Below are 144,179 nucleotides of genomic sequence, written 5' to 3' on the forward strand. Positions count from 1 at the left end.
CTGTCTCTAGTCACAGGTGTGTACTCATGGTCCTCCAGCTCCTTGACCTGTCTCTAGTCACAGGTGTGTACCCATGGTGTTCCAGCTCCTTGACCTGTCTCTAGTCACAGGTGTGTACCCATGGTGCTCCAGCTCCTTGACCTGTCTCTAGTCACAGGTGTGTACCCATGGTGCTCCAGCTCCTTGACCTGTCTCTAGTCACAGGTGTGTACTCATGGTCCTCCAGCTCCTTGACCTGTCTCTAGTCACAGGTGTGTACCCATGTTCTTCCATCTCCTTGACCTGTCTCTAGTCACAGGTGTGTACCCATGGTCCTCCCGCTCCTTGACCTGTCTCTAGTCACAGGTGTGTACCCATGGTGTTCCAGCTCCTTGACCTGTCTCTAGTCACAGGTGTGTACCCATGGTGCTCCAGCTCTTTGACCTGTCTCTAGTCACAGGTGTGTACCCATGGTGCTCCAGCTCCTTGACCTGTCTCTAGTCACAGATGTGTACCCAGGTCCTTCAGCTCCTTGGCTTATCTCTAGTTAGAGATGTGCACCCATGATCCTTCTCCCCATTTAACCCACCCCAAGCATCCTTCCTTTCTGGCACCCCTCATCTTTGTTGCTCATCTGTGAGCTTTGCTTTGGTGTCTGAGATTCCGTGCATCAGTGAAATGTTGGGTGGTTCACTTTTATGTTCCTTAAGGTCTGTGTTCCCACAGTCAATAGTTTTCATTTAAGCAGAATAGGGACACTGTTTTGGTTTTACAGCAGGAAGTCATGCTCGCCTATGCTAGAGTGTTACCACAGGGGTATAGAGGCTGCCAGCTCCCTCATCTGGCCCCAGAGAGGGGCATCCAAGTCCCAGGCTGCTGCCAGGCAAAGGCTTTGGCTGAGTGAAAGGAGACCCAGCTGTGATCCTGCTGCCATGTCAGTGTCCTGAGTGAAGACATCAGCCCTGGTGTGGTCTTACACCACTTTCCTGAAGCCTGATCCCTGCATGCAGCAGGATAAGAGGAGACTATTAGCGGGAGTGAATTGTTTTGAAACAATAATTGCAGACAAATGACATGTAAATTGATACGTGAAGAGGCATCAAGCTGCACAAACCATCGATTTCCTGTCACTTTCCTTTTTCGGTTAATTCTCTGAAGAGCGTGATTTATGGTGTGGTCTCAGTGAGCTGCATTAGTTTGGAGATGACCAAGTTCCGTGGCAATCGGACAGGCTTAACTCCTGTGGTCCTGAACAACTTGAGACCCAGGGCAGCAGTTGCCATTGAGACGTGATGAAGAGATGAGGGCCAACGCCCAGGAAGCAGGTGACGACTGTGTTGCTTTGGGAGCTGTGATATTTTCATTTTGTGCAGGGCACTTCGTTTCTGCAGTGGGGACTGTGTCATTCGTATGGGTGACTGACAGACAAGGCAGGACAGGTGCTGGGGTAGACGTGCTAGGTCACGGTCAGGAGCAGAGGAACTGCTGCTTCATTCCTCATCAGTAGCTGGACTGTGGAATTCACTGGATTTCAGCCACAAATTGATTATGGAAGACCTGGTGTAGTGAGTCTTCTTGTCCCATCAGGAGTAAAGGTTGAGATTTGTACTGATTTGACGTGGTGGTAGATAAAGTATAACATCAACTCCAGACAAAATTCAAGCAAGCTTTGCTTTGACACTAGTGGTTATCAGAGATACTGTGAAGTTCCCAAGCACTGAATTTCTATTTTTAAATAATTTCTACCGTAGCCTTAAGGTCATGAAGATCCCAGCTGCCGTCTGGGCTGAACTGAATCAAAACGTGTGACCATTTCACTCTGTTAAGAATTCTGGACAGAGGTCCAGGTGGTGGCACACTTGGTTGAGTGCACATGTCACAACGAGCAGAGACCTGGGTTCAAGGCCCCGGTCTCCACCTGCAGAGGGAAAGCTTCACAAGTGGGGAAGCAGTGCTGCAGATGTCTCTCTGTCTGTCTTCCTTTTTATCTCCTCACTCCTCTCAATTTCTGGCTGTCTCTATCCAATAAATAAAGATAATGAAAAAAATTTAAAACACAATAATAATGATATCTTCTGATAACCCTTCCTTTATTTAAGGTAGACAGCTATGTATATTCTACAGAAAGCTTGCATAGACTGAATGCAGGAGAGAATGATAGAGTCCCATTTCAGTTGCTAACTCTAGTCCTCTGATAACTGATACTTACATGTAAAGAATTGTAAATCAGACCTCTTGCCTCAAGGAACAGAAGAGAGAAGAGCAAAAATCAATTTAATTTCCTTTATTATTCTGCAGAGTGACAGACTGATGTTGTCACAATACCCCTCGGTGACCTTCATGCTATGATCACAACATAAGGACTCCCTGTGAACAGCCTGAGTGCTAGAAGGGGAGTATGACACTGTTTCGTGGTTAACACGAGGGACGCATGAGTGATTAATGACGGCACGCAGGGTAGAGCCATGAACACCGAATGTCCTTTTCAGTCAGGCATAAGACAAAAATGTAAAGTGAGGACATCTTCTAGAATGTGCAATAAGACAAGAAAAAGTAACACATTATGAAGAGACAAAATCATCGTTATGTTAAGGTTACATAACCCACATACTAACTCATATGAAAATTAGCAGATAGAATACTAGTGTTACTTGTAATTTCAACAACGTCAAAAGGCATATGAGTCATATTTATAAAAAAATTAATGTCAGTGTTGCTGTGTCCCAGCTATAAGTTTTAAAAAATTGAGAAGAGAGGGGCCAGGTGGTGGCGCACCTGGTTGGGCACACTTGTTACAGTGCGCAAGGACCCAGGATCAAGCCCGGGTCCCCACCTTCAGGGGAAAGCTTTGCCAGTGGTGAAGCAGGGCTGCAGGTGTCTCTCTGTCTCTCTCCCTCTCTATCTCACCCGTCCCTCTTGATTTCTAGCTGCCTCTGTCCAATAAATAAAGATAATATTCTTTTTAAAATTTGAGAATAGAAAAAGTAAAATATAGGAAGAAATGTCTAACCAAAATATATTAATGCAAGAGCCTATGGAACAAGTTAGAAGTCACCTTGGAAATTGCTCTCTGGTAGACGGATGCTTACATTGGCTTCAGCCAAATTCATGGCCTTTATACAGCACATAAAATAACCGTAAGGTTTATATGAAAGCGCACAAGATAAAACATCAATACCGAATGACTACACTCCTAGGTGAAACTTAAGAAGGAAGGGCAGTAGGGGGAAGTAAGGGACTAGATGAGGTGTATTACAGTGTGGGAGCCTGGAGAGTGATGCGGGAGGGCGTTGGGTAGGGCTGCGTCTCCCAGACACCTAGACACCTGTGGTGGGGAGGTGAGGGCTTGTGTCAGTGTGTCAGCAACTGTACTGCAAACCATTAGCCCCCCAATAAGGATTGTGTGTGTGTGTGTGTGTGTGTGTGTGTGTGTGTGTGTGTGTGTGTGTGCGAGAGAAAGAGAGAGAGAGAGAGAGAAAGAGAGAAAGAGAGAGAGAGGGAGAGTCCTCCCACCAGATGAATGTAAACAATCCTGTAAATGAATTAAAGAGACTCTGAAAGGGAGTGGAGATAGGAACAGTGGGCCTCACAAGCCATGTCATATGGTATATTCCTAGAATTTCCTGTCTTTTGCCTCCTGTGTCTGGAAATGAATGATGGGGAAAAAAAAAAAAACCCAAAAACTTTCCATCTAGAAGTGACAGTGCATATAGACAAATTAAAAGCAATCTACTCTCTCGGGCACAAAGATTGGTAGCAGCAGAGCCTAACCAGGCTCCAGAAACCCAGAGCCACCCCTCTGCAGATAAACACCGGCACCTAGTTGAGCACCCATGTTACAGTGCGTGAAGTCCCAGGTTCGAGCTCCTGGTCCCCACCTGCAGAGGAAAGTTCCATAAGTGGTGAAGCAGGGTTGCAGGTGTCTCTTTGTCTCTCTCTCCCTCTCTATCTCCCCCTTCCCTCTTGATTTCTGGCTGTCTCTATCTAATAAATAAATAAAGATAATAAAAATTTCAAAATAAGTATATCAAAAAATAAAATTTAAAAAAAAGAGGGAAAGGTGACCACGGCTGTGTCCACACAGCAATTTGGGGACACAGTGGAGAAGGGTAGGGACACCCGCATGCCCTGCTCCACGGTGTCTGCCTGCCAGGAGCTCACACTTGACTTGCGCATCAGACGTAGGGGCGGCTTGCTGGGCCCTGTGTTCAGTTGTGGAAGGACCAGCCGTCCTTGTGCTTTTGTGTGTGTAGTGTCTGTGTAGACATGTGGCTGAGGGGAGGATGGGGAGACATACACAGAAAATATGTATTAACAGAAGTTGAGTATTTTTCCTTGTTTGTTTACCTGGAAAACGGGGTGACTTGAATAAGGTTTGAAGAGAGCACATTAAGTATGAGCAAGACTCCTCGATTCCTTTGTCCTGTCTTCTGCTCTGCCTCAGATGAAAGGAGAAGGAAACTCAAATCTAGGAGACTCATGATGGAGAAATGAGGGCTGGCCCCAGGAATATAGAAAAACGCCAGTTCAAAGCAATATACAACTAACTATTACTGGACCAGAGAGACCACACAATGCTTCTGCAAAAGACTTTGGTGCTGAGTCTCTGAGGTCCCAGGTTCAATCTCCTTACCACCAGAAGCCAGAGCTGAGCAGAGCTCTGGTAAAATATATATATATATATCTTTCTAAGAAAACCAGTCAACCAGAAATCTTCTTTACTAAATAAAACATTTAAGAAATTCCCTGAATAGGCCTATCATTAACTGTAAGTAATGAACTGCGTGAAAGTTCTCTAACTCATTTCCATACATGCCCACAGGCACTAACAACTACTCAAAATATTTTTTTTTTGCTTTAGTAAAGTTCCCCCCAGACTCAATCACAAACCGCCAGTACAGTGTCTCCCGGGGTGAGGAGACTCCCATCAGGTTTCTAAGAAGTAGCCCCAGGAAACACACTCACTTGTAGAGGCCAAAGGTCTTCCTACTCCAGGGGCAAGTCTTTTCTTTCTTTCTTTTTCTCTTTGAAGGTTTGTTTTACGGAAACACACACACACATGGACTGTGATCGCATGCTGCAAGCGTTCTCTCCTGTGTGGTGACTGGCATGAGGCCCACCAGGAAGGTGGTCCTAGCAGGACACAGGGAGCCCAATGGGGAGCGGGCGGTGAGGCCGCAGTGTGCCTCTGGAACTGTATTCAGGTTCTTCTTCTTCTAGCGTTTGCCCTTCTTCCGAAGCCAGTCAACAGCGTCAGGTTGAGCCTGATGTCAAGTTTCGAGACCTCCTTTGAATCTGGAGAGGTGGCAGTCGTTGACTATGTGGGTCATAGTCTGTCTGGAGCCGCAGGGGCAGTTCGGGTCGTCTCTGGCTCCCCAGCGATGGAACATAGCGGCGCACCGGCCATGGCCTGTTCCATAGCGATTGAGGAGGGCCCAATCATAACGTGCCAGGTCAAAGCCGGGTGGACGCTCGCAGGGGTCTGTGATGAGGTGTTTGTTCTTGACCTCAGCTGACTGCCAACTCTGTTTCCAAGAGTCTGGAACAGAGAAGTTCAGTGTAGGCGTAGGGGACCAGATTGGGTGACGAGACGTCAAGCGTTGGACAGGGTGGGTGAAGATATCCGCATATATTGGCAGGTCCGGTGGAGCGTAGACGTGGGAAATGAACTTAGATGATGCCGCATCCCGACGAATATCTGGCGGGGCGATGTTGCTAAGGACTGGCAGCCATGGAACCGGGGTGGAACGGATGGTTCCAGAAATTATCCAGAAATGTATTCAGGTGATTCAGAGTCATAGAGAGGCGTCCGTTCCCTGAGACTTCAGTGGGCCTTGGACAAGGCCTGCTTTGGCCACGAGCAGAGACCTGGCCTGTGGTGGCCAAGACCTTTGTGATCTAGTGTATTAGCCCCTGGGAATCTAGATGGCTGAGCAGTTGTGTAGAGTGTGTGGGGCAGGCACTGTAGACAGCATATGCTAGCAGCCGTCTCATTTTGTATGCACTCCATGAAGCACACGTGGACATTAGTGGCCTATATAGACATCCTACTGACGTGTCACACATGTATGGGCCTGTGTGTGCGGGGGCATCTCAACCCCAAGTCTTTGCTCACAAGGCCACACAGGTAGACTGGGGGGGGGGCTTATAAGACAGACGTGCATTTCCTTAGGGCTCTGCAAGTCCCAGGTCAGCACCGGCATAGCTGGGTTCTGGTCATGTCTTTCTACCTGGTGTGCAGAGAAACTAAAATTTGTATTTAAAATCAGTTTCTAGCATTATATCTAAGTGTGGCAGGTTTTTTTTCTGAGTAAAATAGCTTTACAGTTTACAAGATCTACTTTTAAACTATCATAGAAATAGGGTGGCATGAAAGATGACTGAACTTCCTGGTCAGTGACACAGTCTTTGCAATACTTGCTGAGATGTCTATTGAGCTTGCTTGATGTTGGAATTTTGCAGGTCATGGGACCTACTTGTTTTGGAGACAGAAATGGTTTAGCTAAGTTTTTCTTTCAGCCTTAATGCTTTTGAAAATGTTTATTATGAGAGGAGCGGTAAAGAGACTGGAGCATAGCTCAGCTCTGGCACGTGGTGGGGTCAGGGACTGGGCAGCACACATCCTGAGCTCAGGCTGAAATGTTGCCTTGGCCCCCGTCATAACACTTCTGGACACCAGTAGACGTTGGTTGGAACTGAAACTGGTTCTTTGTTTCTGGTTAAAGATATGTCACATTTGAGGAGAAGTGAGGTTCTTTATGACCAGGGAATTCATTGATCCAGCTTTTCCTGAACCAGGACTTCTTGCAGCTAGGTCTTATGCTCATTGTGATCTCTTCTGGAAATTTGGCCATTAAAATACAAAGTCATGTTTACAGGCACAACTGACAGCCTCTGTAGGAAGCTCTGAAAGGGCTGTTTCCTTTTAGCCATGATGATTAAAACTCAGAATCTGACACTCTCTGTGTGTCTTGGGCAGAGGGTACACGCTTAGCCATGCTTTTGAAGACAAGACCTAATGACTTTACAGGAGCTCTCCCAGGGAGGTGGGCTGACTTTGTGTATTTGTGCATTGATTTTTCCACCAGGAGAGATGGGGTGAAATAACAGACAGTTGCATTAATTGGGCAATGGAATGAAAAATACTCTGTTGAATCTATATTGTCTCAGGTACTAGATTATGACGTTTGGGGGAGTGTTAGTCATAGCTACCTGGCATAAAATACACTACACCTGAAATCTTTGATGAATTCTCTGCAATATATGTACACATTTCCTAGATATGTCCCTATTTTCATAATGAACGCACATGTGAAGCCTTTGTGTTATTATTTCAAATACCAATATGTGGATTTTTGGAAAAGGCTGACTCAGCTGAGCCATTCGTCCTTACAAATACTGATACTTTTCCTTACTGAGTATCACTAAAATGGAGCAGCGTCTCCCTCTGAACCTAATAATTATCTCCTGGAAAACAAGAAAGCACTTATTCCCACTGCTATATATCTTTGGCCAAAAATTTAACCTGGATATAGTTTAAAATAAAAAGGTTCTAGGGTGGGTTGCAGTGTGCGCACACACACACATACATACACACACACACACACACACACACACACACAGAGTTGAGAGCACTCATTACCGAGGCCAGCCCACAGGAGCCGGCTCTCCACCGCGTGGCGCAGGGCACTGGACGCGTGATCCCTCCACGCTGCTCGGCCACTGCGAACAGGGCAGCAGACATGGCAGGGCCATGGGGCAGGGCCGCGGCGGCCCATCATGGCCGCCACCCCTGGGCACCTAGGCCCACGCCTTCTGCAAAGCTGGCCTGCCTGCCCTCTTGCTATGAATTCTGGAACCATCCCGGGCCTCCCGGACCCCCGGGCTCCCTGCCGAAACTGGACACACGAGATCTCCAGCCGCCGGTCGGGTCTGAAGACAGACAAGCTGGAGTACGCAGAGACTTGTGCAGAGATCGCAACCTGCAATTCCTAAAAGTGAAGCTGCGCGGGAAGCCACCTCCGAATGGTGACCCCCCCCCCCAACCACTAAGACAGTACAGATTTAAATTTGTGTTTAAAATGACATGTCTTCGTAACAAAGGTTTCTCTCCTTGTGTATTAATGACCATGTTTATATGTATGTTTAAAGTTTGGTAAACAGTAACTTTAATGCTAAATTCTTACTAGTTAAAGTTAAATGAAAAAGGTTTTCAACGTAATTCTCATAAAGATAAAATTAACTTACATTTAAAGTCTGAGGTAAAAATTAGTTAACAAGCAATATATTTTAACTAAGTTGGTCTAAACAAAAGGTTAAATAGACTTGTTGATATGTAAAACACTACCTTCTCTATTAGAAATGGTAGATCGCACAATGGCTATGCTAATTATCCTCATGCCTGAGGTTTCCTCTCCAGCCCACACCTAGGGTGTGTCTCCATCTTGAATGGGTGTAACAAAAGGTTAAAAGACATTGTTGATATGTAAAAGTCTCAAATTCCTTCTCTATTAGAAACGTTGGATCGTGCAGTAGATATGCTAATAACAAGTTTTGTTTCATAGTAAGTAAGTTGCAGCCAGCTGCCTGTGAGACTCTAGGCCGTTCCCCGCCCCCATGCAATTGCCCGTCGAGGCAAGTAGCCCCCCAGAGGCAAGAAATGTTTTTTTTTTCAGATAAGGCCCCCTCAGGCCTTCCCTTGGCAACATGCTGATTTTTGTTATATATGTTTCTGTTCACCCCACACCCTTGATACTATAGTCATTTAGTTAAAAAGAAAAGGGTAAATTGTCGTATGCTTTACATTGGTTTGTTCTAGCCCTCCCCCGCCAAGAGTATTGGATGAGTCCTGTTAATTTCGCGGACCCGCTTGGCCCCGCCCCAAAGGAGCCCCAGGAGAGGGTTCCTGAGTTCAAGAGTTCCTGAGTTCCTGAGTTCCTGAGTTCGTGGTGATTAGTTTGTCTTAGTTTGTGAATCGTTGTTCCTGAATAAAGAAATACAGCTTCCCTGCCCAGCCGTTGTCTCCGCGTCTCTGTTCACCACCGTGAAGCCAGCCTGGCCGGCAAGAGCCTCCGAAATTTTAACAACACAATGTGTGTGCAAGTCCAGTCCGTGAGGGGCAGGCTTCACAGCCAGAAGCAGATCCCTCCCTCCCTGTCTCCCTGTCTCCCCCAGCCACACCTGCACTTGATGGGTCCATTGTCCTAGGAGTTGGGCCTATCCCGCTGTCTCTGTGTGGATTCATTTACATTTTCCTGATAACTCAAGCCCCTCTAATCCTACCCAAATAGTTAACGTCAACTTGTCATAGTTTAGCATTTTATATCATTCTTCAAGCCTATAGAATTCCTTTTCAGAACAATCTAATCTTATAAAATATTTACTCATTTCCTCAAATGTCTTATTTATTTTTTAAATATTTATTTATTCCCTTTTGTTGCCCTTGTTATTTTTGCTGTTGTTATTGCTGTCATAGTTGTTCAATAGGACTGAGAGAAATGGAGAGAGAAGGGGAAGACAGAGAGGGGGAGAGAAAGATAGACACCTGCAGACCTGCTTCACCGCCTGTGAAGCGACTCCCCTGCAGGTGGGGAGCCGGGGCCTCGAACCGGGATCCTTATGCCGGTCCTTGTGCTTTGGGCCACCTGCGCTTAACCCGCTGCGCTTCCGCCCGACTCCTTGTGCTTTGCGCCATGTGCGCTTAACCCACTGCGCTTCCGCCCGACTCCCCTTACTTATTTTTTTATAGATGCAGAGAGAAATTGAGAGGGAAAGCAGAGACAAAGATGGGGAGGAGTGTGAGGCAGATACCCGAGTCACTGCTTCCTTGCACATGAAACTCCTCCTGCAGGTGAGGACCAGGGGCTTGAACCTGGGTTTTTGCACATGGTGTGCCACTGCTCGACCAACTTTGTCTTTAAAACTAATGTTTTTCTCCTATAAAAATGTGACCTTTTCAAGCCCCACTTGTTATTTAAAAGGTGTCTAAGCTTTCAAGAAATTAGTCTTTTTTTCAAAAAAATTTAAAATATTTATTTATTTATTCCTTCTTGTTGTCCTTGTTTTATTGCTGTAGTTATTATTGATGCCGTCATTGTTGGATAGGACAGAGAGAAATGGAGAGAGGAGGGGAAGACAGAGAGGGGGAGAGAAAGACAGACACCTGCAGACCTGCTTCACCACCTGTGAAGCGACTCCCCTGCAGGTGGGGAGCCGGGGGCTCGAACCAGGATCCTTACGGCAGTCCTGTGCTTTGCACCACGTGCACTTAACCCACTGTGCTACCGCCTGACTCCCATAAAGTCTTTTTTTTTTAGTGCCAAGTTATTTTGAGGAAAAACAAAAATGCTTAGTCACTTTCTTGCAATGCAAACCTGTTCAGATGTGGTCTTTTTATCCCTGTTCTCAGCCTGACGTAAGAGCTCCCTTCCTTTTCCCTAGCAGCCCTTTGCCAAGTGGAATGCTGTGTTTGGATACCACTTTCTTCTTTAAAATGTGTTCCAAGTCTGACTTTTGCTGCTTCATGCTACAATTGCATGGGCATTGCTAAGTACTGAACACTTACTGAAAGTACTCTAAACTCTCTCCTCTTTTTCCCCTCCTGCACTTGTCAGCTCTTACCCCAACTGCTAGTGTAAATATTCTGCAGTCTTTCCCGTATAAGTTTGGGAGGCCTACTCAGGTTGACTGTCAGAAAACATTGCCTGCCCTACCTAGGCATAAATCAAACCCTCTAGACGTTTCTCTCTGGCCTGTAAGTCTGTGGAGTATATCTCTTACCAAACCCCTCATTTTCCGTGGAGCCAGCGCTTGGGCTGTCTCTCCCAGCTTCTCTGATTCCATGTGCACGTGTGACATGATGACTTCAGATTTAGAGACCCCTCCCCTCAGGAGAGGGCTGCACTTCAGAAGCGCAGGTGTTCTAGACTACATACGGAACCCCTGGCCAACTAGACAGAGTGTGGCTGGCTCTGTTCCCCAGTGAATTTGCTTGGGGAGGTGGGTCAGAGCTCAGAGCATTTGCCTTTAGGATGGAGATTTCCTGGTTTCTGCTAGAAACACCCTGTTCAGAGTTCCCAGATTGGTGCTGCTCTTTTTTTTTAATTAATTAATTTTTCTTATTTAATAAAGGAGACATTAACAAAATCATAGGATGGGGGGTACAACTCCACACAATCCCCACCACCCAATCTCCATATATCCCACCCCCTCCCCTGATAACTTTCCCATTCTCTATCTCTCTGGGAGTATGGACCCAGGGTCATTGTGGGTTGTAGAAGGTGGAAGGTCTGGCTTCTGTAATTGCTTCCCCGCTGAACATGGGTGTTGACTGGTCGGTCCATACTCCCAGCCTGCCTCTCTCTTTCCCTAGTAGGGTGGTTCTCTGGGGAAGCGGAGCTCCAGGACACATTGGTGGGGTCTTCAGTCCGGGGAAGCCTGGCCGGCATCCTGATGGCATCTGGAACCTGGAGGCTGAAAAGAGAGTTAACATACAAAGCCAAACAAATTGTTGAAGAGTCATGGACCCAAAGGCTGGAATAGTGGAGATGAAGAGTTGGGGGGGGGTACTCACTGCAGACTCTAGTGTACTACTGCTTTTAGGTATATATTTGCCCTAGTTTATGGGTATGTGTGAACATATGCTCTATCTCCTGGAACCTGGTCTATATCTAGGTTTTGGGACTTTGTTAGGAAGTGAACCACCTGGAATGGAATTAGAGAATACTATGAAAGGAAAGGTCTCACCCGAGTGATGAAGCTGAAGGGTTGTCATTCCACACCTGAAGTCTCTGGACACAGTGTGAAGTGAAGCTTTCTGGGGTGGCACTCGTTGCGTTGGTTAGGTTACATCAGCGGATGCTGCTCTTTTCATCAGCTTTGCTGCTATTCCTACCCTGCCTTCTGCACTGGGCCACCTGGAGGGGAGGCTTCATCCCTCTCGGAAATGGCAGAAGCTCTTGTCCCAGGAAGGAGTTAAATACAAGTCTGAGCGCCTAGCTCACTGGAGAGGCTGAGTGTGTGGTTCTCTGCTCAGCCTCAGTTAGGATGTATTCAAATGCAATCCCACCTAGGCCCAAACGCTGATAAGTCAGGGAGATGTCATTTGTGTCCACTAATTTGGACCCATACATTTAGGCAAATTCACTTACAGGAACAGTTTGACTTAAGATTGTTTGACTTAAGATTGTCTGTCGCAAAAGGACATCCAGACAGCTAGTAATGAACAGAGGCTCCTGCTCAGAGAGGCAGAATGCACCAGCTCATTGCTTATACAAACAGAATCCAGAGATGGAGAATGATAACTACACATCAGGATATTTTATTTCGTTATTTGAAGGTGGTAATAAATACCGTTTCATAGGTAGTAGTTTGCCAGGCGTTTTTACTGTAATAGTTGATCCAGTCTGACTTAGTACATTGATTTTTAGGTCATTTTAACTCTGAGCACTGTTGGGTAGTTGCCATCTCCCCCTGGCTTCTGCTTAACCATATGCCTATATAGGGATTTTACTGATCCAAAGCTTTGGTCTATTTACATAAATTACTTTTACATAAAGCACTCCAGGGCATTGGTGGTTCTATGATAGGATTCTCTCCTGCTCCACCCCCTCCTTGTCACACACTGATCCCTTCTTTGTCACACTCTGATTTTCACCAGTCACTTTTCTCTCCACCCTCTCTATATCACATCCTGTTTCCACCCTACTTGGAGAGTATAAAAACAGCTGCTCTTCTGATTAAAGACACTTGGAAATTGCTTTCCGGCTCCGAGAGTTTCAGAGTGTATCTCCTGCGGAAGTTGGTGCAGCACGAGTTCCTGATCCCTCTCCCACACAGCAGCCTAGATCAGCTCCAGTTGAGTTCTCTCCAACCCAGAGGGCACTAGCTCAGGAAGAAGTACCCTCAGGCTATCCCGGCATCTGGCGCCTGGAACAGGGACCTTTAAGCAGCAGATTTACAAGAAGACATCTTAGATAAGTACACACCTTTTGGGTATCTGCAATATTGTGTTAAGGCACTGTGATTTTTTTTTTTCTTTCTTATTGTTTTCCGGAGATCTTTCCACCATGGAAAATCTTTTCCAAATCCTGCATTCTTTTTCCAGTATACAATTTTTATATATCTGGGACATTTTTCTCGGGGCTTCACCTTATATCCTGTTGATCATCATAGCAGCTTTTAAGGGATATATAGGTCAACCTCTCAAAAGGCTTAAGGACCTAGAGGCTGAGGTCAAAGAGATAAAGTAAGTAATCATAGAACTTAACCAGCACCTTAAAAACAAGAAGAAGCAAAGGCCTGTCGTGATCTTGACCCACCCTAATTCCTCTGCATCTTGCCCTGAGGCCCCTATTTTGGCATCTTGCCCTGAGGCCCCTATTTTGGCAGACACGTGTCCGAATTCTCCTTTGGACTCCACAGCCACTTCTTTGGCCACCCCCATTTTGGCAGAAACGTGTCCGGAACCTCCTGCTGCCTCCACGGCTGCTTCTTCACCCCACCCTGTTTTGATAGACACATGTCCGAATTCTCCTGTAGCCTCCAAAACCACTTCTTCGGCCACTTGTCCAGAAGCTTCCACTTCGATGACTCCTCCTACCGCTACACACTTATCAGAGCAAGTCCACACATTTCCGGTCAATGTTGCCCCCAATAGACAAAAACCTCAGGCCTGGTATCCATATTCCGCCACAGACCTGAAGGAACTACGCCAGGCTATCAAAGATGACGGTGTTCATGCCCCATGGACCAGGTCCATTTTACAAGGCCTGCTTCAGAACCTTAATACCCCTCAAGATTGGAGAGATGTGACTCGTGCTACGCTGCCAGGCCCCCTCTTCCTGCAATGGGAGGCATTCTTTAGCGACGAATGTTTACAACAATCGCGGAAAAATATTCAAAATCAGCCAGAGGGTAATTTTGATGCATTGTTTGGAACAGGCCAATTAGAAACAGGGATTCAACAGGCGGAAGCCAAGTTTCCAGCGGGGTATTTTGATCAAGTACGCCTGTGTGCATTAAAAGCATGGGAGCAATTAACACCACCCATGGGAGCAGCCTCAGCCCCCATTCTCTCCCTGCAACAAGAACCTGATGAATCCCTCGCTAAATTCATTGCCAGGGTCCAGTCGAGTTTGGAAAGGAAGATTTATAATCCTGACGCTCGTTTTCTCCTTCTGCGATCCATAGTCTGGGATGGAATGCTTCCGCATTTTCGACAGGCCTGTATCACTCTTAAAAACGAACACCCAGATACTTGGATTCTAGCTACACAGGATCTCAGATCAAGCTCTTTTCAAGGACCTATGTTACAGGCCTATGCAGCTACCTTACATAAGCAAAAAGGAGCTTGCTTTCAGTGCGGTCGCCAAGGGCATTGGCGTAACCAATGTCCAGAAAATAGACTGCGACCCCGCCTCCAGTCAGGGCGACCCCACCTCCAGTCAGGGCGACCCCACCTCCAGTCAGGGCGACCCCACCTCCAATCAGGGCAACCCCGCCTCCAGACAGGGAATCAGAGACCACGAATGCCTTGTCCCAGATGCCAGAAAGGATTTCACTGGAGGAGAGATTGTTGGTCAAGGTTCCATAGGAACGGCACGCCTCTTCCAAATGTAAACAGGGATTTAAACTAGCTATGGGGCTTCCCTTAGCCCCGCCCCCAAGAGGGAAGGAAGCAGGTCGCCCGCTTGGTGTTGTGACCTTCTTCCACAAACAGAAGCCCAGCTTGGGACCCAATCCATCGCTACACCCACCACGCCAAGTAACAATAACAGAGGGTGAGCAGAAGGAGGAACCCGCGGTATGTGGGAACTTCCAGCATAGAAATAACCGGCTGGAGCAAGAGAACAGCTCGAATTCAGAGCCTGAAATTTTATGGACCACCCCTGTTTTAGAAAGGGGTCACCCAACTATGACAGTAAAGATTGGTAATATTCCTTTTAAATGTTTGATTGACACGGGAGCAGATAAGACAATATTAAGACAAGCAGAGGTTCCCCAGAGTTGGGAACTCCTCCCAGGACCACGCTTACATGGTGTTGGAGGATTGACTCAGGCATTCCGCACACGAGATTCCCTTGTGTGGGAAGATCCAGAAGGGACTACCGGACGCTTTCAGCCTTTAATAGCTGATATAAGCACCAATTTATTGGGAAGAGACTTGCTGGAATCTTTAGATGTAGTGATATCCTCAGACACCTCTGCAGGACACCACACTCACTCCTGTGAGACTGCTAGACCCAACCAGCACCCCCAATACTAACTGCCACTGTTCGTAACAGAACTCCCCGCTTAGATTGGCTTTCTAATGAGCCTGTCTGGGTGGAACAGTGGCCTTTGCCTAGGGAGAAGCTAGAAATTTTAAAAAAACTCGTCCAAGAGCAGTTATCTTTGGGACACATTCATCATTCTCGGAGCCCATGGAATACTCCAGTCTTTGTAATTAAAAAGCGCTCAGGAAAATGGCGCCTCCTCCAAGATCTTCGTGCAGTTAATAAAACCATGCAGGTTTGGGGCTCCCCCCAAAGGGGTTTGCCTCTTGCTTCCGCAATTCCCACAGGAATTCCAATCATAGCTATTGATATACAGGATTGTTTTTTCTCTATTCCCTTACACCTACAAGATTGTAAACGTTTTGCTTTCTCTGTTCCTTCTATTAATAATGCCAGCCCTGCTGATAGATTTGAATGGGTGGTACTGCCCCAGGGCATGGCTAATAGTCCTACTATTTGTCAAGAGGTTGTTAAATCTGCCCTTTTCCCATATATTCATAAGGGCCTTAAGGTTTTTCATTATATGGATGACGTGTTAATATGGGGAGAATTAGATACAGATCTCTCCGCCCTACGTGATTTTCTAATCCCTGCCTTAAAGAGAAGTGGACTTAATGTAGCTCCTGAGAAGATACAGCTAATCCCTCCAATATCTTTCTTAGGCTCAGAGATTTCCCTAACGCAGATTCGTCCTTTAAAACCTTGTGTTACTTTTCCTTCTAATCTCACTCTTGCTTCTTTACAAAGTTTTCTTGGAAATTTGAATTGGCTTAGGCAGTATCTTTATCTGCCTACGAGCTGCCTGCAACCACTGTTCGATCTGTTAAAAAGAAACAAACAGCCCTCCTCAAAGCGTATGTTAACCCCCGAAGCATCCTTGGCTCTGGAAAAAGTTAACCAGGCTCTCCAGGACATGCACCTCGTTCGATTCTCCCCCTCCTCTCCAGTAAATCTTCTAATCTTTAACTCCACCCCCACGGTAGTGGGGGCATTGTGGCAGAAACATGGCGTTCTTGAATGGCTTCATACGCCAGTAGGCGGAGCTCCAAGACTCCTTACCGAGATTGATGCCTTAGCATTTATGGTTCCCCAAGGAAGAAACAGATCGGTTCAGATCTTAGGAAGGGAACCAGATTCAATCATTCTTCCCTTTTCTCTCACTGATACAGAATGGCTCATACACCACCATTCTCGTTTTGCCATAAGTTTAATGGGTTTTCCAGGACAATTAGATAATCATTTTCCCTCTAATAATTTGGTAGCTTCTTTACCTCTGTTGCCTCTACTAGTACCTAAACTTTTCTCTTGAGATCCCATCCCCTCTGCTCCTACAGTGTTCACTGATGGTGGAAAAAAGGGAGCTGCTGCCCTTATATATTATCCAGACCAGCAATACCCCAAACCTCTCTTTACTGAACTTCCTGATAATTCCCCTCAGTACAAAGAACTTTATGCTGTTTTCCTTGCATTAAAAGCTGTACCAGAATCCTTCAACCTTTTTTCTGACAGTGTGTATACTGTTAACTTACTTCCATGGCTTGCTCGATCTTATGTAAGAATTGATGACAACCCACTTTCTCCTCTTTTAATTCAAATTGCCTCTATGCTCTGTTCTCGAACCCATCCACTGTATGTTCAGCACCTACGTTCCCACAGCCCTCTTCCTGGTCCCCTGTCCGAAGGGAATGCTGCAGCTGACCGCCTTGCCTCCACAGGAATTCTCCTAGCCTCTGTCTCTAATCCTGCTGACTTTCATTCCCTAACCCATGTTAATCTTAAAGGTCTTCGAGCTCGATTTCCTGATATTCCTCTGCCACAGTTAAAACGTATTCTTGCTACATGTTCTTCCTGTGCAGGTCTAATCAAAACACCTGCTATTCAGACTCTGGGGGTTAATCCTCGAGGTTTAAAAGCCAACGCTCTTTGGCAAATTGATGTTACCCACATACCTAACTTTGGCAAACAAAAATATGTGTTCGTCTCAATTGATACCTTCTCTAAGTTTATGTGGGCTACAGCTCAAACTGGAGAAAACTCAAAAAAGCTTATAAGCCATATGCTCTCCTGTTTTGTTGTAATGGGCTTACCTCTTCAACTTAAAACGGATAATTGACATGCTTTTACCAGCAAACAATTTAAAGATTTTTGTTCCCTCTGGAACATTACTCATACTACAGGCATTCCGTATAATCCACAGGGACAAGGCATTGTTGAGAGGGCCCATCAAACTCTTAAGGCTCAATTAAATAAAGAAAAAGGGGAAATGTACCCCCCTAATATCCAGCTGGCAAAAGCCTTAACTACATTAAATCTCTTTAATATTTACAAAAACTCAGACCAACCTCCTATAATTCTTCATTGGCAAACACCACCCACCCTCCCAGCTATTAAAGTCAAATGGAAAGACCCACTTGATAAAATTTGGAAAGGACCTGACCCCCTGTTGACTATGGGGAGGGGTTTCGCATGTATTTTTCCACAAAATTACTCCAAGCCTGTTTGGGTTCCTGCCTGCCATGTCCGGCAATACCCACATGATGGCGCTGATATCCCTGAAGAACAAGAAACACTGCAAGAAGACTGGCTGCAAGAGGACTGGCTACAGGATGCACCCCAGGATCCATAATACAGCATGGCAGAATAAAAAAAAAATCTGATTCACAGAACTTCCCCCCACCCCGAATGAATGTCTTATGCTATGACTGGCCAGTTGTGTTTTGTGAGTGAGTGAGTGAGTGAGTGAGTGAAAAAAAAAAAATTGAGTGACCAAAATTTTTGTATGACCCATTGTGCTCAGAGTACTCTGAAAGTTAACTGACTTTATATCAAACGGCTGGATGCAGCCATAGTTTCTGGAGACGTCCAGAAACAGTCCAAAAATTGTTCATTCCCCCTTTTGATTTCTTTTTTTAAGTCTTGATATCAATATGAAATGTTTAGTCTTAAACTGTGTGAGTAAAGATGGTTCAACTATGACAGTAGTTCTAAATTCACATTTGAAATGATATATCTTATTTACAAGTTTTTCTCCTCCTGTGTGTTATAAACTATATGTTTAATATGCGTGTTTCAAGTTTGGTAAACATTAACTTGACAGTTAAATTGTAACTTCGAAGTTACATTTTTACGAGAAGAGGTAAAATCAATTCATTTAAGTAACTGAGTGTTTAAGGTAAAACTCTAAATATTCAATGTGACAATTCATCATCTCCTAAGTTAAAATACAAATTCTCTATACAGGACATTTTTGGAGGGCCCCCAAAAATGTCCTGTAAGCTATCTTGTGGAAATTAATCCACAACAAATTTGGCATCAATCTGATATTGTAAATGTACCAAAAAAAAAAAATTGTCACTAAAATGTGTTAACTCTAGTAACCTGAGTTTGCTTAAAAACCCAATGTAAAAATAGTCAAGAATCAATATATGTAACTTAAACTTGGTATGAAAACTTTACTATATAAAGACTGCTACATGAGGTCACGTAAGATGACCTTTACACAAAATTATAAAGATACCTAAACCAGTTATAATCATTGAGTTATCAATTGTAGTAAACTTCTAATTTGTTACAAAGTTTTTTCATAAGTAATTGACTACAGCTATGACAAGCCTTCGCATAAAGAAGCATCTGCTCATATAGAATCCCCAGAAATCCATCTTGGACCCCTGACCTCTGACATCACCCACAATTACAGCCATCCCCAGAAACCCATGATGTGACCTGACACGATCTGGAGAACCTGATTCACAGACTCCAAAGGACAAGACTTTCCTACTGCCTTTCTCTCAACCATCGGTGTCTGCTCTTCCTGCTTCTGTTTCGCCCATCATGTTTTGGCGGTTCCAGGTCACTCTCTACAGAGAAGAAAAGTTCCGGTGGCCGTCCTCCTCCATCAAGATAGACGTGTGGCATTTATTTCCTGGCCGTTGACATTGGACTGATGCTTCTATAGAACTTGCTGGACACTCCTTTTATACTCCTGGACTTCTTGAAGAATGACTGTAGCAGTTCATAGAACTTACCGCCAGCTGACTCGGGATTTTGCAATGCCAGATCACCCCTCTAGCCCCTCGGCTTATCAGACCCCCACTCCTCCACCCATCAGGCTCACTCTGTCTCTTGCTACTCTTACTTATCCCTCCGTCTTGTGCTAGTTCTTTTTAAAGACACTTACACACTATCATTCTGCTTTCTTCCCAACAGGTTTCAGTTCACCCCTACACTGCTATTCCCCTGACAGAGATGAAGCCTTTTACAGACATTGACCCAGTTATATATGGCCATTAAGTAAGAGGAAGATGTTGGGGAATTGTGAGGATATGGTTGAGCTTGGAAGGGCTTGAGCCTGAGGGGTGTGTCAATCCTGTTAGTCTCTCTCTCCACGGAGAGGTTGAGCAAGGAGGGACAGTAGAACCCCAAAAAAGGTGTGCCTCTTATCAGTCTCCCTGCCTCACAAAGTGCCCCGCACTCCTGATACTATGGCAAAAAGTTAAAAAGAAAGGGGGAGATGTTGGGTAGTTGCCATCTCCCCCTGGCTTCTGCTTAACCATATGCCTATATAGGGATTTTACTGATCCAAAGCTTTGGTCTATTTACATAAATCACTTTTACATAAAGCACTCCAGGGCATTGGTGGTTCTATGATAGGATTCTCTCCTGCTCCACCCCCTCCTTGTCACACACTGATCCCTTCTTTGTCACACTCTGATTTTCACCAGTCACTTTTCTCTCCACCCTCTCTATATCACATCCTGTTTCCACCCTACTTGGAGAGTATAAAAACAGCTGCTCTTCTGATTAAAGACACTTGGAAATTGCTTTCCGGCTCCGAGAGTTCCAGAGTGTATCTCCTGCGGAAGTTGGTGCAGCACGAGTTCCTGATCCCTCTCCCACACAGCAGCCTAGATCAACTCCAGTTGAGTTCTCTCCAACCCAAAGGGCACTAGCTCGGGAAGAAGTACCCTCAGGCTATCCCGGCAGAGCACAACTTTGAGATAGGGCATATTGAAGGAATTTTAGGACATTTTCTTAATTGTTATTTTAATTATTTTCATCTGTCTTGCACAACTATTAAAATTAAGTTAAAGTCAAATCTAACTCAAAGTCATGATATATATTGAAAATTATTTATTTATTTATTTTTTGCCTCCAGGGTTATCACTGGGGCTCGGTGCCTACAGTACAAAGCCACTGCTCCTGGAGGCCATTTTTTCCATTTTGTTGCCTTGTTGATGCTGTCCTTGTTGTTAGATAGGACAGAGAGAAATGGAGAGAGGAGGGGAAGACAGAGAAGGGGAGAGAAAGACAGACACCTGCAGACCTGTTTCACTGCCTGTGAAGCGACCCCCCTGCAGGTAGGGAGCTCAGCCCTGACCGGGATCCTTAGGCTGGTCCTTGCACTTCCTGTCATGTGTACTTAACCCGCTGCACCACGCGGGGCCCCCTATTTGTTAATTTTAAAAAATACCCCGTGCTTCCTTCCCCCAAAGTGACATTTGCTGTGTAAAATCATTTTTAAGTTAGCATATTGATATTGCTTCAGATTTTAGGAACTGTTAAGTATTTCAAACATATCTAGATGATATAAAAGTCCAGAGCTCTGGCATATCTGGGGAGGGCATTTAGTCCTGGAAGTCGGGTGAATGTCAGGTGGTTCGGAATCAGCCAGCAGTGTGTGTGTTTCCCACCCTCCCGCAGTTACAAGTATTTGATTGTAAAGTGTGTTTAACACTATCCCCTACTGGGAATAGAGCAGCAGGCGGAGGAGGCTCGTGATGCTAGTGGCTGTAGCTGGCCGAGGGGACTGTCTGTCACGGCACAGAGCGCGGTCCTTCCTGCTCTCGGGACAGACGTGTAAGAGCCGAGGGCTGCTGCTAGCCTCACTCCAGTCCTGGCATCCGTTTACTCTCCAATCCAATTTCTAACCAGACGAGGAGTGGCAAAGGCGTGGATGTGAGGTGTGGGAAGATGAGGAAATCTGAATTCAGCTGGGAGATCCAGGAGATGGCTGACGGTGGAGGGTCAGCGCTTTGCTCCCGTGAAACCCGGCTTCAAGCCCAGGGCCCCTGCGGCAGGGGCTGTGGACCCAGAGGAAGTCCCAGTACTGTGCCCTCCCCCCTCTGACTCCCTCAATGAACCATAAGTCTAGAGTGGTGAAATGACACGTGTGTTTAGTTATTGGTTCTGGCAAAAAGGAAGTGCCCTGTGGAGGTCCTAGGAGCTAGAAAGAGAGCAGGGATACTGAACAGAGGTGGGGCAGGGGCTGTGGCCCGTGGTCATGAGACCGCCTGCTTCTCCTCCCCAGTTTGTTCCAGCGTGAAGAATGCCTTAAGCTATCCTGCTTTAGGAGGAAGGGGGTGCCTGGTGGGTGGTGGGCTCAGAGGCCTCAGAAAACCCTAGAACTCCTGGGCTCAGCAGGGAGATGCAGAAGGAAATCTAGAGTGCAGTCTTAGCAATAGCTGCGGTTTGCTGTAATACAGATGAAAGCCTGGGGAGGGAAGGGCACAGATGGGAGCCTAGGAAAAGCCAGATTCCATCCCTCATCCTCTCAGGAGAGGCCTCTAGCCAGAGCAGATTCTCAGCCCCCAGTGCTGGACAGGTGAAAGGGTGTGAAAGGCTCTGCCTGCAGGCCCGCCTGGAGCTCAGCGTCCACTGCAGAGTTGAGAGGGGCAGCAGAACCCAGAGCCACAGGGCACATGAGCCCTTGGTCCACACCGGCCACTGGTGTGCAGAGTGGGCAAACCTACTCCCTCCAGCGGGAGGACCTTGGATAACTCTCTCCGGAGCTGGGCAGCTCTTTTTTTGGAAAAGCCAGGTATGCATGGGCCAGATATGCTGGGTGCAGCCTCAGAAGCCCTCGAGGAAGAATCACACACCCCCGCCCCCCGACGCACACACACAAACAACAGCCTGCAACTGTTTAGGACATGGGGGTGGCGTGGTGGAGGGGGAACAGAATAAAGGAATAAAGGAAGGGTGTTTTTGCTTCCTGGTCATTGGGAGGGAAACAACAGGTGTTCCTAAGGGCCTTTCCATTACCTGGTGTTCAGGACAAGGGAGTGTTAACTGAGAAGGGGGCAGTTACTTAGGTTTTGAAGTTGACTTTATTAAAGGATCCAAGTGAGGTCTTGAGCCAGAGGCACAAGAAGCCAGAGTCCTCCGTCAGCCTGCTCACGGAGCTAAGTACAGAGCCAGAGTCAGGGGCGGGAGGCCGCACGGGTCCCGGGAGTCCACGCTGCAGGCGTGCTCAGACGGGGTCACTTGGCAGCCATCAAACACCCTACTGTGTGTGCCGTCTGCCATGTTGGTCTGGGGACCAGGGGTGCTAACCCCCCCACTTGGTCCTCCTCCGCTGTCATGTTCCATGACCTGAACCCTCCCCCACCCCAGAGTCCTTTACTTTGGTTCAATTCACCAGACCCAGTCCAAGTCCTGCTTTGTGTTTCTCCTTCTTTTCTTATTTCTCCAATTCTTCCCATGACTGAGATCATGCCTTATTCATCTTTCTCTTCTTGGCTTCACTCACTTAATAGGATTCCTCCAAGCTCCATCCAAGAGGAGGTGAAGAAGGTGAGTTCATCATTTTTAATAGCTGAGTAGTATTCCATTGTGTCTATAGACCACAACTTGCTCAGCCACTCATCTGTTGTTGGACACCTGGGTTGCTTCCAGGTTCTGGCTATTACAAATTGTGCTGCTAAGAACATGGGTGTACACAGATCTTTTTGGATGGGTGTGTTGTGTTCCTTAGGATATATGCCCAGGGGGAAGCATTGCAGGGTCATAGGGAGGACCAACTTCTAGTACATGGCTCCATTTGACATCTGACTGCAGTGAATGTGGACTTCCCCTGTTTCCCCAGTTCCCACTTGCTCACTCCTCTGAATACTGTCTCCACATGACTCAGCATCGGCCTGACAGCCCACATAGGAGACATCCGTTGTGTTCATTCCTTATGCCCAGCTCATATCCACTGAAGATGCTTTGTTTATCACACTTTCTTGTTCCTTGATTTTTATTAGTGATTTAATAAGGATTAACAAGATTGTAAGATAACAGGGTACAATTCCACACAATTCCCATCACCAGAGTTTCATGTCCCATCCCCTCCACTGGAAGCTCCCCTATTCTTTATCCCTCTGGGAGCATGAACCAAAATTATTTATGGGGAGCAGAAGGAAGAGTTCTGGCTTCTGTAATTGCTTCTCCACTGGACATGGGTGTTGGAAGGTGGATACACACCCCGGTTTGTCTCTATCTTTCCCTAGTGAGGCAGGGCTCTGGGGAGGGGAGGCTCCAGGACATATTGGTGGGGTCATCTGCCCAGGGAAGTCAGGTTGGTGTCATGGTAGCGTCTGCAACATGATGGCTGGAAGGTGGTAAAATATAAAGCAGGACAAAATTTTTAGTAAACAGGAACCAAAAGGTAGGAATAGAGCAGATGAAACTAAGGGTCTTCAAGTGGGAAGAAGCTAGGAAGGTTGTTTTAGGTATTTTCCTAGGGGCTTATGACTTTAGTAATTTTTGCCTGAACCTGACAGCTAACATGGGGGTGGACTAAGAACACTGTTGTCTGGGGAGATGTTGCCAGAGTTGAGAATAGTATCAGAAAGCTGGATTAGGAGAGTAGCTCTGAACCATGAAGAAATAATATAAATACCTTTGATGTTTACCCCATCGATCTGACCCAGGGCCTATATATATTCACATTTAGTGAAGGAGCCTATGTGACCTCTTAGTCCCTGTCTAGACACGCAGTCCATGGGAACATTCTAGGCTGCTCTCATGTCAGGACCCATTTTCCTCAAGTGGCAGAGCAGGCTGACCAGCCTCCCTTCAGCCATTGCTGTTCTATAGTGAGGGCAAGGTCCTGGGGAGGCCCACAAGAGGGTATATGATGACATTCCTTTTAAAAATATTTTTATTTTTATTTGTTAATTTCTTTATTGGTGGATTAATGGTTTGCAGTCAACAAACATACAATAGCTTGTACATGCATAACATTTCCACACAACAATACAACCCCCACTATGTCTTCCTCTGCCACATGATGACGTTCCTGATGGAAGTGACCAGTGATGGTGGACAGAGGGGTCTGTTAGAGGTCTAGGCCCAGCATATCTATATGGGGCTCCTTTCTTCATATGTTGGGTTTAGATTTTCTCCCAGTTCTTAAATCATTTGAGTGTCATTTGTTGTATCCAAACCAGTTTTGTGTTTATGGGATCTGGCCTCAAGTTGGGGAGGAAATCGACCTAGAGTTTAAGTGAAATATAAGTGAACCTTAGTTTTTACTGAATTTTACTTGTTTGGTGATTATAATAGAGGCTGTCATAGGGGACAGTAATTGTCCTTAATTGATATACATACATATACATGAATGCATATATATGCATATATAGAAATATATAGAGATAGATACAGATACAGATTAGAGATAGATATAGATATAGATGATATAGATATAGACATAGACATAGAAATAGGTATAGATATAGATGATATAGCTATAGATATAGAAATAGATATAGATATAGATGATATAGATATATAGATATAGATCATATAGATATAGATATAGATGATATAGATATAGATCATATAGATATAGATGATATAGATATACATATAGATCATATAGATATAGATGATATAGATATAGACATAGATATAGATGATATAGATATTGATGATATAGATATAGATGATATAGATATAGATGATATAGATATAGATGATATAGATATAGATACAGATGATATAGATATAGATGATATAAATATAGATGATATAGATATAGATGATATAGATGATATAGATATAGATGACATAGATATAGTTGATATAGATGTAGATGTAGATGATGTAGATATAGATATAGAGAGCCAGTATATCCTTGGTCAAGTGTACAGAGTTTTTTTTCTCCTAAAGTGTATCAAGGGGGTACAATTAATGCTATTTTAGTCACAGATATTAGGGGATATCACTTACTTGAGTAGTTAATTCAGTAGATAAGGTGACTGAGGACAGTTAAGTTGGGTAGGAGAGGAGGGTGTCTAGACCAAAATAGTAAATATTTGATTAGATACTTTGTGGTGTCTTCTTTGGACCTTCCTTCTTGCTTGCTGAGCCTATTAAATCGAAGTCTAATCACAGCCGATTACTGAGCACCTTTACTGTGAGGTCTATATTTTCCGCTAATTTATGGATGCACGTGCACATACACCCTGCCCCTTAGGCTCTGGTCTATATCTAGGACACTTTTACTGTGAGGTCTATATTTTCCGCTAACTTATAGATACATGTGCACATACACCCTGCCCCTTAGGCTCTGGTCTATATCTAGGACACTTTTACTGTGAGGTCTATATTTTCCGCTAACTTATAGATACATGTGCACATACACCCTGCCCCTTAGGCCCTGCTCTATATCTAGGGTCTGCAACTTTGTTAGGGAATGTTCCATTTGAAATGGGACTAGGGAGCCCCATGTGTTAGGAAAGGCCTCACCAGATTATTGGAGCTGAAAGGTTGACATCCCAGGCTTGGTGTCTCTGGATACAGTCCAGAGTGAAGCATGCCGTAGTGGCATTGGTGGTACTGGTTTAGTTGAGTTCAGCAGAGGCAGTGTCACAGGGTAGGGATAAGAGGAGAGGCATGAAGAAATACAAAGTCCCAGGGGTTCCAGGACTGGGAGGAATACAGATTTTAAAGAGGATGAGGAAGATTCCTTGTGACTTAGAGTTTAAGAAGGCAATAGATAATTATTACAGTCACGTTATTTGGAAGCTTGCTTGATCAAAATAGTCCACTTCAAAAATGCTTGAAAATAGTAAGAAGTACTTGTTGGTGAGCAGAGAGGGTCAGAGTAGCACTGAGGAACTTGTGGACAGGCGATCTCCCAGTCCCCACTTCCTCCATCCCATTCAGCCACAAACCCAGCCTCCCACTGCCTTTCACACAGGGGAGACGCCGAGTTAGGGCTACAGCAAGGTTTTTCTAATTAATCTGCCATAAGCATATCATTCAGGAATCAGGTCTGATTCTTAATAATTAAATGCTGAGTAAAATGCCTAAGTGAAATGGTGTTCTTATTTAACTCTCTGTAACTGCAGATAATGCCAGACATGACGTTTTCCCTCATGTTAATGCAAGGCTATGGTATTCCTGCATCAGGTTTTCATATCTATAAGAAACTTATCGAGGACATAATATATTAGACAAGTGCAACTCTTCAATGTCTTAACTTCTAGGATACATGATTGCTCCACTATGAAGACCTAAATGGGGATTGTCACTTTTGTAATTAATTCATTTGTTTCATCCTTCTTACTAATTGAAAGTAGACCTTCAATATAGAATGCTTTGAAATTGGAAGAAGAGACAGAATTGGAAATTAATTTAATTAACTACAAACTTTCCACATCAGTCAGAGTCTGACAGTGCCCCAGCAATACTCCAGGATCATAACTGACTTGAGCTCTTCTGCAAGACACCTGCCACTCAGAGCACAGAGGCTGTTCACTGCAGGCTTTACTGCCAGGTTGTGAGCTCAACCTGGGGGAGGCGTGTTCCATCAACACGCCATTTGGGGAAGGTGTACTTTACATTTTTCCTTCAGGCCACTCATATCTTTTAAAACAATAGTTTGCTTATACACCCTGATAGAATTTGACAAGGAGTACCAAATGTTGAGATACCTGGGTAGGCATTGCAGGTCTATATGGGGCATGGCGAGGTCTGCACGCTTTGCACACAGGTAGAGAGAGTCAGCATTGAGGCGTGCCAAAGGTATAGGGTGTCAGGAAACATTTCCCACATGCTGACCTCTTGTGCTCTTTGTGTTATAAAAGTAACGTCCTCGATGGGTTGAAGAAGAAGGGAATATTCACTGAGCATAAATAAGTAACTCAGACTGGTGTCTTAGGAGCTCTCTGGTATTTGTGGTTTCAGGAAATCAACATGTATAATAACGTTTCCTTGAGAAGAGAATTTCCTGGGACTCTGAGGCACATTCAGTGGGACCGTATTATAAGAATCTTCTGGCCAGTGGGATCTGCAGGTCAGTCACGTCTCAATCTCCATGTTCAGCTTCCATTTTCTATGGTTTCCAACTATGTACAAGTTTAAAATAGCCATCATATTCTTATCAGCTTGTTTCTTGTGGGATTATGTGAAAGCATGGTAGAGCATAGGGGAACTCCCCCAACCATATTTTTTCTTTTTCTCTCAGCACTTTGGCAATTTGTGCCCTTTTTGTGGTTTCACACTATTTTTTGGACAGGTTGTCCAATTTGCTTAAAAGTGCTATTGGGATTTTGATAGGGATTACATTGAAATTGGACACTGCTTTTGGTAGAATGTCTTTTTTTTTTCTTTGCCTCCAGAGTTATTGCCGGGTCTCGGTGCCTGCACCACGAACCCACTACTCCTGGAGACAATTTTTTTCCCTTTTCTTGCCCTTGTTGTTTATCATTGTTGTGGTTATTATTGTTATTGTTGTTGCTGCTATTGTTGGATAGGACAGAGAGAAACGGAGAGAGGAGAGGAAGACAGAGAGGGAGAGAGAAAGACAGACACCTGCAGACCTGCTTCACCGCCTGTGAAGTGACTCCCCTGCAGGTGGGGAGCTGGGGGCTCAAACTGGGATCCTTACTCTGTTCCTTGCCCTTTGCGCCATGTGCGCTTAACCTGCTGCGCTACCGCCCGACTCCCAGAATGCCCATTTTAACAATGTTTATTCTTCCCATCGAGGAACAAGGAATGTTCCTTCACTTCAGTGTGGCCCTTTCTGTTTCTTTTAGCAGTGTCCTGCGGTTTTCCTTGTAAAGGGCCTTCACCTCCTTTCTGAGATTCACCCAGAGGTATTTTAGCTTTTTAGGCTTGAATGTAAATGGGACTGAGTTTTTTATTTTGAATATAGGGTTTTGTTAAAGAAAGAAAGAAGAGATAGTTTTTGCATGCCACTCACAATATCCTACAAGATTACTGCTGATTCCTTTGGGTGCTTTGGTGAGACATGTTGCACATATTGGAAAGTTAGGAGAAGCAGTCACGAGGAAGCAAACCCACCAGGTTCCGTGAGTGCTTAGTGTACGTCAGTTCATAGACGATTTCTGGTTTCTGGGAGAAATGGTATTTGGCTAAAGGAACCCCAGCTGTTCAAAAGGTGGTCAGAGGAGTCCTGTGTGGCTGTTCTCTCTCACAACAGAAGCTTTCTCAGTTCAGTGTCTCAGATAAAGGATGTCGGCACTGATTACTGTAACCCCATGGGGCTCTGGGAGATCTGGGTGGAAGTGAGTGCTGTGTGTGAGAGAGTAGAGGCCAACTTGGAGAAGTCACTGAAATGGAACATGGAGAACAATGCAGAGTTCAATGCCTCAAATATATTCGGAGCTGGTTTTATTTTATCTTATTTTATCTGTTTAATTGCATCCAGGCTATTGCTTTGATTATTATGACTTTGTAATGGAGTTTGAAACAAGAATCATGATGACAGTAGGCTTTCCCCTTTTTCTTTAATATTTTTTAGGCTCTTGGGGTCTTTGGTGGCTTCATGGGAATTTCAGGATTGCTTCTTTTCTTTTTTTAAAATTTCTTTATTGGGGAATTAATGTTTTACATTCGACTATAAATACAATAGTTTGTACATACATAACATTTCTCAGTTTTCCACATAAAAATACAACCCCCACTAGTTCCTCTGTCATCCTTTCTGGACCTGTGTTCATACACACACACACACACACACACACACACACACACACACACACACACACACACACACACACACACACACTCACACACACACACACTCACACACACACACACTCACACACACACACACTCACACACACACTCACACACACACACACTCACACACACACACACATACACACACACACACACACACACTGACAAACACACACACACGAGTCTTTTACTTTGGTGCAATACGCTGATTCCAGTTCAGGTTCTACTTGTGTTTTCTCTTCTGATTTTGTTTTTCAACTTCTGCCTGAGAGTGACATCATGTTCATCCTTCGGTTTCTGACTTATTTGACTTCACATAATTTCTTCAAGCTTCATCCAAGATGGGCTGAAAATGGTGAAGTTTTTAATAGCTGAGTAGTATTCCATTGTGTATATATAGACCACAACTTGCTCAGCCACTCATCTGTTGTTGGACACCTGGGTAGCTTCCAGGTTTTGGCTATTACAAATTGTCCTGCTAAGAACATATATGCACCCAGATCTTTTTGGATGGGTGTGTTGAGTTCCCTAGGAAATATACCCAGGAGAGAAATTGCAGGATCATAGGTTAGGTCCATTTCTAGCCTTTTGAGAGTTCTCCAGACTGTTCTGCACAGAGGTTGGACCAATTTAAATTCCCACCAGCAGTGCAGGAGGGTTCCTTTGACCCCACAATCTCTCCAGCATTTGCTGCTACTGTCACCTTTTCTGATGTATGACATTCTCACAGGAAGACTGATTCTTTTCTATAAACAGTGTACTTAGAATTTTGATATAGATTGCAATGAATCTATATACCCTGCAGGTGGGGGACTGGAGCCTTGAACCCTGGGCCTTGCACATTGCAAATATGTACTCTTCCAAGGATGCCACTCTTCCTAGTTGTTAATTAATTCAAAGGAAACTGCTTCTTTCTTTCTTTTAGTATTGATTTAATAATGATTGACAAAACTGTAGGATAACTGATAACTGGGGTGCAATTCCACACAGTTCCCACCACCAGAGTTCCACATCCCATCCCCTCCATTGGAAGCTTCCCTTTTCTTTATTTCTCTGGGAGTACAGGCTCAAATTTGTTACAAGGAGCAGAAGGTGGGAGTTCTGGCTTCTGTCATTGCTTCTCTGCCGGACATGGGTGTTTCAGGTGGACCCACACCCCCAGCCTGTCTCTGTCTGTCCCCAGTGGGCAGGGCTCTGGGGAGGGGAGGCTCCAGGACACAGGGGTGAGGGTGTCTGCCCAGGAAAGTCAGGGTGGCATCATGATAGTATCTGCAACTTGGTGGCTGAAAAGCATTAAGATAGAAAACAGAATTTTTTTTTTTAATGATCAGGAATCTGAAGGTGAGACAATAGCAGGTGAGACTGCTTCTTCAGTCCTTATGCTGGTTGTCTGCCACCAATCGCAGTAGGTGGAATAGAATTGATTTTTTGTGTATTTTGTAACCTGAAACTTGAGGAAGCCATTTAATCACTGTAGCAGGTCTTGGTGACCTGAGCCCTCTGTTTCCTGCTGGTGGCTCATTGCTTTCCCTTTGCCTCTGAAGTATTCCTGGCTTCATACCTGTGCAGGTGAGCAGAGCTGCATGGTGTCACAGGAGGATATGTGTGTGCATGCTGACCACTTTATGCTGAGTCACTGCAGACACAGCGACTCTGTCCTCTTGTACTCACCTCCGGTATCAACACGTGAGGTATAAACATCTCACAGGACATCTGATAATTTGTGAAGTGCACAGAAGTACCACTTAGATAACACCACCCAGAAGTACATCCCTAAGTTTTGTGGCTGCAATTCTGAACTCATTTGGACGTTTGCTCTTACAGATGGTCTGTGTCTAGGCAGTGGGGGGAGAAGGCAGGGCCATCTCTAAGGCCGGTGCCTGTTGGTATTTCTTTCTCTTCTGATGCTGGTTTAAGGGGGAGATTTTGTAGGTTGTCTGCATACACATCAAAACTGTTTCACAAGTTGTTGGTACAGCCACCCAAACATATTCTTTTAGATAAAATAAAAAGTTTATTCTGCCCGGAAATACTTCCCAAATGAAAAGCTTGACTAATGTTATTTCCTTCATGAAAATTTTGTTTGAGTCTGACAGTGGAAACGTTTTCTTTTCTTTTGGGATTGAATTGCCACCGGGGGTTATATCTGGGGCTTGGTCTCTACGTGATTAATCAATTGCTCCTCATGGCCACTTCTTTTCTTTTTTAATAGGGACAGAAAGAGAGAAGGAAGGGGGAAAACCAAGGGGAGAGACCCCTGCAGTCCTGTTTCACGTCTATTAATTTCCCTTCTCCGGGGGGACCAAGGGCCTTGAGCGTGATGACTTGTGCTGTACCAGGTGAACCTGCTGCCTAGCCTCCCCAAAGGTCTCACTAGGCTTCTAGATTGGAAAGAAATGAGGAGGCCTTTCTCCTTTGGAAGAGATGAGAAGATATTCATGTAATACTTAAACTGCGAAGAAGTGGCTAGACATTACTTTTTGAAATTTTGCTTTACATATGGGACCTTAAACACTTACGAAAAAACTCTACTTCCCCAAAAAGGATTTATTGACTAGGATAAAGAAAGAAATTCAAGGAGATGAGTATTTGCTGTTGAAGGAAAAGTCTGTCATTTTCCTCAGAATGTTCAGTTGTAGGTAAGATTACTTCGGTCCTGCCCTAACACACTTGATTATCTGAGAAGTCAAACCCTGTCACTTCATGCCAAATCTTGTCATTTCTTAGTTTGTTGTTATCCGCTGACTTTCCCAAGGAACAATCTATACAAAAAGTTAAAGAGATAACAACGCTTTCAATTTTTTATTGAGGACATTCTAGGAGATAGCATTAGAGTAAACATGACTTGAGGATCTTGGCCACAGTAGGAAGCCCATATTGCTAGACTACAGAACTTGGGCTCAGAGTGTTAAGATCTAAGAGGAACATTTTCAGACACAATCCTATTCACATCACAGAGCCAAAGAAGACATTTCCCCTTCTATGGCAAGAATCAAATTTTCAGAGAGATGGAATTGTAGGCAGTTACCACCTATTGTCAGCAAAAAAAAATATTAAAAAAAAGTCATTTTGGGACCGGTTGGTGGTGCACCTGGTTGAGCATACATATTACAATGCTTGAGGACCCAGGTTTGAGTCCCTGGCCCCCATCTGCAGGGGGAAAGCTTCGGAAGTGGTGAAGCAGGGCTACAGGTGTCTCTCTGTCTCTTCTCCCCCTTCTTCTTGACTTCTGGCTGTCTCTATCCAATAAATAAATAAAGATAGGGAGTTGGGTGGTAGCACAGTCGGTTAAGCGCACATGGCGCAAAGTGCAAGGACTGGCGGAAGGATCCTGGTTTGAGCCCCCAACTCCCCACCTGCAGGGGAGTCTCTTCGCAGACGGTGAAGCAGGTCTGCAGGCATCTATCTTTCTCTCCTGCTCTCTGTCTTCCCCTCCTCTCTCCATTTCTCTCTGTCATATCCAACAATAATGACATCAATAACAATGATAATAATAACCACAACAATGGTAAAAACAACCAGGGTAACAAAAAAAAAGTCTCCAGGAGCAGTGGATTCGTGGTGCAGGCATCGAGCCCCGGCAATAACCCTGGAGGCAAATAAATAATTAAATAAATATAATTAAAATTTTTAAAATCTCATTTTGTGGCTAAATACTTAATAGTCATGAGAACTACAGCCTACTGAACTAAGTGTTCATAACTGACCATTGTCAAATGGAGAGACCTGAGCCAACAAACTCCCCTAAAAGTATCCAAAAATCCATCAACTCTGAACTGGATTTGGAATGCCTATGGTCAAGGGCAATGAACACCCTTTCTCTAGAGCCCTGTGGTCACTGGGGTTCAGGTTTCTGTGTCCTCCTTTAGCCTGTGTCCACTGGTTTCAAGTGAGCTAGATAAAGCCCTGTCCTTGGTTCATTTTTTTTTAATGCTGATTTTTAGACAGGGGGGGTTCTCCTGGGATTTTCTCTTGACACTATAAACTTACTGTATATTTCAAATTTAAAATGAGAAATCATCAGAATTACAGCAGGGTAAATTTAGGCATAGATCCTACCAATATGAGTAGCTTCTATGTCACACTTCTGGGAAAGACTTAAATACATTAAGATTTAAACCTTGACCCTGAAAGGAAAATTTAGGTTTTAGCACTACTGTTACAGAAATATTAAGACATAAAAAATGCTGAAAGGCCCTCTGTGAAATTAGAGACTTTTCACGTGTCTTCATCTCAATAAATTTGATAAATTTGATATGCTAAGCGAGGCATGGGAGATGAGCCACTTCTGCTGAGTGTAGTTGAGTCATTCCACTGGAAAACACATGAATTTCATGCAGCTGGAAGCTGACTTACTCCCCATCACCCAGGGCAGACAGCCAGCTGTGAATGACCTCGTCACTCAGGCTGGACAGCCAGCTGTGAATAACCCCGTCACTCAGGCTGGACAGCCAGCTGTGGATGACCCCCTTCACCCAGGGCGGACAACCAGCTGTGAATGACCCTGTCACCCAGGGCAGCCAGCCAGCCGGAAGCACGGCCCTCTCTGGCTCCTCCTTTCTGTTCTCAACAGTGCACCCATGCTCTCTCTCCTCAGAAAATGATTCTGCCTCTTGAAATCATGAAAACTCTCTAAAACTTTTTGTCAAAATAGATTTTGCCTTTTGAGGTATTCAAAATTTAAATATTTGTGTAGGTACTTTTGAGATTTCTTAAAATGTAAATATTTGTATATACTTTTTCAAAAGACAGTTTACTTATGTAACTAGGAAGTGAATCCTTCAGTAAGTCATAAGTTAGCACTCAGTCCTCAGTATTCTGCTAGTCCTTGTGATCTGTTTCTGCAAGACTGTCTGGACAGAGAAGTTGTGCAGAAATGGAGAGCAGATAAATGAGGGCGGCAGGCACTGTTTCTTTTTCTGGAATCATTTCTCTTCCTGTCACACAAGGGAGCCTCAGAGTCTGGGAGACAGATAAGGAGCCCAGGTTTAGACAGGCACCTTGCAGAGGTGGGTTTCTGAACGGCAGAGTGGGAGAGGGTCGAGCGTGGATGTGGACCCAGAGGTCCAGGGCAAAGAGCTACACAGAAAGTGGGGACCTAGTGGGAGGAGTCTGCTGCAGGAACAGATCCAAGCGTGAGATCCCGGGATCCACTGGGTGCTGATGGAGGCAGGCCCAGAACAGTGGGCCCTTCCCTCAGAGGAAGAGCGTATCTGTGGTGTGGCTGGGAGCACATGCTCTGGAACTGTTATTATTTAACTTAAAAAGGGTTTTTGGAGCTGCAGCACATAAAAGGATTCACAGCAGGGGCTGGGGATGGGTTTAAACAATACACGGTTTATTAGAGTGAAATGGGTAAAAGGCAAAATAAGCAACTATCATCAGGGGCTAAGAGTACGCTAGGTCTATAAAGTCTGAGTATAGTTATCAAAAGTTTAGTCCCATAAGATAAACAATTATCAGCACTGGTAAAGGAGGCTTATGGCTGTAGAGGGGTCTAAACCTTTACTGGCCAGCAGAGTCACACGTGTTTAGTTCCCAGGAGAAGTAGCCATGGTGGATACCTGGTGCACCTCCTCTGAGATGCATCTGACCAGGAGAAGAAGCAGCAGCCAAAGAGAGTGGCCTGCTCCAAGTCCCATGTTTTTAATGCATTCTCTTGGGTCCCAGCCTCAGGCTGACGGCATTCATATGCTAAGAGTCCCAAACTCCTGTTGGGGTCACAACATGGAATCAGAAGTCCTGTCCAGAGAAAAACAAGGCAGCACATGGTGTGTGTGTCTCTGTGTGTGTGTGTGTGTGTGTAAGTGTGTGTGTGTCTGTGTGTGTGTCTGTGCACTCATGCCTTACTCCTCCTCTGGGAGCTGAGAATGGGCTGGGTCTGGGGGAGCCTGCACTAGTGTAGCAGTTAGAGCCGTCATATAGAGGGCAACATCACCAGTCAGGTACCAAGAGGGCTCTTGGAACAAGACCAGGGGTCAAAATAATCAAGTGGACCTGGCGGGGTGGTGCTGAGCCCCTGGCTGTTGGCTGTTATGTGTAGGATAATTGTGAAAGCATGGTAAGAGCCTAGGGGAACTCCCAGCATAAAGATGGAGGTCTGGAAAAACACTCCACTTGTCAGCCTCTCCCTTTCAGGGGTCGAGCATGGAGGGAAAAGCTTTCCTGACTCAGTTTCCTCTTGTCAGTTTCCCAAGCATCTCAAAGGCCTACACCCCCTAACACTTAACACATTTCCTTGTTACAAACCAAATGGTTGCCTGCTTAAAGTTCACTATAAGTTCACCGTCTTTGATCACATACAAACTACATTCCATCATCCTACCCTGTCAGTAGAATAATAGTAAGGTCCACACTCCATTTCCTCGTTCTTTGATCATGACTCCATGTATCAACATTGTGCTATTCTCTGTTTACCTCTCCCTTGCTGACATAATTAACATGTTTTTCTAAATACCTTCAGTTAATTAACTCTCTTACACAATAGCCACTAATCATCGCCAAACTCTCCTCTACCCCTATCAATTCTTTTCATTTCTTAGATCTTTCACCATAAGGGTTCTGACCTTTAGAAACCCATCATTATTGTCACATGTGAAAAAATGTCCTTTGTTCCCTTCTTCTATTTAAACCCTGCCTTCTGTACAATAAATGGAATTTGTTTGTAGCTGAACGATCCCCTGGTCTCTGTCTGTTTGTGTAGTCCCTAGCACTAGCAGGAGAGACCAGCCCGGCTTACTCTGCTGTGAGGCCACCCATGCAAGTGCCAGCACAATGGAGAGAGTTGGTCTTGGCCTTCAGCTGCAATGTCCAGGCCAAGCCTGGTTCAGGGACAGATGACTCACCCTGAACAGTGTAAGGAGTCACTGTGGGTCTCCCATGATGAGAAAAAGGCTCACCTAAAAGATGCTTGTGATGATCCCGAGTCCTTCTGTCCTGGCTGCAGGACTCAGGAGTCCTGATTGGTGGGGGCCTTTTGGTGCTGCCGGGAGTCCTTCCTTCAGTGAGGGCAGTGGCATTTAGAGAGTTACCGTGAGAATTGAGGCAAAGTCTGGGAGGTGCTTTTGTAAGTTCTGAGTAAGCTGCATGAGGCTGAACGTAATATCAGGTGGCGATTATTCAGTCTCAGAATGTGAGCCTACTTGGGAGAAATATTTGTTTCCAATATTTGGTTTAGGGACAAGTCTGAGGTAATCTCTTAAGTCTTGCTCCCAAACCACTGCAGGTATGGAAATAAGAAAATGTGGAGCCACTTCCTGCAATGCAACCACCACTAAACATGAATAACAATCTTTCTTAATGGGAAGGTGTTTAAATTCACTTAAAAACATTTTTTAATTATGTTTATTTATTTAATGGATATAGACAGCCAGGAATTGAGAGGGAGAGGGAAATAGTGAGGGAAAGAGCCAGAGAAATACTGGCAGCTCTGTTTCACCATGTGAAGAGCTTTCCTCCTGCAGGTGGGGACCAGGGGCTCGAACATGGACCCTTGTGCACTGTACTACATACACTCAGCCAGGTGCCCCACCACCAGGCCCCTACAATCACTTTTGTTATTAAAAGTGTGTTATAAGACTGTGAAATTACAGTGTGTAGTTCCACATCATACCTACCACCAACGTTCCGTATCCCCACCCTCCCACCTCACAAGGATAACCACCAGTTTTCAGTTTGAGAAACAGTTTGCTCATTTCTGTTTTATTTTATTTTATTTCAACTTTATTTATTGTAATTTTAAAATTACAATACTGTTTGGCATGGGTTTAAGACAAAGGTTTATTGCATGGTGGTACAGCAGTATGGAGCAGTATATTTTAGGTACAGAAAGATAGGCAATTATCAGCAGGGATGAGACTAGGCCAGGTCCAAGAGTCTACAAGTTAGTTACCAAAGTTCAGCTCCATGAGTTCAGTCTCTCCTGGGGAGCCGAGCCCACATGCAACACTCAGGAAAAGAAGGAGCCAAGGAACCAGGAAAAGGGACAGACTTCCGCCCCCCTGGAAGTTAAATAACTTGGTTTATGGGGATCGGGCAGTAGCACAGTAGGATAAAAGTGGCATAAAGTGCAAGAAACAGTATAAAGATCCCAGTTGAGCCCCTGGCTCCCCACCTGCAGGAGAGTCTCTTCACAGGACGTGAAGCAGGTCTGCAGGTGTCTGTCCTTCTCTCTCCTTCTCTGTCTTCCTTCCTCTTTCCATTTCTCTCTGTCCTATCCAACAATGACAACATCAACAATAACAACAACAATAACTACAACAAGAATAAAACAACAAGGGCAACAAAAGGGTAAATAAATTTAAAACATAAAATTAAAAATAACTTGGTTTATATACGTCCATCTGCCTGTTGTCAGCCATATGCTAATTGCTTTCCTCAGCCATACACTAATCATGTCCTCAAACCCTCTGCTGCTTCACATCTCGCCCTGTCTTAGCATAAACACCAACAACAGAGTCTGTAAGGCTGTAGCAGAATAAGCCACTCTTTCTGTTACTTTATGGGTTCCCTCTGCAAGCCCTGAATTCTCCCCCCAAAGCATGGTCACAATAACTGGATATCAGACTAACGCCCTACTAGCCAAGAGACCTGTGGTCTGGTGTCTGTTTCTAACCCAGAGATGGCCCAACACTGATCGGAAGCTAACAGAGATCAGAGTGTAACAGAGGTGTCCCAGAGCTCAGATGTTTTCTGGCTGTGGAGATCAAGGTGCCTCCAGGCTGCTGGAGTGCTGTGGTCCAGGCTTCAGCTCATGAGTCCTTGTGAGAAGTTTGCTGGCAAATGGTTTAATTGCTTGGCATGGATCTCAACAGGACCTGTGAATGGCAAACTAAAAACACACATCCCCTAGTTGTTGACTTAGTTATCCTATTGAATTCAGTCACAAAGAGGCCAGACAAATCACAAGGCATCTGCTGGAGAAAGGACAGAAGCTCTGTGGAGAAAAGTGACATTCAGCAGGTATTTGGTTAGAATTATAATAAAGTACAAACATTTAAAAGTATATAAAGTGGGAGCTGAGCAGTAGCACAACAGGTTAAGCATAGGTGGCGCAAAGCACAAGGACCAGCCTAAGAATCCCAGTTCGAGCCCCCAGCTGCCCTCCTGCAGGGGAGTCGCTTCACAGGTGGTGAAGCAGGTCTGCAGGTGTCTATCTTTCTCTCCCCCTCTCTGTCTTCCCCTTATCTCTTCATTTCTCTCTGTCCTATCCGACAATGAAGACAACAATAGTAACTACAACATAATAACTACATAAAAAAAGGGCAACACAAGGGAATAAATAAATATTTTTAAAAAAATATATAAAGCTTTCTGTATTTTCCTGTTATAGAATTAGCCCTGTAAGGGTGCATTATAGCATTACGCAGCTGCTCATCTAGTGGGTAGGAAGCCTGCCAGTTACATACTTAGAAGAAATGAGTCACAATCTAGAAACAGTCAGGGTCACTGAGAGTCTTATATGAGGAGTATGTTAAGCATCTGCCAGTCTAATATGAGGAGTACCCTTAGCAGCAAAGGCAGAGAGCGTGTTCACAAACCGATTGCTTTCTGTGTGACAGGTGGCACATATAAAGCCAGTGACAGGGAGGTTTTGAATATCTGTCATCTACAGATACCTTACAATTAAATCCTTTAAGATCCATCTTGCAATTCTTTTGCAAATGGCCTTCATTTTTTCATTCAGAAAAAGCCTTGTTTTGCACAGAGTTTACTGAGCCCACTGCACTCGTGGCCTGATTTAATGCAACCTTAACATGTGCTTTATGTGTTTGTACTGTGGAACATGCTTTTATCATCTGAGCAATATTTAAATCCTGACCTCTAAGTGGCCCAAGAATTCCTCTACAATCGTGGTTTGCATTATCATAGGCTAATTGCTTAATTAGAATTTTGGCTGCCTCTTTATTGTCTGTGTGCTGATAGCTTCTTGTAGTCTGTCTACAATGTCCATGTAGGTTTCTGAAGCTTTCTGAAAAATAGAGCTGAGAAACTCCACAGGGGCTCTGGGATCTAACATCTTATTCTAAGCTCTGACTGCCGCCTACACAGCAAAATGCATTCCCTTTTTTTCCAAGATTCAGTTGTTCACTGAGAGAGGCAAAATTACCTTCAGCCACTAACTAAGTGGGTGGGATCTTGTTGGCTATAGCTACAGCCATAGCAAACTCTTGGTATTCACGGAACCACACTTGATAGGACAAAGCTTCACATTTCATCTCAGTCCCTTCTGCTGTGGGGAGCACAAGAAAAGCATGACGTTCATATCCTTCCTCTTTGCTCACATCCTTCCTCAAAGCATTGCTCAGCAGCATTACTGAAAGGAATTTTTTTCTGTTTTTACCACTGGTAGCAAGCAAATCTGGGTCCACAGTGGGTAAAGGAAGGGAGAACGAGGGGCAGCCAGAGTTAGAAAGAGGAGAGTGAGTCACAGGGAGCAGTAGGAGGAGGTGGTTGTGGAAAGGAGTCTGACATCACAGGAAGAGGTAGAATAGCAGAGGGAGTGGCGGGGGGGGGGGGGAGGAAGGAGAAGAGGGCTAGAGAAAGGATTTCTGTGAATTAGAAGTGGAATAGCAGTGGAAGGAGAAGAGGGATGGAAAAATATGGCACCAGTCCCATTCTCTGCTAGAGCTGTGGTCCAAAGCTGTTTGTCTATGACCATTCCAGTGTTTCCATATAAACCACTGCCAGTTTATTTCCATGTCTCAACGGATAAAGCCCCATGTCAAGGAAGACTTGAGGAGTCAACCTCGGTTACATCTAACAACTTATGTAATTCTCAGAAGGAAGAAGGCATTTTGCATATGTTCCAAGTCTCTCTCAATTGTCTGAGGTGAGAATTGTCTTCCTTAGAATGTAATATACCCATAGTGACAGTTTCAGAAAGGGTGGAAGTCAAAGAAAGCTTAAAATTAAACATAGATCACTTACTGGGAAGTTAGCATAGGTGGTTGGGTCCCTAACCAGTTTCTGGAGTGTAGAATTGTAGGTTTCAAGTCAAGCAGAAAAGGGCAGGCAAAGGGGTGGGGGTGAAAATAACATTCAACACAAGTGGCAGATTAAGTTGAATGGAAATGGCCATGGTGTGTGCGTTTGTTTTACAGTTGAACCTCCTCAAAAAAAAAGGGTGGTAAAAATTGCAACACATTTGGGAACCACAGTGGGCAAAAAGTGGACCACACATAGTAACTCCACATGTGGGAGGTACAATCAAACCGCACAGAGCAAAACCAAAAAAAAGTGGGTGAAAATTACCCCACGTTGGGTGCCACATATAGTAATACAGAAAACAAAGTTTGTGGGGGGCTTTGGCATCCAACATGGGCAGTTAGTTCAGTTGGTTGAGCATGAGACTCTTAAAAAAAATTTTGTGTGTTTATTTATTTCCTCTTTTGTTGCCCTTGTTGTAGTTATTATTATAGTTGTTGTTGATGATGTTGTCATTGTTAGATAGGATAGAGAAATGGACAGAGGAGGGGAAGACAGAGAGGGGGAGAGAAAGACAGACACCTGCAGACCTGCTTCACCGCCTGTGAAGCGACTCCCCTGCAGGTGGGGAGCCGGAGCTCGAAGTGAGATCTTTATGCCGGTCCTTGTGCTTTGTGCCACATGTGCTCAACCCGCTGTGCTAGTGCCCGACTCCTGCAGAGCGAGACTCTTAATCTCAGGGTCCTGGTTCATGGTACAGTGGCACAGCTCCCTGACTGGTAAGTGGCTTAACACAAGGGGTTGTCGTCCCTTGGGGGTCACCAGAAGGAAGCAGTGCCACCATCCATCAGCAGCAGGGAACCCTGTGCAGAACCCTCTAGAGAGAAGACCATCCATGAGAAAGAGCACAGCCTTGCCTGTCTTATCTGTGCTTGTGCAAAGCCAGTCCCATCACCCCTGACCCCCGATATGGAATCCCCTCAAGTTTCCGTTCAAAACTACACTTATTTGAATAGGTGCCATATTATTTAAAACTGAGCCCCCGTGGTTTACTGCCCGACTCCTCAAAACACACAGTAGACGACAATATGTAAGTGATAATTTTATCTCTTTTTTGTGCTCAGAGAGACCAGATGTTAAAACATTTTCCTGTCCAGTATCTGGGGATCAGTCTTTGGAGGACATGGTTTGCAGACAGGGTCTGGTAGGGCTGGGCCTGGGCAGCCAGGCGGCCACTTCACATCCATACCTGAAGACGTGTCAGCCCGCGGTTGTGTGTCTGGGCACTTGCCCACACGACACCTTTCTCTAGCAAGGCCTGTCTGAAAGGCTGGCCAGTAACTCACTGGAAGGGGGCTGGAAGGGCCTAGCAGGGAGGTCTGCTCACAGCTGCCATTTTTCTTCTGGTTCTGGTGTATTGTGTGGAGTCCATTGCAGAAGGAAAATGGAACCACTGGAACTATTTTAAAGGATTTGTTGAATTTAACCTTTATTATCCAATATAGAGAAATTTTCTGATGGCAGCTTTGGAAATAGCTAAGCTTTCCAAAACTAGAGCCTTGAAAAGATCTGAGCAAATTCGGTTAATACACACATATACTTAATGTGACTTCCAATAAATAAATAAAACAGAAAAAGTTCTGCAATGTGATTAACAAAATATCTTTTATTTTATTTTTTAAAACTTATTTTTTAAAAAATGTTTTTATTTATTGGATAGAGACAGCCAGAAATCAAGAGGAAACGGGGTGTTAGAGAGGGAGAGAGTCAGAGAGACACCTGCAGCCCTGCTTCACCGCTTATAAAACTTTCCCCCTGCCCATGGGGACCGAGGACTCAAACCCGGGTCCTGGCGCATTTTAATGCATGCTTTCAACCAAGTGCACCACCACCCGGCCCCCTCATAATACCTTTTATTTAACATGCCTTGGTTGTGGGGATTGTTATCATCAAAAACAGTAGTAGCAGTTTCAGATTTAAAGGCTTAACGTGTGTATGTCACACAGTGCTCTAGGGAACTCCACTCTTTCCATAGTTTCTTAGCTATTGGATTTTGAAGCTGCCAATGAAACTGCATTTGCGATGTTATGATTCTCTAGTCCATGTTGGAGACTTGCCAAGTCACATAAACTTTAATTTAAATGGGCTCTGGTTTTATTTGGGGACATTTGATGGCAGCAGGCTCTCCGCACCACGCTTGAGTGGGTGGCAGTGGGGTGGTGTCTGGGTGCAGACTCACAGACATGAATAATGGAACTGAAGAATCTATAATAAGTTTCTGCAGGTGTTGACTCCAGAGGAAGACAGTTCTGTGTAAAAACAGTACCAATTAGTGACAGATGAAAAAAAAAAATGAAAAATTCCTTTAGCACGTCTAACAACCTAAGTCACCAGGGCTATAAAAAAATCTCGAGTCTTTTAATATGCATTGTGAATTTTAAATTTTCCGAATGCTCTCAGAACACTTGAAACTCACTTTTTCTGAGCAGGGACTGAGCCTGTCATGTGAGGTGACCTTGCAGACTTGCACAGACTCTTTGCTGTGCAGGACTGAGGGGTGACATCCAGCATCGTCCAATGAGGCAAACGTAAGCTAGAACTAACGTAGATGGATTTACAACACAGAAAACATAATTAGAGTGTGTCATAGGGGCGTCCAGAAAGATGAAACTTATCTCCTTCTGAAGACAGAGCTGCAGAGCACGTCTCATGGTCAGTGATGGCTTCTGCAGCAAGTGAGCGAGGTTCCAGAGCCCTAGAGAGGTGCTGGTGACAGGGCAGTGTAGGTCTCCTTGGGCAGAAGGCAGGGAGGCCCCTTGCTTCAGACTTAACACAGTCTGAGCAGAATCCAGAGCTCGGAGGCCCTGGTCCCTGACGGAGGAGGAACCACCCCCACCCCAGGAGAGCAGAAGCCCAGGGCTCCCCTCTGAGCAGTGGCCACTTGGCCTTGGTGAGCCCCATGCCAGGACCAGTGTCAGCCCCCCCACTAGTTTAAAATAAGCCATTTGTAAGGGAGTCGGGCTGTAGCGCAGCGGGTTAAGTGCAGGTGGCGCAAAGCACAAGGACCGGCATAAGGATCCCGGTTCGAACCCCGACTCCCCACCTGCAGGGGAGTCACTTCACAGGCGGTGAAGCAGGTCTGCAGGTGTCTCTCTTTCTCTTCCCCTCTCTGTCTTCCCCTCCTCTCTCCATTTCTCTCTGTCCTATCCAACAACTAATGACATCAACAATAATAACCACAACAATAAAACAACAAGGGCAACAAAAGGGAATAAATAAAGTAAATATTTTTTTAAAAGAATAAGCCATTTGTAGATCTGCTCTTCAATCCTGCAGATAGCCAGCAGTTCAAAAGCCCAACTCCTCTCCCCTTCTCTTGGAGAAAAACTCACTGTATTTAGAAAGTTCTTTCTCAAAATAAAAACAAACAGAATGGGGCCAGGTATTGACCCTCCTGGATAAGCACACATATTACAATGCACAAGGACCCAGGTTCGAGCCCCCCATCCCCACCTGCAGAGGGAAAGCTTTGTGAGTGGTGAAGCAGGGCTACAGGTGTCTCTTTCCCTTTCTATCCCACTTCCTTTTTGATTTCTGATGGTCTCCATCCAATAACTAAAGAAAGATAATTTCAAGAAAATTTAAAAAGGAAAGATGGAATAAAGGCAACCACTTCCAATATCTCCCCAGCTTTCCTGTTCCATCTGTCTAGCTGTGGCTCCTACTTCTCCTCCCAGCTCCAGCACAAACTGGCCCAGGCCAGGGCCTCTCAGAACAGGGCGGGAAGGAGGCCAGGGAGGCTGGATGTCTTATGCTTTACATTGGTTTGTTCTGGCCCTCCCCCGCCAAGAGAATTGGATGAGTCCTGCTGATTTCGGGGGGGCCCGCTTGGCCCCGCCCCAAGGGACCCCGCGAGAGTTCAGGAGTGCGAGAGTTGGAGAGTTCCTGAGTGCCAGAGTTCCAGAGAGACAGAGTTCCTGGGTTCCTGAGTTCCAGAGTAAAAGAAAGAGTGCTTGCACCGCCGCAGAGAGACAGCAGAGTTCTGTCTGGTGATTAGTTTGTATTAGTTTGTGAATCGTTGTTCCTGAATAAAGAAATACAGCTTCCCTGCCCAGCCATTGTCTCCGCATCTCTGTTACCCGCCCGTGAAGCCAACCCGCCTGGCAAGAGCCTTCCGGAATTTTAACAACAGCTGGATCCAGGGGAGAAGGGCAGGGAGGCTGGATCCAGGGGAGAAGGGCAGGGAGGCTGGATCCAGGGGAGAAGGGCAGGGAGGCTGGATCCAGGGGAGAAGGGCAGGGAGGCTGGATCCAGGGGAGAAGGGCAGGGAGGCTGGATCCAGGGGAGAAAGGCAGGGAGGCTGGATCCAGGGGAGGAGGGCAGGGAGGCTGGACCCAGGGGAGGCTGGATCCAGGGGAGAAGGGCAGGGAGGCTGGATCCAGGGGAGGAGGGCAGGGAGGCTGGATCCAGGGGAGAAGGGCAGGGAGGCTGGACCCAGGGGAGGCTGGATCCAGGGGAGAAGGGCAGGGAGCTGGATCCAGGGGAGAAGGGCAGGGAGGCTGGATCCAGGGGAGAAGGGCAGGGAGGCTGGACCCAGGGGAGGCTGGATCCAGGGGAGAAGGGCAGGGAGGCTGGATCCAGGGGAGGAGGGCAGAGAGGCTGGATCCAGGGGAGAAGGGCAGGGAGGCTGGACCCAGGGGAGAAGGGCAGGGAGGCTGGATAAAGGGGAGAAGGGCAGGGAGGCTGGATCCAGGGGAGGAGGGCAGGGAGGCTGGATCCAGGGGAGAAGGGCAGGGAGGCTGGATCCAGGGGAGGAGGGCAGGGAGGCTGGACCCAGGGGAGGAGGGCAGGGAGGCTGAACCCAGGGGAGAAGGGCAGGGAGGCTGGATCCAGGGGAGGAGGGCAGGGAGGCTGGATCCAGGGGAGGAGGGCAGGGAGGCTGAACCCAGGGGAGAAGGGCAGGGAGGCTGGATCCAGGGGAGGAGGGCAGGGAGGCTGGATCCAGGGGAGAAGGGCAGGGAGGCTGGATCCAGGGGAGGAGGGCAGGGAGGCTGGATCCAGGGGAGAAGGGCAGGGAGGCTGGATCCAGGGGAGAAGGGCAGGGAGGCTGGATCCAGGGGAGAAGGGCAGGGAGGCTGGATCCAGGGGAGAAGGGCAGGGAGGCTGGACCCAGGGGAGGCTGGATCCAGGGGAGAAGGGCAGGGAGGCTGGATCCAGGGGAGGAGGGCAGTGAGGCTGGATCCAGGGGAGAAGGGCAGGGAGGCTGGATCCAGGGGAGAAGGGCAGGGAGGCTGGATCCAGGGGAGAAGGGCAGGGAGGCTGGATCCAGGGGAGAAGGGCAGGGAGGCTGGATCCAGGGGAGAAGGGCAGGGAGGCTGGATCCAGGGGAGGCTGGATCCAGGGGAGAAGGGCAGGGAGGCTGGATCCAGGGGAGGAGGGCAGGGAGGCTGGATCCAGGGGAGAAGGGCAGGGAGGCTGGATCCAGGGGAGGCTGGATCCAGGGGAGAAGGGCAGGGAGGCTGGATCCAGGGGAGGAGGGCAGGGAGGCTGGATCCAGGGGAGAAGGGCAGGGAGGCTGGACCCAGGGGAGGCTGGATCCAGGGGAGAAGGGCAGGGAGGCTGGATCCAGGGGAGGAGGGCAGGGAGGCTGGATCCAGGGGAGAAGGGCAGGGAGGCTGGATCCAGGGGAGGAGGGCAGGGAGGCTGGATCCAGGGGAGAAGGGCAGGGAGGCTGGATCCAGGGGAGGAGGGCAGGGAGGCTGGATCCAGGGGAGAAGGGCAGGGAGGCTGGATCCAGGGGAGGAGGGCAGGGAGGCTGGATCCAGGGGAGAAGGGCAGGGAGGCTGGATCCAGGGGAGGAGGGCAGGGAGGCTGGATCCAGGGGAGAAGGGCAGGGAGGCTGGATCCAGGGGAGAAGGGCAGGGAAGCTGGACCCAGGGGAGGCTGGATCCAGGGGAGAAGGGCAGGGAGGCTGGATCCAGGGGAGGAGGGCAGGGAGGCTGGATCCAGGGGAGAAGGGCAGGGAGGCGGGATCCAGGGGAGAAGGGCAGGGAGGCTGGATCTAGGGGAGGAGAGCAGGGAGGCTGGACCCAGGGGAGGAGGCCAGGGAGGCTGAACCCAGGGGAGAAGGGCAGGGAGGCTGGATCCAGGGGAGAAGGGCAGGGAGGCTGGACCCAGGGGAGGAGGGCAGGGAGGCTGGATCCAGGGGAGAAGGTCAGGGAGTCTGGACCCAGGGGAGAAGGGCAGGGAGGCTGGACCCAGGGGAGAAGGGCAGGGAGGCTGGACCCAGGGGAGAAGGGCATGGAGGCTGGATCCAGGGGAGGAGGGCAGGGAGGCTGGATCCAGGGGAGAAGGGCAGGGAGGCTGGATCCAGGGGAGGAGGGCAGGGAGGCTGGATCCAGGGGAGAAGGGCAGGGAGGCTGGATCCAGGGGAGGAGGGCAGGGAGGCTGGATCCAGGGGAGAAGGGCAGGGAGGCTGGATCCAGGGGAGGAGGGCAGGGAGGCTGGACCCAGGGGAGGCTGGATCCAGGGGAGAAGGGCAGGGAGGCTGGATCCAGGGGAGGAGGGCAGGGAGGCTGGATCCAGGGGAGAAGGGCAGGGAGGCTGGATCCAGGGGAGGAGGGCAGGGAGGCTGGATCCAGGGGAGAAGGGCAGGGAGGCTGGATCCAGGGGAGAAGGGCAGGGAGGCTGGATCCAGGGGAGAAGGGCAGGGAGGCTGGATCCAGGGGAGACGGGCAGGGAGGCTGGACCCAGGGGAGGCTGGATCCAGGGGAGAAGGGCAGGGAGGCTGGATCCAGGGGAGGAGGGCAGGGAGGCTGGATCCAGGGGAGAAGGGCAGGGAGGCTGGATCCAGGGGAGAAGGGCAGGGAGGCTGGATCCAGGGGAGAAGGGCAGGGAGGCTGGATCCAGGGGAGAAGGGCAGGGAGGCTGGATCCAGGGGAGAAGGGCAGGGAGGCTGGATCCAGGGGAGGCTGGATCCAGGGGAGAAGGGCAGGGAGGCTGGATCCAGGGGAGGAGGGCAGGGAGGCTGGATCCAGGGGAGAAGGGCAGGGAGGCTGGATCCAGGGGAGAAGGGCAGGGAGGCTGGATCCAGGGGAGAAGGGCAGGGAGGCTGGACCCAGGGGAGGCTGGATCCAGGGGAGAAGGGCAGGGAGGCTGGACCCAGGGGAGAAGGGCAGGGAGGCTGGATCCAGGGGAGGAGGGCAGGGAGGCTGGACCCAGGGGAGAAGGGCAGGGAGGCTGGACACAGGGGAGGAGGGCAGGGAGGCTGGACCCAGGGGAGAAGGGCAGGGAGGCTGGACCCAGGGGAGAAGGGCAGGGAGGCTGGACCCAGGGGAGAAGGGCAGGGAGGCTGGATCCAGGGGAGGAGGGCAGGGAGGCTGGATCCAGGGGAGAAGGGCAGGGAGGCTGGATCCAGGGGAGGAGGGCAGGGAGGCTGGATCCAGGGGAGAAGGGCAGGGAGGCTGGATCCAGGGGAGGCTGGATCCAGGGGAGAAGGGCAGGGAGGCTGGATCCAGGGGAGGAGGGCAGGGAGGCTGGATCCAGGGGAGAAGGGCAGGGAGGCTGGACCCAGGGGAGGCTGGATCCAGGGGAGAAGGGCAGGGAGGCTGGACCCAGGGGAGAAGGGCAGGGAGGCTATTTCCAGGGGAGAAGGGCAGGGAGGCTGGATCCAGGGGAGAAGGGCAGGGAGGCTGGATCCAGGGGAGAAGGGCAGGGAGGCTGGACCCAGGGGAGAAGGGCAGGGAGGCTGGACCCAGGGGAGAAGGGCAGGGAGGCTGGACCCAGGGGAGGAGGGCAGGGAGGCTGGATCCAGGGGAGAAGGGCAGGGAGGCTGGATCCAGGGGAGAAAGGCAGGGAGGTTGGACCCAGGGGAGAAGGGCAGGGAGGCTGGACCCAGGGGAGGAGGGCAGGGAGGCTGGATCCAGGGGAGAAGGGCAGGGAGGCTGGACCCAGGGGAGGCTGGATCCAGGGGAGAAGGGCAGGGAGGCTGGACCCAGGGGAGAAGGGCAGGGAGGCTGGACCCAGGGGAGGAGGGCAGGGAGGCTGGACCCAGGGGAGAAGGGCAGGGAGGCTGGACCCAGGGGAGGCTGGATCCAGGGGAGAAGGGCAGGGAGGCTGGACCCAGGGGAGAAGGGCAGGGAGGCTGGACCCAGGGGAGGAGGGCAGGGAGGCTGGACCCAGGGGAGAAGGGCAGGGAGGCTGGACCCAGGGGAGGAGGGCAGGGAGGCTGGACCCAGGGGAGAAGGGCAGGGAGGCTGGACCCAGGGGAGAAGGGCAGGGAGGCTGGACCCAGGGGAGAAGGGCAGGGAGGCTGGATCCAGGGGAGGAGGGCAGGGAGGCTGGATCCAGGGGAGAAGGGCAGGGAGGCTGGATCCAGGGGAGGAGGGCAGGGAGGCTGGATCCAGGGGAGAAGGGCAGGGAGGCTGGATCCAGGGGAGGCTGGATCCAGGGGAGAAGGGCAGGGAGGCTGGATCCAGGGGAGGAGGGCAGGGAGGCTGGATCCAGGGAAGAAGGGCAGGGAGGCTGGACCCAGGGGAGGCTGGATCCAGGGGAGAAGGGCAGGGAGGCTGGATCCAGGGGAGGAGGGCAGGGAGGCTGGATCCAGGGGAGAAGGGCAGGGAGGCTGGATCCAGGGGAGGAGGGCAGGGAGGCTGGATCCAGGGGAGAAGGGCAGGGAGGCTGGATCCAGGGGAGGAGGGCAGGGAGGCTGGATCCAGGGGAGAAGGGCAGGGAGGCTGGATCCAGGGGAGGAGGGCAGGGAGGCTGGATCCAGGGGAGAAGGGCAGGGAGGCTGGATCCAGGGGAGAAGGGCAGGGAGGCTGGATCCAGGGGAGAAGGGCAGGGAGGCTGGATCCAGGGGAGAAGGGCAGGGAAGCTGGACCCAGGGGAGGCTGGATCCAGGGGAGAAGGGCAGGGAGGCTGGATCCAGGGGAGGAGGGCAGGGAGGCTGGATCCAGGGGAGAAGGGCAGGGAGGCGGGATCCAGGGGAGAAGGGCAGGGAGGCTGGATATAGGGGAGGAGAGCAGGGAGGCTGGACCCAGGGGAGGAGGCCAGGGAGGCTGGATCCAGGGGAGAAGGGCAGGGAGGCTGGATCCAGGGGAGAAGGGCAGGGAGGCTGGATCCAGGGGAGAAGGGCAGGGAGGCTGGACCCAGGGGAGGCTGGATCCAGGGGAGAAGGGCAGGGAGGCTGGACCCAGGGGAGAAGGGCAGGGAGGCTGGACCCAGGGGAGGAGGGCAGGGAGGCTGGACCCAGGGGAGAAGGGCAGGGAGGCTGGACCCAGGGGAGGAGGGCAGGGAGGCTGGATCCAGGGGAGAAGGGCAGGGAGGCTGGACCCAGGGGAGAAGGGCAGGGAGGCTGGACCCAGGGGAGAAGGGCAGGGAGGCTGGATCCAGGGGAGGAGGGCAGGGAGGCTGGATCCAGGGGAGAAGGGCAGGGAGGCTGGACCCAGGGGAGGCTGGATCCAGGGGAGAAGGGCAGGGAGGCTGGATCCAGGGGAGGAGGGCAGGGAGGCTGGATCCAGGGGAGAAGGGCAGGGAGGCTGGATCCAGGGGAGAAGGGCAGGGAGGCTGGATCCAGGGGAGAAGGGCAGGGAGGCTGGATCCAGGGGAGAAGGGCAGGGAGGCTGGATCCAGGGGAGAAGGGCAGGGAGGCTGGATCCAGGGGAGGCTGGATCCAGGGGAGAAGGGCAGGGAGGCTGGATCCAGGGGAGGAGGGCAGGGAGGCTGGATCCAGGGGAGAAGGGCAGGGAGGCTGGATCCAGGGGAGAAGGGCAGGGAGGCTGGATCCAGGGGAGAAGGGCAGGGAGGCTGGACCCAGGGGAGGCTGGATCCAGGGGAGAAGGGCAGGGAGGCTGGATCCAGGGGAGAAGGGCAGGGAGGCTGGACCCAGGGGAGGCTGGATCCAGGGGAGAAGGGCAGGGAGGCTGGACCCAGGGGAGAAGGGCAGGGAGGCTGGACCCAGGGGAGGAGGGCAGGGAGGCTGGACCCAGGGGAGAAGGGCAGGGAGGCTGGACCCAGGGGAGGAGGGCAGGGAGGCTGGACCCAGGGGAGAAGGGCAGGGAGGCTGGACCCAGGGGAGAAGGGCAGGGAGGCTGGACCCAGGGGAGAAGGGCAGGGAGGCTGGATCCAGGGGAGGAGGGCAGGGAGGCTGGATCCAGGGGAGAAGGGCAGGGAGGCTGGATCCAGGGGAGGAGGGCAGGGAGGCTGGATCCAGGGGAGAAGGGCAGGGAGGCTGGATCCAGGGGAGGCTGGATCCAGGGGAGAAGGGCAGGGAGGCTGGATCCAGGGGAGGAGGGCAGGGAGGCTGGATCCAGGGGAGAAGGGCAGGGAGGCTGGACCCAGGGGAGGCTGGATCCAGGGGAGAAGGGCAGGGAGGCTGGATCCAGGGGAGGAGGGCAGGGAGGCTGGATCCAGGGGAGAAGGGCAGGGAGGCTGGATCCAGGGGAGGAGGGCAGGCAGGCTGGATCCAGGGGAGAAGGGCAGGGAGGCTGGATCCAGGGGAGGAGGGCAGGGAGGCTGGATCCAGGGGAGAAGGGCAGGGAGGCTGGATCCAGGGGAGGAGGGCAGGGAGGCTGGATCCAGGGGAGAAGGGCAGGGAGGCTGGATCCAGGGGAGAAGGGCAGGGAGGCTGGATCCAGGGGAGAAGGGCAGGGAAGCTGGACCCAGGGGAGGCTGGATCAAGGGGAGAAGGGCAGGGAGGCTGGATCCAGGGGAGGAGGGCAGGGAGGCTGGATCCAGGGGAGAAGGGCAGGGAGGCGGGATCCAGGGGAGAAGGGCAGGGAGGCTGGATCCAGGGGAGGAGAGCAGGGAGGCTGGACCCAGGGGAGGAGGCCAGGGAGGCTGAACCCAGGGGAGAAGGGCAGGGAGGCTGGATCCAAGGGAGAAGGGCAGGGAGGCTGGACCCAGGGGAGGAGTGCAGGGAGGCTGGATCCAGGGGAGAAGGGCAGGGAAGCTGGACCCAGGGGAGGCTGGATCCAGGGGAGAAGGGCAGGGAGGCTGGATCCAGGGGAGAAGGGCAGGGAGGCTGGATCCAGGGGAGAAGGGCAGGGAGGCTGGATCCAGGGGAGAAGGGCAGGGAGGCTGGATCCAGGGGAGAAGGGCAGGGAGGCTGGACCCAGGGGAGGCTGGATCCAGGGGAGAAGGGCAGGGAGGCTGGACCCAGGGGAGAAGGTCAGGGAGGCTGGATCCAGGGGAGAAGGGCAGGGAGGCTGGATCCAGGGGAGAAGGGCAGGGAGGCTGGATCCAGGGGAGAAGGGCAGGGAGGCTGGACCCAGGGGAGAAGGGCAGGGAGGCTGGACCCAGGGGAGAAGGGCAGGGAGGCTGGACCCAGGGGAGGAGGGCAGGGAGGCTGGATCCAGGGGAGAAGGGCAGGGAGGCTGGATCCAGGGGAGAAAGGCAGGGAGGTTGGACCCAGGGGAGAAGGGCAGGGAGGCTGGACCCAGGGGAGGAGGGCAGGGAGGCTGGACCCAGGGGAGAAGGGCAGGGAGGCTGGATCCAGGGGAGAAGGGCAGGGAGGCTGGATCCAGGGGAGGAGGGCAGGGAGGCTGGATCCAGGGGAGAAGGCCAGGGAGGCTGGACCCAGGGGAGAAGGGCAGGGAGGCTGGACCCAGGGGAGGAGGGCAGGGAGGCTGGATCCAGGGGAGAAGGTCAGGGAGTCTGGACCCAGGGGAGAAGGGCAGGGAGGCTGGACCCAGGGGAGAAGGGCAGGGAGGCTGGATCCAGGGGAGGAGGGCAGGGAGGCTGGATCCAGGGGAGAAGGGCAGGGAGGCTGGATCCAGGGGAGGAGGGCAGGGAGGCTGGATCCAGGGGAGAAGGGCAGGGAGGCTGGATCCAGGGGAGGCTGGATCCAGGGGAGAAGGGCAGGGAGGCTGGATCCAGAGGAGGAGGGCAGGGAGGCTGGATCCAGGGGAGAAGGGCAGGGAGGCTGGACCCAGGGGAGGCTGGATCCAGGGGAGAAGGGCAGGGAGGCTGGATCCAGGGGAGGAGGGCAGGGAGGCTGGATCCAGGGGAGAAGGGCAGGGAGGCTGGATCCAGGGGAGGAGGGCAGGCAGGCTGGATCCAGGGGAGAAGGGCAGGGAGGCTGGATCCAGGGGAGGAGGGCAGGGAGGCTGGATCCAGGGGAGAAGGGCAGGGAGGCTGGATCCAGGGGAGGAGGGCAGGGAGGCTGGATCCAGGGGAGAAGGGCAGGGAGGCTGGATCCAGGGGAGAAGGGCAGGGAGGCTGGATCCAGGGGAGAAGGGCAGGGAGGCTGGATCCAGGGGAGAAGGGCAGGGAAGCTGGACCCAGGGGAGGCTGGATCAAGGGGAGAAGGGCAGGGAGGCTGGATCCAGGGGAGGAGGGCAGGGAGGCTGGATCCAGGGGAGAAGGGCAGGGAGGCGGGATCCAGGGGAGAAGGGCAGGGAGGCTGGATCCAGGGGAGGAGAGCAGGGAGGCTGGACCCAGGGGAGGAGGCCAGGGAGGCTGAACCCAGGGGAGAAGGGCAGGGAGGCTGGATCCAGGGGAGAAGGGCAGGGAGGCTGGACCCAGGGGAGGAGGGCAGGGAGGCTGGATCCAGGGGAGAAGGGCAGGGAGGCTGGATCCAGGGGAGGAGGGCAGGGAGGCTGGACCCAGGGGAGAAGGGCAGGGAGGCTGGATCCAGGGGAGAAGGGCAGGGAGGCTGGATCCAGGGGAGGAGGGCAGGGAGGCTGGATCCAGGGGAGAAGGTCAGGGAGGCTGGATCCAGGGGAGGAGGGCAGGGAGGCTGGACCCAGGGGAGGCTGGATCCAGGGGAGAAGGGCAGGGAGGATGGACCCAGGGGAGAAGGGCAGGGAGGCTGGACCCAGGGGAGGAGGGCAGGGAGGCTGGACCCAGGGGAGAAGGGCAGGGAGGCTGGACCCAGGGGAGGAGGGCAGGGAGGCTGGACCCAGGGGAGAAGGGCAGGGAGGCTGGACCCAGGGGAGAAGGGCAGGGAGGCTGGACCCAGGGGAGAAGGGCAGGGAGGCTGGATCCAGGGGAGGAGGGCAGGGAGGCTGGATCCAGGGGAGAAGGGCAGGGAGGCTGGATCCAGGGGAGGAGGGCAGGGAGGCTGGATCCAGGGGAGAAGGGCAGGGAGGCTGGATCCAGGGGAGGCTGGATCCAGGGGAGAAGGGCAGGGAGGCTGGATCCAGGGGAGGAGGGCAGGGAGGCTGGATCCAGGGGAGAAGGGCAGGGAGGCTGGACCCAGGGGAGGCTGGATCCAGGGGAGAAGGGCAGGGAGGCTGGATCCAGGGGAGGAGGGCAGGGAGGCTGGATCCAGGGGAGAAGGGCAGGGAGGCTGGATCCAGGTTAGGAGGGCAGGGAGGCTGGATCCAGGGGAGGAGGGCAGGGAGGCTGGATCCAGGGGAGGAGGGCAGGGAGGCTGGATCCAGGGGAGAAGGGCAGGGAGGCTGGATCCAGGGGAGAAGGGCAGGGAGGCTGGATCCAGGGGAGAAGGGCAGGGAGGCTGGATCCAGGGGAGAAGGGCAGGGAAGCTGGACCCAGGGGAGGCTGGATCCAGGGGAGAAGGGCAGGGAGGCTGGATCCAGGGGAGGAGGGCAGGGAGGCTGGATCCAGGGGAGAAGGGCAGGGAGGCGGGATCCAGGGGAGAAGGGCAGGGAGGCTGGATCCAGGGGAGGAGGGCAGGGAGGCTGGACCCAGGGGAGGAGGCCAGGGAGGCTGAACCCAGGGGAGAAGGGCAGGGAGGCTGGATCCAGGGGAGAAGGGCAGGGAGGCTGGACCCAGGGGAGGAGGGCAGGGAGGCTGGATCCAGGGGAGAAGGTCAGGGAGTCTGGACCCAGGGGAGAAGGGCAGGGAGGCTGGACCCAGGGGAGAAGGGCAGGGAGGCTGGATCCAGGGGAGGAGGGCAGGGAGGCTGGATCCAGGGGAGAAGGGCAGGGAGGCTGGATCCAGGGGAGGAGGGCAGGGAGGCTGGATCCAGGGGAGAAGGGCAGGGAGGCTGGATCCAGGGGAGGAGGGCAGGGAGGCTGGACCCACGGGAGAAGGGCAGGAGGCTGGATCCAGGGGAGAAGGGCAGGGAGGCTGGATCCAGGGGAGAAGGGCAGGGAGGCTGGATCCAGGGGAGAAGGGCAGGGAGGCTGGACCCAGGGGAGAAGGGCAGGGAGGCTGGACCCAGGGGAGAAGGGCAGGGAGGCTGGACCCAGGGGAGGAGGGCAGGGAGGCTGGATCCAGGGGAGAAGGGCAGGGAGGCTGGATCCAGGGGAGAAAGGCAGGGAGGTTGGACCCAGGGGAGAAGGGCAGGGAGGCTGGACCCAGGGGAGGAGGGCAGGGAGGCTGGACCCAGGGGAGAAGGGCAGGGAGGCTGGATCCAGGGGAGAAGGGCAGGGAGGCTGGATCCAGGGGAGGAGAGCAGGGAGGCTGGACCCAGGGGAGGAGGCCAGGGAGGCTGAACCCAGGGGAGAAGGGCAGGTTGGCTGGATCCAGGGGAGGAGGGCAGGGAGGCTGGATCCAGGGGAGGAGGGCAGGGAGGCTGGATCCAGGGGAGAAGGGCAGGGAGGCTGGATCCAGGGGAGAAGGGCAGGGAGGCTGGATCCAGGGGAGAAGGGCAGGGAGGCTGGATCCAGGGGAGAAGGGCAGGGAGGCTGGATCCAGGGGAGAAGGGCAGGGAGGCTGGACCCAGGGGAGGCTGGATCCAGGGGAGAAGGGCAGGGAGGCTGGACCCAGGGGAGAAGGGCAGGGAGGCTGGATCCAGGGGAGAAGGGCAGGGAGGCTGGATCCAGGGGAGAAGGGCAGGGAGGCTGGATCCAGGGGAGGAGAGCAGGGAGGCTGGACCCAGGGGAGGAGGCCAGGGAGGCTGAACCCAGGGGAGAAGGGCAGGGAGGCTGGACCCAGGGGAGGAGGGCAGGGAGGCTGGATCCACGGGAGAAGGGCAGGGAGGCTGGATCCAGGGGAGAAAGGCAGGGAGGTTGGACCCAGGGGAGAAGGGCAGGGAGGCTGGACCCAGGGGAGGAGGGCAGGGAGGCTGGACCCAGGGGAGAAGGGCAGGGAGGCTGGATCCAGGGGAGAAGGGCAGGGAGGCTGGATCCAGGGGAGGAGGGCAGGGAGGCTGGATCCAGGGGAGAAGGCCAGGGAGGCTGGACCCAGGGGAGAAGGGCAGGGAGGCTGGACCCAGGGGAGGAGGGCAGGGAGGCTGGATCCAGGGGAGAAGGTCAGGGAGTCTGGACCCAGGGGAGAAGGGCAGGGAGGCTGGACCCAGGGGAGAAGGCCAGGGAGGCTGGACCCAGGGGAGAAGGGCAGGGAGGCTGGATCCAGGGGAGGCAGCCCTGGAGGCACTGGCTGCATAGGCTGCTAGACATGCTCTGTCACCTGTCAGACCAAGTCCTCACTGGTGACATGGAATTCTCTCCAGCCAGAAAGGAGTCAGAAACTGAGGGCTTGGGATCAACAAAATAGCTCCCTTGGATAGTGTGCCTACTTCCTGTTTGCTCATACTAACCCTAACCCTAACCCTTCAATGCTTTGAGGTTTTTCCTCCTGTTGCTGCTCCTCCTTCTCCTTCTCCTCTGCCTCTTTGGCCTCCCCCTCCTCTCTCTCTCTTTCTCTTCCCCCCTCCCCCCAGTTTACCCTTCATTTCACTGGTAAATTTTACAGGAATTCAACAGGAACTGTCACCCAGCCCAAACCTCAGGAACGTTCTGCACTTGTAGCTGCAGGCTCTGGTCTCCATCAGGCCCTCAGGCCTCCCAGCAAGGTTGGCTGTCAGGAATGTTATAGCACCTGGCTTGGCACAGACTCGGTCTGCCTCTCTGTCAAAGCACAGCCTTTTAGACTAGACCGGAAAAGACTCATACGTCAAGAGACCGTGATGAGTCTTCTCTTATCTGCAGTGAACTCAACAAGCCCCCATCTTCCTCAAGTAGGGTGCAAGTCTGTGCTGAGAACCGCTAAGGGTTGTTGGAGAAACATCTCCTGCAATAGTGTGGGGTCACCTCTTGCTTCCCCCAGTCTTCCGCGGGCGCTGACTGGGCTGCCTGGTCCTTCTTGAGGCGACTGCTGTTGCTTTGCATGTGCATCTTGGCCTCTTAGCGACCCTGCCGCCCGCCCCCAGCCGCCCCTGTGCCTCTACAGGTGAACCACCTGCACGTTCTCCCTGTGTCATTAAACAACATTTAATTGACTGGTGTTGCAGCTATTTGACAAGCTATTACAGGAAAGAGTATGTTGTATCTTCACGGAAATAAATTGCTTTTGCAAGGAAAACCTCACCGTGTGAGGTGTTAAATGCGTTATCAAGAGCTCGTTTCATCTCTTCTTGTGACGCTGTCTGGCAAACATTGTTGTCTGGCTGGCGTTTCCTTAGGATGAGCCCAGCTTCCCCTGCGGCCTGCGGCCTCCCTCTTCGACTGGGTTCTGTCTGATGCAGCCCGACACTTTAGCAGTGCCTGCCGCCCATTGCGGCCCCAGACTCACGGGCTCAGAGACACAGACGCCGCGGTCACACTCTTGCTCCCTGGAGCCTGTTCCCCAAACACCGTCCTTGGAACCTCCGAGCTTCCACTTGGCAGACTCAAGAGTGGCTGTGTTAATGTGTTATTATTCATCAGAATTCTTTTTTGTTGAGATAGAATCGACTTGAAAAATAGCTTCCAGGAATATGTGACTTTGTGTATTTTCACAGGTCTGTAGAGTGTCTCATCAAAGTCAGGACACTGTCTCCAATGGCAGTTAGTCTGGGCAGACAGTGTCCAAGGAAGAACATGTTACCATGTAGACTCTGAAAAGCAAACGTGAAATAAAGTGGCAAAAGGAGAAAGAGATGTGATAAAAAAGGTCAGATTTGTTTAATGAGCTCCTTTGTTATACATCTAACAAATAAAGGAAACAAGTGTGTATTGAGAGCCCTCTGGGGGTCTGTCCCCCCATGACAGGACCTAGTGTGGGGTCTGGGGGTCTATCCCCTCATGACAGGACCCAGTGTGGGGTCTGGGGGTCTGTCTCGCCCATGACAGGACCCAGTGTGGGGTCTGGGGGCCTGTCTCCCTCATGACAGGACCCAGTGTGGGGTCTGGGGGTCTGTCCCCTCATGACAGGACCCAGTGTGGGGTCTGGGGGTCTGTCTCCTCATGACAGGACCCAGTGTGGGTTCTGGGGGTCTGTCTCCCTCATGACAGGACCCAGTGTGGGGTCTGGGGGTCTGTCTCCCTCATGACAGGACCCAGTGTGGGGTCTGGGGGTCTGTCTCCCTCATGACAGGACCCAGTGTGGGGTCTGGGGGCCTGTCTCCCCATGACAGGACCCAGTGTGGGTTCTGGGGGTCTGTCTCCCTCATGACAGGACCCAGTGTGGGGTCTGGGGGTCTGTCCCCTCATGACAGGACCCAGTGTGGGGTCTGGGGGTCTGTCCCCTCATGACAGGACCCAGTGTGGGGTCTGGGGGTCTTTCTCCCTCATGACAGGACCCAGTGTGGGGTCTGGGGGTCTGTCTCCTCATGACAGGACCCAGTGTGAGGTCTGGGGGTCTGTTCCCGCATGACAGGACCCAGTGTGGGGTCTGGGGGCCTGTCTCCCCATGACAGGACCCAGTGTGGGGTCTGGGGGTCTGTCCCCTCATGACAGGACCCAGTGTGGGGTCTGGGGGTCTGTTTCCCTGTGACAGGACCCAGTGTGGGGTGGGGGTCTGTCTCCACAGTGTGGGGTCTGGCAAATGGCAGAGCTGGGCTGAGATGGGCAGGGTTAGAGACACTCACTGGGGGTGGTCTCTATAATGAACATCTGACTTGTGCAGACTGTGTCTTCATACTTAGCAGCAGATTCCAGGGCTTGCGTGGATGAGACCCTGGGTTGGAGTGCAGGCACCTCCAATGCCTTGTTTCTTTCCCTTAAAATAAGTATGGAAATGGCCAGACAGCAGCACACACCTGGCTGACCACACATTTTACCCCGTGCAAAGACCTGGGTTCGAGCCCCTGCTCCCCACCTACAGGTTGGAAGCTTCATGACTGGTGCAGCATGTTTGCAGGGTCGCCTTTTCTCTCTTGCTCTCTCTCCCCTCAATTTCCTTGTCTTATCAAATGGAAAATAAATTGCCACCAGGAGTGGTGAGTTAGAGTGTGGGCACTGAGCTCCAGTGATAACCCTGGTGGCAATAAGAATTAAAAACGTCTTAAATGTCTGTGTACACAGGACTGTTTCAATGCTGCCACTGTTTTTTTAAAATTTTGTTTGTTTATTTTATTTTTGAGAGAGATGAAGAGAGAGAGTGAGAGAGAGAGATGAAGAGAGAGAGAGATGAAGAGAGAGAGAGATGAAGAGAGAGATGAAGAGAGAGAGAGATGAAGAGAGAGAGAGATGAATAGAGAGAGAGATGGAGAGAGAGAGATGGAGAGAGAGAGAGATGGAGAGAGAGATGAAGAGAGAGAGATGAATAGAGAGAGAGATGGAGAGAGAGAGATGAAGAGAGAGAGAGAGAGAGAGAACACCAGAGCACTGGCTGAAGGGCTTTGTCAAGTCCTGCGGGTGTGAAGCAAAAGCCCCTCTGGAGGGCAGGCTGGATGTCACCCCCTCCCAGGAAGAAACACAGCGTCGCCAGAGCACCGCTCCCCTCCACGCGGGGACTCTTCCTGAGGGGAGACAGCTCTCACCCTGCCTCACACACCCGCCCACACTGAAGTCACCCGCACTCTGAAGTCCCTACTGTAGCTGGGCCTGTCCCCGCACTCTCTCCTTCCTTTCATCCTCCTTATCCCGTTCTTCCCAGAGGGCTGCAGCACCAGGTCCTCAAATGCCACCTCCTCCAGGAAGCCATCCATTCGTCCGAAGCGCCGGCAGGGCTGTGTGGTGTCCGTCTGGCCATTGCTCGCGGCGGCCTGGACAGCCTGGGCTCTGCCACGCTGGGCGCTGAGTGGGCGCTGGCTGGGGAGGAGGGAACGAGTGAGAGGAAGGCCAACTGGAAGGAAGGTGCTTGACAAGAGGCTCGGAGTCGTCCGCGGGCCTTACAGCGTCACAGAGCCATCGCGACTCCTTCTCTGCTGTCTGGGCTCCAGGCTTTTCCTTTCACTCAGGACTGTGGGTCCCAGAGTAGGCGGCACAGGTGCCAATGACCAAAACAATGTTCTGTCAGAAAATGCAGTCGAGGCTTCTTTAATCAGGACATAAATCTTTCAGACACACGGCACAGACTCCACCACAGCAGATCCTAACTGCCGTTTCTTTCTCTCCCCCCCCATCCATTTTGCAATTACAGCCTCTCAGTGTCAGAGGAGCGGCTCTGCAGAGGGAGAGAGAGAAAGAGAGAGAGAGAGAGAGAGAGAGGTGTGGGGGTGGAGGGAGAGGGAGAGGGAGATGCGCTGAAAAAGCAGTTTTAAACATGATGAACTTGGTACTTTTAGTTTTTCTCAGTCTGCAGTTCCAGCTCTCGTGGGACGCTGTGGAATGGAATCAGGCCATGCCGATCAATGACCTGAAATTCTGCTGTGAGAGGTAGAGCCTACGTGGGCCTCAGAGCCAGAGCATGTCCACACTGCTGGCTTCTTCCAGAAGCCCGTTTCTCCTATGCCTGTGGTGTCTCTTCATGGTGCTGGGAGAACTCTGCCCTGTCCAACGCACTGTGCTCCCCATCTTTTCTCTTGCTCAGGGAGAACGACTGATTGGCTGACTGACTGAATGACTGGCTGACTGACTGACTGAATGACTGACTGACTGACTGACTGGCTGGCTGGCTGGCTGACTGACTGACTGACTGGCTGGCTGGCTGGCTAGCTGACTGACTGACTGACTGACTGACTGACTGACTGACTGGCTGGCTGGCTGACTGACTGACTGACTGACTGACTGACTGACTGACCTGAGGAGGTGGGTGTCTCCCAGCCCATCAGAGGCCCCTCCCCAGAGCAGTCCATCTGGCAGGGCCGTGCCAGCAGTGTGCAGTCCAAGTCAGTGAAGACCATATCAGTTCAGTGTGCTTTTCCTTTAGTAGAAGAGAGTAAAGTTCTCTCATACATTCCTGTTCAAGAGCTTTTCATGTGTTTGAATGTGAAATTATATATATTTTGTCTCCAGGGTTATTGCAGGGGCTTGGTGCCAGCACTACGAGTCCACTTCTCCTGGTGGCCATTTTCTTTTCCATTTTTATTGGTCAAGACAGAGAGAAATTGAGAGGGGAGGGGAAGATAGTGAGAGAGAAAGACACCTGCAGACCTGCCTTGCTGCTTGTGAGGCCTCCCCCCGGCAGTTGGGGAGCAGAGGCTGGAACCCGGGTCCTGGTCCTTGTGCTTAGCTGGGTCTGCCAGCGCCTAGCCCCCTCTGATTTTGTTTCTTTATTGAAGTTGCGTTAGTTATAGCGTCCCCTGTCTCAGTGTGCTTCATCATAAATGGCATGTGTGTGTGTGCCTACCCCATGAGGATGCCAGCAGGAGTCCGGTGCCAGCCTTCACTGTCAAGCTGACCCCTTCCCCTGACCCACACGCCCCTCCCCTGCCATAGCCTCCCTGTGTGCCATCACCAGGACTTCACCACGCTGGGGCTTTGTCGGGTAGAGGGAAAATAACACTCAGCGTATCCTCATTTGTTTATTTTCTCTCTGTGCCACATGGTGACGTCCTGTGGTATCGGCCTTCCTGCTGCAGGTTCATTTCACTGAGCATATCACTCTCTAGGCTAGTTATTGCAAATATATATATTTGGTTTGCCAGGAGAGGGAGAGACACCTACAACACTGCTTGTGAAACTTGACCCTGCAGGTGGGGACTGGGGACTTGAACCCTTGCTCTTGTGCCTGGGGACATGTGTGGCCAGCTCCTGGCTTCACCTTTTGACGGCTGTGTAGTGTAGTGTTGCCTTGTGTCTGCACAGCATATTTTTTTATCTGCTCATCTGTCTGTGCCTCTTGAGTAGTCTTGAACTCTTGCCTACTATGTATTGTGTTGCAAGTAATGCAGAAATGCATCTGTCTCTTTAGATCAAGATAACGGGTCCATATGGGGTTCCTATTTTTTTTTTTGAGGAATATTTATACTGTTTTCCCTAGTGGCTGTAACTAATTTACATTCCAACAAGGGTTCTCTTTGCTATTTTCATAGGTTTGAGTTGGTAGCTCACTTTTTGGTACTTTGAGTTTTGTTTTTCTAGTAATGGGAGCCTGTGGACATCTCTTCCCTTGCCTGTTGGCCGTCAGTGTGTCTTCTTTAGGGAACAGTCTGTTGAGAGCCTTGGCATGCCTGTGTCTTCTCAGGATGCTTTGGTTATGTGCATTCTCTGTTTGTTTTGCATATTAGCCCCTTTGTCTGACCTGAGACATGGCGTGAAAATTTCTTCTGTTCAATAGGATATATTCACAGTGGCAATAATTTTGCTGCAAGAAACGTTCTGGTCTGATGTCGTCCTGTATATTCAGCTTCACTTTCTTCCCCTCTCCCTCAGAGTCCACCCATTCCGAGACCAGCGTTCTCCCAAGTGGACTGTGGTGTCAGGTCTCTGCTCCACTAGGAATCCCTCCTGCGTGTGATTTCAGGCCATTGTTGAATTCCCTTCTACATGTGGCTGCCTGCTCCCCAGACATTTCTTGAGATTTTATTGTTCTGCTTAAGACCCATCATAGCCAACATGTCTTGGTGGGTCTTGCCCTTGTAACTGTCTTGTCTCTGCCTGTCCCCTTCCCTAACAGATGGCATTTTGTTCATGTTTCACACTTATCCAGATGGCCGCAGGGCATCCAGAGTAAATTCCTACTGACATTTACATCTCGGAACTTGCTCCTTGTAGCAGGTCACAGAGCTAGTGCACGGACACAGCGGGTCGGAAAGAGCCTCTCCTTTCCCTCTTTGCTGCACCTCCTCTGGATCAGCTCTGCTTTACCCTTTCTTAAAGTTTGTTAGTGGTTTAATATTGATTTACACAATTACAAGATAATGGCTACAACTCCACACTGTTCCCACCAGCAGGGTTCTGAATACTCAATCCCTCCATTGGAAGCTAGAGCAGTTCTCTGAAGGCTGCAGGTATGGGCTTTTATTTCTACAACTCTCTGTCTCTATTTGTATATATTTGTCCATTTTTCTCTATGGTCCCATCTTCTCTTATTTTCTAAGATACATATACACCTATTACTACATCCCTTTTTCCTCTTCTCTCTCAGGTCCTGAGAGAATTGAAGTTCAGAGCCCTCTGATCATCTCCCCCTAAGACCTCTCCCCCTCTGGGAGGATGGAGCAAAATTATTTATGGGGAGCAGAAGGTGGGAGTTCTGGCTTCTGTTGTTGTTAAATTCGGGGGCTCCAGCTGGCTGGGCTAGCGTCGCGGCGGTAGATAGAGACACGGGGACACACGGCTGGGCTGAGAAACTGCAGTTTAATCTTTATTCACGAATGGGCTTTAAATGTAAGTTAATTTTATCTTTATGAGAATTACATTGAAAACCCTTTTCATTTAACTTTGCCTGGTAAGAATTTAGCCTTAAAGTTACATTTTTAACCTTAAAGTTATTGTTTACCAAACTTTAAACACACACATAAACATGGTCTTTAACACACAAGGAGAGAAACTTTTGTTACGAAGACATGTCATTTTAAACACGAATTTAGATCTATACTGTCTTAGCTGTTCGGGGAGTGTGTTGTCCAGTGGTGGCCTCTTGGGCAACTTCACTTCTAGGAATTGCAGGTTGCGATCTCTGCACGAATTGCTGCATATTCTAGCTCGTCTGCCTTCAGACCCAAGCTGGAGATCTCGGCCAGGGGGCCCAGTTTCGGCAGGGAGCCCGCGGTCTCCGGGTGGCCCAGGATCCGTCCAGACTTCATAGCATGAGGGTGGGTGGGCCAGGTGTGCAGAAGGCGCGGGCCGAGGTGCCACAGAGTGGTGGCCAGGATAGGCTGCTGCAGCCCTGCCCCATGGCCATGCCATGTCTGCCGAGCAGCATGGAGGGAGCCGGTGCCCAACACCCTGCACCACGCGGCGGAAAGCTGGCTCATGTGGGCTGGCGTTGGGCAAAAACCACAGTGGTCCAGAGATAAATGTTCCAGAAACAGCAAAACAGTCTCGTGAAGAAAGGGCAGAGGCCTTTGGAGATCTCTTCACAAGAAGAAGAGAAGGCCATAGTGCATAGGTATCCAAGTTGTCTTCACTTATCTGAGAGATGCGCAGGTCAGCCCCACATTGGGCGCCATTTGTTGTTAAAGTTCGGAGGCTCCAGCTGGCCGGGCTAGCGTCGCAGCGGTAGACAGAGACAGAGACTCAAGGACACACGGCTGGGCTGAGAAGCTGCAGTTTAGTCTTTATTCACAAACGGGCAAATCACCACACCATGTGCTTCTCCATCATTTTCCCTCTCCCACTGCTGCTGGGACTCTGGACGTCCTTAGCATACGGGGTGGGGAGAAAGAGGGGCGCGAAACTAGCAAGGGCCAAACCATTTCTCTCAGAGGTAGGAGGAAGAGGACCAAACCAACACGAAGAATGCCAACAAAAGGACCAGACAAGGTAAAAATTAATTTGCTGAGGTAACTAACTATTTAAGGTAAAGTCTAAATGTTTAATGTGACTATACATTCCCAAAACTAAAATATATAAATTTTATATACAGGACACCTTTGGAGGGCCCCCCAAAGTGCCCTGTAAACTATCTTGTGGAAATTAATCCACAACAGATCTGGCATCAATCTGGCACTGTAAACGTTAAAATCATTGTCACGAAAATGCGTCAACTCTCTAAACAATTTGAGTCTGTTTAAAATACATATTTTAACTAAAATTGGTCTCAAGATCCTGCTGTAGAGACTGCTACAGGAGGTCACATTAGATGACCTTTAAATAAAATCATAAAAATTTTTAAACCAATTATAATCATTGAGGTATCAACTATAATAAACCTCTAACTTGTTACAAGTTCAAATTAACCACAGGAATCCCAGAAAAACTATCTGAACCCCTGCACACCCTGACGTCACCCACTAGATGGCACGACTACAGTGACACACCCCCCGATACCCTAGATGTCACTTAATGCGATCTGAAGAACCTGGTACACAGACTCCAAGGACAGAACTTTCTTAATGCCTGCTTGCTGTCCCTGCTTCTGATTTGCCTGTCATGTGTTGGCGGTTCCAGCTGGCTATCTTCAGAAAAGCAGAATTCCAGCGGCTGACCTCCCTCATGCAGCGTCTCATCCCCTGCCAATTCATCCCCTAGCCACCTACTTTGGACTGAGACTTGTATCGGACTTGCTGGCATACCCTATAGACACTTTACACAATTTTGAAGCAGCTTATTTCCCTTCACGCTGCTGGTTTTTTATAGACTGATCCTGAGTAGTTCATAGACTTTACAGACTGTTGACTTGAGGACTATACAATGCCAAATAGCCCCTCTGTTTGGTGGGTCATGCCCTCCCGCCTCCCCCTCATTATGTACCCTTGCCCTTTCCCCCCCAATCAGGGAAAGCTCCTTTACACACCAATCCTTCCCTTCACACCACACTGGCTTTTACTACTCCCCTACTTGTCCCTTCCTGTTTTGTTATATCATTTAGGTTTATGCCCAAAAGGTTTCTGCTCCATGATAGTCTTTTACAGACTTTGAACCATCTTATGCTATTACTAGGTAGAAAGATAGAGAAGATGTAGAGATATTGTGAAGAGATGGTTGAGCAGGCTGCACTTAAACCTATGAGATGAGTCCCTCCAGTTAAGTCTCTCTCTCTCTAAAGAGGGGTTGAGCACAGGAGGACGCATAAATCTCACAAGGTTGGCAGCCATTTAAGCCTTCCCTCCTCCAGAGAAAGTCCTACATCTTCCCACCTGAGCATGGCACTCCTTAATAACATTTAAGCCTGCTCCATTCCATTTTTCTTTACTGTGTCCATTTAGATATAAAGGGATAAGAGGAGATGCTGCTGAGGAATTATTCTGATGCAGTCTCCTCCCCCAGGTTTTACCACACCCCGCGAAATCCTAGCAGTGCCCCCTTCAACCAATCCTGGCCCCACACGTCACCCTGGTTGTTGGCCAATAAAAGGTCACTCACCCCCCACACTCTCTCTCTGGGACCTCGGCTCCCTCTCTCTCCCTCTCTGGGCTCCTTCGGCTCTCTCTCAGCGCTCTCTTCCTTCTTTTGCCCTGTGGTGAGGCAGTGGGGACGGCCATTGTTGGCTGACTCCACGTGGCCTGAGCCCCCCCAGATACTATAATACAGATTTGTGTACCCCACTTGTTCCAGACATCCTCTCTCTCTCTTCTCCGTGGTGCAGCCCGACACCTGACCACAAAAACAACATTCTGTCATTGCTTCTCCACTGGACATGGGTGTTGGCAGGTGGATCCACACCCCCAGCCTGTGTCTGTCTGTCCCTAGTGGGGCAGGGCTCTGAGGAGGGGAGGCTCCAGGACACGTGGGTGAGGGCATCTACCCAGGGAAGTCAGGATGGTGTCATGGAAGCATCTGCAACTTGGTGGCTGAAAGTTGATAAAATATAAAGCGAGACAAAGTAATTAATAAATAGGAATAAAAAAATAGAGTAGCTGAGATCGTCTATATGAGTTCTCATTTGGAAAGCACATATATTCAACAAAGAATATTTGTAATGAGTAAACTTAGAAAAAAAATCTAAGAGGAGTGCTGCATTGTATTTCTCACTTCTGTGTTGGTATTCTTCATAGTGGCTTGGTCCCCTTCCCCCCAATCTCTAGTTGATTGTGGTTTGGTCCTGCTAGTTTGGCGGACCCGCTTGTCCCCGCCCCAAGGAACCCCGAGAGAGTTCCAGAGTTCCAGAGTTGGAGAGTTCTTGGCGCCGCCATGTGAGAAGGATGCAGGAGAGTTCTGTTTGGTGATTAATTTGGTTTAGTTTATGAATCGTTGTTCCTGAATAAAGAAATATAGCTTCCCTGCCCAGCCGTGTGTCAACGAGTCTCTGTCTACTGCCGCGACGCTAGCCCGGCCAGCTGGAGCCTCCGAATTTTAACAACACTTCTGTATTTCTCATTTCCTGTCTCTAGCTTGTAAGAGTGACTGTTTTAGTCATCCTGACCTCCTTTTCCTGGAGAACGCCAATTGTGATTACATTGAGTCTGGCGTTTTATGTGCCTAATATTAGAAAAATTTTGTCTTAAAAGGAAAGTTGGAATTGTTCAAAAATTATTTGGGTAAAAGATACTTCAGTTTCTTCAAAGAGAAAGAGAGATACCCCAAGTCCTTAAAGAAATAATGGTTGGCCGGGTGCAAACTGTGACTCTCTGATGAGTAGAATAATTCTGATCTGTGAATATAAGATTCAAGTCACTGGCAGCTCACATGTCTCTGAGGTGAGCCATCCACCCAGAGCTGTGAGCCCAGCTTTGGCCTCAGATGGTGAGTGAGCCATGGCCGTGTGAGATGTTGCCACAGTTTGGGAGGCCAGGATAAGTGCAGGAGCAGGTGGCCTTGTTCTCTGTGGAGTGAAAGCAAGCTGAGTGAAAGCAAGTAGCCACGGGCTGGCTACTCCCACCCGTTTACCCAACATAGAAGCCTACTTGAATTGTGTTCAAAGTGATCAATATATCTGACAGAGATGCATTCGCCAATTATTCCCCGTCAATGCAAGACAGAAAATGTGTGGAGTCCAGCAAACAAGCCATCAAAATTCCTGTTTCCCCTGGAGACTGCAATTATCTCTAATTTTTTTGAAAAACAATTTTAATTGTTTCTCAGCCTCTTTGCAGAATCTTCCACCTGTCAGTCATTAAGGAAAAGTTGATCTGTGTTAAGAGTCCAGAATTAAAGTGCACATCTAGCTAGACAGCCAACATTGATCTATATTAACAGTCCAGAATTAAGGTTCACATCTAGCTAGACAGTCAACATCTCAATCACACCTTCCAGGAAATCAGTTTCTTGGTTAGCAGTACTTATATCTGCAACTGGCCTCAGCCAGTTTCTCTGTCACCCTCTCCCTCTCTCCAGCCTCCCCACCCCATCCTTAAATGGCTCCCCTCTCCAACTTGCCTTAGCCTAGGTGATGGATGGAACTCAGCAAAGTAATTCATCAAAAACAGCTTTTTGAAAGCTTGGTATATGGAAACATCACAAACCAAGTCCTGTTAGATTTTGCCAGAATGATACTCATGTTAAATTCAATGAAATACTGACCATATCTAAGACAGTATTAGGGTTGAAATAACTACCTATTATATAACGCAAGAAGCTGAGGAGCTATTCAGTACTTTCGATTTAAAATCACCTTTGTTCTATGCCTGTGTGTGTCAATTTGAAGGAGAAGATGAGAATGAGACAGTTGTGGAAAGCTGACCCAGTCCAGTGTGACATGCAACGGGATTGGTGGCGCTGGTTTGCCCGAGGCAGGCTGAAGGTGAACCCTGCATGTATGCTCACCAAGGGACCTGCACGCTGAGGTGTGTGCCTCGGGGTTGGAGGTTGAATGGTCTGTGCTTGCCCGCTGAAAACCATTAAGCCGTGTGCTCCGTGCAGAAATCCTTCTGTTTGGCTCAACAGTGTCTGGACCTTGTGTTGGACTTGGGTCTTCTGCCCCGGCTTGAACCCTCCCCCAGAGCCCACTGTGAGCACCTTTTGATTGTACTTTCTCTGTGGCTAACAGGCCATACTCTGCCATCCAGTTGTAGCCTATCAAGTTTTGACTTGAACTACACAATATCTGTACATAGCGTCAGTCTTCACCTGTGGTTGACTAAGCCAGGCATCTAGCAAGTATTGATTCTTTCTCAGTCTTGCTTACGTTTAGTAGAGACCCAGACACTCGCACATTTGCGTTTTGTTGGCATAATGGGAGTCAGTGGTAGCTGGCTTTTTGGGGGTCGGCACTGTGTGTAAACTTAAGACGTAAAAGCATTTTCAGTTGCTTCTTATTTTCTTTCGCTTCCTTTGCACGGCCGAGTACATTAAACAGCAGACAGTCTTGCTTAAACAACCACAGGGTGAGCTCACCTCTCTGGGCACGTCTGTCTCGGCCGACCGTGCCCTTGTCTCTGGTGCCAAAGCCTTTCTCTGTCCTTGGGCCTGTGATAAAAAGGAGTCCAGCACATCTGAAAAGGGATGTTCTTCACAGCGACAGTTCAGCAGGAAGCGTTTAACACGATTTGCTTTTTAATCTACCTTAGTGCATCTTGATGTTAACCCTGTCCTTGTTCCGAGTGCCACACCCCTCACTGTCTCTGCGGCTGAGCCACTTGTACAGAGAGGGATTCAGGAACTGTCCCCCACAGAGCAGTCTGGCCATGGGGCCATGCCACCAGGGCACACGCAGAAGGCTTCAAATACAAAGCCAGCGTCTCTCCATCTGCAACGTGTGATCACCCTTCTCCAGCAGGCTCCTCAGCTCCCGTTCAGCTCCAGTCAGGACCCTTCTCTCCTCTCACTTATTAGCAGGTGTGTCCCATCGTGGGGGAGGCTGAGCTCAGGGGTGTCTGACTTCACCCACTTTCTAGCCCCCAGTCTCAAGCTGACCTTTCCAGCACCTGACTGCCTCACGCCCCTCTCCAGAGACACATGGCTACCCGCTGACCCTCCTGGATTCCAGCACACGGTCTGTCTCCCTTTGGTGGCTGGACTTCCTGCTGCAGCCTCACACTCGCAGACTTCTCCTGTCCTAGTTCCCACGCCCCTTTCCTCATCCCTGGGGCTCCTGAGAACTCCTCCAGAACTTCCCTTGAGACAGTTGACAGCTCCCACCTCGCCTCTTGATCTGCCTTCATCCTTGAGATTTCTTGTGAGAACTACACATGGTCCCTCTTTCCTAGAATAATCCTAAATACCACATCTATTTCTGGATTTCACAGCCAACCCTGAGCACAGCAGCTGCAGTTCTTGTAATCCACAGACCTCGCACACAGTCCTTTAAATGGCCAGCTTCCCGCATTTCACAAAGTGGCACACAGGATGGCTCTACCATGTGAAATCTTGTTTGATGACAGGAGTAAGCAGACCGTTTGCTTTTGTTAGCAACACAATGTTGATACGCTACAGATGGGGAGCCTTGGTTGCTTCTAGGTTTTTCTTTCTTTTATATATATATATATATATATATATATATATATATATTTTTTTTTTTTTTTTTTTGCTGCAAAAATTATAGAGAATTTATTAGAACAGCCAGTAAGTGAAGTGAAGGGCAGATTGTGGTGATGTGACATACCGGCGACCATGGAAGTCCCAGCACAGTGCTGACATCGGCTCTGGTAATAGAGTGAGCAGTGATCGGCACAGGAGCATGGTGGGCTGTGGGTGGATCCAGTCTGTGCTGGTGCACACAGCATTGTGGGTGGGCTGAATAGATGTCTATCAAGGGGCAGGATGGGATATGGAGTTCTGGTGGTGGGAATTGTGTGGAACTGCACCCCTCTTGCCCTATGGTTTTGTCAATGTTTCCTTTTTTAAAAAAACATTTATTTATTTATTTATTTATTCCCTTTTGTTGTCCATGTTGTTTTATTATGGTAGTTATTATTGATGTCGTTGTTGTTGGACAGGACAGAGAGAAATGGAGAGAGGAGGGGAAGACAGAGGGGGAGAGAAAGACAGACACCTGCAGACCTGCTTCACTGCCTGTGAAGCGACTCCCCTGCAGGTGGGGAGCCGGGGACTCAAACCGGATCCTTATGCCGGTCCTTGCGCTTTGTGCCACGTGCACTTAACCCGCTTCACAGGCGGTGAAGCAGGTCTGCAGGTGTCTGTCTTTCTCTCCCCCTCTCTGTCTTCCCCTCCTCTCTCCATTTCTCTCTGTCCTACCCAACAATGACAACATCAATAATAACTGCAACAATAAAAAGAGAATTATTTTAAAAAGAAGAAGGCCCCTATACAATCCCAAACATGAGTACCAAGTTTGCGAAGAGGCCCCTTCAGAATGGATAAGGAATGAGGAACAGAGGCATGCTGGGACTGCAGAAGTATAAAAAGAGAAAGGAAGAGCAAGAGAAATGTGAGAAGTCTGTGAGGTCTGGTAAGACACCATTGTCAATGTATTTGCAGTTCCCTTAGCTAAGAACTAGACACCTTACTAAATCCCCACACCACAGCTTTACAAAAACAATATAATCCTCCTTCTTTAGTGTTTAAAGATATTTCAGTGTATTTATGATTGGACAAAGACAGAGCCATAGATTGAGAGGGGAGGGAGAGGGAGAGAGGGAGAGAGACACAGAGACACCCGCAGCTCTTGTGAAGCTTCCCCCCTGCAGGTGGGAGCAGGGCCTTGAACCCGGGTCCTTGAGCACTGTAATGTGAGTGCTTAACCAGGTGCGCCACAATTCCGTATTATTTGCCAGATGGAGAAAAGCCAGAGGAAGCCGGTAGGTCACCCTCCCCTCTCCTGCGTGAGAGAGAGCTGTGATCTCAGCCTGCGGCAGTGTCTGTGTGGCAGCTCCGGTCCCCAGTCAAATCACAACCACTTCCTTCTACAGTTGGTGAGTGGCTCCTGGTGCTGACTGCAGGCACTGGGCCATGAACAGGCCCTACACCTGCTGACTCCACGTGCCCACAGACCAGCTACTGTTGGGAAATTGTGCACATGTGGTCGTGCTTGGCAGGGCCCACAAACCCCCCTATTTCCATGCTGGTTTATTATCTACATACCAGTCTTCTGCTTTGTCTTATAAATGACTAAAGGTCTCCCTCCTAATTCCTGCTGGGTATTGCTTCTTCCTCTAGCGTTTGCCCTTCTTCCGTAGCCAGTCAACAGCGTCAGGTTGAGCCTGATGTAAAGTTTCGAGACCTCCTTTGAATCTGGAGAGGTGGCAGTCGTTGACTATGTGGGTCATTGCTAATTCCCGCCAACTGAATCCCTGGCAATGGTTGCTAGGGAAGTCCCTACCATTTCCAGCCTCTCCCACTTAGGGGATCATAAAAGCCACTTCCGTTTCTGGTTTCTCTCTCTCTTCTGCATCCTGACCTAGAGGAAGTCAGGCGTGCAGACCGGGAGGTGGACTCCCTCCGGCCATTGTGGTTTTGGCTCCACGCGGTTTAACCCACTACACTCACACCGGACGCTGGGGCTCCCACATGAATAAAGATTTGTATTGCTTCCTCCACGAGCTTGGTTCCTGAGTCGTCTCTCTCCCATGTCGCTGAGTGAGTAGCAGCCCAGGCTGAGTCCGGTCGAGTTCTCTCCAACCCAGAGAGCACGTGCCCGGGAAGAGGCACCCCACGCTAGCCCAACAAGCTACCACAGTCCCCCTGCCTGGCCTGAGAAAAGCCCTCAGCCTCAAGTCACAGCACTCAGTCTGCCGGCAGGCCTCTCGCTGACCCTCGGGGTGACGGTGAAGGCCATGTCCTGTTCTGGATCTCACTCTGAGATGAACAGGTCTCTTAACCATCTCTTGTGGGTTTGTGCCCATAAATTCAGATGCTGTTTTCCTATTTCCAAGGTCCTTGGAACAAGATGGTGTTTGGAAAGGGGGTCACTGCAGACGTGACACACCGCACTGAGGTCAAGTAGACCCCTGACTTACAGGCAGAGCAAGCAGGCAGATGGGGCCACACAGCCACAAGCCTGGGGCCCTCCAGCAGAGAGGTCTAGACCAGCTCCGTTATGGCACCTTTCAGGAGCAGGCCCTGCCACATCTGGACCTCAGCTTTCTGGCCTTCAGATCCATGAACTGAGGAGCTAGGCCAGCCACTTTGTGGGCCCTGAAGCAGGGGACAAGCGACATCCCAGGACACTAGTGCAGCATCTGCAAGGCTTTCTGCTCCATCTCCCTGCTCGGAGTGTCATTTGGTGCCCATACAGTGAGCAAAGCACTGGCATACTTCAATGAGGACTCTTTAGTCACTATCAGACCACCCTATCATCTGGGGTCCTAGTAGGGAGTCCTGAGATTCCCACACAGACATGATGGGCCTAGAGTAGATCTCTCTCTCTCTCTCTCCCTCTCTCCCGATGTAATTAGAAATACATTTAATCTTTCTTTCTAATACACAGAAATACCCCAAAATTTGAAAATCATCCATTTAGCAATAGGCACATTAGTTTACGGTTACTCTAAGAACTAAATATTATGTTTTGTTTTTTTTTACAATTCATGAACAAGATGATTTGAGAACAGTTTATAGACTAAAGGATGTCTGTCTCATACAATGAAAAGTTTATTAATTTATCTACTGGGCCTAGTAAATAATGCTTACTTTAGATGTCTCTGAATATATTTTTGCCGATTCCAGTTTACTAACATGAAGAAAATTAGTGTCTTGTTGCTCTGGAGGTGACATACATTGGACCTGGAAGGCCCCAAGTTGGATCCTTAGACATCCATGTGCCAGAGTGATGCTCTGGTTTCCACTTTCTCTGTCTCTCTCTCTTCCTCTCTCTATCTCTCTCTCAAGTAAATAAATCTCTTGAGAAAAATAGATATTTGTTGTGTACAATAGTTGTATCAGGGAGAACAAAGATCTGATTGCATCTACTCCATAAACAGGTCCCTCTCTCCACTGTCACTGGTCATCTCCATCAGGAACAACACCATGGACCCCTCTGTGGGCACCCACAGGACCTTGCCCTCAATGTGGATCAACAACGGTAGAGAATGTTCCATCTTCAAAAGGGAGGCTGGACAACACACTCTATGCTACACGTAAGGAAGATGGGTCCTGCTATTGGGGCAGCTTGGAATGTTCCTACTCATGACCACAGAATGTGAGCTCAGATCTACAGGGATGCAGAGGTCACACAGGCTCCTAAGCTGAATATGGGACCCAGATCACATCAAATTGATGGGTTTACAATCAACAATATTTATACCCCTTTCCTATATTAGGGAGCTACTCTCTTCCCTGATCCAGCTTTCTGGTCCTTTTCCCAGCCATGACATCATCTCCCCAGACAATAACTAGGATCTACCTGCATATCAGAGTTCAGGCTCATGCAAAAACAAGTGTAGTCATGGGCCATTTGGAATATAACTAAAATAGGCATACTAGCTATCTTCAAAACAGAGATCCCAAATCTTCATCTGCACTATTCTAACTTTCACGTTCATGATGAGTCAACAACTTGTTTGGCTTTATATGTTAACTCTTTTTTCAGTCACCAGGTTCCAGATGCTACCATGATGCCAACCGGACTTCCTTGGACAGACGACCCCACCAATGTGTCCTGGAGCCCTGCTTCCCCAGAGCCCTGCCCCACTAGGGAAACAGAGAGGCAGGCTGGGAGTATGGATCCACCTGTCAACACCCATGTTCAGTGAGGAAGCAATTACAGAAGCCAGACCTTCCACCTTCTGCATCCCACAATGGCCTTGAGTCCATACTCTCGGGAGGCGATGGGATCTGGTGTTCTGGTGATGGGAATTGTGTGGAGTTTCCCCTCTTATCCTATGGTTTTTGTCAGTGTTTCCTTTTTATAAATAAAAATTAAAAAAATAATAATAGTAATCAAATGAGCATAGGAAAGACCATAGGAATTCCATGGGCCCCACTGGCTGCCAGCTATCATAACCAGAGTCTGACACACATCCCCGCAGTGTATCCTAACCTCTACTCCAGTCAGATGCGATATCCAGAGGAGAATCACCACAGCACTCAGGCTTCCCTGTGCCGTATCTCACCAGTGTGCTCTGCCCAGGGCCACCTGCAGGGCAAGACACACAGCCTTCCCAGGAGCTAGCCAAAGGTTCAGAGATTTACTGAGAGAGAGAGAGAGAGAGAGAGGACCGTTCTGCACGTGCTGAGGGGCCGGGGCTCTGGAGGTCGTGCACGGAGCCAGAGACCTGTCTTTCTGCAGTCCCTGAAGGCCGGCATTCCCACCAATCTGTGAGGAAGCGTTTCCTCAGACACCACCAGGAGAAGGAGAACATGCCAGTTATTGGAAGGGAGGCAGCCACTGCAAACCTCTCTATTTGCACACAAAGGGAGCCGCTGATGCTGCACCTCCCAGTGTACCGGACGTCTGGCTAACCCTGAGAACACACTGGCCCCCTGAGGAGCCTGTGCTGGGAAAACTACAAAGAAACTCAAAAGTGCCTTTCTTTCATCCAACTTTTCCCCAAGAAAACTTTTTTTTTGTTTTTAATTACTTGAGATGTGACTCCTGTGTACTCCCTAATTTCATTTTTAAGCCAATGGGAAATTTGCTTCTTACTGTGATTATGAAACATCCTAAGTTAATTACTGAAGATAGCTGGATTATTTTTTGCTTATCTTTCCTCCACGGGGACCCTGCACCATTTGCAAAGAGCCATGGAGGGCGAGCTCACTTCCAACACAGCCGATTCTACGAGTCTGTCAACAGCTATTTCATTATGGGAACAATGGAGATAGACGGTGTGGACTCTGCGATGAATGTAGATTAGAGAGAGGTCACCCTGACTTACATAATTAGTTTTGGAATGTTCAATTAATAGGTGGAGTGCCCCAAGGCGGCCATGCATTCAGGCTGAGGCTGCAGGCTGGGGCTGGGGCCGTCTGCCGCTGCTGTCAGTGCTGCATGGCTCAGTGCTCTGCTTGTGTGAGGCAGAAGGTGTCATGGCAGAACTAAGTGGCGGCAGGAACAACATTTGCAGGATGCTATCAGAACACCACAGCACTGTTCTTCAGAGACAGTTTCGTGGCCCCATTAATGATGTAGACTCCTCCTAAATGGGGCTGGCTCTTACACACAGGTCTTTGGGTCTCAGGGGGAGGAAATGTTTAAATAAGGGGAGAGAGAGAGAGAGGTCTTTGGATCTCAGGGGAAGGAAATGTTTAAACAAGGGCTCAGGAAGAAGTCAGTAATGCTATTCATAGACATAGTACATTGTGGTATGCACTTCTGTAGATATTGGCTGACAATGTGGATGGAAAGAAAAAATTTTCTCCCCAGACAGTAACTTGGGTCCACCTGCATATCAGATGTCAGGTTCAGAAAAAGAAAAAAACAAAACAAAACAACTAGTATAATCAAGGGCCCTTTGGAATACAACTAAAATAGGCCTACTAGCTATCTACAGGAACCCTCGAACTCTCGAACTCTGGCGGGGTTCCTGAGATCCAGAGTAAGAGAGAGTGCTTGCGCCGCCGCAAAGAGACAGCAGAGTTCTGTTTGGTGATTAGTTTGGTTTAGTTTATGAATCGTTGTTCCTGAATAAAGAAATACAGCTTCCCTGCCCAGCCGTATGTCTCTGGTCGTCTCTGTTACCCGCCCGTGAAGCCAGCCCGGCCAGCAGGAGCCATCCGAATTTTAACAACAAATGGCTCCCAACGTGGGGCTGCGGGGCTGCGGGCATGGTGCGGGGGGTTGTCTGGGTGCAGCCGGCTGGCTGGCTGTTTAACCAGGTGGAAACAGCAGCTCCACGCCTCGCCTCCCGCCCGCTGGCTATTCCCGCTGGCTGTTCTGAGTTCGCCCGAGCGAGTGGAAACCACAGAGTGGTCCAGAGATAAATGTTCCAGAAACAGCAAAACAGTCTTGTGAAGAAAGAGCAGAGGCCTTTGGAGATCTCTTCACAAGCAGAAGAGAAAGCCATAGTACATATGTAGCCAAATTGTCTTTACTTATCTGAGAGATGCACAGGTCAGGTCCACATGGGCGCTATTTGTTGTTAAAATTCGGAGGCTCTAGCTGGCCGTGCTAGCTTCACGGGCGGGTAACAGAGACCCGGAGACAACGGCTGGACAGGGAAGCTGTATTTCTTTATTCAGGAACAATGATTCATAAACAAAGACAAACTAATCACCAAACAAAACTCTGCTGCCTCTTTCCCCCCCGCAGCGGCACAAGCACTCTCTCTCACTCTGCAACTCTCCAACTCTGGAACTCTGGAACTCTGAAACTCTGCTGCCTTTTTCCCCACGGCGGCGGCGCCAGCACTCTAACTCTGCAACTCTTGAACTCTGGAACTCTGGAACTTTGGAACCCTCTCTCGGGGTTCCTAGGGGCGGGGCCAAGCGGGCCCGTGAAACTAACTGGACTGATCCAATTCTCTTGGCAGGGGAGAACTAGAACAACCCAATGTAAAGCATACAACAATGAGAATGGGAAGGGGAGGAGTAACCAGAGCACTCCAGGGTAGGACAATAACTCTGTGAGAATGGGAAGGGGAGGAGTGACCAGAGCACTCCAGGGTAGGATAATAACTCTGTGAGAATGGGAAGGGGAGGAGTGACCAGAGCACTCCAGGGTAGGATAATAACTCTGTGAGAATGGGAAGGGGAGGAGTGACCAGAGCACTCCAGGGTAGGGTAATAACTCTGTGAGAATGGGAAGGGGGAGGAGTGACCAGAGCACTCCAGGGTAGGGTAATAACTCTGTGAGAATGGGAAGGGGGAGGAGTGACCAGAGCACTCCAGGGTAGGGTAATAACTCTGTGAGAATGGGAAGGGGAGGAGTGACCAGAGCACTCCAGGGTAGGATAATAACTCTGTGAGAATGGGAAGGGGAGGAATAACCAGAGCACTCCAGGGTAGGATGATAACTCTGTGAGAATGGGAAGGGGAGGAGTGACCAGAGCACTCCAGGGTAGGATAATAACTGTGAGAATGGGAAGGGGAGGAGTGACCAGAGCACTCCAGGGTAGGATAGTAACTGTGAGAATGGGAAGGGGAGGAGTGACCAGAGCACTCCAGGGTAGGGATAATAACTCTGTGAGAATGGGAAGGGGAGGAGTGACCAGAGCACTCCAGGGTAGGATAATAACTGTGAGAATGGGAAGGGGAGGAGTGACCAGAGCACTCCAGGGTAGGATAATAACTGTGAGAATGGGAAGGGGAGGAGTAACCAGAGCATTCCAGGGTAGGATAATAACTCTGTGAGAATTGGAGGGGGGAGGAGTAACCAGAGCACTGCAACTATGACGGGCATATAGACAATGCCCTGAGGGCACAACATGGTGGAATAGGCGCTCTGAGAATGTCCCAACTCTCACGGGAACTATCAGTAGCCTGAGGGGACAACATGTCTGATGTGACTGCATCTGCACAATTTCCCAGCATATATATATGAGGATGAAGGGCATAAGCCAGCAAGCACCCCAAAGGCAATCTGCAGAGCCTTTGTGTACAAGAGTGGACATGGGAACAACCTGCCCTCTTCCCCTTTGGCGAGGGGAATTGTCTCACAATCTAACCACGTTCAGGAAAAGGGGATGTGAGAGGATATTAGGAGGGAGCCAGGGGTCTATATAATGGAAAAGGAAGTGTGAGGAAGGGGATTTTGGCCAGGACAATGTGGCTATAATGGGAAAGAGAGATTGAGGAAGGGGCTTCTGGCCAGCAAGTCTGAGTTTACAATGCCGCTATCATGGGAATGGGAGATTTAGACTGGGAAGTCTTAGTAAATTTTAAAGAAAAACAAGGCATGGTTGTAGTCACGTAGACATGTAACAGTCAGGGGTCGATAGTCAGACTGGGTTGATAGACATCAATGAAAAGGCTTCCACTAACTGGGCTGTTTCTCACAGCAGCTTAACGTCTACTGGGGTCTCTTCTTCTCCACAGACGTACATCTTTGTCTTCATGAACCTCTCCCCCCAGTAGGTGTCATGTTTCACGCGAGCTTGGAGGGAATCCTGTGATCCTGACAGGCCCTCAGGTAATGGACACCTTAGTGCCTCTCCTCCTGAGTCTTCTCCTCATCCACCGAGACCTCACCTATCTGTCCCCAGATTCCTTGGTAATATCAGTGACTTTAACACTGTCTACAGCACACAGCTGTGAGTCACTGCTGAATTTAGTAACAGTTATTATGAGCAGATTCAAACTCAAAAGAAAGCTTCTGATAAAAACTCATATATGACTTATCTAAGATATGATTATATATATATATATATATTTTTTTTTTCTCTACTTAGAGGATGCAGGATATAACTTAAAGGAAGAGGGAACTTTTCTTTCAGGAGTGAGCTCATTTTCTATTTATTATTTACTCCCAAGAAACTAATGGAGAAACTCAGAGCTGTTTTTCTCTGAAATCTAGATGTTGCTAAAATTCTCATCAAACACAGTAGGATGATGACAGGTACAGAAAATGGCAGACATTTAAATGATCCAAATTATAATTGGTAATTAGCTCCCAAATTATTCCTGTCTTTTCCAGTTAGAAATAAGACACTTTTTACAGTTCTGTAATTACTGTGAAGAAATATAAATATCCTGGTTCAAACCAACTATCCATGTAGCATATAGTAGCTTAAATGTCTGTTTGCCCAGACACAAGACACATATACAAAGGACTTTTTAACAACCTTGGACAGAAATTCCCTCTCCAGCCTAAATAAGCCTTTGTGGAATCTGCCCTCATGAGCTATGGCTATGATGGTCATCTTTATCTAGGATGTTTCTACACTGGGAAATATATTTCTCATGATGTTAGCTACAGCACCTATCTTTACTCAGTCATGCTGTCCTGCTAATCAGAACTAGCCATTTAACCTAGAAAGACACAAAGGCATCAACTGGGCACATTTCATTCCTCACCTCAGGTCTCCACACCTGGATTCTGTCTGGACTGTTGGCCGCCCACTACGTGCTCTCTGCACCCTACTGTGTGTTCTCCGCCAGAATACAGGCCACGTTTGATTCGTCTGAAGAAGATGCCTTTTGGGAACGGTAACATAAGCAAGTTGTAACTGTAGAAATGAAAAGCATGGCCACGTTAGGAGAGTCTATTCCAAGACCCCGGACATGAGCAGCTTCTGTCTTGTGAGCGCCCCACACCCAGGTAGCACTGAGAAAGGTAACTCAGCACTGAGATCGGCTCTCACATACCTCCCTTCTTCTTCAAACAGTTATGAGCAAAAGCACTGACTTTAATTTCAACAGGGGACAGATAGGTTTTGTATTTCAGGGTGAAATAAGGGGCATGTTTCCTTGAAGTGTACATTTAAAATGTTTACAGTGGTCAATTCTACGCATCATTTTAGATTTATTTTTCAAGTTAAAGTTTTCAACTTTTTAGTGATAAGCTAAAAACATAATTTAAAATGGTGATCATTTTGTTTGAAAATATGTTTTCTTTGATGGTAAAATATTTCACCGAGAATGTTTAAAATGTGACATGACAATATTTAAGGTTAAAGTGCAGCTTGATCCATCACTAACTCACATGCCTATGAAGTGTGGTTGGGGGCCTGCCAGGCCACTGTCTTTTCTGGGGTTGAATGCAGAACCACCTACACCAGGTGGCCATGGTCACCACTGAGTCTCTCCATGGGTAGCAAGCTGTAGAGTGGCTTTTCACATTCTTTTTTCCTCTTCTCACTTCTACTCCTGCCAGTGGCCATTACATGGCAGCAGTAAATCAAGCAGAGAGATATCACAGCTCTGACAAGTTCATTTCATGTTTTTCTACAGTTGTGGCTTCTTAAATCAAATTTTCCACAGAATATAATGAAAGGGGAGTCTGAAGTCAGAGTCACCGCCACTGGCCCCAAGAAACAGCTCATGGGGGTCCCGGCAGGCAGGGCAGCCATGTCCCCACCTCTGGCCTTATGCTGCTCGAGAGTCCTTGTGCGTTGCCAGGGCAGAAATGGCCGTCAGTGGATTTATGTGTCCATAATGAGCACGGTTCGCCCACAGCTGCCTGCCAAGTCCCTCTTCCTGCCATCTTTATGGCTCACACCATATATCAGGGGGGCTGCAGGCTGAGCGGAGACTAATCAGCCTTTAATGAGTTGAGGACACGCAGGGCAACACGCAGAGCACCAGCCCCAGGCCACATGCAGGCCTGTGACTCCAGGCTTTCTGTCACGGCCACACTGCCTGACCACAGCAGCAGTCAGTGCTGCCGAGGGAGCCTGCCTGCTGGCTGGCTGACAGACAGACAGAGAAGTGAAATTCCTTTTCTTTGCCAACACCTTTTTTTTTTCTATTTTTATTTGATCAGACAGAGAGAAATAGGGAGGAGAGGAGGGGGAGAGAGAGACATTTGCAGCTTCACCTCTCCTGATCTTTCCTACTGCATGTGGGGAACAGGGACTAGAACCCAGGTCCTTGCACATGTTATCGACTGAGTGAGACACCACCTGGCCCCAGAAGCGAACTTCCTCACAGAGCTAATAACCTCTCATCTCCCCACCTCAAGGCAAGTGACACCCACTGCAAACCCCTTACAGAGCGTCCTGCTCTGGGGAACTGGTCAGGGACTCTTCGATTTCAGTCTCTAGCACAAAGCTGAAGGGGACACTCACACTGAGCAGAGGCACCGGGACACAGCCGTGCTCAGCACAGCAGAACAGGACACAGTCCAACACCATGGGGTCCATTTTGCTTCTGAAGACAAGGCTTGGGGGAGCTGACCTGCACCCACTCTCCAGAATTCTGAAGTCACAGGGCCAGGCTGGTGGCAGGGTTCAAGGGCAGGAAAGATAATGCTCACAGCACAAGTACCAGAGTGCTCAGAACACAGAGAAACCTCTCCGGAATGCCTGGTCTTTATTCTCATCACAAGCTTGACACTTACTCTAGAAAGAAATTGCACCAGCCTGGAAGACATCTTTCTCCTCCTGTCACTCTCCCCACTGGATTAACAAGCACTCAGATCCAGAGGCCAATCAGTGCTGCTCACACACATTGATCTTGCCAGGGAGATAGTCACTCACCAGCCCCAGATGCCACAGGGCATAGGGGGAAGGCCAAGCCCACCAATGGCTGCTCTCCAAGGACTGAGCACTGCCTGGGGGGGGGTGTAGCTCTCCAAGGACTCAGCACAGCCTGGGGGGGGGCAGCTCTCCAAGGACTGAGCACAGCACTGGGGGGGGCAGCTCTCCAAGGACTCAGCACAGCACTGGGGGAGGGCAGCTCTCCAAGGACTCAGCACAGCACTGGGGGGGGCAGCTCTCCAAGGACTCAGCACAGCACTGGGGGGGGCAGCTCTCCAAGGACTGAGCACAGCACTGGGGGGGCAGCTCTCCAAGGACTCAGCACAGCACTGGGAGGGCAGCTCTCCAAGGACTCAGCACAGCACTGGGGGGGCAGCTCTCCAAGGACTGAGCACAGCACTGGGGGGGGCAGCTCTCCAAGGACTCAGCACAGCCTGGGGGGGGCAGCTCTCCAAGGACTCAGCACAGCACTGGGGGGGCAGCTCTCCAAGGACTGAGCACAGCACTGGGGGGGCAGCTCTCTAAGGACTCAGCACAGCACTGGGGTAGAGCAGCTCTCTAAGGACTGAACACAGCCTGGGGAGGCTCTCCTGTCCCAGAGGCAGCTGCACCCCCCCACCACCTCACACCTGTAGCTTCCAGGCCGAGCCTCTCATGGACCCGCCAACAACCTTTGCCCAGCAGTGTGCGTGCGCCCCAGTAAAATACTCAGCTCAGTAAAACATGATCACCACGGCCAGGAGGCAGCTCAGCCAGTGAAGTGGGTGCACACTGTCAGGCACACAGGCCTGGGTTCAAGTGTCCAGGAGAGTGGAGTGTGCTATGGCATTTCTGTCTGAAAAGAAAAGAAACAGGATAATGTGGAATAGGTTCCAGGGCTTTGCCACACAGCAGCTTACTCTCACATCTCTAGTCAAGTAGTTATCAAATCCATTTCATTTTTGGTTATTGCTGGGCTCAGTGCCAACATTATGAGACCAGTGTCATCTCCTGTGAGCCCCCCCCCTTCAGGTGGGGAGTGCGGGGCTTGAACCAGGGTGCTTGTGCTTGGTAATGTGAGTACTCAACTGCATGTACCACCTTCCATCCCCCTAGTCCATTTCTAGTTCATGTCCATTTTTTTTTCAAATTTAATCTCAGTATCACAGATGTTAATAGATATATCATCAACTGGTTGTTTATTATGTTTTATCAATTACTGCTACAAAATCAAAACACAAGTAGAAATTCATCTTTTTACAAAAAAAAACAAAACTATTCAGCTTAAATGTTTACCTGGCTTATGATGCCACTGGGGACTCAACCTGGGACCTTGGAGCCCCAGGCATGAAAGTCTTTTGAATAACCACTATCTTGTCTTCCCAGTCCTACATGGATTTTTCTCAAACTTTAGTTAAAATCCTGTTCTGTTTTCGACATTTTTACATCTTAGGCTCTCCATGTTCTTCATTTCTGTGTGAGTATATTCCCCGTGTATTTAAAAAAAAGTTTAATATGTATAATATTAATTTTAAATACAAAGTTTTATTTGTTATCTGATTCAGTTTTTTTTATTTTATTTTTTGTTTTTCTTTTTTTTTTTAATTACCCTAACCCTAACCCTAACCCTAACCCTAACCCCTAACCCTAACCCTAACCCTAACCCTAACCCTAACCCTAACCCTCTGATTCAGTTTTGACAAACATTAAATCTTTTACCTGGCTAAGAATATCACACTATAGTTTATTCATTCAATTCTTCAAAAGAATGTGTCCAGGGCTGGGAGTATGGATCCACCTGTCAACACCCATGTTCGGCGGGGAAGCAATTACAGAAGCCAGACCTTCCACCTTCTGCATCCCACAGTGACCCTGGGTCCATACTCCCAGAGGGATAAAGAATAGGAAAGCTATCAGGGGAGGGGGATGGGATACGGAGATCTGGTGGTGGGAATTGTGTGAAGTTGTACCCCTCTTATCCTATGGTTTTGTCAGTGTTTCCTTTTTATAAATAAAAATAAAAAAATAAAACATACAAAGAAAAAAAATGTGTCCCCCACCTAAGCCAGCCATACCCACCTGATTTCTGCTACCCTACACAGAACACCACCCCAGAATTCAGCATTTGACCACAGAAACTCACACTCCATGCAGTATAGAAATGATCTGAGCAAAAAGAGAAACAACTCAATAAGATAGTGACCAAATCTGACATGTCTGTGAAATCTATTTCTGATGATTTGTCTTTGTTATATGAGGTGAATGTCTGTTTTGAGCATTGAGATATTTTCCCTGCAGGAGAAAGGGAGAAAAATAATGCTCTGTGTCTATCAGATCAGTTTTATTCTAGGGGAGTCGGGCTGTAGCGCAGCGGGATAAGCGCAGGTGGCGCAAAGCACAAGGACCGGCATAAGGATCCTGGTTCGAACCCCCAGCTCCCCACCTGCAGGGGAGTCGCTTCACAGGCGGTGAAGCAGGTCTGCAGGTGTCTGTCTTTCTCTCCTCCTCTCTGTCTTCCCCTCCTCTCTCCATTTCTCTCTGTCCTATCCAACAGCGACAACAACAATAATAACTACAACAATAAAACAACAAGGGCAACAAAAGGGAATAAATAAATAAAATAAATATTAAAAAAAAAACAGTTTTATTCTAAGTAAGTACTTCTGGTGAGTAGTATCAGTTGCACTGAGAAAAATCAGCCTTTCTGGATAAACATCCACAAGTATTTCCTGTTGGACAATCTTATACTTATTTCTTGTACAGATCCCTGCTCTATAACATTTCAAAATTTCTGTGAATAGCAGATTAAGGAAAATTAAAATACCTAGACATATACTTATCAGAAACATATCAAAATATTTTGAAAATTGCGCCCTCACACCTTTTATTCTTTCTTACCTTTGAAATATCCCTAAACTCGCTTTTCCTGCTTCCTAAGCCATAGCACATCTCGACGGCATGCTGGTGGCTTGTTCTTGCAGTTATGTGATATTTGCATAACTGAAACTAGGGTAGACCACTGCATGAATGATTTTCATAACATAAAGAAACACATAACTGATTTCGAATATAATTAGATTTATAAAAGTATTTTCACACATGGAACTATATACTAGTCCCTAATATGTAAAACACGACATAAATTACAGAACAATCACTGAAAACTGTATAGCATAACCTAAGACTGCCTAAGAAATAAATTCATTATTATTAAAAAAAATAAAAGGGAGTTGGGCAGTAGCGCAGCGGGTTAAGCGCATGTGGCACAAAGCACAAGGACCGGCGTAAGGATCCCGGTTCGAGCCCCCGGCTCCCCACCTGCAGGGGCGTCGCTTCACAGGCGGTGAAGCAGGTCTGCAGGTGTCTGTCTTTCTCTCCCCCTCTCTGTCTTCCCCTCCTCTCTCCATTTCTCTCTGTCCTATCCAACACAATGACATCAATAACAACAATAATAACTACAACAATAAAACAACAAGGGCAACCAAAGGGGACAAATAAATATTTTTTAAAAATTTTAGAAAAGAAATAAATTCACAGTGCTAGAGTAAACGTAAATTTGAAGGTCATGTATCTTGACTGAATTAAGTGACAGGGAACATACGCAATAAAGCACTGGGCTGTCAGTACACTCATGACTCACTTTCCCATAGAAAAACACAGAAACATACCTTATAAATTTCCCAGTAATCCAGTTCTTCTCTGAACTTAACAAAAGATGACATGGTATCTTTTGTGACCAAACAAATGAAGCTGGAAGTGATTATGTTTCTTGGGTAATTAAAGAGGTGGGAGACATGACCAGCTAGTTTTCCTCACAGGTGGCATATGGATGACTGTAAAATATTAACTTTAAAAAATAAAAACAGCCAAACTTTCTTGAGAACTTAGTGACAATTATGGTGGTTGCTTATTGGATGGGGCATAATCAATACTACAATATACTAATATATATATATATATATGTATATATGTATATATATGTATATATATATATATACTTATATATATTATAACAAACCACTAATGTAAGTTTTTCTTCTTATTATTATTATTTTCGAGAGTATGGCATTGACACAGCACTGAGACTCAGCGTGGCTCCTGTCCCTCTGGCTCCCCCACCTGCAGGCCCAGGCCCGGAGTACTCAGCACAGTTCCTGCCCTGCCGAGGGGCCCAGCTGAGTTTTGGGTCCCCCAGATGTGCTGCCACGCCAGCCACAGGGTCCCAGGCTCTGCTGGTGCTGGTCCCGGAACACAGTCCTTCTCCAGGGAGGGAACCTCTCTCACACCTCTCTGCCTACACCCCAGCTCATGACCTCGCTTCTCTCTCAGGCTGAATTCATGTTGTATTTGGCTCCCAGGATTTAAAATCTTTATGACATATTCATTTCTTTTCATGGCAGTGAGTTCTCTGCCTAGTCCATTGTTGTAAATTAACTTCAAATGGAGGTTTGGTGGTTGGGGGCTGCTGCGGAGGTGAATAAAGGGATTCACAGTGGGGAGCTGGGAACTGGTTTAAACAATACATGGTTTATTGGTTTATTAGGGTGAAGCAATAATTATTTATTAGGGTGTCGGGCTGGCTTCGCGAGAGGAGACAGACGACCAGGGACTCATGGTTGAGCTGTATGCAGTATCTCTTTATTCATGCAGGACGCAGCGCAATCTAAGCCGAGCTAGACTAAAACTAACACAACAACCAACTCACTAAAATGAACAATGTTGTCCTTACATACTTTCCAAGTAGGGTGTAAACAAGATGTGACATACAGAGGGTGGAGAGAAAAGTGACTGGTGAAAATCAGGGTGTAACAAGGAGAGGGGGTGGAGCAGGCAAGAATTCTACCACTGAACCACCAATGCTCTGGAGGGAGGGTGGTGCTTTAATTGTAAAAGTGATTTATGTAAATAGACCGCAGCAGTGGTTATGTAAATAGAATATAGTAGTTATGTAAATAGAATACAGTGTTAAGCAGGGGGTATTAAACTAATGAAACAGAAGGGGTTTTTAGAAGCATACCAACATTAGGGAAAACACTTATCATCAAGGGTTAAGCGTACGCTAGGTCTATAAAGTCTGAGTATAGTTATCAAAGTTTAGTCCCACAAGATAAGCAATTATCAGCTCTGGTAAAGTTGCTCATGGCTGCAGAGGTTCTAAAAGTTTACCAGATACAGAGTTACACGTGTTCAGTTCTCAGGAGAAGCAGCCATGGCGGACGGATGTCTGGAGCACCTACACTGAGATGCTTCTGATCAGGAGAAGAAGCCGTAGCCAGAGAGAGAGCGAGAGTTCCAGCTGGGCTCCTTTTAAGCCTATTCAGCCTACCCACAATGCTTTGCACACCAGCACACTCTGGATTCACCCACAGCCCACCATGCACCTGAGCAGACCACTGCACACTCTGTCAGCCTTCTGTCGCCAAGGCCTAAGGCTGACGTCGGCACTGTGTCGGGGCTTCCATCCATGGTCACCAGCATATTGTGTCACCACAATCCATCTCACCTGAAAGTGGAATTATCCAGTGAAATGGAGCCCTAACCGCTAAATTTAGAAATTTGAGCAGAGCAAGGTCCCACTCACCTTTCCCTGTCTGCTTCCCAGCCTCCCACGTGGCCGCAGCTGGGCTTGGGGTGTTCTGCAGAAATCCCCCAACTCTGCTGCTGCCAAGTCCTCCTTGGCTGGTCCCACACTGGTGGGGTTGTCCGCCCAGGGAAGTCTAGATCGGCATCATGCTGGCATCTGGAACCTGATGGCTGAAAATAGAGTTAACATACAAAGCCAAACAAATTGTTGAATAGTGCAGATGAAGTGTTGGGGTGGGGTCCTCCATTTTGTAGATAGCTATTAGGTATATTTTAGTTATATTCCAAAGGGCCTGTGGCTATACTAGTTTTTTTTTTTTTTTTTGCTTGAGCCTGAAATCTGATATGCAGGTGGTGGATCCTAGTTATTGTCTGGGGTGATAATCTCATGGCTGGCATAAGGACCAAAAAGCTGGATCAGGGAAGAAAGTAGCTCCTAAATATGAGAAAGGTGTATAAATATTGTTGATTGTTAACACCATTGTGTTGGGCATTATGCCAGGTTCCCCTGCATTGCTGATGCTGTAGTCTAATTACATAATTGTTGTTTTGCCTGAGACCCGCCCTGCCTGCAGGGCATTGGTTAATCCCACTGGATAAGAACCTTCACAACAGCTGCTATGGAAGCTTTCTACCTTCTTGCTCTTTTCTCCACCCCCTCTCCTAGCCATTTCCTTTTCCCACTTGGCACTTCCAGTTGAAGATATATATAAAGGCATGGTCAGTGATCAATAAAGGCATAACATTGCATTCCCACTCCACCAGGAGTTCCTCATCTCTCTCTCCTGCATCGTAGTAGCCCAGGTTGGCTCCGGTTGAGTTATTTCCAACCCAGAGAGCACGTGCCCTGGAAGAAACACCCACAACTCTAGCCCAGCACCATTGATTTGATGTCATCTGGGGCCCATATTCAGCTTAGGAGCCTATGTGACCTCTGAATCCCTGTGGATCTGAGCTCACATTCTGTGGTCATGAGTAGGAGCGTTCCAAGCTGCCCCAATATCAGGACCCATCTTCCTCAGGTGGAGCATAGAGTATGTTGTCCAGCCTCCCTTTGGAGGATGGAACTACCATTGTTGATCCAAGTTAAGGGCAAAGTCCTATGGGAGCCCACAAAGGGGTCTATTGTGTTGTTCCTGATAGAGATGACCAGTAACAAGGGAGAGAGGGATTATTTGAGGTCTAGACGCATCATGTCTGTTTGGGAATCTCAGGACTCCCTGATTAGGGCCCCAGCTGATGGGGTGGCCTGATACTGACTAAAGAGTCATCATTAAAGTATACCAGTCTCTTGCTCCTATTCAGCTTTTGCAGTCCTTGATTTGATAAGGTTAGCTTTGGAGTGAGTGAGAGAACTGTAATAGGAAGTAAGTAAGGAGGGTGTCTAAGTCTAAGTAGACACTATTTCATTATGAACTTGATACTGACTCACTACAGACTATTGTGTATTTTTGCTTTCAGGTATATATTTTGCCTTAATTTATGGATACATGTGAACATATGCTCTATCTCATGGGACCTGGTCTATATGTAAGTTTTGGGATTTTGTTAGGAAGTGAACCTCCTGGAAGGAATTATAGAATACTATGAAAGGAAAGGTCTCACCCAAATGATGAAGGGTTGACATTTCCTGCAAGACTTCTCTGGACACAGTCTGAAGTAAAGCATGCTGAGGTGGTACTCATTGCATTGATTTGGTTGGGATCGGCGGATGCAATGGATCGACCTTCTCGTGGTGCATCCTGTGAATACCCATTTATTGGGGAAACTGACGATCCTTCCTAGCCGACTGAATCCACATAGATCCCAGTCACTTTCAAAGCCAGCAACAAGCAGACATCAGGCTCAACCTGATGCCGTTGACTGGCTACGGAAGAAGGGCAAACGCTAGAAGAAGAAGAAGGCGGATGCAATATCATTTGGTTTGAACTGAGAGAAGCATGCAGGAAATTGTGTCCCACCCTAGATGTTCCAGGACTGGGGGAAATATAGGCTCTATAGAAGAAGTGGGAGGTTCCTGCTGTCTTAAGGTTTAAGAAGACAATTTATAGTTATTGTAATAGTCACATTATTTGGCAGTAGGGTTAACTTTGTGTTGGCCTATTTACATAATCATTGTTTTGTCTGAGACCCGCCCTGTCTGCAGGGCACTGGTACCAACAACTTTGAAATATCCCTTTGGTAGGATTTGCTGTATCATACACAACATCACCATAATTTAGGCCCTTTGACATTATTTGTATATAGCTGTGCCACTGGTTGCTTCTTTTTTCCCTGGTATAAGCTTTTAAGAGAGTCAACATATCAAAGACTCAGCCTATGTATTAAAAAGACTCAGTCTGTGATTTAGAAAGTTTGAGATATTTAATCAATATTTCCCCTCTCATAGTGATTAAATAGTGATTTATATGACTACAAATTAATCAGTGTATATAAACACCATTTCCACCATCAAAAGACTGTGTCCCATCCCACCTCCCCCCAGAAGCTGAATATCCACCCTCACCCTCACCTCAGGGTTTTTACTTTGGTGGCCTACTCCAAATTCAGTCAGATCCTGCTTTGAGTTTCCCTTTCTGTTCTTCTTTCTCAACTTCTGTTTATGAGTGGGATCATTCCATACTCATCTTTATCTTTCTGAAAAATGTGGAATGCTGCATGAATCTGCGAGTCATCCTTGTGCAGGGGCCAAGCTAATCTTCTCTGTATCCTTCCAGTTTTAATGTATGTGCTGCTGAAGCGAGCACGTAAGTAAATATTTTAAAGAATTCATCCTGACTTTCCTGGCAACCCAATGCTTTACGGAATAGTTTGCCTTATTTCCTCAACTGCTTTCTTTATATGAGTGCAAAATAGAGGATTTTATTTCCCTCTGTGGCCAAACTGAAAATGGCATAGAAAGGAGAACTATGATGATAAGCCCTGACCAGCCCTTCCAGGGAGCTGTGGTGGGCAGCTGGTCTCACGCAGAGCCAGCAGTGAGGTCAGCCATTCACACTCACGTGAACTATTTAAACACACCCCTGAGCCTGTCACCACAATAGAACAAACCTTCCACTTGCCCTCATTCTTTTTTAAATTAATTAATTTTTTTCTTTAACCAGAGCATTGTTCAGCTTTGGCTTGTGGTGTTGCAGGGGATTGAATCTGGGACTTTGGAGCCTCTGGCATGAGAGTCTATTTGCATAACCATTATGCTATCTACCCTCTGTCTGTCCTCATTCTTTGTAGTCCTCCTCACACTCCAAAACAAAACTACTGATCTTCTATGACTATAGATTAATGTGTTCTCCTAAATTTTATTGTTCATTTATTTATTACCACCAGGGATATTGTTGGGGCTCAGTGCTCATGAGTCTACCGCTCCTGGTGGTTATTTTTTCCAATTCATTTTTTTTTTTCAGGTAAATAAAACTTTTATTGAAAACAGAACATGATAGCAAAAGAGAGAGAGGTACAGAAAAACAAACAGGACTGAAAACTGAAAGCTGCTCACATGTTAGTCCTGGGAAAGTGAGAAAAGGTAGAGAAAGATTTTCATGGTGCTGTCTGGGCCAAAGATCCAGCCCAAACTTGCTCCATCTCTGGGCTACAAAATCAAAGCTGTGTCTATACCTCCCAAGCCCCACCTGCAGCCACTCCCATCTGGGTGGTCCTTCCTGCCTCCAACACTCCAGCCCTACCTGCAACCTCTGCCATCTGGGTGGTCCTTCCTGCCTCCAACACTAGACACACCTGTAACCTCTCCCATCTCTGGGTGGTCTTTCCTGCCTCCAACACTAGACACACCTGCAACCTCTCCCATCTCTGGGTGGTCTTTCCTGCCTCCAACACTAGACACACCTGCAACCTCTCCCATCTGGGTGCTCCTTCCTGCCTCAGCACCTCCCCCATATGGACTCAAAATTCTTTTCTGGACTGTTGTATGCTTCACATTGGTTTTGGTCTCACCCCTCCCCCGCCTCTGGGAGATTGTGATATGGCCCCTGCTAGTTTCGCGGGCCCTCTTCTCCCCACCCCCGGAACCCCTACAGACTTTGAGAGTTCTTGGTGCGGCCACCTGGGGAGAAGGATGCAGGACAGATCTGTTTGGTGATTAGTTTGGGTTAGTTTATGAATTGTTGTTTGTGAATAAAGAAAGATGGCTTCTCAGCTCAGCCGTGTGTCTCTGGTCATCTCTGTCTACCGCTGCAAAGCTAGCCTGGCCTGCTGGAGCCCCGCACTGTAACGACAAATGGTGCCCATGTGGACCTGACCTGCGCATCTCTCAGATTACTGAAGACAATTTGGCTACCTATGCACTATGGCCTTCTCTTCTGCTTGTGAAGAGATCGCCAAAGGCCTCTGCCCTTTCTTCACGAGACTGTTTCGCTGTTTCTGGAACACTTATCTCTGGAACACTCTGTGATTTCCGCCCAACGCCAGCTCGCAGGAGCCCAACACCAGCCCACATGAGCCAGCTTTCCGCCGCGTGGCGCAGGGCATTGGGCGTGGGCTCCCTCCATGCTGCTCGGACCCCGAGGCACCTCAGCCCCCGCCTTCTGCACAGCTGGCCGGTCTGCCCTCCTGCTATGAAGTCTGGACAGATCCTGGACCACCTGGAGACTGCAGGCTCCCTGCCAAAACTGGGCCCCCTGGCAGAGATCCTAAACTTGGTCTGAAGGCAGAAGAGCTAAAATACGCAGAGATTCATCCAGAGATCACAACCTACAATTCCTAAAAGTGGAGCTGCGCGGGAGGCCACCTCCAGATGGTGAACCCCCCAACAACTAAGACAGTATAGATCTAAATTCGTGTTTAAAATGGCATGTCTTCGTAACAAAGGTTTCTCTCCTTGTGTATTAAAGACCATGTTTACGTGTGTGTTTAAAGTTTGGTAAACATTAACTTTAAGGTTAAAAATATAACTTTAAGGCTATATTCTTACCAGACAGAGTTAAATGAAAAAGGTTTTCAACGTAATTCTCATAAAGATAAAGTTAACTTACATTCAAATCTGAGTTAAAAATTAGTTAAAAATCAATATATTTTAACTAAGTTAGTCTAAAAAAAAAAACCTGAGCACACCTAGGGTGTGTCTCCATCTTAAATGAGTGTAACAAAAGGATAAATGGACTTATTGATATGTAAAATTATCAAAATTCCCGGAACCCCGACAGACTTCGAGAGTTCTTGGAGTAGCCGTCCGGGGAGAAGGATGCAGGACAGATCTGTGTGGTGATTAGTTTGGGTTAGTTTATGAATGGTTGTTCATGAATAAAGAAATACAGCTTCCCGGCCCAGCCCTGTGTCCACGAGTCTCTGTTTACCACCATGAAGCTAGCCTGGCCTGCTGGAGCCCCGAGCTTTAACGACACTGGACGATGAAGGACGGAGTTTGACACTTCTGTAGCTGCTTCCTGCTGCATGTGGGCAGCTGCCTGGTTGATCCACACTCCTAGACACACCTGTGTTGTCCCTAATACTTCTCTAGCAGGGTAGGGGTCTGGAGAGATGGGGTTTCTGGATGCTACATGTGGTCATCCATGCAGGGAGGTCAGGATGGGATTGTGGCATCCTCTGGGGCTTGGTGGCTGAAAGGTAGCAAATAGGGGGTCAGAGTATAAGCGTAGAGTCAGCTAGAGCTAAGAAACTCAGGGTGACAGGTAGCTATGATACCTCTTTCTATTTTTTTTTTTTTATTTTTAAGATTTCTTTATTGGGGGAATAGTGATTCACAGTCAGTTTTATTTATTTTTTATTGTATAGAAGAGTGATAAATTGAGAGGGGGCACAGAGAGAAAGACACCTGCAGACATGCTCCATTGTTTATACAACACCCCACCAGGCTCAAACCCGAATCCTCACACAAGTCCTAGTGCTTAGTACTATGTGCACTTAACCAGGTGCACCACTGCCTAGCCCTGGTTTTCCTAAATTTTTAATGGCAGAATCATGTATGCAGTTAGCAAAGTAATTGGGAATTCATACATTTTGATGAGTATTTGCATTCTTCTTGTGATTATTGCAAATAAACCTATTTGGGGCTGAGTGGTAGCACACTTGCTTAAGCACACATCCTAAGTACTAAACACAAGGACCCTAGCAAGGACCCAGGTTTAACCCCCCCCCCCGTTCACCACCTGCAGGGGGAAGCTTCACAATTGGTGAAGCAGGTCTGCAGGTGTCTATCTTTCTCCCTATCTCCCCTTCCTCTCTCAATTTCTCTTTGTCCCATCCAACAAAATTGAAAAAATGGCTGATGGGAGCAGTGGCTTTGTAGAGCCAGCCCAAGCTCCACTGATAAAGCTAGAGGCACAAATGACGAGATAAGAGACGGGGACTCCTGTGCAAGTCTGATATGGACATATGTTTTTATTTTTCTTGGTTGAGTCCAGAATGACTAGATAATATGGCAGGTATGTGCTTAGCTACTCAGGAAACTATAAACTGTCTTCCATACTGACTTTGCCCTCTTAACCCACACCAGCACTGCTAGGTCCTCTTTATGCTTGCAAATATTTTGTATGGCTATTTTTAATTTACTAGTGTATGGCCTGTTCGTTGTAGTTTTCACTCCTGTTTTCTTATAACAAATGCCATTGATTCCTATGAATTTACTATTCATGCTCTAATAAGATGCACATGTAGTCAACGGAGTTACAGCTGACTAAACCCTAATTAGTTCCCTGAATCAATAGTGTCCAGATTCCCTAATTTTGAAACAGGCATTCAGAATTTTGAAAGAAGCTTAATCCCTTTGAGTGGTTGACTATATAAACTATTAAAGGCACAGGCTTATTTCTTTGCAAGCCTTTTAAAATTTTATTTATTTATTTACTTACTTATTTATTTTTCACCTCTCCAGTGACCAAAGCCTGTGTTCCCATCCCCACCCCCATAATTAACCACTATAGTTCTCCCACAGTCTTAAAGAAACACAGGCTGACATTTTGCTTTTCCACAGTCTATATTCAATTTTCTATATTCCACATATGAGTGAAAGAGAAGAGAGATGCTGCTTAGTGCAGGACAAGTACAGAATGGTTTCACTCACATGTGGAATGTAGAGAGTTGAGCATAAGAATGTGAACAGGGGAGTCGGGCTGTAGCGCAGCGGGTTAAGCGCAGGTGGCGCAAAGCACAAGGACCGGCATAAGGATCCCGGTTCGAACCCCGGCTCCCCACCTGCAGGGGAGTCGCTTCACAGGTGGTGAAGCAGGTCTGCAGGTGTCTGTCTTTCTCTCCTCTCTGTCTTCCCCTCCTCTCTCCATTTCTCTCTGTCCTATCCAACAACGACAACAACAATAATAACTACAACAATAAAACAACAAGGGCAACAAAAGGGAATAAATAAATAAAATAAATATTAAAAAAATAATAATAAAATAAAAAAGAACGTGAACAGGGGGGTCGCGCGGTAGCGCAGCAGGTTAAGCACACGTGGCACAAAGCACAAGGACCGGCTTAAGGATCCCAGTTCCAGCCCCCAGTTCCCCACCTGCAGGGGAGTCGCTTCACAGGTGGTGAAGCAGGTCTGCAGGTGTCTGTCTTTCTCTCCCCCTCTCTGTCTTCCCCTCCTCTCTCCATTTCTCTCTGTTCTATCCAACAACAAATGACATCAACAATAACAATAATAACCACAACAAGGCTACAACAACAAGGGTAATAAAAAAGGGGAAAAATGACCTCTAGGAGCACTGGGTTCATGGTACAGGCACTGAGCCCCAGCAATGACCCTGGAGGTTAAAAAAAAAAAGTAAACAGACAAAACGTCATTTCTTCTAAGTCTTTGAAGCACAGGAAGTCAGTTTGCAGAGCGGAAGAGATCAGAGAGATAGAGTTGGAATCCACATAGCTTCCCAAACCCCAGTCCTCCACATTCTAGCTGCTTGCAGACCCCAAGTCGCAGGACAAGCCACTGGTTTTCTGTTGACTCAACCTGACTCTAGAACCTTCTGCTATATGAAACTTAGATGCTCAGAATGCTTCTGGAGGGGCACATGATGCCACAGCCCTTGCAGTGCAATTTACCCGGAGACGTAACCAGGGCTTAATCTCCTGGTCCCCACCTTGCAGGGGGAAGCGTCACATACTGGAGCAGTGCTGCAGGTGTCCGTCCTGCTGTCTCTCACCCTCTAGAAAAATGCTTATGTAACTCATTGTTTCTGCAGTGTTGACAGTTTATTTTGAAGATCGATTCTTTCAGAAAACACAAACATTCAAGCTGCGTATTCAGCGAGTACGGTCTCGCTCAGTGTAAGCGCACCATTAGGATGTCACTGTTCTTTCTAGCCTGTGCTCAGTCCCTTCACAGTGTTTCGCAGGATTAATGGACAGTCGCGGTCGGGGCTAATGCCTTGCAGCTATGCCGTGGACCATCAGCTCTGCACCCTGGTCATTAATCCCCAGGAAATGCCTTGTACCTCAATCATTACGGTTTAATTAGGTCATTAAGACTCTTCTGGTTAATTGCCATATTATGGGCATCAAGAGATGGTAGCTGAAAAGGCTAGAAGCATCATCGCAATCACAGAAACAGGAAATAATGTGTGTAAAGGAGACATTCTTAATGACTACCATTATATTAATAATTCCTGAGAAAGATGCCACGAGCCACAAGTTTCAACGATTACAGAGAAGTGGCAGAATGTTTCCTAAGTATGATTAAATATTAGCATTGATATATAAAATTAGAGGCCATTTCCAATCTATATGTGACTTTGTCTTGATTAGATAATTTGTATTTTTCTACATTTCAGTTTCTTATTTGTAATCTGGAATGGATGAACTAAAATCCGTGGTGTTCTAAAGGTTTAAAAACCAGTGAGCAATGCTTGAGAGAGCATAGTGGTTAGATACCAGATGTCACCAATTTAACTCCTGGCACCATCTCATGCTGGAACTGAGCAAAGCTCTCCTGCTTCTGACTACAGTAAAATCTCTGAAATATTTTATTTTAGCTTTTTAAAAATTATCTTTATTTATTTACTGGATGGAGACAGCCAGAAATCAAGAGGTGAGGGTGAGAGAGAGACAGAGACACACCTGCAGCCCTGCTTCACCACTCACCAGCTTCCCCCCCTGCAGGTGGGGATTGGGGATTAAAACTCAGGTCCTTGTGCACTGTAACATGTGTGTTCAACCAGATGTGGCATGACTAGGACCCTCACTGAAAGATTTTTAAAATAATCTATGCATAATATTTACACACAAAAATTTGTATACGGAATATAAATTACTTGTAAAGGTTATGAGCAAATGTACTGATTTCTGAGAGAATGGCTTTGGCACATGCAGGGCTGGAGACTTAACTCAGAACGTCATGCTTACAGATCCAACACTTACTCCACCATGCTACCTCCTGAGACTGCAGGGGTCTGAATCATGTCGAATTTCATCTAAATCCCATTTATCTCACAGCCTCAGCTTGAAAATTAAAAACTGTCCTTTCCATATATCAGCAATAGCGAGAAAAAAGTTTCTACCACATAGCCCACATATACTGAAAAGTTTGTTGGTAATATCTTTCTATATAAACTGTAGTAACAATTTATACGGAAAGAAAACTTCACTTGAAGATAGAAGCTTTCGATTCCCTTAGATTCACACAAGACATTAAGCCTTTGATAAAACACTTTCGTGCAAGCGTAGCTTCACAAGCAGGTAGCTTCTCCAAATGCCTAACACAGACGTCACACGTTTTCTACACAAGCTCAGCCTCATACATTTATCCAGACATGTGTTCCTCTATGTCCCTCCTTCTGGGAGAAGATTTGCGTAAATATAAAGACAGGAATTTGAATTCGGGAAATAAGCTTTAAGACATAATGTTGAATTTGCCAGGAGAATGCTCTGTGGTCTTGTTCACAATGAAAGTCTATTGAATGAACAGAAACACCTAGAGATAATGTTAAGAAAACCTCTATGTGTGGGAGTCAGGCGGTAGCGCAGTGGGTTAAGTGCATGTGGCGCAAAGCGCAAGGACAGGCATAAAGATCCCGGTTCAAGACCCTGGCTCACCATCCTGCAGGGGAGTCACTCCACAGGCAGTGAAGCAGGTCTGTAGGTGTCTGTCTTTCTCTCCACCTCTCTGTCTTCCCCTGCTCTCTCCATTTCTCTCTGTCCTATCCAACAACAAGGACAATAATAATTACAACAATAAAACAACAAGGGCAACAAAAGAGAATAAATAAATATTAAAAAAAAAGAAAACCTCTATGTGGACTTCAGGATACAAGCTATAAGTATATTTTAAAGGGGTTAAGAATTATTTCTATTAAGTTAGTGTGATGAATTTATTTTCTCATAACTCCAGGTATGCATATATGAACTAGGGTCTAAAATTCCTCATAAATTGGGAACCACAACAGTAGCTGAGTACTGAAGGATATAGACTATTCATTGTAGAAATTAGCATACCCTAAGGTTAATTTAATTTAAATATTTATTACATTTTCATTATTTGATAGGTGTGGTGATCATTTATGACAGAAATACAAGATGAAATCAACACACTTTTAAAATCTAAATTGCTGTCTCTGTCCACATCTTTAGAAGGACACTGAAGCTCAGACTTACACACACACACACACACACACACACACACACACACACACACACACACACCCATCCTTACTCAGGAACAGCACTGCTTTCTGCTTGTGGGTCTCATGGTTGGAAACAGTCTGGCCCAGGAAAGATCCCTCTGCACATGTCTGTAATGCAGATAATAATAATTGACGATCTCAGGACCAGAGAAGGTTTCTGTTAATTAGCGAGCATGGCCATTAGGGCAAAAGTGTATCTGATTTCTAAATTGTTTAAAACCCAATGGAATGAGAGTTCTACATTTTTTTTTCCAGACTTAGAGAATAGTTCTGTCTAGAGAACATTCCAGTCTCCTTGGAAATCTTTCTTTTCTATCAGCAATCTCTTCCCTGCAGGCTGTGTTCATGTCTAGGGATTCACAGGCCAAGAGGAGGATAGCATTTAGGGGAAGCTGGCTTTGCTCACACTGGAGGAGTCTCCCAAAGTATAGTGTTCTCCATCTGTCTGTCTGTCTGTCTGTCTGTCTGTCTGTCTGTCTGTCTATCTATCTAAGATAGCCCAGTGCTGTTGTTAAAATTTTCGGAGGCTCTTGCCGGCCTGGCTTGCTTCACGGCGGGTAACAGAGACGCAGAGACAATGGCTGGGCAGGGAAGCTGTATTTCTTTATTCAGGAACAACGATTCATAAACTAAGACAAACTAATCACCAAACAGAACTCGGCTGTCTCTTTGTGGCGGTGGCACAAGCACTCTCTTACTCTCGAACTCAGGAACTCTCCAACTCTGGAACTCAGGAACTCAGGAACTCTCTGACTCAGGAACCCTCTCTCGGGGTTCCTTGGGGCGGGGCCAAGCAGGCCCGCGAAATTAACAGGACTCATCCAATTCTCTTGGCAGGGGAGGGCTAGAACAAACCAATGTAAAGCATACGACAATTCCCCCTTTTCTTTTTAACTAAATGACTATAGTATCAAGGGTGTGGGGTGAACAGAAACATATATAACAAAAACCAGCATGTTGCCAAGGGAAGGCCTGAGGGGGCCATATCTGAAAAAAAAAACATTTCTTGCCTCTGGGGGGCTACTTGCCTTGACAGGCAATTGCATGGGGGCGGGGAACGGCCTAGAGTCCCACAGGCAGCTGGCTGCAACTTACTTACTATGAAACAAAACTTGTTATTAGCATATCTACTGCACGATCCAATGTTTCTAATAGAGAAGGAATTTGAGACTTTTACATATCAACAACATCTTTTAACCTTTTGTTACACCCATTCAAGATGGAGACACACCCTAGGTGTGGGCCAGAGAGGAAACCTCAGGCATGAGAATAATTAGCATAGCCATTGTGCGATCTACCATTTCTAATAGAGAAGGTAGTCTTTTACATATCAACAAGTCTATTTAACCTTTTGTTTAGACCAACTTAGTTGAAATATATTGATTGTTAACTAATTTTTACCTCAGACTTTAAATGTAAGTTAATTTTTATCTTTATGAGAATTACATTGAAAACCTTTTTTATTTAACTTTGACTAGTAAGAATTTAGCCTTAAAGCTACTGTTTACCAAACTTTAAACATACACATAAACATGGTCATTAATACACAAGGAGAGAAACCTTTGTTACGAAGACATGTCATTTTAAACACGAATTTAAATCTGTACTGTCTTAGTGGTTGGGGGGGGGGGTCACCATTCGGAGGTGGCTTCCCGCGCAGCTCCATTCTCGAGCAGCTCCACTTCTAGAAATTGCAGGTTGCGATCTCTGCACAAATCTCTGTGTACTCCAGCTTGTCTGTCTTCAGACCGGACCGGCGGCTGGAGATCTCATGTGCCCAGTTTCGGCGGGGAGCCCGGGGGTCCGGGAGGCCCGGGATGGTTCCAGAATTCATAGAAAGAGGGCAGGCAGGCTACTTTTGTAGAAGGCGTGGGCCTAGGTACCCAGGGGTGGCGGCCATGATGGGCCGCCGTGGCCCTGCCCCATGGCCCTGCCATGTCTGCTGCCCTGCTCGCAGTGGCCGAGCAGCGTGGAGGGATCCCGCGTCCAGTGCCCTGCGCTGCGCGGTGGAGATCTGGCTCCTGTGGGCTGGCCTCGGGCTCTAGCGTGTTGGCTTCGGGCTCCAGCGTGTTGGCTTCGGGCTCCTGCGTGGTGGCGTTGGGCTCCTGTGTGGTGGCATTGGGCTCCTGTGTGGTGGCATCGGGCTCCTGCGTGCTGGCGTAGGCCTCCTGCGGGCTGCAGGGCTGTGGGGCTGCGGGCGCGGTGCGCGGGGTTGTCTGGGCGCAGCCGGCTGGCTGGCTGTTTAACCAGGTGGAATATTGGCAGAACTCTTTTCTGCATAAATTTTAAAGACATTTTCAATGAAACGAATCCAATTACAAAGAAGACTAAGGCAAGTATAAACCTATGGGACTACATCAAATTAAAAAGCTTCTTCACAGCAAAAGAAACCACTACCCAAATCAAGAGACCCCTCACAGAATGGGAGAAGATCTTTACATGCCATACATCAGATAAGAGTTTAATAACCAACATATATAAAGAGCTTGCCAGACTCAACAACAAGACAACAAATAACCCCATCCAAAAATGGGGGGAGGACTTGGACAGAATATTCACCACAGAAGAGATCCAAAAGGCTGAGAAACACATGAAAAAATGCTCCAAGTCTCTGATTGTCAGAGAAATGCAAATCAAGACAACAATGAGATATCACTTCGCTCCTGTGAGAATGTCACACATCAGAAAAGGTAACAGCAGCAAATGCTGGAGAGGGTGTGGGGTCAAAGGAACCCTCCTGCACTGCTGGTGGGAATGTCAATTGGTCCAACCTCTGTGGAGAACAGTCTGGAGAACTCTCAGAAGGCTAGAAATGGACCTACCCTATGACCCTGCAATTCCCCTCCTGGGGATATATCCTAAGGAACCCAGCACATCCATCCAAAAAGATCTGTGTACACATATGTTCTTGGCAGCACAATTTGTAATAGCCAAAACCTGGAAGCAACCCAGGTGTCCAACAACAGATGAGTGGCTGAGCAAGTTGTGGTCTATATACACAATGGAATACTACTCAGCTGTAAAAAATGGTGACTTCACTGTTTTCAGCCGATCTTGGATGGACCTTGAAAAGAGCATTCATATTTTCTAATTTCCAAAAAAAAAAAAAATTCACACTGTGAATCTAATGTGAGCAGCTTACTTACACATCAAATTACTGACTGTTTCACAGGAAGATTCAGGACAGAACACTTCGTACACTAGCAGGCCTCTGCACGGTTTGCCGAAACTCTTGCAGCCAGGTCTTAAGGCACATCTGTTTTCTTGGCAGAGGGAGACCAAGTAGAGCTTTCTGCCAGTCAGTCTGTCCTTTGCTCCAGGTTTCCACTGACAGAGTCAAACACCCACAGCTCTGAAAGCGCCTACCTGAAGCCCCATAGGAAGGGCGAAGCTGGGAGCAGGGGGAGCCCATCTGGAAACCCCACTTAGGAGCAGGCCACCCTTGTGTGTATGAAAGGCCTTGAGTGCAGCCAAGAGCTCGCATCTGTTCATTTACAAAGTGCAGTTAACACCTGCCCCGGCTGCACCAGAAGATTTCTCTGAGGCCAAAAGGGGAGGTTGGAAATGCTTGAAGATGTTCAATTAGGTACAAACATGAGCTGTAGGGAAACTGTGAGGATGTGGTTGAGCATGGTGGAACCTCCCATTGAAAGCTGAGGGCCTGAGGACTTCCTGTCAGCCTCTCTCTACCAGAGACGGAGCATGGGAGAGAACAGCCTTCAGGCTCAGCTTCACCTGTCAGACTCTCTGCCTCACAGGGACTCTGCACTCCCAATACAGGAGCTGACTTCCTTGTCTTTAAACCAAATGGTCTTCCTATTCAAAGACTACCAGAAGTTACCATACCTGACCCATCTTCTCTCTACCCTCAGGACACCGCTCTGTCTGCTAGCCATTGAGAACCCTACCTCCTCATGCCAAAATGGCTCTTCTTAAACAGATGCTCTCAGAGGCCCCTTTCTCACTTCTTTGTTCTTGCCCTTCTGAATAAGACGATAACCAAACCTCACCCTCCTGACTGCAAGGACCCCTACACCCATGCACAACAAAGCCCAGCTTCCTCACCCCTTAGATCACTCCCCTGATAGTTTTCCCAACCCCTTGCCTCTCTCCGCCCCTTTTCTGCCTTAACCATATATGGTATACACAAGCTACTTCCTTCTGCAACCCCTTAAAATCCTTGCCTTTCTGATCAATAAACAGGTCATTGCTATCAGCCTGGTCTCCGGGTTACCTCTTGTCGCAGACACAGATTGAGTCCCGTACGACTCAGCTCCTGCTGCCTCGGGTGACGTTCTCCTAGACCCCCGCCTCCGGTGCACAACAGGGTGGGCACGCCAGAAGTCTGCGCCCGAGAAGAGGCCTCCCCACAAGAAGAATGACAATGAGGCAGTGCTAGTATTTGCTGCTTGGTATTTTTATAGCCTAGTTACCTACGAGAAGAGCTTAAATGACCTGTTACTCTGTACCTTCACTGTGATCCTCTGATTTTCTCTCTAAAAAGAAAGAGCAGCAGAATTTCCCAGCGGAAGAAACAGAGGCTAGAAGTACCCCCCAGGAGCTGGAGTCACTTAGGATGACTGGACAGCTGAATAAAAAAGAGGGAGAAGTGAGTGGGGTCTTGTCCAAGGGGAAGTTTGCAGACAAGGAACAACTCTAGTTTGAAATTAATAAACTCTTTTTTTAAAAAAAAATTTTATTATCTTTATTTATTGGATAGAGATAGCCAGAAATCAAAAGGGAAGGGGGTTATAGAGAGGGAGAGAGACAGAGAGAGACACCTGCAACCCTGCTTCACCACTTGTAAAGCTTTCCCCCTGTAGGTGGGGACTGAGGGCTCGAACCTGGGTCCTTGCACATTAATATACATTTGCTTAACCAGGTGCACCACCACCCGCCCCGAAAATAACAAACTCTTAAAGGAATAGCCAGAGAAACACACTTTGTCTTAATTTGCTCTTGCTCAGAAGAGAGTTTGATCCTTTACAGAATGAATGCGGCTATGTCCATGGTCAGGTGGTTTCTATTATGAAAATCACAACTCAGGTTACATATAAATTCATCTTCCTCTTGCATCTCTAGCTAGACCTGCTCAACTATCTCCACCATGTCTCTCAAGATTGTTCAGTTCTCTGCAGGTGACAAAAGTGATGTCTTACAAGCAGAGCCAAGGAAGATCAGAGTTCAAATGAGGAATCAGGACTCATTGTAGGAGACGCCAGGTGTAGAGCATCCCTTAGAGGGTCACCCGGCCTCACTGTGCCAGCAGGCAAGCAGGTGCAGCCTCAGCCCATGGCTGCCTGCCTGTTGGCTCCATGGGTGCCCAGGTCTGGGGTGGGGAGACTGCTGGGTGAGGAAGCCCAATCTGACCAAGGTGTCAGATAGCTAGGAAGCACAGAATTAGACATAAAAGCGCCTGACTCACTCTCTGTCTAACCTCTAGGGTTACCACTGGAGCTCAGTGCACTACAAATCCACTGCTTGTGGTGGCCATTGTTTCCATTTTTGTTGGATAGGACAGAAAGAAATTGAGAAAGGAGGGGGAATAGAGAGGGAGGCACCTGCATGTCTACTTCACCACTTGTGAAGCTTTCCCCCTTCAGTTGGGGAGCCGGGGGCTTGAACTCAAACCCTTCCATGGGTCCTTGCCCTTGGTACTATGTGCATTTAACTGGATGTGCCACTGTCTAGCCCTGCAGAACATTCAGAATTAATCTGGAAAAAACGTTCCTCAAGTAGCCATATAAACTACTTCATGCATTATGATTTTACTTTAAAGGGATAGTGTCAGTCAAAGATCAAGGCGCCAGTATGCTGGGCTAGCTTTGCGGGTGGGAGACAGAGACGACCAGAAACTCATGGCTGAGCCGAGACGCAGTTTAATCTTTACTCATGAGCTGGCAAGCAGTCCAACAACCTAATCATAACACGATCCTGTCCTGCCTTTTTCTCCTCTGGTGGAAGAGTCAGGAACTAAGGAAGTATGTAGGATAGGGGGTGGGGAGAAGGGAGAAGCATGAAAAGGCAAAGACTAAACCAAAATCTCCCAAAGGCAGGGGGAGTGAGACCAAACCAATGTAACAGAATGACTATGTAAATAGACCACAAGGTCAAGAAAAGTAACAGAAGGGCTCCCAGAAGCAGAGCTAGAAGCCTACCAACAGGATAGTCAGCCACCTTCTGTAAGAAAAGACAGCAGAGTCAACTGGACTACTGATAAACTGGCCTTACAGTTTACTAACATTGGGGGAAGAGGAGTGTGAAGGGAACTGGACGATCACCAGGAAACACAGTAAAATGAGAATACAGATACGGGTGTGTCAATTTTCCTACATGACAAAGGTTGAACTCACCAATAAACAGAATGGCTGGATAGATTAAAAAAACAAAACCATGGGGGCAGGGCACCCGGCTGATCTGTTGCCTTCTTAAGCTCTAAGACAGTAAAGAAGCTTCCCCATTCTCTATAAAAGCTGAATTTCTCCGAGTCCCATAACCTTTGCTCATTTTCCTTCAGGCTTCTCTTGATCTAGACTATCTGATGCTGCATCTACCGATCTCAAGCAAATCAAGGCAACCAGGGCCAGCCACCTTGACATGTTTCACTTTGGACTGTGTCCAGAGATGCCAGGCCTGGGATGTCAACCTTCCAGCTCCATTACTTTGGTGAGACCTTTCTTCGCTCATAGGACTCCTTAGTTCCACTTCAGGCGATGCACTTCCTAACAAAGTTACAGAACATAGATATAGGCAGGGCCCATGAGATAGGGCACATGTATCCGTAAGGTAGGGAAATCTGCACCTTAAAGTAAAGATGTGCCATCGTCTCCAGTGAGTCAGTAAGTGCAGCAAGCAAGTAGGAATACCTAAAAATTACCCCATAAAGTACTTCATCAAATAGTTTCTGCTTAGACCTAGGTGCCCTACTCACCTACTTCCTATTCCACTTTCTTCAATCACTCTAACTCTAAACCTGACACAAAGTAAGGACTACAAAAGCTGGATAAGGATAAGACACTTTCATTGTAGCCCTTTTGGTCACTGCCAGGCCACACCAATATCCAGGGCCCTAGTCAGAAGTCCTGGGAGTCCCACACAGATATGACGGGCCTAGAGCTCTAACAGATCCCTCTCTCCACCATCACTGGTCATCTTCTTTAGGAAGAACATCATAAACCCTCCTGTGGCCTCTCCCGGACCTTGTCCTCACTGGAGCACAGCCATGGTGGGGACTTCCTACTCTCTGAAGGGAGGCTGGTCAGCCTACTTTGCCCCTGGAGGAAGACGAGTCCTGAGATGAGAGCAGCCTAGAATGTTCCCAGCTGTTACCATGGACTGTGAGCTCAGACTGACAGGGACTCAGAGGTCACACAGGCTCCTGTGCTGAATATGAAAAGTCATGGGCCCCAGATCAGAACAATGGAGTTTACAGTTAACAGTATTTATATAATTTTCCCATATCTGGGAGCGACTCTCTGCCCTAATCCAGCTTTCTAGTCCTATTCTCAACCCTGCCACCATCTCCCCAGACAATACTTTAGCTCTTGCATGTTAGATGTCTGGTTCAGGCAAAAATTAGTAAAGTCATGGGTCCCTTGGAATATATCTAAAATAGACTTCCTAGCTTCTTCCAAACTTGAGACCCCAAATCTTATCTGCTATATTCTTTTGTTTTTTTTGCCCACAGGGTTATTGTTGGGGTTGAATGCCTACACTACGAATCCATTGCTCCTGGGAGCCATCTTTTTCCATTGTTGGTGTTGTTACCATTGTTGTTGTTACTGTTGTTGTTGGATAGGACGGAGAGAAATGGAGAGAGGAGGGGAAGACAGGGAGAGAGAAAGACAGACACCTGCAGACCTGCTTCACCACCTGTGAAGCAATCTTCCTGCAGGTGGGGAATCAGGGGCTCCAACCAGGATCCATGTACATCCATGTCCTTGTACATCTCACTATGCATGCCTGGTGCAACCCCCCCCCTCATTGGCTATACTCTTAGCTTTAGCTTCCTGATTATTAAACTATTTGTTCTGCTTTATATCTTAGTGTGCCAGGCTAGCTTCATGGGAGAGAGAGACCAGGAACTTGTGGCGGCATGGTGATACAATTCTTTATTGATGCGGGGCCCCAGAGTCAGGCGTGAATACAGCTGGTTAGGCCACATGGAGCCAAACCACAATGGCCGCTTCCCACTCTGCACACCAGCCATTCTACAGGTCAGGATGCGGGAGAGAAAACAGAGCAAAACCAGGAACAGAAGTGGGTTTTATAGGATAATACTGGAAGTCGCAAGTTGGAAATGGAAATGGCTAGGAAAGGGGGTGGAGAGAGGCAAAAGGCATGCTGGGAAGGTGGAAGTGTCCTTAGCAACTGTTACGATGGTTTTAAGTGGTGGGAATTAGCAATACCCTGAGGGGATAACATAGTGAGGAGACCTTTAGTCATTTCTAAGACAAAGCAGAAGATTGGTATGTAAATAATAGTACTTGCATGGAAATATGGTGGTTTGTGGGCCCTGCCAATGTTCAACCACATCTGCACAATTTCCCAACATTATTGCTTTTCAGCCACCTAGTTGCAGATGCTGCCATGACTCCACCCTGACCTCCCTGGGTAGACGCCCTCACTCATGTGTCCTGGAACCTCCCCTCCCCAGAGCCCTGCTCCACTAGGGAAAGACAGAGACAGGCTGGGGGTGTGGATCCACCTGCCAACACCCATGTCCAGTGGAGAAGAAGTTACAGAAGCCAGAACTCCCACCTTCTGCTCCCCATAAAGAATTTGGGTCCATGCTCCAGAGGAATAAAGAATATGGAAGCTTCCAATGGAGGGGAACTCTGGTGGTGGGAATTGTATGTAACTATACCCCTCTTATCCTACAGTCTTGTTGATCATTATTAAATCACTAATCAAATCAAAATTAAAACTAAACAAACAAAAAGCCTTCTACTTTCTATAGGAGAGCCATCTGAGCTTCTGAGAGGAAGAGACTCAAAAATTGGAAAACAATCCTACATGCAAATGCTAACCAACACCAGATATAGTAATGTTCAACGTCAGTTAAAATAGAGTTACAACTAAAAAATGCAAGAGGAGGAAGAGAAGGTCATTGTGTGATGATTAAGAGAAGCATTCCCTAGTAGGCATGGATGCTCATTAATAGACAAACAGCATGTGAGGAGCCCTGAAACACACTGATTTAATGCATTCATTGCAGACTTCAAGGAAGGCCCTGCCAGCACCACAGCAAGAGAGGGGGCTTTAACCCTTTGCTTTCATCAGAGGACAGGGCCAAGCAGAGTGAGACACATGTAGGAGACCATCTTCAGTGATGAATTAGACAAGATGTTCTTAACACATTTACAAGACACGGAGCCAGGGGCATACCTATGGAGCTCACATATCACCATGTGTAAGCACCCAGGCTTGAGCCCCACTCCCCACCTGCAGGGGGGACGCATCACAAGCAGAGAAGCAGGGCTGCCACTCTCTCTCTCTCTCCTTTTTCTCCCTCAATTTCTCTCTGTCCTAGCCAATAAAAATAGAAAGAAAACAAAAAGGAAAAAAATGCCAGGAGCAAGCAGTGGATTTGTAGTGCCAGCATCAAGCCCCAGTGTTAACCTTGGTGGCAATAAATAATAGGAATAATAATAACAGCAACAACAATAACAATAATAATTTAAAAGAATTAAACAAAACAAATTTGCAAAACATTCTCACCAAAGAGTGCTATATACATTTTCTCAAATGTGGATAGATATACTGCTCTCAAGATCGCCCTGTATTGTGAGAGAAAACTAAGCTGATGTTTATAAAGGCTGAAATAATGGATGAAAGACACACACATACACACATATAAAACCTGGGGAAATCTCTACATGGAGACTAACAACATTCAACTACTGGGTCAGGTGTTAATCAAGGGAGACATTTTTAAAAGCCCCAAAACAAAATTGATTCCAGAATTTACAGTACTAAGACATGTATGCCAACACAGACTTATATTAAGCAAGATAAACCAGTCTAACCTTTGATCTAAAGGAGTATCCACAAGGACAATTCACAGCAGAAGTCAGTAGAAGAAGGAAAATACTGTGGGGGCAGGTGGGGGTAGTTTGCATAATGGTTATGCAAAGAGAGTCTCCTGCCTGAGGCTCCAAAGTCCCAGGTTCAGTCACCAGCACCACCATAAACCAGAGCTGAGCAAGTCTCTAGGGAAAAAAAAAAAAAAAAAGAAACAAAGTGGGTGGGGGGGTGGTAGCATAATGATTATGCAAAGAGATTCTCTTGCTTGAGGCTCCGAAGTCCCAGGTTCAGTTCCCCACCCCCCCACCCCCACCACCAGCATATTCCAGAGTTGAGCATTGCTCTGGTGAGGGGGGAGAGGGGAGGGAGAAAGAGGAAAGAGAAATTAGAGCATAAAGAGAAATACTGATAGAAATGAGAGGAGAGTTTGTCTGAAACTTCTGCTGGTAGCAGGGAGCGTGGCTGCTCGCATCCTAGCCCACAGAACAATGCCTGTGTCTGCTCAGTGGACGCTGTCCCTCTGCCCAGCTTCTGGGGCTTCACATGGAGGGTGAGGGAGGGGGCCACGTGCCACCAGCCAGGTCAGCCCAACCGACCCGGCCATCTCAGCGTGGAGGGTGTGGCAGTCCATGGCCCTCACACCAACACAAAGCTCCCTTCAAGCCAGGACTGTTTTCAGTCAGCTCCTTGAAGATGAAAATGATAAAATGTGAACCAAATTCACTAAGAGAAAAGGTGGTCATTTATGAGTCAGGTGGCCCTGTACTTAACTGAACACACATATCACAGTGCTCAAGGACCTGGGTTCAAGCCCCCAGTCCCCAGTTACCCACGGGGATGTTTCATTGTAAACGGGGAGTCTGGACAAAAGCAGGACACCTGGGTGCAGTTAGACAGGGTTTGTCGCTGCTTACCCAGAACTAGCTCACACAGCAAGTTCTGGGCAGGCAGGAAAAGGCTTAAAGCTCTCAGGGCCACTGAGCTTGGAATTCATAGATGTCCTGAACACTTGGAACAAATACTTGCCATTATTTCGATACATTACTTCATCATGAGTGGTGAAACACAGTTGCGGGTGTCTCTTGGTCTCCCTTCCCAATTTCTGTCTATAGCCATAATAAATTATTAAACTTAGAGGTAGTGATTTCTAATAAATAGAATCAGAAGTAAAAGAGAAACTGCAACAGATACCACAGAGTTATGAGACTACTGTGAGCATCTCTGTGCCAATAAATCGAGTAGTCTGGAGAAAAATGGACAAACTCTTACAAGTCCACAATATGCTAAGACTGCCTAAGGGAGGACACAAAAAGGTGATCAGAACTACAGCAGGAAAGACAGTGCAAACAGTAACTGAAAGTCGCAAAGTAAGAAAAAGCTTGGGACCAGGAGCTTTGTGAATGAGTTCTACCAACTCTTCAGAGGAAAACTGCTACATAGCTTCCAACAGTTTCCCAAAAACCTGAACAGGAAACACTTTCAAATGTACTTTAGTCAGACCAGAATCATTCTGCTACCAAAAGTACATGTCGACATCACTATTTCTCTATCTCGAATGCACAGGGAGCAACAAAGACATCCATCACTAAATTGTCTGCCACAGATGACAATTCAAAAAATATGTGTGTCAAATAATGGAAAATTACACTTAAATATTGAGACACAAAAATATCACAATAAATAATGTGTTAGGGTATGAAAAATGAATATTATATTAAGTAGAGAAGATATGACACGACTGACTGCATGTGAAAAGCCTTTGTAAAAATTAAGTGGAGCTGTATTGAATAGTATAGACACTCAGAAACAGTGATAAGTACAAGTTTTCTAAGAGTAAGGAAACTATTTTTTATTTTATTTCTCCTCTACAGGGTTTTTTAAGTAAAAATCCTAGAATAAACAGGACTGCATCTCTTTGAATCACTTATTAATATGAGAAAAATGATCATCTACTCAATTGAACAATTTCATGTGATTGCACATTTCAGTGGATGTTTCTGGCACTCAGTTCCCATCTAAAGTCAGGCAGAAGTTCTTTCAAACATTCTTGCTTATTGTATCCGTATTGAGAAGCCCCCTGAAGTTAGCACAGTCTCTAAAGCTGAGCTCTCATAAGCCATGTGAGGGCTGCAAAATAGCTCACCTGCTAGTGTGCTGTTGTCCTGTGCACAGCACAGGTTGGAGCCTGCCCCCCACCACACCCAAAGAAGATTTGGTGCTCTGGTCTCTTTCATTCTTTGCTGTCTCTGTCTCTCAAATAAATTAAAAAACTTCAAGATTTAACCTGAAGCTTTAGTCAGCTCAACAAACTATCCCACTTTGTGTCAGTGTGTTCTTGGCACACTTCAGCTGCCTGAGTAATGCAGTGTCCTGCCCTCAAGGACCACAGTAAATAAGAGTCAGATGGCCAAAACAACAATGTGAAGAAGCCAGTGAGTCATCCGGAAGATAGTTGTTTTTTTTTTTTTTAATTTTTATTTGTAAAAAGGAAACATTGACTAAACCATAGGATAAGAGGGGTACAACTCCACACAATTCCCACCACCAGAACTCCATATCCCAGCCCCTCCCCTGACAGCTTTGTTATTCTGTATCCCTCTGGGAACATGGACCCAGGGTCATTGTGGGATGCAGAAGGTGGAAGGTCTGGTTTCTGTAATTGCTTCCCTGCTGAACATGGGTGTTGACAGGTGGATCCACACTCCCAGCCTGTCTCTCTCTTTCCCTAGTGGGGTGGGTCTCTGGGGAAGCAGAGCTCCAGGACACATTGGTGGGGTCTTTAGTCCAGGGAAGCCTGGCCGGCATCCTGATGACATCTGGAACCTGGTGACTGAAAAGAGAGTTAACATATAAATCCAAACAAATTGTTGACTAATCATGAACCTAAAGGCTGGAAGAGTTCATATGAAGAGTTGGAGGTGTCTCTGTTTTGTAGATAGTTAGTAGAATAATTTATTTATATTCCAAAGGCCCCATGATATTCTAGTTGATTTTTTTTCCCCTGAGCCTGACATTTGATATGCAGGTGGATCCATGTTATTGTCTGGGGAGATGATGTCATAAAAAGGACCAGAAAGCTGGATCAGGGAAGAGAGTAGCTCCCAAATACGGGAAAGGGGTATGACTATGGAAGATAGTTTTAGTTATGGATCCTCAAATGATTTGTTAAGAAAACTCTAAAATTCAAAGAACACCAGAGAAACTAAAAATCATCAAGAGTTCAAAACCATAAAAGATTACTTTATAGAAACTCTTCCATCTATTCGGCTTGGGATTATCATCAGTAAATAAGCACGTTGCACTCTGTGGGTCTGATGCTTTCCGTGGTTCCACTTCCCCTAGAGCCCACTTGTGGCTCTTAATGGGTCATTTATACCCAGTGCTATGTCAATTAAAAGAGCAAACTGGGCAAAGGCAAGATGTAAATCAGCCCCTTTCTGAACACAGAGGACAAGAAGATGAACCACACACATCCTTTGAAATATGTGTTTTACATTTAACATTGTGATAATGTTATCTTACAACCACGTCTGCCTCTAGAAAGAATATTGGGAGTAAACAGCATTGATTCCTTTCAATATGCCTCCTGCTTGGTGTAGTTTCTTAGTTTTGATAAGACTGTGATGCGCTGAAGTAGGATAATTTGAAGGGATAGGGTCATTTCTTTTTTTTTTTTTTTGAGGCTTTCTTTTTTTAAATAAATAAATATTTATTTATTTCCTTTTTGTTGCCCTCGTTTTTTTATTATTGTTGAAGTTATTATTGTTGTTGTTACTGATGTCGTCGTTGTTGGATAGAACAGAGAGAAATGGAGAGGGGAGAGAAAGACAGACACCTGCAGACCTGCTTCACCACCTGTGAAGCGACTCCCCTGCAGGTGGGGAGCCGGGGGCTCGAACTGGGATCCTTATGCCGATCCTTGTGCTTTGCGCCACGTGTGCTTAACCCACTGCGCTACCGCCCGACTCCCGGGATACGGTCATTTCTAACAGTAATTATCCATGGAAATGAAACACATCCTCACCAAACTTACAGTGATTTTGTTGCACTGCTTTCAAAACTATTTCTCTTGGGAACTCCAAAATGAATACACATAGGCAACTACAAACCAAGTGGACTCTTAGAGGATAAGCCCACTTTAAAAAGATCTCACCTGCAAACCGTCAGTCAAAGGTCAATGGGTACTGAGGATGCCTGGCCTGCCCCACACTTGCTCTGTCTCCCAATATTGACACAGAGCGAGTTCTGTTGTTTCTAACTTGCATACTGGCGGTGGTCCAGCTGGACAAAGGCCAGTACTGGCTGGATGCTGTCTCCACCGCCGAGATCACTGCTGGCCTTGAGTCAACGTTAAATATTAATAACAATAAAAGCTTCCGAAGCACAGCCAGGCACGGCCCAGGGAATACGGCAATCAGTCAGCCCAACACCAGCATCCTCACCCTGGCCAGAAAAGATGGTTCGCAGAAGGGGAAGCAGAAGGCCTCCCGCTGCTCTGAACTCCACTCACCCCTGCACCCTGTCAGCTCCTCGGCATGCCCAGGAGTAAGGACCAACAGTCCTCCAGGATGGCAACCGAGGCTCTTTGCTATCAGGCCTCTCCAAGCCCTGTATTCTAGTGATGGCTGTTAGATTTGAGGGTCAAGGGGAGAGCCATGGCAATAACACACCTGGTTAAGCACCCATATCACCATGTGCAAGGATCCCAATTCAAGCTCCCACACCCCACCTGCAGGGGGAACATTTCATAAGTGGTGAAGCAGGTCTGCAGGTTTCTATCTTTCTCCTTCTTTATCTCTCCTCCCCTCTCAATTTCTTTCTGTCTTGTCAAATAAAAAGAGAAAGAAAACAAAAAGGTCACTGGAGTGGTGGATTCGTAGAGCAGGCACTGAGCCCCGGCAACAACCTGGTGGCAAAAGCCAAAGCAAACAACAACAAAAAAAAAACCAGGTGGCTTCTGACTTGGGCTGCCCCTGTTACCCTGGCCTCTTAAATTTTCACCAACCTGAGGGACCGAGATGAACCAGCACCAAGTGAGAAGGTGGTAACAACCCAGACACCACCAGTCTGCTGCCTGCAGCCTGACATCGATGGCATTTTGCAGGTGGAAAGTTCTGTGCTCTCTTTGAACCAAAGGGAAAGTCCAGCCACAGCCCTCCACAGTCTCTAGCCGTGCAGAGAAGAGCCCCCTTTACCTCAACTAGACCTGTTAGTTTCCTCAGTGCCCAACACAGTCCTTTAGGATTATGAATACACGGGAGTCGGGCGGTAGCGCAGAGGATTAAGCGCACATGGCGCAAAGTGCAAAGATGGGGCTTAAGGATCCCGGTTCCAGCCCCCGGCTCCCCACCTGCAGGGGAGTCGCTTCCCAGGCGGTGAAGCAGGTCTGCAGGTGTCTGTCTTTCTCTCCCCCTCTCTGTCTTCCCCTCCTCTCTCCATGTCTCTCTGTCCTATCCAACAAGAATGACAACAATAACTACAACAATAACTACAACAACAATAGAACAACAGGGGCAACAAAAAGGAAAATAAATAAATATTTTAAAAAATCGGAAATAAAAAAAGGATCATGGATACACAGCAGAAGGCCAGCGCTGATGGCCGACCACAGTTGTCTTTCGCCCACACTAACTGCAAGTGTCAGTCTCTTGCTTCTGAAACTCATCCCACCCCGTTCCTCATTTCTCTCTTACCATTGCTTTGGGAGCTGAGCGGGGAAGTAGACTCTCCATCAGACACCTTGCTGCGTCAGCGAGGCTGCAGGGAGCAGAAAGAGGGCCCTGAGGAGCCACGGACATGGACACGGAGGGGTTCTGGCTGACAGACGGCTGCCTCAGGCCACGAGCCTTCTGACGCTCAGCCCCTCGCCTGGTGACCACCTTGCGCACGAAAAGATGACAGGGAGACAGCGGTCTCCGGGGCCAGGAACATGGGCACAGCTCTCTGCACCCCATCCTTTGGGCACTGGGCAGCGGATGTGCAGAAACTGAGGCTGAGGCCTGCGAGGGAAGGAGGCCTCTCCACCCTCTGCTGAGCAGAGACACTTGGAAGGCCCTGTGTAGGCCCCTGGCCTCTCTGCACTGCCACCAGATGACAGGAAACTGGCCACACAGCCCTTCAGCTGGGGGAACTGGAAGGGAGATACACACCAGCCTTTGGCAGACTGCTTTCTACACAGGGAACAGGGAAAACAAACAGGAAATAATTTCCAAGCATGGCAAAAGGGGGTGTAAGTCACAAAGGAGACAAGCGAGGAAGAGAAAGGCATATCTAGCCCTATTCTCCACTCCGACACCATCTTCCCAGGCAATAGTTTTTAGTCTACTTGCATGTTAGCTATCAGGCTTAGGCAAAAATTACTGGAGTCATGAGCCCCTTGGAACATTCTTTTTTTTTTTTTTTAATTTTTATTTATAAAATGGAAACACTGACAGGATAAGAGGGGTACAACTGTACACAATTCCCACCACCAGAGCATTCTTAAAATAGACTTCCTGGCTTCTTCCCACTGGAGGACCCCTAATTTCACCTGTTCTATTTCTACCTTTGGGTTCCTGTTTATTAACTACTTTGTCCTGTTTCATGATACAGCCTTTCAGCCACCAAGTTGCAGATGCTACCATGACACCACCCTGACTTCCCTGGGCAGACGCCCTCACCCATGTGTCCTGGAGCCTCCCCTCCCCAGAGCCCTGCCCCACTAGGGACAGACAGACACAGGCTGGGGGTGTGGGTCCACCTGCCAACACCCATGTCCAGCGGAGAAGCAATGACAGAAGCCAGAACTCCCACCTTCTGCTCCTTATACTGACCATGGGCCCATGCTCCCAGAGGGATAAAGAATGGGGTGGGGGGCACGTAACTCTGGTGTGGGAAGTGTATGGGACTGTACCCCTGTTATATTACAATCTTGTTCATCATTATCAATCACTAACAAGGGAAAAAAAACCTAGGGCCAAAGGAATCCCCTTCCCTACACATTTTCACATCAGGAATAAAGAGGAGAGACTATAGGGTCAGGGCTTCTGTAGAACAGGACAGGGACAAGCAGAGGACTAATGACAACGGGGTATGAGGGGAGTGGGGTGAAGTGGGTCACACAGGTGCAGAGCTGCATGTGAATAACCCAGTCTGCTGTCCAGTGTGAGGACTGCACTGCTCACGCTCGTCTGAGTACTGCAAATCTGCGTACACCTGCGGAACTCCACACGGCACCCGCACAGCACTGCCGTGAGCACGAGTTGTGTGACAGCTTCACTCACGATCACCCAGCTAGGTGAACGCCTATCAGTCACGATGCACACCTTGGAAATGTAAAATTTAATTTAATTTAAATAAAATTTGATTTCAATGTAATTAATTTTAATTTGATTTAAATAAAATTTAATTTTTATGAATGGAGGCTGAGTGGTGGTGTCCCTGGTCAAGCACACATGTTCCCATGTGCCAGGAGCCAGGTTTGAGCCCCCCTGCTCCCACTTGCAGAGGGGAAGCTTCACCAGTGATGGAGCAAGTACTTCAAGTGTCTCTCAGCCTTTCTCCCTCTCTATCTCCCTCCCCCCCTTCATTTCTCTCTGTCCTAATAACATGGCAGCCAGGAGGGGTGGGTTTGCCATGCAGGCCTGAGCCCCAGTGATAGCCCTAAGGGCTAAATGAATGACTAGATAGTAAAAAAGAAAAACAAATATCTTTTTATTAATAAACATTAACTCTGGGCCTGAGAAGATGGGTCAAAGAAAAAGAGAAATCCCCACAGACACAGAAGATCCAGACTGAGGACAGAGAGCCCAACAGCCTGCCTTCTGCTGACCTTCCCTCTGTGGCCTCTGTTGCCCCTCCACAAGTCTGTCAGCTTAAAGATGACGGGACCTTAGGTCTCCAAGTCTTGTCTTAGCGGTCGCAGGATGGCTTGGGGAGACAGTTCTCTGGGTAGTGCACCTGCTTGGCCTTGTACAGGGCCTAGCTTTATTTTTGCCTCCAGGGTTATTGCTGGGGCTCAGTGACTGCACTACAAATCCACTGCTCCTGGAGGCTATTTTTTTCCCTTTTGTTGCCCTTGTTGTTTATCATTGTTGTTATTATTATTGTTGTTGTTGTTATTGCTGTCATTGTTGGATAGGACAGAGAGAAATGGAGAGAGGAGGGGAAGACAGAGAGGGGGAGAGAAAGACAGACACCTTCAGACCTGCTTCACCACTTGTACAGTGACTCCCCTGCAGGTGGGGAGCCGGGGACTCGAACCGGGATCTTTAACGCTGGCCACTTCTGTTTTGCATCACTTGCACTTAATCCGCTGCTCTGCCGCCCAGTCTGGTCTAGGTTTATTGTCTGACCCTCACCACACTGAAGGAAGCTGTGGTACTGCAGTGTCACCTGCCCCCCACCCCCCACCCCAACTAACCGAAAAAAGTCACTCTGATTAGTGAAACCCCATCACTGAAAAGAAAATAAAGTCACAAACAAATCACGCTAGACAACGTAATAAGTTCTCTTATACCGAAACTCCAGAAATCAGCTTCTCCTTAAGAGCAGAACTTACTTGCCCAGAATCTAGAGACTAAACCCAGATGGTGAATTGTAGACAAAAGGAAGCAGCTGACAACCTGGGAATCTGTGGAGAGGGTAGGGCACTGGGCCATCCCTGGGAAGGTGAACAAGGGGAGGTCAGGGTGACACCAAAAAGGGGCCTATAACCCACTCCTGGGCTGGCAGACAGAGGCCAAAAGGCCAAAGAAAGGAAACCTTGGCTTCATTGTTTCTGAGCTCACCCCTCCCCTCACCCCAGAACCAGCTGCAGGCTGGCCGGCTGCCCCTCCCAGGCTTCCTGGGGAGATGTTTTCTTCACCGAGATTCCTGGCTCTGCAGGGGTGTCATTCCAAGCCTTTTCCTTTTGTCTTTTCCTTCTCATTTTGAAGGGGGCTGGAGCCCTGTTTGAGTGACAAAATACTTGACCAATTAGAGCCTCAGAGCCCTGCCTGGAAAGACTACCTGGAGGTATTTTTTTGTTTTTTTGTTTTTTGATACTTCTTATAATTGTTTGTCTTTACTTAGGCTGTGTGCAGCCAATCTGGAGTGGTCCAAGCTTCAGACTGACTGTTAGGGTTTTTTACTCTATTTGATTTTTTTATTACTATTATTATATACAGGTGTCCTTTCCCCCTACTCTTCAGGTTGACCATAATTAACTGTTGTTGCTTTATCCATTGATAGGTGACCGGGTGTCCTATCCATTGTGGGAGAAACTTGTCTCTCTCCCTCTTCCCTCCATCCTCCTTTTTCTGTCCTAGCTAAAAAAGAAAGAAAGAAATATCTCTTCTCTTTCACTGATCTCTCTCTTTTTTTTCTTCCTTAAATCCTTCTTTTGCTTTCTGAATTCACTGACATTTGTTTGTGAATTATTTTGTGGAAGAAATCTGACTCTGAGTGGTCTCTCTCTCTCTCTGTGTGTATCTATCTTTTCTACTTTCTCCTCTTGCTACCCCTAGAATTTATAGTGGACAGTAGGTTTGCATAACTGTCTATTCTTGTTTTAGCTTTTTTCCTTTCTCTTATTTTTCTTTGGTTTTATTTTTTCTTGGACTGTCTAACTGGTATTGGTTTAACTGTATCAATCCTTGCTTCAGTTGCTACTGTTGTAATTTCTGACTGCATTTGTGAAGACTTTAGGATAGCGTGGCTTGTATTCAAAGCACAACAACTGAAGAACAGCAGAACAGAAAAATGCAAGCCACATCTATTAAAAAAAAAGGTTAAATCAAGAGCAAATAAAACTGCTACCACAATGAATCAGGACAGGAGCCCAGAAGAAACTCCACAACAGTCAGAGACAACCATAGATCAGAAAAGTGTGCAAGCAATAGAGAACTTGTCCCGAATAAGCTGATTCAAAACACTTAGTTGTGCAGATGGAAACAGTCTGCAGAACATTTATTCAGGGAAATGGCTGCAGAGGTGCACAGGAGCTCTGAGGGCCTGCACCTGCTCTGTGCACCTCTACCTCTCCCAAGGCCTGGGGCAGCTTTAGAAGTCAGTAGGCCTCAAATGTCAAGGCAGCAGCCTGGCAACCACTGGAGGAACCAAAGCAGCTTTAAAATTTCTCTTCTCACTATTTTAACCTGAAATCGTTGTCAATACACAGGGCTTTTCTGGAAGCTGCTTTGAAAACCCTTTTTCACAGAATTTGTTTTTTATTGACTGGATACAACCAGAAAAACCCACATCTAATGCATGCTTGTAAAACAATCTGTAGAAATTAGTTAATTGGCTAAATGAGAGGTTTGCTCAAATGCCCAAAAGGAGGGTCCCATGATGGAGCTGCTCAGAAGGAACGGAAAATCACAGCATCCTAGCATGCAGCCAGGGACACTAAGGAAGAACCCCGTAGTGACCACTGACTAGTCATAAGAATTTGCCAAATGGGGAGTCAGGCAGTAGCCCAGCGGGTTAAACACACATGGCGCAAAGCACAAGAACCAGCTTAAGGACTCTGGTTCGAGCCCCCCGCTCCCCACCTGCAGGGGAGTCGCTTCACAGGTGGTGAAGCAGGTCTGCAGGTGTCTGTCTTTTTCTCCCCCTCTGTCTTCCTCTCCTCTCTCCATTTCTCTCTGTCCTATCCAACAATGACGACAACAATAATAACTACAACAATAAAAACAACAAGAGCAACCAAAGGGAATAAATAAATAAATATTACGAAAAAGAATTTGCCAAATGGAAAAAGGTAGAGATAAAAAATTATTTTAAAAAATGGAAGTTTTAGAAATAAAATGCCTACAACAAACAGACAAAAATCTACAGAGTATTTTGGTAATGAAAGAATTCTGGCCAACTTGGAAGATAGATCAACTGGTAATACCTAATCAGAAGACACCAAGGGGGAAGTAATGAGCAGAACTCCGGAAATCTGGGACACCATCAGGCACAGAAACCAAGGCTTCCCAGCAGCAAGGGGGAGGGACAGGAAGACAATGTGAAGAAAGAATAACCTAGGACTGACTGCCCATTCTGATCAGATACTCACCTTTACATCCAAGAAGTTCATACAACTTCAAGCAAGATAAATTGAAAGAGAACCATGTCTAGTTACACCAAAGCTACTGGAAAAGAAAAAGGAATCTGGAAACAGTGAGATAAAATTTATTCACTAACAAGAAAGGGAGTGAAGGCTGAAGCATTGAAAAAAATGGGGAATATATATAAATAGCCCATATCTGTGACCTTGGACGAACTACTGCAATTTATAGTGGAGAGAATGTGGACATGGAACTCTGGTGCTGGGAACCATTTGGAATCATACTTGTATGATCTTACAATTTTGTAAATTAATATTAAATCACAAATAAGGTAAGTTAAAAAAGTAATAGTAAATAAAATATAATTTATTCACCACATACAAATGTTCTTCAATAATATTGTGTACTGCCAAGTTCCAGATACTAGCAGGATGCCAACCAGACTTCCCTAGACAGATGACCCCACCAATGTGTCCTGGAGCCCTGCTTCCCCAGAGCCCTGACCCACTAGGGAAAGAGAGACACAGGCTGGGAGTATGGATCCAACTGTCAACACCCATGTTCAGTGGGGAAGCAATTACAGAAGCCAGACCTTCCACCTTCTGCATCCCACAGTGACCCTGGGTCCATGCTCCCAGAGGGATAAAGAATGGGAAAGCTATCAGGGGAGGGGATGGGATATGGAGTTCTGGTGGTGGGAATAGTGTGGAGTTGTACCCCTCTTATCCTATGGTTTTGTCATTGTTTCCTTTTTATAAATAAAAAAATTTGAAGATCCCTTGAAACAGAAAAAGACTGTGTGCTGAATTTTCACCAAAATCACAGTTTATACAGGGTAGTGACACAAAGTCCTGAAAGAAAAATAATGACAACCAAGAATTCTATATCCCACAAAAATAGACTTATAAAGAGGAAATTAATCTCTTGGATTTTTTATATTATTTTGATGTTCTTATTTTCTTATCTCTTGGATTTTTAAACTTGAGAGACTCTGCCACTAGCAGCACTGCTATACAAAAATTTCAAAGGCAAGTCCTTTGGATGAAATGGAAAAGCCACTAGACAGAAGTTGGATTGACACAAAGGATTACAGAAACCAGAAAGGTCATTCTAAAAGTGAACATAAGGCACAGTATAAATACATTTTTGTGACTCTTTCCTTCTTCGATCTGAAACATGACATAGCTCTGCTACCTTTAATTCTCCAATCAAACAGTAAAAATAAAACAAAGTCTAAATGCTGCCCAATATTAAGCAAACAATAACATACATCTTCTTGACATAAAAGAAGACAGTCAAGATGAATAACTACTGTTGGTATGCATGAGACCCCTTCTGTTTCATTTGGTTTAAATCCCCCCTGCTTAACACTATTCTATTTACATAACCACTTCATTCTATTTACATAACCACTGTTAACGAGCACCACCCTCCCTCCAGGGCATTGGTTCAATCCCCACTGTTTCATGATATGTTTTTGCTCCACCCCCTCTCCTTGTCACACCCTGATCCTCTCCTTGTCACACTCTGATTGTCACCAATCACTTTTCTCTACACCCTCTCTATGTCACATCCTGTTTCCACCCTACTTGGCAAGTATATATAAAGACAGCATTGTGAGTTTTAGGGTACTTTACCTTTAGTTTAGCTTAGCTCGGCTTAAATTGTGCTGTGTCCTGCATGAATAAAGAGATACTGCCTACAGCTCAACCATGAGTCCCTGGTCGTCTGCTACCCGCCCGTGAAGGCAGCCCGGTGAAAACAACAAACTACAACATTTAGGAAAGCACTAGGTCCTGCTGGTGGCACAGACAGTTGTGCACATCCATGAGTGTTCACAGGGACTTGGGTTCAAGACCTTGCTCCTCACCTGCAGGAAGGAAGCTTCATGAGTGGTAAAGCAGGGTTTCATGTCTCTCTCTCAATTTTATTTATTAGATAGAGACACAGAGAAATTGAGAAGGAAAGGGAAGATAGAGGAGAGACAGACACCTGCAGCCCTGCTTCACCACTCGTGAAGTTTTCCCCCGGCAGGTGGGGACCAGGGCCTTGAACCCTGGTCCTTGTGCATTGTAAAGTGTCTCTCTTTACCCCCTCTAAATTTCTTTATCAAATAAATAGAAAAGACGGGGGGGGGGGGCTATAACAAATGCTAGGTCCCTTTTGCAGGTACAGAGAGTACCAGTGATATCTCTGGACGCAATGAAGAAGAAGAAGGAGGAGGAGGAGAAGGAGGAGGAGGAGAAGGAGGAGGAGGAGGAGGAGAAGAAGGAGAGGAGGAGGAGGAGGAGAAGGAGAAGAAGAAGAAGAAGAAGAGGAAGAAAAAGAAGAAGAAGAGGAGGAGGAGAAGGAGGAGGAGGAGAAGAAGAAGAAGAGGAGGAGGAGGAAGAGGAGGAGGAGAAAGAGGAGGAGGAGAAGGAGAAGAAGAAAGGAAAAAGGGGGTCAGTAGGGAGTGGACAGCTCCCAGACAATATTTTTAGTCCACCTGCAGGTTAGCCATGAAGCTCCAGCAAAAATTACCAAAGTTCTGGACCCTAGTAAAATACCTAAAATAGATTTCTTAGCTTTTTCTACCCGAAAGTCACTATTCCCACCTCTTCTATCCCTACCTATTCCTACTTTATGGTTCCTGTTCATTAATCATTTTGTTCTGCTTTATTTCTTACTGCATTTCAGCCACCAAGTTGCAGATGCTACCATGACAACATCCTGACTTCCCTGGGCAGACAACTTCAGCCATGAGTCCTGGAGCCCCACCTCCCCTGAGCCCTGCCCCACCAGGGAGAGAGAGAAACAGGCTGGGGGTGTGGACCCACCTGCTAATGTCCATCCCCAGCAGAGAAGCAATGACAGAAGCCAGAACTCTCGCTGTCTGCACCCCATAAAGAATTTTGGTCCATGCTACCAGATGGGGAGAGATGTTAGAAGAAGACATCAGAGGACTCTGAAACCCAATTCTATCAGGATCCAGAAAGTTAAGAAATAAAAAGGAAGGATATTTGGAAGTAGCAATAGGTGTAGGTGTGACTTGGAAAGGAAGAGAAGGCAGGACCATGGGGATATATATAACAGTCAGCCCCTATCTGTGATCTTGAGAGAACTATTGCAGCCTCCAATGGAGGGAATGGGGACACAGAGCTCTGGTGGTGGGAAAGGTGTGGAATTAACCCCCTAGGATCTTTTTAATTTTGTGAAAACAATACTAAATCACTAATAAAAATGAAAAGGGCAGCTATAAACCATGCTTCATCAAGCAGTTGTATGAAACCTAATTTATTACACAGTTTATAAAGGAGTTATATAGAAATTTATGCTTCATTCCTCAGGTGAGACCTTTCCTTTCATAGTATTCTCTAATTCCATTCCAGGTGGTCCACTCTCTAATAAAGTCCCAAAACCTAGATATAGACCAGGTCCCCTGAGATAGAGCATATGTTCATACATGTCCATAAACTAGGGCAAAATATATACCTGAAAGCAAAAGTACACAATAGTCTGCAGTGAGTACCTCCAACAATTCATCTGTACTATTCCAGCCTTTACGTCCATGATTGTTCAGCAATTTGTTTGGCTTTGTATGTTAACTCTTTTTTCAGCCACCAGGTTCCAGATGCTACCATGATGCCCACCAGACTTCCCTGGGCAGACGACCCCACCAATGTGTCCTGGAGCTCTGCTTCCCCAGAACCCTGCCCCACTAGGGAAAGAGAGAGGCAGGCTGGGAGTATGGATCCACCTGTCAACACCCATGTTCAGCGGGGAAGCAGTTACAGAAGCCAGACCTTCCACCTTCTGCATCCCACAGTGACCCTGGGTCCATACTCCTAGAGGGATAAAGAAAAAATAGGAAAGCTGTCAGGGGAGGGGATGGGATACGGAGATCTAGCCGTGGGAATTGTGTGGAGTTGTACCCCTCCTATCCTATGGTTTAGTCAATGTCTCCATTTTTAAATAAATCAATAAATAAAAAAGAAATTTATGATATAAAAATTTAATTCGACTATAGCAGGTGCTCAAATGACATTGCGTTATTCAATGCCATTTTAACACAATGGGGAAAAAAATCCCACTGGCACTGCATGAAACACGTTCACTGAGGACCTGTTCAGATCACACCCAGTGCACTCAGAGGCCGAGAGCCCAAGAAGCAGTCATCATAGTCAAGTGAGGAGAAACTGTGCAGGGCCTCTGAGAGTCATGCTGCAGATGCAGAGGCCATGTCTGAGGGCAAAACGATGGGGGTGTCTACAGCACACAGCAATAAACAAAGGGAACGGACCTGGCTGCACGAACTTGAGACCCCAGGCCTGAGGGCAGGCCTTGCTGCCTGAGGAGAGAAAAGGCCAGACACCTTGTAAGGAAGAGGCCAGTACCACACGAAGACCAGCCATTGTGAATCTGCCTGGATTTAACAGCAAACCCTGTCAAGTAAGCAGAAGCTGAAAAGATGAAAGAATGAATGACTTAACTATGATTGCTGACTAACCTCTACTTTCAAAACATGTATTCCAAAAAGGCAGAAGGTCAGTGCAGGAGCAGGAGAACCTGAACCACACTTAACTTACGTAGCTCTCCCAGACATTCTACAATAGTCTACGCACCAAAGTCAGAACACACACACTCTGCAGTGGACAGCACTGCTTTAGGTCACAAAATAAACCACAGCATTCCCCCCCCCACCCAAGAATTTAAAGCCTACACTCTTTTTTTTAAACATATTTATTTATTTATTTATTTCCTTCTGTTGCCCTTGTTATTTTATTGTTGTAGTTGTTGATGTCTTTGTTTTGGATAGGACAGAGAGACATGAAGAGAGGAAGGGAACACAGAGAGGGAGAGAAAGACAGACACCTGCAGACCTGCTTCACCTCTTGTGAAGCGACGCCCCTGCAGGTGGGGAGCCGGGGGCTTGAACCAGGATCCTTATGCCGGTCCTTGAGCTTTGTGTCACCTGCACGTAACCTGCTGCATTACCACCGACTCCTGACTACAATGGGTTAAACTTACAAATCATTAATAGCAGGAAGTCTGGAAAACATAGGAATATGCCCAAACTAAATAATATGATCCGATATGAACAAAAGCATTAAAGAACAATTTACAAGATAAGTCAAAAAGCACTTTGTGGTGAGTGGAAATAAAGCATGACATTCTCTAAAGCCAATGAGGTTTGGCACAAGCCCATCTCAGAGGAAAACAGGTAAGCCTACAGTGAGAGAGATAAGTCTCAAGCCTCATTCTAATCCTTTCTTTGGAGAAATTAGAAAAATAAAGCCTACTACCCCCAAATAAAAGGTGATTAGATAAAAATATAAATGAAATAGAGAATATGCTAAGAATATATTAATGACAACCAACACAACAATAAGATATTCTACTTTCACTGTGGTCAGGATTTCAGGCATGCATGATTTCAATACCCCAGGCTTCCTTTCTATTCTTTTTACTTCAGATAAACATAAATGCAAAAGAGAGAGAGAGAGAAGAATATGAGCTTGTAGCCATAGCCCAACACAAAATTCCACAGATTTAATTAAAATATTTTTAATAACACCAAGAACATCAAAATAGGAATTTAACTAAAGAATTGAAAGAATTCTGTACTAGGCATGTGTACACACACACACACACACACACACACCTAGAGTTGGCAGCACACTCCAAAGTAAACTTCAGATCCAACAGACACTGTGAAAATCTCCACTTGCCCTTTTTGAGGTAATAGGTAGCTGATTCTAAAATCATATGGGAATACAGGGGTGCCAACACAGTAAACAAGCTTACCTGATAGTAATGGTACAAACACAATACAAAGCTACAGTAATTAGGACAGTGTGGTCCTGGCATATATGCAGAGAAATAAGTCAGTGAAATGCTACCAAGAAATAAACACCTTCATTTAAAATCAACTGAATTTTGACAGTGATGCCATGAAAATCCATAGATTGTCTTACAAACACTGAAATCTAACAACTTAATATTTACTTGCAAAAGAATAAAATTGAGCACCCTATCTAGGCCCTGCAAATTATTTCAAAGAGGATCAGAGACCCAAAGTTAAGAGAGAACAGTATTTGAACTTCAAAAGAACAAAGGAAGTTCTAAATTAATCTCTACAATGTGTTGTTGTTCTAGTTCTCCCCCTCCAAGAGAATTGGATCAGTCCTGTTAGTTTCGTGGGCCCGCTTGGCCCCGCCCCTAGGAACCCCGCCAGAGGGCGAGAGTTCAAGAGTTGGAGAGTTGCAGAGTTCAAGAGTAAGAGATGCATGATGTAGATGGAAAACAGATGATACCGTGTTTGCAGTGCTAGGGATTAGTCGCCATTTTTTACAGTAATCAGATATCAGAGACATGTCTTTCGTGAGTGTTTCCTCGAGGATGTCGAACTTGGATCCCTGAGTTGCACAGCAGATGTCATCGGTGTAGATGAACTTCCTTGAAGAAGTTTCTGGGAGGTCATTGATGTAAATATTAAATAGTGTAGGAGCCAGAACAGAGCCCTGGGGGAGGCCACTTGAGACAAGTCTCCATCTGCTAGACTTGTCACCCAGATGCACCCGGAATCTTCTGTTTTGGAGAAGAAACGATATAGTGTTGGCCACCCATGGAGGCAGGCATCTTGAGATCTTGACCAGGAGACCACGGTGCCAGACCATGTCATAGACTGCTGTGAGATCAACAAAGACAGCACCCGTCTTTCAATTCTTCTGGAATCCATTTTCAATGTAAGTTGAGAGGGCCAGGGTTTGTTCGCAGGTAGATCTTCCTGGGCGGAAACCAGCCTGGGCGGGTGATAGGAATTTCTCTGTAAGATGAGAAATACGTGACAGAAGCAGCCTCTCAAGGAGTTTGTAACACACGGAGAGGAGAGAAATTGGTCTATAGCTGGCGGCCAGTGTTGGGTCTTTCTTTGGTTTCAAAACCGCTATAATCTTTGCACGATGCCAAACTTTGGGCATAGACTCAGATTCCAAGATGTGGGACAGGAATGAAGCGAGCCACTTCTTTGCCGTGTGACCCAGGTTAAGAATGAGTTCTGAGGTGATGTTATCATAGCCAGCAGCTGTTCCCAGTTTAACCCTCTTCAAAGACTGAGGCATATAATTCAAGGATCTCAGTTAAGACAGGCTTCAGGTTAGCCTTTCTGACAGGGCCAAAATAGCCCTAGGGGTTGGGGACGGAAGGACACGGATAAGAGAATTTCTGACATGTCTGTTATAATGCATAGCTGCTAGTAATTAAGCACAATAGTTCAGAAGAGAAAGAACGGGCATGATAATCTTACTGGATCTCACAGAAGCCAGCTCAGGTGTCATCTGACCCTCATCACCACTGAGAGGAGTATGAGAAGACGGCACAGGCCAGATAGTGCTGGTGCCTTGAGGCCCCTGTCTGGCTTTCCCTGGTTTTTGCAGATGACGGATGCCATCCCAGAAGGGAACAGGATTTTAATGTCAACATTTAAGACCTCAGCTGCTTCAAACCGCTGACCTCAGGAATACTTCTCTGCAAAGCGCTTCTTGGACCAAGTCTGGCTGTCTTCTGTGTTTGACCGTCGTGCTCTGGCTGGGGATGGCTAGCCGTATTATGTATGGCTAAACACCACTCCCTTCTGTCTTGAAGCCTTGTGGCTCCCAGGATTCATTTACTAGCCCCTGAAGATGTCAGTGTGCAGTGTCTGCCTGCATGAGGAAAGGCATGTCTGCCCATGTGGTCGCCTTGGCTCCTGTTCAGTCTAGCCTCTGACAGAGTGCTGATTTCACCGGCAGGGCCCATCATCTTCCCATCCTTTCTTCTTTTAAATAAAATCTCCTTTACCGAACAGTCTGGAGAACTCTCAGAAGGCTAGAAAATGGACCCACCCTAGGATCCTGCAATTCCTCTCCTGGGGATAGATCCTAAGGAACCCAACACACCCATCCAAAAAGATCTGTGTACACATATGTTCTTGGCAGCACAATTTGTAATAGCCAAAACCTGGAAGCAACCCAGGTGTCCAACAACAGATGAGAGTGGCTGAGCAAGTTGTGGTCTATATATACGCAATGGAATACTACTCAGCTGTGAAAAATGGTGACTTCACCGTTTTCAGCCGATCTTGGATGGACCTTGAAAAATTCATGTTGAGTGAAATAAGTCAGAAACAGAAGGATGAATATGGGATAATCTCACTCTCAGGCAGAAGTTGAAAAACAAGTTCAGAAACAAAAACACAAGTAGAACCTGAACTGGAATTGGCATATCGCACCAAAGTAAAAGACTCTGGGGTGGGTGTGGGGAGAATACAGGTCCATGAAGGATGATAGAGGACCTAGTGGGGGTTATATTGTTGCCTTAAACTCAATTAATATAATCAGAACACATTCATTTAACCTGACTCTTTTGTAAGTGACACTGTGATTATAAGCTGTGTTAAGAAATGTGAGAGAAAGAGCAACCTCACAGGATGGAACTGTGGACTGCTGGTCAATGTGTAGTGATGGGAGACATGGGCCTTTTAATGGGCTCCTAGTGCCTGCCTCATACAGAACACAGCAAGAGAAGTCCAGAGACCAACTGTCAACCCCTCTCGCTTAGGTTGATTCACCAAATAAATCACAAATAAGCTTCCCTATACCTAAATGGAAACACAAAAAATAATCTAAATAGTTTTCTTATATTTATACTGATCATATGGGAAGAATTCTTGCTTTATTTCAGCCTTCTGAGAACTCTGACCAGTTCTGAAAAAGATACTTAAGAATCAACAGGTAGTTATTTATTTGCACAGTACTGATTTCCATGCATTTAAACCTGTTAACAGAATTCTACAGATCTCATGGACATTTTTGTTTTATAGCTAAAAAACGTTGGTTATTTATTTATTTATTTATTTATTTATTTATTCCACCAGAACACCAACTCAGCCCCAGTTTGAGGGGAGGATTTGGACATGAAATTATTTATCTTCTATATAATAATTTGTCTTATTAAGGGAAAAGGTAATCATTTAGGAGTTAAAATTATCGCTCCCCTTCCTAGGTCAATCTGTTTAGCAGAGTGACGTTGTCAAATAATACACCCGTGGTGTATTAGTCCATCAGACTCAAATTATCTACAGACAGTCTGTGTACCGTCTCATACAGGGAAAAACACTCTGTGCATCAGGAACGTGCGGGTTCACTGGTGTAAAAGAATCTCTATGAGACCAAAACACCAGAGTCATTATTACGTAATAAAAATACTGACTGAACATAGGGTATCCTGGCATTTAACAGAACTAATTGGTCTGTGCCCCTTAAGTCAATATTCTCCCCATGTCTTTCTATTTATTTATTATTTATTTATTTATTTATTTATTGATTGATTCCCTTTTGTTGCCCTTGTTTTATTGTTGTAGTTATTGTTGAGGTCGTTGTTGTTGGATAGGACAGAGAGAAATGGAGAGAGGAGGGGAAGACAGAGAAGACAGAGAGGGCGAGAGAAAGACAGACACCTGCAGACCTGCTTCACCGCCTGGGAAGCGACTCCCCTGCAGGTGGGGAGCCGGGGGTTGGAACCCGGATCCTTACGTCGGTCCCTGCGCTTTGTGCCACATGCACTTAATCCCCTGCGCTACTGCCCGACTCCCTCTCCCCATGCCTTAGTCATTTTTTATGTTTCAGATGAGGGTATTGGTCCTTCTGGGCTGTGGCTGAGATAATGTCACAAGGTATGCTTCACTATACAGAGAGAAAATAAAGATTCTCCTTCAGCCCCAAACCAGACTGGGTTTATTATTTTAAAATCACTTAGTGATAAATTTGAAACACAAACTAGTTATATATTTTTGAGCTTCAATGCAATTTCTAAATCCCCACAGTGCTATCTTCTAAATTCCTATTTGATTTTCTCAAACTTCAGAGGAGACTTCTCAAGATATTTATATTAATCTTGCTCAAAAATGCATGTGTGAGTATCTAACCAAAGATACTTCTCTTCTATGAATCCCACTCAGTGCTCCCTGGCCCTCATAGCCAAAATGCTCTGGACACTGGTGACAAAAATGTGAGGGGCGACCAAGCTCTATACCCAAATGCCTGCATACTTACATACATACATTTGGTTTGCTGCTGTTACTGCAAATTCTTTCCTTTATTCCTTTGACCTCCATCACTGCAGACAGGAGCAAGGCACATTCATTAGTCAAATTTATATAATGTTTTATATAATTTATAAAATGCATGAACATTTTGGAAAAATACTTATGTATTTGCAGGATCTAAGAACACAGAGATAAAAGCCAGTTAGGCTTAAAAGATTTCTCATCACATTCCTTCCCCATGCCAAGTTATTCATGGCGTCCATTCAGATGAGAGCCTCAGGACTCCTCAGTCAGACAGTCACACTCTTAGCTCATTCCTTTTCATGGCAAATACTCCTGTCGCCTCCCTCACACGGGGAGCCTGTCAGGTTTCACCCAGGTGATTTATGGCTCCTGCTCCATCCTCCTTAACAAGGGGAGGTGTCGGGTCTCTGGCGGGGTGATCTCCAGGGGAAAGGTAACGGACCGGTTCTTTTTAGAGTAACGACACCGGGGAGTCCTTCATCGTGCTCAGAACTCGTTTATTAGCAAGGTGGACATGAGTTAAATAGAAAACCAAATAAAGGGAATTATTACTGAAATATGTCAGAAATTACAGGTTTCTTAAAGGTCGGCTTGCCCTTATGGTAGGGGGTTGGTATGACAGGAATCGATGAGATACAAGACAGTTATTCTCCATGATGCAAGCAACTTAATTACCCAAAGGTATCTGAGAGAAGCACAGGGGTTAAACGCGCAGAGAGAAGATGGATATCAAAAGGCCATAGAGTTTGGAATTTCTCTTGTCTGGGGTCTGAGGTGTGTGATGAAGTGTGTGATAAGGTGTGTTCTTCTGTGATCAGAAGGTGACTTTGAATGAGTGAATCTGCGGCCATGTGGCCTGCAGTTAATGGAGGGAAGTACTGGGGTGTCTGTGGGCCTGAGAGTCAAGAAGGAAAGAACCAAGTCTGAGTTTCCCCCCTTATGCTCACCCCGGTTGAGAGAGACTCACCAAGAGGTTATCTTCTCAGGCCTCCATCCAGGGACGGGGTGGTTCTCCCTAAGCTCCATCAGGCTCACACATGGTCCCAACAGGGAGGACCGAGCTTTTCCAGAGTCTAGAAGGCGCCTACCTCCGAGGACCCACTGAAACACAAGGTGCCAGAGTCTTCTCTTGGTCTCATCTGGAGGCATTTATGTGTCATTCTCTGGGGATTCCCAAGGGCAATTTCTCCTTCTGTCACCCCATGCGTAACTTGATGTTACATTAGTCATACTCGCATCATCCGTTAACATTGAGCCAAGTGATTGTTCTCAACCTGTTTTTGTACGTCGCACAACGCTAGGCACGGTGGGTGCTCGGCTCACTGTGAACTGAAGCAAGGCAACAGGAGCAGGGAAACCTCTCTGACGGTGAGGGTCATAAAATGGAAAGGAGCTGAACTGATGTCAAGTGTACAATCAAGACTGGGCGTGTGTGGGGGGGAACTACAGTACAAAGTGTAGCAAACACTTTATTTAAAATCAGGTACAGTCTGGGAATTTTTTTTTTTTCTGTTGAATAGCAACAAAGACAGAGGCAGAGAAAGGCAGTGCAAGAGACACAGCACCAATGCTTCTTGCATGTAGCGGACGCTGAGCTAGAGCAGGCGCACGTACCCGGCAAAGCAGTGACTATGCGGGTGAGCTCTTTCACCGGCACAACAAGAAAGCAAGACGGTAGAGAAAATATACCATTTGAGGCATATATCTGGGGGAGTAGAAGCTGGTGCAGTCCTCTGGAAGACAACCAGGAGAACCCTTAAACAAACAAAAAGGGAAAGACTTTCTGATCCCACAGTGCCATTCCTAGGTATCTCCAAAGGGTATGAAAAGAGGAACTCATTCAAAGGGATATATGCCCGTCTGTGCTCACGGCCGCACAGGTCACAATAAAGAGTCGAGGAACAGAAGTAGCCGAAATGCTTACTAACAGACGGCTGGGTAAAGAAGTAATGTGATGGGAGGTGGTGATGGGGGCACAGTCTTTTGGTGGTGGGAATGGTGTTTATGTACACTTCTATTAATCGGTAGTCATATAAATCACTATTTCATTAATAGGAGAGCAGAAAAATTGATGGAATGTCTCAAACTTTTTAATACACAGACCATAGGCGGAGTATTTGATATGTTGACTCTCTCCAAAGCCTAAACCAGGGAGAACAGAAGCAACCGGTGGCACAGCTATATACAAATAATGTCAAAGGTCATAAGTTATAGTCATGTTGAGTAGGATACAGCAAATCCTAACAAAGGGATTTTTCAAACTTAACCCACTTGCCAAATAATATGATTATTGCCATAACTATCTATTTATTGCCTTCTTGAACCCTACGACAGCAGGAACCTCCTGCTTCCACTATAGAGTCTATATTTCCCCCAGTCCTGGAACATCTAGGGTGGGGCTCACTTTCCTGCATGCTTCTCTCAATTCATACCAGATGATATTGCATCCGATGATCGCAACCTAATCAATGCAATGACTGTGTCCAGAGACATCAGGCATGGAATGTCAGCACTTCAGCCTCATTACTCGGGTGAGACCTTTCCTTTCATAGTATTCTCTAATTCCAGTCCAGGAGGTTCACTTCCTACCAAAGTCCCAAAACCTAGATATATACCAGGTCCCATGAGACAGGGCATATATTCACATGTATCCATAAATTAGGGCAAAATATATACCTGAAAAGAAAAGTGTACCATAGTCTTCAGTGAGTCAGTATAAAGTTCATAATGAAATAATGTCCACTTAGACTTAGATACCCTCCTTACTTCCTATTACAGTTCTCTCACTCACTCCAAAGCTAACCTCATCAAATCAAGGACTGCAAAAGCTGAATAAGGGCAAGAGACTGGCAGACTTTAACGATGACTCTTTAGTCACTATCAGGCGACCCCATCAGCTGGGGCCCTAATCCAGGAATCCTGAGATTCCAAACAGACATGATGGGCTTAGACCTCAAATAAATCCCTCTCTCTACTGTCTGGTCATCTCTAACAGGAACAACACAATAGACCCCTTTGTGGGCCCCCATAGGACCTTGCCCTCAGTGTGGATCAACAATGGTAGAGAATGTTCCATCCTCCGAAGGGAGGCTGGGCAACATACTCTGTGCTACACCTGAGGAAGATGGGTCCTGATATTGGGGCTGCTTGGAACGTTCCTACTCATGACCACAGAGTGTGAGCTCAGATCTAGAGTTGATGCAGAGGTCACACAGGCTCCTAAGCTGAATATGGGCCCCAGATCAGACCAAATCAGTGGGGTTTACAGTCAACAATATTTATACCCCTTTCCCATATTAGGGAGCCACTCTCTTCCCTGATGCAGCTTTCTGGTCCTTCTGCCAGCCAGTCGTGACATCATCTCCCCAGACAATAATTAGGATCCACCTGCATGCCATATTTCAGGCTCAGGAGAACAACAACAACAAAACTAGTGTAGTCACGGGCCCTTTGAAATAGAACTAAAATAGGCCTACTAGCTGTCTACAAAACAGAGACCCATCCCAACTCTTCATCTGCACTATTCTAGTCTTTAAGTTCATGATTAGTCAACAATTTGTTTGGATTTATATGTTAACTCTCTTTTCAGCCACCAGGTTCCAGAAGCTACCATGATGCCAACCGGACTTCCCTGGGCAGAGGAACCTACCATGTGTCCTGGAGCTCTGCTTCCCCAGATCCCTGCCCCATGTCACTAGGGAAAGAGAGAGACAGGCTGGGAGTATGGATTCACCAGTTAACGCCCATGTTCAGCGGGGAGGCAATGACAGAAGCCAGACCTTCCACCTTCTGCATCCCACAATGACCCTGGGTCCATACTCCCAGAGAGATAGAGAATAGGAAAGCTATCAGGGGAGGGGATGGGATACGGAGTTCTGGTGGTGGGAACTGTGTGGAGTTGTACCCCTCTTATCCTATATTTTTATCAGTGTTTCCTTTTTATAAATAAAAATAATAGTAAAGAAAGGAAGTAATGGGATATATACTCATGGAGTACTGCTTTGCAACTGAAACTAGGGGTGGGAAGGTAACACGGGACAGGGGTAGATCCCATAATGGTTATACAAAGATATTCTCATGTCTGAGGCTCCAAGTCCCAGGTTCAATCCCCACCACCACCAAATTAGCCAGAGCTGAGTGGTGCTCTGGTAAAAAAGGAGGAGGAGGAGGAGGAGGAGGAGGAGGAGGAGGAGGAGGAGGAGGAGGAGGAGGAGGAGAAGGAGAAGGAGAAGGAGGAGAAGAAGAAGAAGAATTACTGATATTATTGTATCTTTCATGGCAAAGTAGATGGGTCTGGAGCTGATTATGCCTAGCAAAGGAAGGAAGTGTAAGACAATCAGTTGACTTCCTCACATATGAATACAGAGAATTAAAACACACAGACTAGCAAAAAAAAAAAAAAGGCAACCAAAGTGACTCAGAATTTGGGACAGTGGGAAGTCTGGTGGATACGGGGGAGGCAGAGAATTTGGTGGCAGTTATGGTGTGAGACTATTCCTGTAACCTTGCAATCTTGTAAACCACTATTAAGTGACAACTCTACAATATAAAAATGAAATAGTCAACAAAAATTAACAGAAAATCTTTCTTGGAATCAAGACATTTAGTTATATTAAAAGTATGATAATTCTGCAACAAATCAAATGTCAAAATAGTTCCCACTTTTAAATGTTTTGTTTGTATTTTTTTTTTACACCTGCAGACCTGCTTCACAGCCTGTGGAGCGACTCCCCTGCAGTCGGGGAGCCAGGGGCTCGGACCGGGGATTCTTACCCAGGTCCTTGCGCTTTGCGCCATGTGCGCTTAACCTGCTGTGCTACCGCCCGACTCCCACTTTTAATTTCTTTAATATGAGAGAGTGAGAGAAAGATAGTGTGTGTGAAGGGAGGTGGGGGAATAAAGGAGAGACACCAAAGCACTGGTCTGCTCTGGCTTATGGCAAAGCAGGGAACTGAACTTAGGACTTTGGAGGCTCAGACATAAAAGTCTTTTTGCAGAACCATTCTGCTGTGTCCCCCACACCAGCCACCCCCTTTTTATAATTTGGGAAGATACTGACTGGATTGTTAGAAAAGCCCTGATAAATTTTTGCATAGAAAAGCAAAAGTTTGGGGGTCAGTTGGTGGCGCACTCGGCCGAGTGCACAAGTTACAATGTGCAAGGACGCAGGTTCAAGACCCCAGACCTCACCCGCAGGGAGAAAGCTTAACTAGTGGTGAAGCAGGGCTGCAGGTGTCTCTCTGTCTCTCTCTCCCTTTCTATCTCCCCCTCCCCCTTGATATCTGGCTGTCTTTATCCAATCAATAAAGATAATGAAAAAGAAAACCAAAAATTTGGGGGGTCAGGCGGTAGCACAGCGGGTTAAGTGCACATGGTGCAAAGCGCAAGGATCCCGGTTCGAGCCCCGGCTCCCCACCTGCAGGGGAGTCGCTTCACAGGTGGTGAAGCAGGTCTGCAGGTGTCTGTCTTTCTCTCCTCCTCTCTGTCTTCCCCTCCTCTCTCCATTTCTCTCTGTCCTATCCAACAACAATGACATCAATAACAACAACAATAATAATCACAAAAACAATGAAGCTACCAGAGCAACAAAAAGGAAAATAGATTAAATATTTTAAAAAAAGGAAAAGAAAAAGAAAACCAAAAATTTGTCATGACTTTTCTGTCAACCCAGTATTTTAGGTGAGCTCCATCTTTACACCTTTCAAGAAAAGATGACGGCTTTCTTGCTCAGCTCACACTACGGGCCCCAGAGACGCCAGGGTCCTTGTGCTCAGTCACAAAGAAGTACCACATCCCGACAATGGGAAGAGAAACCAGGAATCAAAACTGCTGCAGATTCTGTTTGTGTTTGTTCTGAAAATCCCAACCATTCCTCTCATGGGATACAGAGAGAAAGAGAGCCAAAGGCTGCCTGTTCACTTCTAGAAGAGACGCCCCAGCAGAGAGCCCTTACCAGCACTGACAACCTCTGAGATCACGATTTAGCAGAGGACCACTCAGAAGATAAATTCAGGTAATCTTCCCTTCTGCCCTTCCCTCCTCCTCTCAGAAATGTCTCCAACTGACACTAATCTGATCTCTTCAAATCCCAGAGCGCCTTGGATACTGAGCATAGAAGGTAGCGGAATTGTCCTCAGTGACCGTCAGTAACTCTCTCTTCAGGTTACATAAAGGTGACTGACAGGAAAAGCAGGTCTCCTCACCTCTAACCAGAAAGGAGCCTGAACAGCAGGGTGACAGGCCATCTGCTCTGAGCTTCTGTTATTTATTCGTTTATTTATTTTTCTAGCCCAGAGACCAGTCATGCTGAGGAACAGACAGGAGAACATGGTTAAGACAGCTAGAGTGCATGTCTGGTGTCCAACACATCACAGAGTAGCCCAACCAGAAACAAAGCCAGGCTTCACTGAACCGCTTCTCTTTCTCGCTGGAGCCCTTCCTTTAGCTGGACACCAGAGCCTACAGGTAGCGATGCAAAGGCTGCATTCCACCCACCGAGGAGGCCACGAGGTGTGGGCCCTGAGCTCCTCAGTCTTTGCACATCACAGTGAGTTGAGAGGGGACAGGCAGGAGATCCGAGGAAAGGCAAATCACTGTTTATGAAGAGCCAATGCAGGGGGTCCCGAGCGTCCTCTTAGTGAACTGGGAGGCCGGCCGTGGGGAAGGGCCTGCCAGTGGCAGACACAGGCCTGTGGGCAGAGCATGGTGTTTCCAGAGGGGCAACACTGCCTCTGCCCGCACAGAAGCCCTCCGGCCTTGTTTTCCGGAAATGTATACCCAGTCGTCTCAGAGGGCTCACCCAAGGGAGAGTGAGATGGTGACTGAACAGAGAACTATCCAACAGTCTACCAGAGAAAGCAGTTCGACCCAAAACATAGCCGTTTCCCATAAACATGAAAATCAAATCAGAAAAACAAACCCGTCGCAATACCATTTCGTGAAAGTTCTAGTCGATTCATTACCTGGTCTAAGCGTCATAAACTCGGTCATGTAAGCAGAGCAATGTTGAAAGTCCACATAATTGGGCTGCCCTGCTGTGAACACTTTGAACTAGTACTGGTACTGAGTCCTGACTTCCAGTGGTTAGCGGAGCCAGTGAACATGTAAATACAGACCAGAGTAATAACAGTCTTGGTGCTGTGAGAGGACTGACAAGCTAGGCGGCATGTTGTAAGAAGACAGAGCCGCCAGGGAGCTCAGGGGGAGGGAGACCGCTTTGCAGTGAGTGTGACCCAGGCTTGAAACCAGCCCCTAGAACATCGGGGTGGGGGTGACTCTCCTTGCTGTGGTCTCTCTCTCTCTCTATCTGGAAAAGAATAGCCCAGACCAGTGAAACCCCAGCAACAAGACAAGAAAAAAAAAAGAATATTAATAAACTCAGCACCACCACACTTCTCCTTAGAACTGGGTCATATTATATGAGAAAGGTATTACAGTCCAACGTTCCAATTTCTGATAATGAAAATAATTGACATGCATTGCCCATTCCCTCCACCAGAGAGACACTTGCAGTAGAAAAGTCTTTGAAGTCACTCTTTCCTTTCAAGGGACACAAGCAGACTTTCCTATAACTTGAAAATCCAGATGTCAAAGCATTATTACCGTCTGATCAGAAAGCTACAGTTTTACAGCAGCGAGGGTCCAGGGATGGTGGCATGGCAGCCCCAACAGTTCACTCCCAGTGCTTCTAGGTTCCAGAGAACAGTCTTCTACTTGCTCCTTCTGCTTATGTACAAGTGTGAATTATAGTTCTTTAAATGTAATAAAAAAACAATTTGTCAAAGAAGGATGCCACTTGCTGACAGCCTGATATAAAATAGGACAGAAATTTCACCTTGCTTTAGGATTTATGAAGAACTCATCCATAAATTCTATTAATTAAAAGTATATATTAACTATTTAAAAGTAATTACCAAGAGGGGGAGAGTAAGCATACATCAATACAGTTTAAGAGGTTTCTGCCTTTAAAAATGTGCAGACATTGCCTACTGGTAGTAGCTACAGAGTATCTGGGTATAAGAATGCTGGGCAGACAAGATAACTCACCTAGGGAGTTGGGCGGTGGCACAGCGGGTTAAGCGCATGTGGCACAAAGCACAAGGACCGGCATAAGGATCCCGGTTCGAGCCCCCGGCTCTCCACCTGCAGGGGAGTCGCTTCACAGGCGGTGAAGCAGGTCTGCAGGTGTCTGTCTTTCTCTCCCCCTCTCTGTCTTCCCCTCCTCTCTCCATTTCTCTCTGTCCTATCCAACAACAAACAACAACAATGGCAATGATAATAACCACAACGAGGCCACAACAACAAGGGCAACAAAAGGGGGAAAAATGACCTCCAGGAGCGGTGGATTCATGGTGCAGGCACCGAGCCCAGCAATAACCCTGGAGGGAGAAAAAAAAAGAGCAACAAAAGGGGGAAAAAAAAAGATAACTCACCTGGACAGTTTGTCTGTGCCTGCCTGCCCACGTGCAGCCCAGCTCCCACCATGCTGGGGAAGCTTTGGTGTGAATCAGTCTCTCTCCCCTCCTCCCTGCCTTTGTCTCCTTCCCATCATGTCTCCCTTTCTATGTGAAACATTCAGTGCAGGGTCGTGAAGCCCCAGTGGCAATAAACCAATAAGTCAATAAATCAGTAGAGGAAGCAAGCCAGCAAATGGACTAGGAATCTGTTTTTCACCAAATTTCTTTTTTCCTGAAAGACTTAACTGATATCATTCTAAATTGCTAGTAGAATTCATAGGCAAATATATAAACTTTATCATAATATACTTTACATCTTATTTAAAATGGATAGACTTGATTATTGATTAGAAATTTATCACCTTTGAATATCCACATCATGTTGATATCCACAAAGAAATTAATCATACTTCTCCTCTGCTTTATCAGGGCTAGTCTAGCTATACATGAAATATCAACAAAAATTTAATCCTGTTCATACCTGAATCTCTAGTGCTTATAACACTGGGTTGTTAATCCTTAATAAATATTTATTAAAATAATATATTTTACTATGCATTTCTGTTATAAAAATATAACAGTTTTCAGTTTGGAATCCCTCATTTACAGTGATCTTGTAGAAATATGCTCACATCTGTGTGGTAACCTTACATAAGCTGGACCAGGAGCTTGTTTCAAAACTGTGCTGCTTTGAAACAAGAACTGATGAAGTTTTGTTGGTAAGATATTTTAGAAGAAAGCATTGCTCAGTAGAAAGTTTCCTCCATGAAGGCATTCTCAACCTGATGCCTTTAGTAAAGATGAACCCTAAAACATGGCAGATTCAGGGCATGTGCAGACTACAGATAGTGGGTGACTGTGGTCTCGGACACCTAGGAATGGGATCTGAAGGCTCGGAAGCTGGAAGAAGGCAGCTTCATTTATCTAGCTGAAAATATAGTTGAATTAGTTTACAATGGAGGCTAGGAAAGTACCTCCCTTGGGTAGTGTATTTCTTTTTAAAATTTTCATTTATTTATTATTGGACAGACAGAGAGAAATTGAGAAGGGAGGGGAAGATAAAGAGACAGAGAGACTGTCCTTTCCTGCTTCATGTGAAGCCTTCCCCCTGCAGGTGGGGACAAGGGGCTTGAACCTAGGTCCTTGTGCACTGTAGTGTGTGCACTTAACCAGGCGCGCCACCACCTGGCCTAATAGCTTTGCTCTGTGCACTCCAAGTCTGAGCCCAGCCCTTAGCACACTGAAGGAAGTATTGTGCTTTGGTCTTCCTTATCTCTCACTCTCTGTTTATCTATCTAGAAAAATAATAAATAAATAAGTAAACAAATAAGTAAAATTTTAAAAGTCAGCCCAGAGCAGTCAATTGCTAAAGAAAACAAACAAAAAAAAGAAATAAAAAATGAGGCACTATAGTTAAGAGACATACTCAAAGTCACTAAAGGGGTTAAATTATGATTCTGTCTCTTGCTGTCTGCGTGAGTTTAGGTGACTTTCGAGCACCCTCAACTGTAAACTGGAGAAAGAACAATTATATCAACCAATGTGGGTTATTATGAAAATTCTTAAGTTAAATTACATAATTTAAAAAATATTCAATTTAATTATTCTGGATAGAGAGAGAGAGACATTGCGAGATTAGAGGGAGATGAAGAGAGACAACTGCAGCTCTGTTTCACAGCTCATGAAGCTTCCTCCCTGCAGGTGGGGACTGGGGGCTTGAACCTGGTTCCCTGTGCCTTGTACCCTGTGTAAGTTACCAGGTGTAGCACCACCCTGCTCTGCTATAAATTTCTTGACTTGCTAGCAGTACTTAGTAAATACTAAGTTACCATTGTAATATTGCAATTATCGTCTAAGACATCAATATTAACATACAATAGCCTGAGCTAATATTTTTCTCTATTTTAACCTTGATTTTATTAAGAGTGTAACATATGGAACTTACATTTTAAAGAAGTCACATGTAATTTTGTATTTTAAATTGTCGGTCTTCCTTAAAAATCATACAGTTTGTGTGGAATTGTACCCCTCCTACCCTATGGTTTTGTTAATTAATACTTTCTTAAATAAAAAAAAAATCATACAGTTAGCCACTTTAAGAGGTCCCGTGGTGACTGTTGTCCAGAGGACATGCACTGGCTTGTAATTCCTGTACCATTTGTCTCATATTCCAAAAACAAAGTCTAGGTGTTCTGGGTCATTTTGTCTTCTGAAAACTAATGCAGCACCAAGCGCAAAGCCATATTTCATAGGTCATGATGGAGCTCTTGTTGAGAAAAAAGTATACACACAAATGAATTATTTCTTTCTCATTATCTCTCTCATAAATTATTCTCAAGCTGTCTATACATACACTATCCAAGAGGGAATTATTTACCTGAGTCTAAAGCCTATTTGTGCATTTTCGAGAACTAACGAATATCATATCTTCACTTTTTAAAAATTTTTACCTAATGCTGTCTGACGCATCTTCTTCTATTTAAAAATCAGAGGCTCACCCAAAAAATCACACCACCCCTTGGGGGCATGACTCTTTGTGTAGGTTCTGGTTGTAAAGAGAATTAATGAATCAGCTATTTAACATTCCTTGAATGACAAGCAGCCCACACCTGAGAGAGAGAACAGAGCAGAGTGTGTGACTTACAGATTCAGGGATCAACTGCTTTGGGAAATTGACATCAAAGGCGATAAGGAGAGCATAACACAGTGTCCCTGAAAATAAAAATGGGTTTTTTTCTGTGATAATTACTCAAGTTGTGAAACAAAACAAGTTCCTCAAGTAACACTTTGCTTCTTGCAACCTTTCTGAGGCAGTAGTAAGTAACATCTGGTTGAACTCTAATCTATAATAGGTGACCATTTTTAGAATGTGCTCCAAGGACTCAGAGTTGAAGAAGGGTGTTCCTTTGAAAACATTCTGATCCTAGTAACAAGCAAATATTGAAGACAATGTAATTTTCAATAAATAGGAACTGTTTGAAACATAGTTATCAAGGCTAGAATTACTCTATATACAATATGACACGTAAAATCTGTTTATGGGGGATCCAGTGACATCTACAGATGCCAAATGTATTTGTATGTGTGTGTGTGTGTGTGTGTGTGTGTGTGTGTGTGTGTGCGCACAGACTGACGTGCGGGAGGTTTATAGCATCACTGCAGTGAAGATCACTCACCCCAGAGTATCATCTTCTGGGGCATTCTTCTAAAAGCTGATTGCAGCCACCTGTCCCCATGCAGTTTAACGTGAGGAAGCCCTACCTCTGTCACCTGCCCAAGCAGAGGCCACCTTTCCTTACTCAACACAGGGTGTCCAGAAGCAGAGAATTGGTCTCCTGTTTTGCTTCTGAGTCTACTCACACTAAAGCTTTAAGATTTATTATTTTATTTATATGTTTATTTTATTTTTTGCCTCCAGTGTTATCACTGGGACTCAGTGCTGGCGCTATGAATCCACTGCTCCTGGCAACCATCCCCCCCTTTTTTTCCCTTCCCATTTTATTATTTGATAAGATAGAAAAATTGAGAGGGCAGGGAAAGATAGAGAGGGAGAGACAGATAGACACTTGCAGAGTTGCTTCACTGCTCATGAAGCACTCCTGCTACAGGTGGGGTTGGGGGTTCAAATCCAGGTCTTTGCACTGGTCCTTGCATGTAGTACTAAGTGTCCTTAACCCGGTGCACCATCTCCCGCCCCCTAAAAGTTATTAATTTTGATTAGTTAATATAGCCATGGGATTCAACTGACAGAAGCCAGGAATCCATGGTTCAACTGCCTCTTGTCCTCTGTCATTGAGTAGGCAGACTTTTCAGACATCTCCACCCTGCAGGGTACTTGCTTATGTAACCTCACACCCTTTGCTTGCACACATCGGCAAATAAAAGATAAATTCCTAACCTTCCTCACTTAGCAAACAGAAGACACAAAGCATTAAGAGTAGCATTCACTCCGGCTGAGGAAACATGTCAGGGGGATCGGCCTGACCTGTGTTCCATCCTTCTGGAATCTGGCTTTTTTTTTTTTTCTGCCCAGGACTGTTCACCTATTCCTGCTAGTGGGGTGTGAAAGTCTCAAAGATTATTTTATTTGAAAACGTATGTATTTATTATGAAAGAAAGAATGAGAATAAGAGAAGGCAGAAAAAGAAGGCCAGAACCCTGCTCAGCTCTGGCAGAAGGCGGTATCAGGGACTGAACCTGCAGCCTCTGGGGTCTTGGCAGGCTGTAACCATGCACTCTAGCGTACTGAGCTGCCTTTCCAGCCTCTTTCAACTCAGTCAGGTTTGCATTGATGCATCTTGAGGCCCTGCTTCATAATACAAACTTTCAGGCTGACATTGCCAATGTTTTGACATCTTACAGGCAGCATATTGCTTCATCATGTTTTTATGCACACGCCCTCAGTCTCTGTCTCTTAAATGATATTTGAAGGTCATCTATGTTTAAAGTAAATTAGGGATCAGGGAGCTGTCTCACTGGGTCCCATGAGCCCTGCCACACATGACACATGGGAGCTGGGAGGTGCTCTGGGACTGGGGGAGATCTGATGCTGTCATGTTTCTCTCTCTCTTTCTGAAGGACAGTGAGGCACAGGGTAGTCACACACACACGCACACTCACACACACACACACACACGCACACTCACAAAATCACATACACTCACATACTCACACTCACACACTCGCACACACACACTCACAAAATCACATACACTCACCCACATTCACACACTCACACAATCACATACACTCACACACACTTAAACACACTCACACACACACACTCACAAAATCACATACACTCACCCACATTCACACTCACAAAATCACACACACTCACACCCACACTCACACACTCACACTCACACACTCACACACTCACACATACTCACACACACTTAAACACATTCACACAAACACACTCACAAAATCACATACACACACACACTCACAAAATCACACACACTCACACCCACACTCACACTCACACACATACTCACACACGCACACACACTCACACGTGCACACACACACACACACACACACACACACACACACACACACCATATACACGGTCCTGTCTGTGCAAATGGCTACATAAGGTAAATTAAATTCTGGTTTAAGTCTCTACTTTTATTAATCTTCAAAAAATTATTTAGTTATTATTTATTGGACAGAGACAGAATGAAATTGAGGGGGAATAGAAGAGACAGGGAGAAAGAGAAAGAGAGACGCCTTAAACCCTGATCCCGGCACAGGGTCAACATGCTCTCAACCAGGGGCTCCAGCGCCCAGCCCCCATCTGGATTCTTTCGCATTCCTTCTTCTCTTATACCAGCACATTTTGACTTATTTGTCCGTTATTTAGAACACCACATTGTTTTACTTACATATATATATAGTATTCTATCAAATTTTAGCAGATCTGACAACATAACACATAATGTATCATTTCATATTCTACCAGTGTTAACACATGCCTTTGGATGAAGTAAGGGCCCCTGTGCCATGTTCTTTTTTTATTTTAATTTTTTATTTATAAAAAGGAAACATTGACTAAACCATAGGATAAGAGGGGTACAAGTCCACACAATTCCCACCATCAGAACTCCATATCCCATCCCCTTCCCTGATAGCTTTCCTATTCTTTATCCCTCTGGGAGCATGGACCCAGGGTCATTGTGGGATGCAGAAGGTGGAAGGTCTGGCTTCTGTAATTGCTTCCCCACTGAACATGGGCACTGGCAGGTGGATCCATGCTCCCAGCTTCTCTCTCCCTAGTGGGGCAGGGCTCTGGGGAAGTGAAGTTCCAGGACACACCGGTGGGGTTGTCTGTCCAGGGAAGTCTGGTCACATCCTGCTGGCATCTGGAACCTGGTTGCTGAAAAGAGAGTTAACATATAGATCCAAACAAATTGTTGACTGATCATGAACCTAAAGGCTGGAATAGTGCAGATGAAGAGTTGGGGGGGGGGTCCTCCATTTAGTAGATAGCTAGTAGGCATATTTTAGTTATATTCCAAAGGGCCTGTGGCTGTACTAGTGGATTTTTTGTTTGTTTGTTTTTCCCCGAGCCTGAAATCTGATATGCAGGTGGACCCAAGTTATTATCTGGGGAGATGATGTCATGGATGGAAAAGGACCAGAAAGCTGCATCAGGAAAGAGAGTAGCTCCCTAATATGGGAAAGGGGTATAAATATTGTTGACTGTAAACCCCATTGATTTGATGTGATCTGGGGCCCATATTCAGCTTAGGAGCCTGTGTGACCTCTGCATCTCTGTAGATCTGAGCTCACGTTCTATGGTCATGAGTAGGAACATTCCAAGCTGCCCCAATATCAGGACCCATCTTCCTCAGGTGGAGCATAGAGTACGTTGTACAGCCTCCCTTTGGAGGATGGGACATTCTCTACCATTGTGGATCCACCTGTGTCATGTTCTATCATGCCCTTTGTAACTATATTTTATGTATAAAGTGTCATCTCCTTCAATATAAATCCTTCACATTTTCAAATGAGTAAATGAACACCTTATACATGAGTTTATTTAACTGCCAAAATTGATCCTTCAAAATTACAATGATTACATTGGGGATTAATTGCCACTGATACAGTTTGTGACAAGTATCATTTTTACAAGCATCAAATATATGACTTTAAGAATAGGTATTTCTTCTGCATACACTCATCTGATGATGCTGTTTGCTCTCTGTCCATCGAATCTGACTCCAAAGGCCCATGAGAAACGGGTTCATTGCTTGTGTCCACCTTTTGGTCTGCTGACTTCACTGTCCCTCTCTCCTCTTTGAAGTCCAGGTAAGCGTTTCCCCAGTACTTCCTCTTGCTTAAAGGATGGATGTGTTTTAGCCCGTTTCAGTGTCATCTTGCTGGCAACAAATAATCTTCACTTTTCTTCCTTTGAAAATATCTCTATTTCCTCTGCATTCCCAAAGGATATTTTCCAAGAATTTGTAGTTGACAACCAACCCCCCGTGTCTGAAAATATTTCTAATCTTCAGGCTTCTCTTTGTCACAAGAGTCATTACTCAATGACTCCCAGACCTGCGTTCCTTGTGCAACGCAATGTGTCGCCTGTTGAAAGCTCTCTTTGGCCTGCCTGTTACAAGGGTTGGTTGGGCAGGACTGTTTCCTACCCAAAGCATCCACCAGCACATAAGCTTCAGGGAAGGGAATGCCTGGCAGCCAATGTTATAGCTTATTTTGTAATGAATTTTTATAAAGTTAAGACTGAGACAATAAAATCACCTTTCAATTCATTTAGAGCATTTATGTATACCCTAATATGTGCATTTAAAATGGACACAGGATCCTCTGCTCTCGGGATGTGTTAGGGTGATCCAGAATGCTATTAAACTGCTCAGCCCTGGGTCCGACCTCATGGACAAGGACGCAGCGTGGTGAGTGGCTCCGAGTGTTGGGCTTGCTCTTCACACAGGTCAGAAACTCATGTCGCCTGGAACCTCTTGCCCCTTCAGCTTGTATGGATGGGCTGCTTGGTTTAGGTGCCCTCTCTGTACGTCCTGCCACTGTACTAACTCAGATTCCGAGACAGGAGCACTGGCGTTCCTGTAACATCTCAACATTGTATCTATTTTTACTCACCACAGCAGGTCCGTAAGTGAAATTGATACATTACTAATCCTAATACCCACGTGCTATGGCTCTGAGATCTGACAAGGACCTTGAGGGAAAGACATACTCCTTTTCACATATCACAGAGGAAGCAACTACAACAAAGAAGGGCTAAGTACCATGTCTGGAATTGGAATCGATCTGATTCCCCAAGGTCCTCAACGCCCCTGCACCCCCTGTATGATAGCTTCTTGTGTAAAGATCTGATAGTTGGATGGGCTTCTGTGGTCATCACAGTGCACCCTGAGGGCAGGGGTGTAAGGTCTCCCTCACACATTTTCCTGAAAAAAAAATGGACTGACTTTAGATTATTAAATAGAAGTTAAATAATATAATACTTTATAAGATTCAATCTATTTGCTATGTGTAGCATTAATTTTAATCTGCTCTAAGACCGCTTTTAAGT

At 47.3% G+C, this 144,179-nt stretch overlaps 1 non-coding gene across 1 annotated transcript; it reads right to left on the minus strand.

Annotated features, from left to right (window-relative positions):
* Positions 1-88,590: 88,590 nt before the first annotated feature.
* LOC132540545 (U6 spliceosomal RNA) lies at positions 88,591-88,697 on the minus strand. Its single transcript, XR_009551743.1, has one exon. It is a non-coding gene; the product is annotated as a U6 spliceosomal RNA (small nuclear RNA).
* Between the last annotated feature and the right edge of the window lie 55,482 nt (positions 88,698-144,179).

This window comes from Erinaceus europaeus, chromosome 9 (assembly GCF_950295315.1).
Source record: "Erinaceus europaeus chromosome 9, mEriEur2.1, whole genome shotgun sequence".
NCBI lineage: Eukaryota > Metazoa > Chordata > Mammalia > Eulipotyphla > Erinaceidae > Erinaceus > Erinaceus europaeus.